The 144,179-nt window shown below is 33.0% G+C and overlaps 1 protein-coding gene across 1 annotated transcript; it reads right to left on the bottom strand.

The window, feature by feature from the left end:
- Nucleotides 1-68,385: 68,385 nt before the first annotated feature.
- LOC126890221 (uncharacterized) lies at nt 68,386-129,265 on the bottom strand. The gene is made up of 11 exons (XM_050659075.1): nt 129,166-129,265; nt 77,082-77,465; nt 74,064-74,113; nt 73,802-73,999; nt 73,449-73,658; nt 71,260-71,331; nt 69,516-71,127; nt 69,276-69,447; nt 68,915-69,208; nt 68,808-68,855; nt 68,386-68,554 (listed from the first exon to the last, which is right to left on the bottom strand). The coding sequence occupies exons 1-7, from the start codon at nt 129,263-129,265 to the stop codon at nt 71,071-71,073; spliced, it is 1,071 nt and encodes a 356-aa protein (XP_050515032.1). The 3' UTR covers nt 68,386-68,554; nt 68,808-68,855; nt 68,915-69,208; nt 69,276-69,447; nt 69,516-71,070.
- Nucleotides 129,266-144,179: the final 14,914 nt, after the last annotated feature.

The raw sequence follows: 144,179 nt of genomic DNA, 5'->3' as shown, positions 1-144,179 counted from the left end.
CAAATATCACAAACAGTTATGCTTCAGCCGCTTCACAGTCTTTTCCGAGTAAGACTCAAGCAATTGTATTTAGTTGTATCGATAATGCTAAACTGCAGGATTATTTAATTCCTTTGATCACAATCATCAGCCCAAAAAATATTATTTTTTCATCTAGATTATCTCATAATGGAATCTGCATGTATTTAGCAAACAAAACCGTAGTAGATAATTTCATGACACAACATGGCTCTATAAAAGTACTCGGCGAAGTTGTAACAGCACGGAGACTTGTCTCTCCAGCAGAAAGACTAGTCTTGTCTGGTGTATGCCCGTCAATTCCTCATCAAGTATTATTTGAAGAATTACAGAATATCGGTTTAAAGTTTATTTCCCCAATAACATTTCTGAAAATTAGCTCCACTCTTCCCGAATATAGTCACATACTGAGCTTTCGGAGGCAAGTTTATGTAAGCTCTATAACATCAGCAATTCCAGATTCTATTCTAATAAATTTCGACCAAACACCTTAGCGCATATTTTTGTCACAAGGTGTCACATTTCATCCCAATGCAATAACAGTTCAGTAACGGAATCAACTCATATTAAGTCAAACAATGAAGTACCAAATCCAACAGATCAAGATCCAGGCAAGTTTATGTAAGCTCTATAACATCAGCAATTCCAGATTTTATTCTAATAAATTTCGACCAAACACCTCAGCGCATATTTTTGTCACAAGGTGTCACATTTCATCCCAATGCAATAACAGTTCAGTAACGGAATCAACTCATATTAAGTCAAACAATGAAGTACCAAATCCAACAGATCCAACAAGTATATTACACAAGGTACCAAACATTCAGCAGTCATCAAGTTATCCATTATCAAATCCGAGCATATCACCTACACCTACAAATCTCCATGACCAAGAAATTACTAATACTCCTACTCATAGCAACACTTTCAATCAACCTCATTCAGCGGCAATACCGTTTTCACAAACTTCGGAGGCAATATCCTCCAATCTATCAGCACCTTTTCTATTAGATACAACTGCAGAAAACTCTAATAAAACTGATACATCACCACAATTTTCTGAAACAACCATTTCAACCAATCTTACAAATAAAACCTCAAGCTCGACTTTTGCCACTACCAATGAGTTTGCTCCAGTACCTCTAAATGTAATAAAGCCACAGCATCTAAGTGAAAACTCTAATAGCACTTGCGAAAACGCAAGTTCTTCCATAAAACGCAGTATTGGTGAGATCGATACGCATTCAGACTTAGCAATTTCATCACAAAATCTGTTTGCAAAACCCAAATCATCTAAACCAAAAAAACCGCGCTCATCTAAAGTCCCATCTACACGGGAAACTCTTGAAAATTTTATTGATAATCATACCCCACCATTCGTTTTAAATTACCACCAATTGTCTTTACTTATTGATAATTTCCAAGGCTCCCCCGACATTATTAGCGTCGTTAAAGAATTTACAACTGATATGGCTGGTTTACTCTATCTATTACAAAGCGGCTATCAATATGCAAATGATAGATCTACAAAAACCAAGTTTACAAAACTTCAAAAGAAACTACACAACTATTTAGGGAATGAGATTTCTGACTTAGACAGTGACTCTTCTGTAGACAATTGTTCAGTATCATCTTTTTTTTTTTTTTTTTTTTATTACTCCAATTTATTTAACAATCTGTTCCGTTAGGAACAATCAGTTAAAGTTATGACTTTCTTAGGCTATGACATGTAGGTAAGAATTCCAATGAAAACTTTCCTTTCTAAATTATCAACAAATGTATAGATAGTACTACTAGTAAAATAAAGTAAAACTTAAAATAGTTCTAATTTATCTAAAATCTATTTGGTAAGTCAGTTGGTTTATAACGCTTAAGTCTGCGAACTTCACCCTCCGTGTTTAATAATTCACTCGCGAAATCATTTGGATGCGCACTAAGTCTTTCTTCATACTTTTCACTGTATTTGCTGATTTCTTCTTTGATGCTGGGAACTTTCAGGTCTCTCTCTATTATTGCGTTGGGGACGTACCATGGAGCGTTTACTATGGTTCTTAATGCCTTATTTTGAAAACGTTGTATAATTTCCAGGTTAGAGTTACTGGCTGAGCCCCATAGCTGTATGCCATAGGTCCATATGGGTTTAAGTATGGCTTTGTATACCACTAATTTATTTTCAATTGACAGTCTTGAATGTCTACCCAGATTCCAGTACATTTGTTGAAGTTTGAGTCCAAGTTGCTTTCTTTTGGTGAATATGTGTTTTCTCCATGTTAGTTTTTTATCTAGATGTATGCCCAGGTATTTGGTTGTATCTACTTGTAATAATTGTTTGTTGTTTATGTATACTGGTGGACAGCTCTCTCTTCGCATGGTAAATGTCATGTGGGTCGATTTTGTTTCATTAGCTCTTAGTTTCCATTTTTTTAACCATTTTTCTATTTTATTTAAGTGGGCTTGTAAGTTATGCGAAGCTCTTTGGGGGTCTGTGTGAGATGCGATAATACCTGTGTCATCCGCGAATGTTGCGACTGTTGTCAATCTAGTTGTAGGTAGGTCAGCAGTAAATAACAGGTATAGTAAGGGACCAAGTACACTACCTTGTGGGACGCCGGATTTTATTTTAAATAGTTCTGAGCGAGCATCTTGTTGTTTTACTAATGAAAAGCGATCTGTCAGATACGATTTTATAATTAAATAATATTGATACGGAAGATTTTTCTTCAGCTTATGGAGGAGTCCTGTATGCCACACTTTGTCGAATGCTTGGCTGATATCTAGAAAAGCTGCACTACAGTACCTCTTGTTTTCTAGATCATTGCTGATTTGTTTGACTATACGATGTGTTTGCTCTATTGTTCCATGTTTGCTACGAAAACCAAATTGGTGTTTTGGAATTAATCTTGTTTCTTCTATTATTGGTTCTAATCGACGTAGAAACATTTTTTCAAATAGCTTAGATAATATTGGTAAGAGACTAATGGGTCTATATGAGTTCAGTTCTTTGGGGTCTTTTCCTGGTTTTTGTAACATTATGATCTCTGCTACTTTCCACTGATTGGGAAAATGTGCATACGTAAGTATTGCATTAAATATATGTGTTATTGCCATGATTGTTTTCTTAGTTACGTTTTGCAGGATTTTTCCAGTGACGAGGTCATATCCAGGAGCCTTTTTTGGATTAATTTCATCCATAATTACCATTCGGATTTCTTTAGGTTTAAATTTTTTTATTGGGAGATCCATTTGAAAAGGTATATCAAGAAAATTTAAGATTTCATTATTATCTTCGTCGTTTTGGTCCATGTTGTAAGGTTTAAAGACGTTGCTTAGGTGTTCAGCAAAGGCCTTTGCTTTTTCATTATTACTTCTGGCCCATGTTCCCGCAGAGTCTCTAAGCGGAGGTATTTGTTGTATTGGTCTTTTCATTTTTCGTGTAGCACGCCATAGAGAATAATCTGTTGCTTCCGTAGGTGTTAGTTTTTCGAGGTACTCTTGTACGTTCTGATTCCTTATTGTGTGTAGTAGTCTTTTTAATTCAGATGCTGCTCTGTTATAATTCCTTTTATTGATTTCAGTTCTATTGTTTTGCCACTTTTTACGAAGTCTTCGTTTTTCTATGATTTTTTCTTTTACAATAATTGGATTATCACCTTTGGATTTATTATCGGCAACATTGGCAGTTGCGTGCCAGGCTGCTGTTTGAATTCCTTTTGTTAGATTTGCGACGGCTTCATCAATGTTCTGTGGTGTCTTGAGTGGAACGTTTAGTTCAATGTTCTCATCAAGTTTTTGTCGGAATAGCTCCCAGTTGGTCTTTAGGTTGCATAATTGAGGTTCTTGGTATTTTCTTATTACTTTTGCATGTAACGTCAATATTATAGGAGAATGATCTGATGAAAGATCATAGCTGCTTTCAATTTTTAGGTAGTTTGGGTTAATACCTTTTACGATGAAGAAGTCGATAGCGTCTGGTATTTTCGCAGGATCGGACGGCCAGTAGGTGGGCTCTCCTGTTGCTTTGATGCTTAAATTGTTACCTGTGATTGTGGTCAATAATTCTCTGCCCTTAGTGTTTGTAAGTCGAGATCCCCAATGTGTATTCTTGGCATTGTAATCACCTCCACTTATAAATTTGTTTCCGAGTGTTCCTATGTAGTTAGTATATTGTTCTTTTTTGTTGTTGTGTTTAGGTGGGCAATATGCTGCTGATAGAACCAGAGTACCAGTGCTACTTTCTATTGCTACACTGGTTGCTTGTAGGTATTCTTTTTGATAACTTTCTAATTCATAATGTTGTATACTGCTACGAATTATAACTGCTGTTCCTCCATGAGCTGTATTATCTGGATGGTTTGTGTGGTAGATGTTATATTTAGGTATTTTGAAATAGTTTTTATTGGTAAAATGTGTTTCTGAGACTAGAAATACATCAATGTTATTGCCGATGATGTAAGCTTTAATTTCATGAGCATGTAGACTCAGACCATTGGCGTTCCACTGTACTATCTTTAACAATTGAGTATCCATTAAGAAAGTTTTGAAACAAGCGTTGTGATTAGATTCATGATCGTTCCCATTTGGGTTATTAGATCTCTCATCATATTTTTTAGTTCCGTGAGATCATTTGATTGTGATTGTTGGATATTGGTTGCTCCGTTAGGATTATTTGTTACGTTTTGCATTGTAACAACTTGTGCATATGTATTATCAGCGGTTACTGTGCGTGCACTATTAGTTGTGGTCGCTGTGTTTTTCTGTCGCAGTCTGGGGTATAACTTTTGTTGTAATTCTTTGTGTATTATGCATCCTCTATAGTTTGCTGGATGGTTCTCCAGGCAGTTTACGCATTTGACTGTGTTGTCTTTTATATTTCTAGGACATTCAGATGTTTGGTGAAATTCTGTACATTTGACGCATCTGTATTCTCTTTGACAGAAGTTTTTTGTATGTCCGTACCTTTGACATCGCATACATTGTGGTATTGTTCTTCTAGAGATTGGCGGTTCGAATATTACGCTTGTATTCATGAACAGTTTGGTGTTGTATATATCTTTGTTATTTTCTTTGACCTTTAAGTCGACGAAGAACATTGGTAGTGGTTTTCTTGTCTTGTTTTGTTTCACATTCCATATCTGGACAACTTCATGGCCGAGGTCTTCTACGTTGTTTTTAATATGCTCAATGTTTGTTGAATGGTGGAGGTTCTTTAATACCACTCTAAAACTTTTGTCCTGTTTTGGTTTGTATGTATGAAATTCTGTTTTCTTCTCTTGTAGTGCTTTTGTGATTTTACTATACACTTCTCCTGTATTAGGTTGTAGTTTTATTTGTTTTTCTCCCAAGGCTTTTAATGTATACTGATTGGGACATAATTTTGTTAATAGATCGGTTAATGGATTGATATCTTCTACCTTATCTATGAATATTGGAGGAGGCTTGGGCTCATTTGTTTTTTCTAAATTACCTTCTGTGGGAGGGGCATCATCTTCGTTTTCGAGATTATTAAATATATTTCCATCTTTTCTATTCGAGCTCAGCCAGTAGTCTTTAATAGAGGTTTGTCTTTTAACTCTTGGGTTTTCTTCAGGGCTGCATAACCTTTTTCTGCTGACTGTTTGCCATTCGTAGTTTATATGAGACTGTTGTTGGGATCCACTTGCGGATGATGATATTGAAGGATACGGATTGATTTGGGATGTAGTTTGATCCATTGGTAGCACGATATTTGTTTGTTGTTGATCAGGCATTATCATTGTGTTTGGTGAAATATTTGTGGGCATAAGCTGTTGCTGTTGCGGCATCATGGCTTGGTTTGTTATCATTTGTCCATTTTGATCATAGTAAACCATTTGGTTTGGTTGTATTCCATTATCATTATTACTCATTTTGTTCCTGAGGTCACCCTGTATATGGTTCTACTCGTATTTCCATTTTTAATATTAGGATTAAATTAAATTATACCTATTGTTTAAATTACTATTGTTATCACTTACCGACCTAAATGAGTAGCTAACAAAAAGAAGTTTGTGTTCAGATGTTTGATATCACTTAATGAGTTTTTAATGTACCGCACTTAAACTACAGTATTTTTGAAATTCCGCTTAAGAAGTCTCCCCACTTCAACCGTGCGGAGGGAGACTTCTTAACAACCCTATTAATTTGTTTGTTTTATAATATTATTAATCAGTTTAATTTGAAATCTAATATAATATAATTAACTGTTTCCCATCACTTAATCAGATTGATTTTTAACACTCTAAATCCATTAAGGTGTAATTAGGTTTTAATCGAAAATTGATAGCAGCAATTATTTAGCACAGATAAATGTTTTACAGACAACCGTTCTCGGTCAAGTTTTGACGACGAGTATCATCTAACTCCGAATCTGTTAACAACATTCAACGTCATACGTCAATGGAACATTGATGGATTTTTCCATCGTCTCCCTATGTTACAGCTTCTTTTATCTCAATATTCTCCCGATATTATTTGTCTACAGGAGACAAACTTAAAGACCAATCAGTTGTACAATTCAGAATATTTCACTTGTTTACCCCCAGCATCAGCATGTAGCACATATTCAGCTGAACTCTACGCCATATACCGCGCTGTGAAACTTCTTAACGAGCTTACACTCACAAAAGCCCTGATCATAACAGATTCCCTTAGCTCTCTAAACTCACTAATACATATTTTTCCGAAACATCCTTTTGAAAAGTTGCTAAAATACCAGCTTTCCCAAGCTCATGAACATGGAAGAAGCGTCCAATTTTTATAAGTTCCCTCACACGTCGGAATAACAGGAAATGAAGAAGGTGACAGGACCGCACGAGAGGCAATTTTAAGTGATTTTTCAGAGCCGATAGACAAGTGTGTTTCCAGTGACTTAAAAGCTTATTTAAAAAATAAAGTGTTGGTTTTGTGGCGAAATGAGTGGTCTCAAACTAATTCCAAGCTAAATAAAGTTAAAAATAATGTGTCTCAGTGGCTCCCATCGTCGCGCAATAGACGACAACAAATTGCGGTTACGCGTTTACGTCTAGGTCATACCAGATTAACGCACTCTTACCTATTCACAAAGAAAAATCTACCTATATGTGATCAGTGTAACGTTCGATTAACAGTCGAACACTTTTTAACAATATGTAGTAAATATGACCAAGAAAAACAGCGCTACAAGATCCCAAATGCTCTACCACAGGCTCTATGTCAAAACTGTTCCTGTGACAATAATATAGTTAATTATCTCAGATTTTGTACAATCTGTAATTGTTTAATTTTGTTATTTATATTTTGTTCCGTCGCTAATAACCTTTTGGTGGATGCGACATCTTTTTCTAATAAAAAAATATATATATATCAGAACTCTAAAAACATACATCAATATCACTGTATTACAGACTCTTCGAGCTATAAATATGTTCATAAACTGAAATATTATTTGTATATATCGTTTATTGGGACTGTTAAACGCAGCGTAGTAAATATCTTAGGCTCGGTTTTAATGATGTACCTATTCGCTATTAGAGCCTTTGCTTTTATAAAGCCACGATTCGACAATAACTATCAAAGTTGATTAAATAATAAATATCAGAATATTCATCGCAGAAACCGTTTCGAATATCTTTAACAAATCTTGTAAATATTACTCTTGAGTGTCCATAGACGATGCCTAGGAATTTTAATTGTATCTCCTGGACAGGAGATATAAAAATTGTAAATTGGCAGCATTATTGCATTATCTCAATATTTTAATGGCACACAAACTATAAAAGATTTTTTTTATTATTTTATTGACATACCGATTTGTATCATAAGTTTTATTGCATGACCCAAGTGCTAGCATGTTAGAGAAAGTGATTATATTAGTGGAGTCAATGCAGGTTTTACTTACGGAAAAAATCTAACAAGATATAATTTTTTACATATTTATAATTTCATTAAGAAATGTATGTAAACAACATATCAAAAAGTTCTACTAGAAAAGTGAGTGCAAAATTTTTTCTAAACCAATTACATAACTGCAAAATTAGCTGCTTTAGAAGATATTTACACTGATATATTATTTTAAAAAACTGACCTGACCATTGAAAAATTCAGAAGAGTTAACACAAGAAACCATATACAGGGTGAGTCATGAGGAACTGTACATACTCCTACCTCGGATAGAGGCCCCTATGGGGAATAACAAATAACCATTAAAAAGTATCTGCTCCCCTTGTTTAATAATATACAGGGCGAGTTTCGCATTTTGACCGAAATTTATATTCGTCATAATTTTTGAACGGTCAGATCGATGTGTCTCTTATTTTGGTCAATCGTTACACTATTACCACCTAATCAACTGATTTATTCAAACTAGAAAAAAATCAGGTCCGGCTTTAAAAAATTAGTACGTTTGGCTCTTAGAAAAAATTTCACCCTGTATACGCTTTTTGAAAACTCTAATATGAATTTTAACTATTTATAATGGGAAATAAGCCACAATATTATTAAAAAATGATTTTTATTAACGTTTCGACGCCCAAATCGGGTGCCGTTGTCAAAATACAAAATACTACTAACATAAACAAAAATGTTGTTGCTTAGTAAAAAAATTCTTCTAATAATTTATTTAATTTGACTCATTTTTTTTATGGCCTTGGCATAGCCAATTAGCCAGTCTAGTTTGGTATTAACGCAATTTCACAAGTTAAATTACAATATATTACACATTTTCATATATCATAATATAATATACAGACACATACACATATATACATTTTTATTTATTTATTATATAATATATATTTTGTTTATTATTATTTTTCTTTATATTTTTTTTTCGTTTATTATTTTTTTTATATTTTTTTTATTTTTTTTATATCTATAAATATGTTTATACTAAAACTAAAGCAGGAAAATTTTAGGGAAAGATGGAAAAAAACTGGGTAACATAACTTCTCGTCCAGGGGCCCGTCAGGACATTTTTATAGTAGACGTATCAGAATTAGGCCACGGTTAGGGGGGTAAGAAAAGTGTTTAAGTGTTTTTTTTTAATGTTATAGCACGATTTTTTAGCATTAATGTTGTTCTGAAGCTATTTCCTTGTATTATTTTTATAATTAAGTATTTTCTATGGGAAATAAGCCACAATTTTACTAAAAAAATGAATTTATTAACGTTTCGAAGCCCAAATCGGGTTTCGTTGTCAAAATACAAAATACTACTAAAATAAACAAAAATTTTGTTGCTAAGTAAAAAAATTCTTCTAATAATTTATTTAATCTGACTCATTTATATTGGAAATTCAGACGTATATCATACATTTTAAAGTAGAAGACTTTAAAATGATATCGCCAATATTTATGAGTTGCGTTTCTGGGACGACTTTACTAAAAGATAGTTCATTCGATTACATGAAATCAACCCCAACTCAAGAATATCCGTCACAAAAAAATCATAGCATGTGATCTGTCTTTAAAAAGACAACCACATGCAACGGTGACATTAAAATTCTCGCGTTAGAGATCTCATAGTAAATCACGAGGAAAACCAGGAAAAACCTCGTGATACTATCCCGACATCGTAAGTATTTGGTCTTACATTTAATTTACTCTCAAAATTAATACCAAATTCTGACTTTACTATAATTTTGTTTAAAATATAAATAATATCAATAATACATGGATATATAAGTAATACTAAAATATAAAATATGTACTAACTCGACTATTGATTTACTAATTATGGTATTTTCTTTCTATTGACTTCCTCTTTCAGTATGGGTATCCACATCCTACTGCATTCTACCGAGGAATTTGCGACACAATTGGTTTCTTTTAGCATAATTAGAGCCGCTTCTTTGATTTTTCTCTTTTTACTATCTGCTTCTTTCAGGACTATACTTGAATCTCTCCACTGAACTCTATGTTCATTATCCCATGCGTGTTGACATATTTGAGATCTATCAAATTCTCTATTTTTAATATAAGATTGATGTTCACTTATTCTAACGTTTAATGGTCTTGATGTTTCACCTATATAAAACTGTTGGTATTCACAAGGTATTTTATAAATACAATTCTTTGTCCTTTCTTGTTCATTGTTAGGTTTAGTTTTAGATAGAATAGATCTCAATGTGTTGGTTGTTTTGAATGTTGTTGAAATGTTGAATTTATTTCCTATTGTTTTAAGTTTCTCGGATAGTCCTTTTATGTATGGTATTGATATTTTCCTCGTATTATTTCTTGTGGATGTTGTAGGATCCCGTTCTATGTTGTTCTGTTCCATTCGATCCAATCTTGACAATTCCTTATTTATAAACGATAAAGGATAATCATTTTTAATAAAACAGATGTTAAGAATTGTTTTTCTTCTAAAAATGAATTTTCGTTAGAACAAGTAATTTTAGCTCTATCATACAAGGATTTTATGATTCCCTTTTTAACGTTGATGTTGTGATTTGATTTGTAATTGAGATATCTGTTGGTATGTGTTGGTGTTCTATACACTTGAGTCTCATATCCAGTATCCTTCTTTGAGACTAAAACATCGAGGAAAGGCAGGGTGTTATTATATTCCTTTTCCATGGTAAATTTTATTGTCTCTTCTTGATCGTTTATAATATTCAGGAATGTATCCAACAATTCTGATCTATGAGGCCATATTGAAAACACATCATCTACATATCTCCACCATACAGTGGGTTTTAAATTTTGTTTAGAAATGATATTAGTTTCGAAATCCTCCATAAATATATTAGCCAATAATGGAGATAAAGAGGAGCCCATTGCTAGACCAAAATTTTGTTTATAAAATTCATTATTTAGTTGAAAATAGGTATTATTAGTACATAATGTCAATAACTCCATTATAGCTGATACATTTAGTTTTGTCCTAGTTGTCAATGTATCATCATTCTCTAATTTCGTTTTGATTATGTTTAAAGTTTTATCTAATGGCACATTTGTAAATAAACTGTTTATGTCAAAACTTACTAAAATATTATTTGGATTAAACTCAATAGATGATAATTTGTTTAAAAAATGTTTTGTGTTTTTTATAAATGTGTCATCATTATTATCAAATGGTTTTATAATGTTTAATAAAAATTTTGATAGTTCACTACAAGGAGAATTAAATTAAATATTAAAATTTAATAATTAAATTTAATAATATTGTGGCTTATTTCCCATTATAAATAGTTAAAATTGTAAAGATGCAACAAGAAAATAGCTTCAGAACAACATCTAATATGAATTTTACAAATTAGATAAATAGGCAATTAAAATGGCATATCTATTTTTTTCCCACACGATTACTTAATTTTTTATAAAAAAATCAAATTTGACTATGAATTAAAAGTTTGGTAAAGTAAACCATAGATTTAAAAAATTAACTTTTATTACAAAAATTAATTTTTTTAGCAAATATTTGATTTATGTTACCACCCAATCAACTGATTTATTCAAACTAGAAAAAAATCAGGTCCGGCTTTAAAAAATTAGTTCGTTTGGGCCTTAGAAAAAATTTCACCCTGTATAAGCTTTTTGAAAACTCTAATATGAATTTTACAAATTAGACAAATAGGCAATTAAAATGGCATATTTATTTTTTCCCCACATGATTACTTAATTTTTTATAAAAAAATCAAATTTGACTATGAATAATAATTAAAAGTTTGGTAAAGTGAACCATAGATTTAAAAAAAATTAACAATTTTTTTTGAACAAATATTTAATTTATGTTACCACTCAATCAACTGATTTATTCAAACTAGAAAAAAATCAGGCCCGGATTTAAAAAATTATTTCGTTTTGGTATTAGAAAAAATTTTACCCTGTATACACTTTTTAAAAACTCTAATATGAATTTTACAAATTAGACAAATAGGCAATTAAAATGGCATATTTATTTTTTTTCCACACGATTACTTAATTCTTTATTAAAAAATTAAATTGTCAAAATCAGAATTTTAACCTAAAAATGAAAAAAAAAAGATGAAATAACGGTTTAACTCGCTACAACGTTCCATTTTAAATTTTTTTTCTGAAATTTTTACAGCACATATCTCTTACCATTGTGAAGACTATGACAATTGTTGTATACTTTCAGTCTTCTTCTCGTAAAAGTTATGAATTTTTAAAAATAAAAGGTGCAGATTCGTGAATTGCAAAGTTAAATCGCAAAAATTAAGTGAAAAAATTTAAAATTTATCTATTTGATCATGTCTATGTTAAACTATAGAGTCCAAAGAGAAGTGTTATGGGGAGTTTTAGATCTAGACGTGTTATAGAAGAAAAAGGTGAAACTTTTAATTTTGAGAAAAACGTTGTTTAATTTTTTTATGGTAAAATTGCGATTTTGACAAATTTGATTTTTTAATAAAAAATTCATCGTGTGGGGAAAAAAATAAATATGCCATTTTAATTGCCTATTTGTCTAATTTGTAAAATTCATATTAGAGTTTCCAAAAAGCGTATACAGAGTGAAATTTTTTCTAAGACCCAAACGAACTAATTTTTTAAAGCCGGACCCGATTTTTTTATAGTTTGAATAAATCAGTTGATTGGGTGGTAACATAAATCAAATATTTGTTTAAAAATTAATGTTTGTAATAAAATTTAATTTTTTTTAAATCTATGATTCATTTTACCAAATTTTTAATTCATTGTCAAATTTGATTTTTAAAAAAAAATTAAGTAATCGTGTGGGGAAAAAAATAAATATGCCATTTTAATTGCCTATTTGTCTAATTTGTAAAATTAATATTAGAGTTTTCAAAAAGCGTACCTATGCAGGGTGAAAATTTTTTTAAGACCCAAACGAACTAATTTTTTAAAGCCGGACCTGATTTTTTTCTAGTTTGAATAAATCAGTTGATTAGGTTGCAATAGTGTAACGATTGACCAAAATAAGAGACACATCGATCTGACCGTTCAAAAATTATGACGAATATAAATTTCTGTCAAAATGCGAAACTCGCCCTGTAAATTATTAAACAATGGGAGCAGACACTTTTGAATGGTCATTTGTTATTCCCCATAGGGGCCTCTATACGAGGTAGGAGTATGTACAGTTCCTCATGACCCACCCTGTATAAAGAATTGTCTAAAATTAAATATATTAATTTAATTTATTTCACTTATTCCCCGTTAGAGGGCGTTCTAACCTTACTCCGGTATAAATAGTTTTATTGTATACCGAGAACTACGGAAGTTTTGATTTAAATTTGTCTTCTTGCATAGCCTCCTTGACAAAAGGTAGACCTAGAAATAGCGCTATCGGGGGATGGCAGGAGACGGATTTAAATCAAAACTAAACCGTCTATTTTTGTATTTTTACTAATGCCATACTCTGTATAAGAGTACAAAGACTCGTTTCATATAGTTTCTCTGAACCGCATTTTTGGAATATTTCCCAGCGGTGCCTGTTGATATTTTGATATCTAGGTCAACAGAAAACTAGAATCGAGTCGCCATTTATTTCACTTATTCCCCGTTAGAGGGCGTTCTAACCTTACTCCGGTATAAATAGTTTTATTGTATACCGAGAACTACGGAAGTTTTGATTTAAATTTGTCTTCTTGCATAGCCTCCTTGACAAAAGGTAGACCTAGAAATAGCGCTATTGGGGGATGGCAGGAGACGGACTTAAATCAAAACTAAACCGTCTATTTTTGTATTTTTACTAATGCCATACTCTGTATAAGAGTACAAAGACTCGTTTCATATAGTTTCTCTGAACCGCATTTTTGGAATATTTCCCAGCGGTGCCTGTTGATATTTTGATATCTAGGTCAACAGAAAACTAGAATCGAGTCGCCATTTATTTCACTTATTCCCCGTTAGAGGGCGTTCTAACCTTACTCCGGTATAAATAGTTTTATTGTATACCGAGAACTACGGAAGTTTTGATTTAAATTTGTCTTCTTGCATAGCCTCCTTGACAAAAGGTAGACCTAGAAATAGCGCTATCGGGGGATGGCAGGAGACGGATTTAAATCAAAACTAAACCGTCTATTTTTGTATTTTTACTAATGCCATACTCTGTATAAGAGTACAAAGACTCGTTTCATATAGTTTCTCTGAACCGCATTTTTGTAATATTTCCCAGCGGTGCCTGTTGATATTTTGATATCTAGGTCAACAGAAAACTAGAATCGAGTCGCCATTTATTTCACTTATTCCCCGTTAGAGAGCGTTCTAACCTTACTCCGGTATAAATAGTTTTATTGTATACCGAGAACTACGGAAGTTTTGATTTAAATTTGTCTTCTTGCATAGCCTCCTTGACAAAAGGTAGACCTAGAAATAGCGCTATCGGGGTATGGCAGGAGACGGATTTAAATCAAAACTAAACCGTCTATTTTTGTATTTTTACTAATTCCATACTCTGTATAAGAGTACAAAGACTCGTTTCATATAGTTTCTCTGAACCGCATTTTTGGAATATTTCCCAGCGGTGCCTGTTGATATTTTGATATCTAGGTCAACAGAAAACTAGAATCGAGTCGCCATTTATTTCACATATTCCCCGTTAGAGGGCGTTCTAACCTTACTCCGGTATAAATAGTTTTATTGTATACCGAGAACTACGGAAGTTTTGATTTAAATTTGTCTTCTTGCATAGCCTCCTTGACAAAAGGTAGACCTAGAAATAGCGCTATCGGGGGATGGCAGGAGACGGATTTAAATCAAAACTAAACCGTCTATTTTTGTATTTTTACTAATGCCATACTCTGTATAAGAGTACAAAGACTCGTTTCATATAGTTTCTCTGAACCGCATTTTTGGAATATTTCCCAGCGGTGCCTGTTGATATTTTGATATCTAGGTCAACAGAAAACTAGAATAGAGTCGCCATTTATTTCACTTATTCCCCGTTAGAGGGCGTTCTAACCTTACTCCGGTATAAATAGTTTTATTGTATACCGAGAACTACGGAAGTTTTGATTTAAATTTGTCTTCTTGCATAGCCTCCTTGACAAAAGGTAGACCTAGAAATAGCGCTATCGGGGGATGGCAGGAGACGGATTTGAATCAAAACTAAACCGTCTATTTTTGTATTTTTACTAATGCCATACTCTGTATAAGAGTACAAAGACTCGTTTCATATAGTTTCTCTGAACCGCATTTTTGTAATATTTCCCAGCGGTGCCTGTTGATATTTTGATATCTAGGTCAACAGAAAACTAGAATTGAGTCGCCATTTATTTCACTTATTCCCCGTTAGAGGGCGTTCTAACCTTACTCCGGTATAAATAGTTTTATGTATACCGAGAACTACGGAAGTTTTGATTTAAATTTGTCTTCTTGCATAGCCTCCTTGACAAAAGGTAAACCTAGAAATAGCGCTATCGGGGGATGGCAGGAGACGGATTTAAATCAAAACTAAACCGTCTATTTTTGTATTTTTACTAATGCCATACTCTGTATAAGAGTACAAAGACTCGTTTCATATAGTTTCTCTGAACCGCATTTTTGGAATATTTCCCAGCGGTGCCTGTTGATATTTTGATATCTAGGTCAACAGAAAACTAGAATCGAGTCGCCATTTATTTCACTTATTCCCCGTTAGAGGGCGTTCTAACCTTACTCCGGTATAAATAGTTTTATTGTATACCGAGAACTACGGAAGTTTTGATTTAAATTTGTCTTCTTGCATAGCCTCCTTGACAAAAGGTAGACCTAGAAATAGCGCTATCTGGGGATGGCAGGAGACGGATTTAAATCAAAACTAAACCGTCTATTTTTGTATTTTTTCTAATGCCATACTCTGTATAAGAGTACAAAGACTCGTTTCATATAGTTTCTCTGAACCGCATTTTTGGAATATTTCCCAGCGGTGCCTGTTGATATTTTGATATCTAGGTCAACAGAAAACTAGAATCGAGTCGCCATTTATTTCACTTATTCCCCGTTAGAGGGCGTTCTAACCTTACTCCGGTATAAATAGTTTTATTGTATACCGAGAACTACGGAAGTTTTGATTTAAATTTGTCTTCTTCCATAGCCTCCTTGACAAAAGGTAGACCTAGAAATAGCGCTATCGGGGGATGGCAGGAGACGGATTTAAATCAAAACTAAACCGTCTATTTTTGTATTTTTACTAATGCCATACTCTGTATAAGAGTACAAAGACTCGTTTCATATAGTTTCTCTGAACCGCATTTTTGTAATATTTCCCAGCGGTGCCTGTTGATATTTTGATATCTAGGTCAACAGAAAACTAGAATCGAGTCGCCATTTATTTCACTTATTCCCCGTTAGAGGGCGTTCTAACCTTACTCCGGTATAAATAGTTTTATTGTATACCGAGAACTACGGAAGTTTTGATTTAAATTTGTCTTCTTGCATAGCCTCCTTGACAAAAGGTAGACCTAGAAATAGCGCTATCGGGGGATGGCAGGAGACGGATTTAAATCAAAACTAAACCGTCTATTTTTGTATTTTTACTAATGCCATACTCTGTATAAGAGTACAAAGACTCGTTTCATATAGTTTCTCTGAACCGCATTTTTGTAATATTTCCCAGCGGTGCCTGTTGATATTTTGATATCTAGGTCAACAGAAAACTAGAATCGAGTCGCCATTTATTTCACTTATTCCCCGTTAGAGGGCGTTCTAACCTTACTCCGGTATAAATAGTTTTATTGTATACCGAGAACTACGGAAGTTTTGATTTAAATTTGTCTTCTTGCATAGCCTCCTTGACAAAAGGTAGACCTAGAAATAGCGCTATCGGGGGATGGCAGGAGACGGATTTAAATCAAAACTAAACCGTCTATTTTTGTATTTTTACTAATGCCATACTCTGTATAAGAGTACAAAGACTCGTTTCATATAGTTTCTCTGAACCGCATTTTTGGAATATTTCCCAGCGGTGCCTGTTGATATTTTGATATCTAGGTCAACAGAAAACTAGAATCGAGTCGCCATTTATTTCACTTATTCCCCGTTAGAGGGCGTTCTAACCTTACTCCGGTATAAATAGTTTTATTGTATACCGAGAACTACGGAAGTTTTGATTTAAATTTGTCTTCTTGCATAGCCTCCTTGACAAAAGGTAGACCTAGAAATAGCGCTATCGGGGGATGGCAGGAGACGGATTTAAATCAAAACTAAACCGTCTATTTTTGTATTTTTACTAATGCCATACTCTGTATAAGAGTACAAAGACTCGTTTCATATAGTTTCTCTGAACCGCATTTTTGGAATATTTCCCAGCGTTGCCTGTTGATATTTTGATATCTAGGTCAACAGAAAACTAGAATCGAGTCGCCATTTATTTCACTTATTCCCCGTTAGAGGGCGTTCTAACCTTACTCCGGTATAAATAGTTTTATTGTATACCGAGAACTACGGAAGTTTTGATTTAAATTTGTCTTCTTGCATAGCCTCCTTGACAAAAGGTAGACCTAGAAATAGCGCTATCGGGGGATGGCAGGAGACGGATTTAAATCAAAACTAAACCGTCTATTTTTGTATTTTTACTAATGCCATACTCTGTATAAGAGTACAAAGACTCGTTTCATATAGTTTCTCTGAACCGCATTTTTGGAATATTTCCCAGCGGTGCCTGTTGATATTTTGATATCTAGGTCAACAGAAAACTAGAATCGAGTCGCCATTTATTTCACTTATTCCCCGTTAGAGGGCGTTCTAACCTTACTCCGGTATAAATAGTTTTATTGTATACCGAGAACTACGGAAGTTTTGATTTAAATTTGTCTTCTTGCATAGCCTCCTTGACAAAAGGTAAACCTAGAAATAGCGCTATCGGGGGATGGCAGGAGACGGATTTAAATCAAAACTAAACCGTCTATTTTTGTATTTTTACTAATGCCATACTCTGTATAAGAGTACAAAGGCTCGTTTCATATAGTTTCTCTGAACCGCATTTTTGGAATATTTCCCAGCGGTGCCTGTTGATATTTTGATATCTAGGTCAACAGAAAACTAGAATCGAGTCGCCATTTATTTCACTTATTCCCCGTTAGAGGGCGTTCTAACCTTACTCCGGTATAAATAGTTTTATTGTATACCGAGAACTACGGAAGTTTTGATTTAAATTTGTCTTCTTGCATAGCCTCCTTGACAAAAGGTAGACCTAGAAATAGCGCTATCGGGGGATGGCAGGAGACGGATTTAAATCAAAACTAAACCGTCTATTTTTGTATTTTTACTAATGCCATACTCTGTATAAGAGTACAAAGACTCGTTTCATATAGTTTCTCTGAACCGCATTTTTGGAATATTTCCCAGCGGTGCCTGTTGATATTTTGATATCTAGGTCAACAGAAAACTAGAATCGAGTCGCCATTTATTTCACTTATTCCCCGTTAGAGGGCGTTCTAACCTTACTCCGGTATAAATAGTTTTATTGTATACCGAGAACTACGGAAGTTTTGATTTAAATTTGTCTTCTTGCATAGCCTCCTTGACAAAAGGTAGACCTAGAAATAGCGCTATCGGGGGATGGCAGGAGACGGATTTAAATCAAAACTAAACCGTCTATTTTTGTATTTTTACTAATGCCATACTCTGTATAAGAGTACAAAGACTCGTTTCATATAGTTTCTCTGAACCGCATTTTTGGAATATTTCCCAGCGGTGCCTGTTGATATTTTGATATCTAGGTCAACAGAAAACTAGAATAGAGTCGCCATTTATTTCACTTATTCCCCGTTAGAGGGCGTTCTAACCTTACTCCGGTATAAATAGTTTTATTGTATACCGAGAACTACGGAAGTTTTGATTTAAATTTGTCTTCTTGCATAGCCTCCTTGACAAAAGGTAGACCTAGAAATAGCGCTATCGGGGGATGGCAGGAGACGGATTTAAATCAAAACTAAACCGTCTATTTTTGTATTTTTACTAATGCCATACTCTGTATAAGAGTACAAAGACTCGTTTCATATAGTTTCTCTGAACCGCATTTTTGGAATATTTCCCAGCGGTGCCTGTTGATATTTTGATATCTAGGTCAACAGAAAACTAGAATTGAGTCGCCATTTATTTCACTTATTCCCCGTTAGAGGGCGTTCTAACCTTACTCCGGTATAAATAGTTTTATTGTATACCGAGAACTACGGAAGTTTTGATTTAAATTTGTCTTCTTGCATAGCCTCCTTGACAAAAGGTAAACCTAGAAATAGCGCTATCGGGGGATGGCAGGAGACGGATTTAAATCAAAACTAAACCGTCTATTTTTGTATTTTTACTAATGCCATACTCTGTATAAGAGTACAAAGACTCGTTTCATATAGTTTCTCTGAACCGCATTTTTGGAATATTTCCCAGCGGTGCCTGTTGATATTTTGATATCTAGGTCAACAGAAAACTAGAATCGAGTCGCCATTTATTTCACTTATTCCCCGTTAGAGGGCGTTCTAACCTTACTCCGGTATAAATAGTTTTATTGTATACCGAGAACTACGGAAGTTTTGATTTAAATTTGTCTTCTTGCATAGCCTCCTTGACAAAAGGTAGACCTAGAAATAGCGCTATCTGGGGATGGCAGGAGACGGATTTAAATCAAAACTAAACCGTCTATTTTTGTATTTTTACTAATGCCATACTCTGTATAAGAGTACAAAGACTCGTTTCATATAGTTTCTCTGAACCGCATTTTTGGAATATTTCCCAGCGGTGCCTGTTGATATTTTGATATCTAGGTCAACAGAAAACTAGAATCAAGTCGCCATTTATTTCACTTATTCCCCGTTAGAGGGCGTTCTAACCTTACTCCGGTATAAATAGTTTTATTGTATACCGAGAACTACGGAAGTTTTGATTTAAATTTGTCTTCTTGCATAGCCTCCTTGACAAAAGGTAGACCTAGAAATAGCGCTATCGGGGGATGGCAGGAGACGGATTTAAATCAAAACTAAACCGTCTATTTTTGTATTTTTACTAATGCCATACTCTGTATAAGAGTACAAAGACTCGTTTCATATAGTTTCTCTGAACCGCATTTTTGTAATATTTCCCAGCGGTGCCTGTTGATATTTTGATATCTAGGTCAACAGAAAACTAGAATCGAGTCGCCATTTATTTCACTTATTCCCCGTTAGAGAGCGTTCTAACCTTACTCCGGTATAAATAGTTTTATTGTATACCGAGAACTACGGAAGTTTTGATTTAAATTTGTCTTCTTGCATAGCCTCCTTGACAAAAGGTAAACCTAGAAATAGCGCTATCGGGGGATGGCAGGAGACGGATTTAAATCAAAACTAAACCGTCTATTTTTGTATTTTTACTAATGCCATACTCTGTATAAGAGTACAAAGACTCGTTTCATATAGTTTCTCTGAACCGCATTTTTGGAATATTTCCCAGCGGTGCCTGTTGATATTTTGATATCTAGGTCAACAGAAAACTAGAATCGAGTCGCCATTTATTTCACTTATTCCCCGTTAGAGGGCGTTCTAACCTTACTCCGGTATAAATAGTTTTATTGTATACCGAGAACTACGGAAGTTTTGATTTAAATTTGTCTTCTTGCATAGCCTCCTTGACAAAAGGTAGACCTAGAAATAGCGCTATCTGGGGATGGCAGGAGACGGATTTAAATCAAAACTAAACCGTCTATTTTGTATTTTTACTAATGCCATACTCTGTATAAGAGTACAAAGACTCGTTTCATATAGTTTCTCTGAACCGCATTTTTGGAATATTTCCCAGCGGTGCCTGTTGATATTTTGATATCTAGGTCAACAGAAAACTAGAATCGAGTCGCCATTTATTTCACTTATTCCCCGTTAGAGGGCGTTCTAACCTTACTCCGGTATAAATAGTTTTATTGTATACCGAGAACTACGGAAGTTTTGATTTAAATTTGTCTTCTTGCATAGCCTCCTTGACAAAAGGTAGACCTAGAAATAGCGCTATCGGGGGATGGCAGGAGACGGATTTAAATCAAAACTAAACCGTCTATTTTTGTATTTTTACTAATGCCATACTCTGTATAAGAGTACAAAGACTCGTTTCATATAGTTTCTCTGAACCGCATTTTTGGAATATTTCCCAGCGTTGCCTGTTGATATTTTGATATCTAGGTCAACAGAAAACTAGAATCGAGTCGCCATTTATTTCACTTATTCCCCGTTAGAGGGCGTTCTAACCTTACTCCGGTATAAATAGTTTTATTGTATACCGAGAACTACGGAAGTTTTGATTTAAATTTGTCTTCTTGCATAGCCTCCTTGACAAAAGGTAGACCTAGAAATAGCGCTATCGGGGGATGGCAGGAGACGGATTTAAATCAAAACTAAACCGTCTATTTTTGTATTTTTACTAATGCCATACTCTGTATAAGAGTACAAAGACTCGTTTCATATAGTTTCTCTGAACCGCATTTTTGGAATATTTCCCAGCGGTGCCTGTTGATATTTTGATATCTAGGTCAACAGAAAACTAGAATCGAGTCGCCATTTATTTCACTTATTCCCCGTTAGAGGGCGTTCTAACCTTACTCCGGTATAAATAGTTTTATTGTATACCGAGAACTACGGAAGTTTTGATTTAAATTTGTCTTCTTGCATAGCCTCCTTGACAAAAGGTAAACCTAGAAATAGCGCTATCGGGGGATGGCAGGAGACGGATTTAAATCAAAACTAAACCGTCTATTTTTGTATTTTTACTAATGCCATACTCTGTATAAGAGTACAAAGGCTCGTTTCATATAGTTTCTCTGAACCGCATTTTTGGAATATTTCCCAGCGGTGCCTGTTGATATTTTGATATCTAGGTCAACAGAAAACTAGAATCGAGTCGCCATTTATTTCACTTATTCCCCGTTAGAGGGCGTTCTAACCTTACTCCGGTATAAATAGTTTTATTGTATACCGAGAACTACGGAAGTTTTGATTTAAATTTGTCTTCTTGCATAGCCTCCTTGACAAAAGGTAGACCTAGAAATAGCGCTATCGGGGGATGGCAGGAGACGGATTTAAATCAAAACTAAACCGTCTATTTTTGTATTTTTACTAATGCCATACTCTGTATAAGAGTACAAAGACTCGTTTCATATAGTTTCTCTGAACCGCATTTTTGGAATATTTCCCAGCGGTGCCTGTTGATATTTTGATATCTAGGTCAACAGAAAACTAGAATCGAGTCGCCATTTATTTCACTTATTCCCCGTTAGAGGGCGTTCTAACCTTACTCCGGTATAAATAGTTTTATTGTATACCGAGAACTACGGAAGTTTTGATTTAAATTTGTCTTCTTGCATAGCCTCCTTGACAAAAGGTAGACCTAGAAATAGCGCTATCGGGGGATGGCAGGAGACGGATTTAAATCAAAACTAAACCGTCTATTTTTGTATTTTTACTAATGCCATACTCTGTATAAGAGTACAAAGACTCGTTTCATATAGTTTCTCTGAACCGCATTTTTGGAATATTTCCCAGCGGTGCCTGTTGATATTTTGATATCTAGGTCAACAGAAAACTAGAATAGAGTCGCCATTTATTTCACTTATTCCCCGTTAGAGGGCGTTCTAACCTTACTCCGGTATAAATAGTTTTATTGTATACCGAGAACTACGGAAGTTTTGATTTAAATTTGTCTTCTTGCATAGCCTCCTTGACAAAAGGTAGACCTAGAAATAGCGCTATCGGGGGATGGCAGGAGACGGATTTAAATCAAAACTAAACCGTCTATTTTTGTATTTTTACTAATGCCATACTCTGTATAAGAGTACAAAGACTCGTTTCATATAGTTTCTCTGAACCGCATTTTTGGAATATTTCCCAGCGGTGCCTGTTGATATTTTGATATCTAGGTCAACAGAAAACTAGAATTGAGTCGCCATTTATTTCACTTATTCCCCGTTAGAGGGCGTTCTAACCTTACTCCGGTATAAATAGTTTTATTGTATACCGAGAACTACGGAAGTTTTGATTTAAATTTGTCTTCTTGCATAGCCTCCTTGACAAAAGGTAAACCTAGAAATAGCGCTATCGGGGGATGGCAGGAGACGGATTTAAATCAAAACTAAACCGTCTATTTTTGTATTTTTACTAATGCCATACTCTGTATAAGAGTACAAAGACTCGTTTCATATAGTTTCTCTGAACCGCATTTTTGGAATATTTCCCAGCGGTGCCTGTTGATATTTTGATATCTAGGTCAACAGAAAACTAGAATCGAGTCGCCATTTATTTCACTTATTCCCCGTTAGAGGGCGTTCTAACCTTACTCCGGTATAAATAGTTTTATTGTATACCGAGAACTACGGAAGTTTTGATTTAAATTTGTCTTCTTGCATAGCCTCCTTGACAAAAGGTAGACCTAGAAATAGCGCTATCTGGGGATGGCAGGAGACGGATTTAAATCAAAACTAAACCGTCTATTTTTGTATTTTTACTAATGCCATACTCTGTATAAGAGTACAAAGACTCGTTTCATATAGTTTCTCTGAACCGCATTTTTGGAATATTTCCCAGCGGTGCCTGTTGATATTTTGATATCTAGGTCAACAGAAAACTAGAATCGAGTCGCCATTTATTTCACTTATTCCCCGTTAGAGGGCGTTCTAACCTTACTCCGGTATAAATAGTTTTATTGTATACCGAGAACTACGGAAGTTTTGATTTAAATTTGTCTTCTTGCATAGCCTCCTTGACAAAAGGTAGACCTAGAAATAGCGCTATCGGGGGATGGCAGGAGACGGATTTAAATCAAAACTAAACCGTCTATTTTTGTATTTTTACTAATGCCATACTCTGTATAAGAGTACAAAGACTCGTTTCATATAGTTTCTCTGAACCGCATTTTTGTAATATTTCCCAGCGGTGCCTGTTGATATTTTGATATCTAGGTCAACAGAAAACTAGAATCGAGTCGCCATTTATTTCACTTATTCCCCGTTAGAGAGCGTTCTAACCTTACTCCGGTATAAATAGTTTTATTGTATACCGAGAACTACGGAAGTTTTGATTTAAATTTGTCTTCTTGCATAGCCTCCTTGACAAAAGGTAAACCTAGAAATAGCGCTATCGGGGGATGGCAGGAGACGGATTTAAATCAAAACTAAACCGTCTATTTTTGTATTTTTACTAATGCCATACTCTGTATAAGAGTACAAAGACTCGTTTCATATAGTTTCTCTGAACCGCATTTTTGGAATATTTCCCAGCGGTGCCTGTTGATATTTTGATATCTAGGTCAACAGAAAACTAGAATCGAGTCGCCATTTATTTCACTTATTCCCCGTTAGAGAGCGTTCTAACCTTACTCCGGTATAAATAGTTTTATTGTATACCGAGAACTACGGAAGTTTTGATTTAAATTTGTCTTCTTGCATAGCCTCCTTGACAAAAGTAGACCTAGAAATAGCGCTATCTGGGGATGGCAGGAGACGGATTTAAATCAAAACTAAACCGTCTATTTTTGTATTTTTACTAATGCCATACTCTGTATAAGAGTACAAAGACTCGTTTCATATAGTTTCTCTGAACCGCATTTTTGGAATATTTCCCAGCGGTGCCTGTTGATATTTTGATATCTAGGTCAACAGAAAACTAGAATCGAGTCGCCATTTATTTCACTTATTCCCCGTTAGAGGGCGTTCTAACCTTACTCCGGTATAAATAGTTTTATTGTATACCGAGAACTACGGAAGTTTTGATTTAAATTTGTCTTCTTGCATAGCCTCCTTGACAAAAGGTAGACCTAGAAATAGCGCTATCGGGGGATGGCAGGAGACGGATTTAAATCAAAACTAAACCGTCTATTTTTGTATTTTTACTAATGCCATACTCTGTATAAGAGTACAAAGACTCGTTTCATATAGTTTCTCTGAACCGCATTTTTGTAATATTTCCCAGCGGTGCCTGTTGATATTTTGATATCTAGGTCAACAGAAAACTAGAATCGAGTCGCCATTTATTTCACTTATTCCCCGTTAGAGAGCGTTCTAACCTTACTCCGGTATAAATAGTTTTATTGTATACCGAGAACTACGGAAGTTTTGATTTAAATTTGTCTTCTTGCATAGCCTCCTTGACAAAAGGTAGACCTAGAAATAGCGCTATCGGGGTATGGCAGGAGACGGATTTAAATCAAAACTAAACCGTCTATTTTTGTATTTTTACTAATTCCATACTCTGTATAAGAGTACAAAGACTCGTTTCATATAGTTTCTCTGAACCGCATTTTTGGAATATTTCCCAGCGGTGCCTGTTGATATTTTGATATCTAGGTCAACAGAAAACTAGAATCGAGTCGCCATTTATTTCACATATTCCCCGTTAGAGGGCGTTCTAACCTTACTCCGGTATAAATAGTTTTATTGTATACCGAGAACTACGGAAGTTTTGATTTAAATTTGTCTTCTTGCATAGCCTCCTTGACAAAAGGTAGACCTAGAAATAGCGCTATCGGGGGATGGCAGGAGACGGATTTAAATCAAAACTAAACCGTCTATTTTTGTATTTTTACTAATGCCATACTCTGTATAAGAGTACAAAGACTCGTTTCATATAGTTTCTCTGAACCGCATTTTTGGAATATTTCCCAGCGGTGCCTGTTGATATTTTGATATCTAGGTCAACAGAAAACTAGAATCGAGTCGCCATTTATTTCACTTATTCCCCGTTAGAGGGCGTTCTAACCTTACTCCGGTATAAATAGTTTTATTGTATACCGAGAACTACGGAAGTTTTGATTTAAATTTGTCTTCTTGCATAGCCTCCTTGACAAAAGGTAGACCCAGGGTTACCAGACCTAGGGAATTTTCCCTAAACCTAGGGAATTTTGAGCCAGCTTAGGGAAAAAGGGAATTTTATTCAATTCTATGAAAAATCTAGGGAATTTTTAATATTTGTAAGACGATTTTAAAAAATCTTTTTGATTTTATAAGATTTATAAAATTGCACATATAATATACTTATGTGCAATTTTATTGCTCATATAATATATGTGCAATTTTATACAGATATGTAGATAGCATTATTATCTACATGAAAATCGTTTTATTCGCGAATTCGGCGAATCCCAGCGATGCGTCAAAGTTTAGAAGTGAAGAGAATATGACAGATATCGATTTTTACGATTATCGATTATTCCCCGTTTGTTATCAAGGGCAAACAAACTACAATAAGGTTATGTTATAAATCTATAATTAATCAGGGTTTCTGATTTCTGGGTTGTAGTATTAAATTATTATCCACAATATATAAAATCCACAAAGAGGTTTCTCTGGGATTGGGTTCTACCATTAACCATAAAAATATTAGGTACTAGATTATTAGATAACCATAAATGTTCGATTTTTGATTTGGTGTGTCGCTTGTCAACAATATAATCGATTCGAATCGATCAGTGTTTCGATCATTTTTAATTTTAACCATTTCGGACATTTTACAGTTTGGAAGTACAATGCTAGAAGTGTACAATATTTTCCGTACAATGCTAGGATTGTCCAATAGGGCTTTTCATTCACAGTCATTTGTTTGGAGCTTCTGTCATGTGTCACATAATATTAATATATCCACGTCATACGTTATTATATATACCAATGATACAAACGAAAGACGTATGACCTAGATATATTAATATTATGTGACAAATGACATAAGTTCGAAACAAATGACAATTGATGAAAAGCCCTATTTCGGGCTTTGCTCGTAACATATTGGCTCCGTGCGTCTCCCCTCTACTTACAGTCACGTGACACGCTATCAGATTTTGTCAGGACGTTTTAACATTGAGTCTTATGGGATTATTTTGTCAAACTTGAATATTTTATTTTGTAGTAATAATAACCGAATACAATTGTTAGAATTCATTAGTTATTAATTTATACTGTAATTTATAGTGCAACAAAAATATTTTCTTTTTCGTTAATAAAGATTTATTAACATAAACTGCGATAGTGAGGTTATGTATACAAAATCAAACTGATAATCAATATTGGAAATAGAAGAATTTATATCAGATTAAGTGCGTTTCTATTTTCTGTTTATATTAATACATAATATCACTAGTGTGACACGGCATTTTTTTTAAATGTCTCATTTAAACATACACAAAGCGTCCTGATAAAATTTCAAAAAACCGCTACCATGAGCAGGTCGGTCGATTTTGCTTTGACACTTTGTTAACGCTCAGAGCGAATACAAAAAAATACTGGGCCTACTCGCGGAGGACATCCTGAAATTACTCAGAGGCAGTACGCCTGCGCATTAGCTGTTCAGATGGAAAAAGTCGACCTTATCCAATGCCCAGTTCTGTAATGCGCATGTGTATTTTGAAAATATATAGGGAATTCTAGGGTAAAAATGGTTGTCAAGTTGTTAGGGAAATCTAGGGAAATTTTGACAAAAATTCTAGGGAATTAAAAAAAATCATCTGGCAACCCTGGGTAGACCTAGAAATAGCGCTATCGGGGGATGGCAGGAGACGGATTTAAATCAAAACTAAACCGTCTATTTTTGTATTTTTAAATATATTATAGCTTCTATACGTTTTTATTTATAATGCGCGATTCACCCGCAGACCCGCACATTGATGCACTCTATGGCAGCATTCGGCAGATCTCGCGGTTGAATAAATTTATGTAAACTTTTTAATGAATAGATCAAATTTTTAAAGAATTGGAGATGATAGAAGAACACTAAAGCTATTTTATAGTTATATTACAAGGAAAAAAGATAACTGTACAGGGACAGTGTGACTAGAAAGTGGGGCATACATGAATTTTGTTTAAAAATTATTTAAAAATGTGTTATTAATACAATTTTACCTATAAAAATCTCAAACTTCACATCGTACTGAACGATGTTTTATTCAAAAAAAAACTCAAGAAGTTTATTTAAATTATACGGATATGACGTACTACCACTTTTACGAATTACAAGGTACCACATTTAAGATGACATTACTCAAGTTTAAAGGGCTATATTATAATAATATACGTTAGTGTTTTTTAAAGCTTAAGATATAATCTTTAAAATGCACCACATTTTTTAACTTTGAAAATGAAATAAACACCTTCTTTTTAAAAAAGTTAAGAAAAATAAAAAAATGTAATGCGAATTCCGAGAAATATCAATTAACAAAAATGTTTGTACAAAGTCATATTTTTTCAAACTATATGGGAAACTTTTTTTATTTTTAATTTTACGAAAAAAAGCTGCTCCTTATAAATAACTCTGCATTGTCTATAATCTAAGATACAACCATCACATACCAAATTTTGTCAATTTTATACGAGGTATGCCAAAAAATATGAATTTCGCTCAAGAGTAAAGTACCTACTGTTATATTTCACAATATAGAAAATTGTTATTATAAAATTCAATTCAATTCAAATTCAATTCAAAATATCTTTTATTAAAAAAATTGTAAACAACACACTTATATCAAATTGCCACAATTGGATAATAAGTGTCTAATATACAAAATTACAATTATGTACAAAATTACAATTACATCTACTATAAGTTAAAAGTTAAAATGTGTGATTTAAAAACTCATACACAGAATATGGTTCTAAATCCAATAAAATGCTTTTTATTTCAGTTCTAAATATATTAAAATTCTGTTGCAATTTAATTCTAACAGCCACTGCCACCGTTAATAATCCTAACTCCTTAAATTTTCCCCTACAAGTCCTTTGAGCTTTTATCTTGAGCATTGTTCTTATTGCTCTCTTCTGAGCAATGAATACTCTATAAACATCAGTTCCTCCGCCCCAGATAATAATACCATATCTGAGCACTGAGTAGATGTTTGCAAAATAAACTGGTGTTGTAAATTCAAGTACTTAGACATTACTCGTAATAAAAAACATGCCGTATTGGTTCTTTTGCGAACAACACACAGATGCTCTGACCAATTCAGATGTTGATCATACAACATTTGATAATACATCATTTACATATCATTTGTTGATAATACAACAGTTTGATCATCCAACTCAATCTCCTCTGGAATTATCTCATTATTTTGCTTTGTGTGAAAACAAACACAGTTAGTCTTCTCGGTATTTAAAACCAATTTATTTTTTAAGAACCAATTCTGAGCTGTTTCTAAGTGATCTGAAGAAATACTCAGAAGATCCTCAAACTTTGATGCTAGTGTTAATAAGTTTGCATCATCTGCAAAATTTACAAGGTGAGACTCACTGCTCAGTATTTCGCTACCAAGATTGTTAATGTAGAAAACAAAAAGAAGTGGTCCCATGACACTGCCCTGAGCAATACCAAGTTGTAAATTCTGTACCTAATTCTGTTGTAAATTCTCATAAATTGTAAAACTGTTGTCCTTCTCCAGTTATAATAATTTTTGTCGTCTGTCGGTGAGGTAATATCTTATCCAGTCCCGAGCAGGGCCACGAATTCCATATCTTTCTAGTTTGTCGATCACAATATGATGATCTGACAAACGCTTTTGATAAGTCCAGGAACATTCCCAAGGAAATCTCCCCGTTCTCCCATCCATTCAAAATCTTATCCACGAATTCGTATGTAGCTGTTTCAACAGACCTTCCCTTGAGATACCCATGTTGTGACTCAGCAATTAGGTGGTCATTATTGAAAAACGTTATAAGTCTTGTGTACATTGCTATTTCGAAAATTTTTGAAAATGTCGGTAGTAAACTGATGGGTCTATAATTTTCCAATTTGGTTTTATCTCCCTTTGTATGTAAAGGTTTCACTAGGGCTAACTTTAGTTGGTTATGGAAAATTCTATACTTAAAAGAGTTATTAATAATGTGGCACAATGGTTCTGCAATCTCTTCTGCACAATGTTTCAACAGATTCGCTGAGATCCCATCATAACCTGCACTTTTTTTATTTTTTAGCTTTGATATGATATTAAGAATTTCAGAAATAATTACTGGTATAAGAAAAAAAGATTTGTTGTTATATGGAATACTGCATGGAAAAGTGGCTTGAGGTTGAGTTTTTATTAAATTAGGACCTGCATGAAGTACAAATTTGTTAAAGTTATTACAAATATTCTCAGGCTTACCACTAATATTCGAAGTTTGATCGACATATTCTGTAACTGTACCATTAATTTCCCTAACAATCTGCCAAACACATTTTGATTTGCTTCCACTGTTATTCATACGTTCTTCATAATGAGCACTTGTTGCATCGCTCAGGAGACGAGTGTATTCCTGCTTCTTTGTTTTGTAAGCCTCACTATAGACCCTGTCAGACCTACTAAGCACTAGAAGAATGTCTAGCTCATTCTTACATGCAGAAACCTGCTGATTAGGTTTAATTTTTTTTGTCGTACATTTTTGCTGAACTGAGACTATAGGAAATACCACAGGCTGTGGGTGAAAAAACGTGATATAATTCAGGAATTTTTGAAACCTATCAGGTGTTGTAAAGGACGATGCCAGGAATAACTTCTACTAAAATGTAACCAAAAATATTGTGCGCTTTTTTTTCTATTGCGATTTTCATTTCTTAAATTTGCAATTTTTAATGATTTTTAATTTTGCAGCTTAGGATATTGATTTTAGAGAAAAACTTTTTAAAAGAAAGTTGTAGTAAAGTAAAAAACCTACAATTTGAGCTATGGTAAGTTTAATTTCGTTAATTGGTTATTGCAAAACAGCCTGGGAAAGGTCCAAAATGGCCGTTTTTTATAATTGCATTATTTATTGTACAAATATTTTTTTTACTTTTTCAAGCTTTAAAATGAAGATCTTTCAATTCCAAACATAAAAAAATGTAAAGCCAGATTAACGAATTTGTTGCTTAGATATTATAAATTCTTTATCCCAAGAGGTCAAATGTCGAAGGCTATAACTTTTTGAAAAAAAAATCGTAGAGAGTTGGTCAAACATCCAATCTCCTTCTAAAGAGTTATGTTTTCATATTCTGATGTAAATACATGCGTAAAACATTTTTAAACCTCTAATTTTTTATTTTGAAAATAAGGGGGCAAATTTCGTTAAAAACATTTAGAGCTGAAGCGGCCCTGTACATCCTATGAGTTTTTAACTTACAGATTATTGTTGCTGAAGATGAAACGAAGATTTATAAAAAAATAAAAAATTTCTACGACCAACTGAAGCCGAGATAATTTTTGGGTTTGAAAATAAGGGGGCAAATTTCGTTAAAAACATTTAGAGCTGAAGCGGCCCTGTACATCCTATGAGTTTCTAACATACAGATTATTGTTGCTGAAGACGAAACGAAGATTTATAAAAAAATAAAAATTTTCTACAAGTAACGGAAGCCGAGATAATGTTTTTTTTTTTTTCTTAAATCGTAGTGCCTTTATTTATAACAATTAAGAAATTATTTTACAGTCATTGACTAAAGAAAGACTTATATTATTTTAAAATAAAAATTATTATAAAATATAATTACATTTAATTATTAAAAATTATTTTTTAAATCGGTGCTTTTGCAAGCGGCCGAATTTTGCAAATCGCCCGGCTCGCTTCAAATCCGCGCGCTCGGAAAATTTTTAAGTAGCTTGTATTAAATTTTGACAGAAAACAATTTAATAATATTACCATTATAATATACAGTCTATTTACCACTGTATTTGTTTTTCTTGATAAACTTTTATATGTGAAATCCAAAAAGAATAGTCACTACAAGAAGAAAAAGTTTTATATTGTATATTATAGTAAGAAGTAACATTATTATTATTATTATACACATAGTAGAATGCAGTAGGATGTGGTTACCCATACTAAAAGAAGAGGTTAATAGAAGGAAAATACCAGGATTAGTAAGTCAATAACATATCGAGTTACTACATTTTCTATATTTTAGTATTGTTTATATAGCTATGTATTATTAATATATTTATAATTTAAAATAACATATTGTACATATTAATGTCAGAATTTGGTATTAGTTTTGAGAGTAAACTAAAGTCAGACTTAATAGTTACGATGTCGGGATAGTATCACGAGGTCTTTTTTCCTGATTTTCCCTCGTGATTTACTATGGAATCTCTAACGCGAGAATTTTACTGTCACCATTGCATGTGGTTGTCTTTTTAAAGACAGATCACATGTTATGATTTTTTTGTGACGGATATTATTGAGTTGAGGTTGATTTCATGTAATCGAATGAACTATCTTTCAGTAAAGTCGTCCCAGGAACGCAACTCATAAATATTGGCCATATCATTTTAAAGTCTTCTACTTTAAAATGTATAATATATGTATGAATTGCCGATATAAATGAGTCAGATTAAATAAATTATTAGAAGAATTTTTTTACTAAGCATCACCACTTTTGTTTAATTCATTAATATTTTTTGTATTTTGACAACGACACCCGATTTGGCCGTCGAAACGTTAATAAAATCATTTTTTTGGTAAAATTGTGGCTTATTTCCCATCAAAACTAGTTAATAGGTAAGTGAGATCAATCAACCTATTTTTGACCCCAGAATCTGTAGTATAATTTATGACCAATCTTTTCGGAACACCCTGTATAAACGAAACGCAAATGCTTCCAACAGGTAATGGCTCTGACCCAAGCAACAATATGCAAAACGCATTCTATATGCAGGCAGTTCAAACAGAAAATCTTATGCAACCTCAGTAAAGGTACCAAATTATAAATCCAATGACACCAAATAATCAAGAACAGCCATATCTCTAAAGTCAATATCCTTTAATACTTTAATCCAAAACAAAAATACTATTTTTCAAAAATTGCAACCAATATGACCATCAAACTTAAATATGAATAATACTTATCATTCCAGTTATCCAAATCCTCCTCAAAGAAAATAAATAATCAAATATCCCAAAATGCCAAACCTATAGTCTATAGGGGAAGTGCATTTAGATTTTCACTCCGGAAAAAATCAAACAAGATAAAACTTTTTGTAATTTCATTAAGAAATGTTTAATAAACAACATATCAAAAAGTTCTACTCGAGAAGTGGGTGCTTCATTTTTTATTAAACAAATGAACAGCGAAGTTAGATGTTTTTTTAAATAACTCCGAGAATATAATTTTTAGAAAAATACTGACTTGACCATTAAAAAACTCAGAAAATTTTACAAAAAAAACCTTATATAAAGATTTTTCTAAAATTAAATCTCTAGCTTCTGTAATTTTTTATTTATAACGCTAAAGTCACCCTTCTCACACACATTGGCGCACTGTAAACTAGCGTTGGAAGAAGTGCACGGTTGAGTTTTTTAAATGTAATTCTTTAACTAATGGATCAAAAGAAATTTTACAAATTGGACATGAAAGAAGATGAAATAAGCTATCTTATGGTTGTAATAAAAAGAAATAAAATGTATGGACATAAGTACGGTGTGGGCGGAAAGTGAGCCTTACATGAATTATGTTTAAAAATGATTTAAAAATGTGTAACTAATACAATTTTACTTATAAAACTCTCAAATTTGCACAACTTACCTCTCAATCATCTTACTAAACGATGTTTCATTTAAAAAAAATCTCAAAAATTTAATTAAAATAATACGCTGTCTCAAAAAATGAAATTTTTGAAAACTTCGTAGTTTTACAGAATTCTCACCATTTTAAGACGGTATTACTAAAGTTTGAATAAATCTAATAAAATTTGTTTGATATTTTTTAAAGCTTAGGATGTAATCTTTAAAAAACACTGAATTATTTTAGTTCAGAAATGAAATAAACAATTCCTTTTTGAGAAAAATAAGAAAGATAACAAAAATGTAATACAAAAACCGAAAAGTACCAGCTGAAAAAATGTATATACAGAGTGATCAAAACTTGTTTCTGTAAAACTTACCTAAAATATATTCAATAATAAGCTTCAACAATAATAAATGTTCAACAAAAAAATTTTTTTAGCTCTTACACAGTCTGCGTGATTTGGAACCTATTGATAACTTTTTTAATATCAGTTTTACGAAAAAAAGTTATTCTTTATAAAATACTCTGCATCGTATATAACATAAGATGCAACCATCAAATATCAAATTTTGTTAATTTTGTACGAGGTATGTCAAAAAATATGAATTTCACTCAAGAGTAAAGTACAGAAAATATGAATTTCACAATATCGAAAATTTTTATAAAGAAAAGTTGTTTGGTTCCAATATGTGATTATATCCTTCTAATCAAAAATTTGTATCACATCATTAAATCACATCATTAAATTTTTCACTTATTATTTATGATAACTGATTTATTATTAATTTTATGAAGAAAGTTATTCGTCATAAATAGCTGTGCATGGTTTAACACTTAATATGCAAATATAAAATATTATAATTTTATCAATATTATACGAGGTAATACGTCGTATACAATACTATGTAAAAAAATATATTTCGCGCAATGAATATGTACCTTTATAGTTCACAATATTTCGATTAGAAGAGTGTAATTGCATATTGACACATCGTTTTTAATTCTGAACAACTTTCCATAATAACAATTTTCAGTATTATGAAAAATATAGGTATTTTACTCCTAACTGAAATTTTTATTTATTGACATATCTTGTACAAAATTGATAAAAATTGATATTTTATGATTGCATTGAAAGTTTTAGAATATGCAGAGCTTTTTACTAAGAATAACTTTTTTATTTATGATCCCATTGCAACAATTTTTTGAATATTGAAGAGATAGATTTTGAATAATTTGTTCTTTCTTTCTAATACATTTTAATTTTTAATATTATTGTGAAAATTATTCGTTTATCTTTTTTTTAAGAATGAAATTCTATATTTGTTTGATTGAATTCTACTTGTTTTTCATTTAAATATCCGCCATTTTGGATCCGCCATTTTGAAATTAAATTTTTTATTCTTTAATTCAGATTCAACAACCTGTTAAAAATAAAGACAATAAATGTTTTAGAAAAATGTTCTTTTTTATGTTCTTTTTAGAAAATCCGCATTTTGGATCCGCCATTTTATAGTTTATAATGTTAACATTTAAGTTAGGTTTATCAAAGCTCTCAAAAATAAATATATGTAGAAATAAATACATTTTGTAAAGAAATTATGATTTTACAACTATTTTTTAAGTTATCCGCCATTTTGGATCTGCCATTTTATAATTTAAATTATCAAAATTTGATTCACGTTCAGCAACCTCTCAAAAATATCCACATATATGTAAACAAACACGTTTTATAAAAAAAAAATTCGGATTTTACAACTGCTTTTTAAGGATTTTTAGGAAAAAATCCGCCATTGTGAATCTGCCATTTTGAATTTGAAAATTGTAATGTCAGATTCGGGTTCAGCATAATCAAAACTAAAATAAAAACATTTTTTATCAAAATAAAATGTTGAATTCACCCATATTCTTAACATTATTTATACAAAAAAATTGTTATTGTTTAAACAATTAATCAACATTTAGCGGCGAAATTTGTGAGTAGAACTTTTTACTTTAACATATTTATAAACTAACAAAAAAAGTTTTAGAAAAATATAACCTTGTTTGATTTTTTCCGAAACATTGTATCTTTTCGTTCTAATTGCACTCACCTACTAGTGACGATAAAAAATGCATGTTACATAATAGAAATTATTCGGTTTACTGTAAAAAGGCCGAAACCATTAGACCAAAAAGCACGTTACCGAAATCTCACTAAACCGAACAGTAGGAGACCGAAAAGTATTAGGTACAAAACACAGGTTGCTCAAACAGGATTGTAATGTGAGCAAGAGTTAACATCAACCTCCCTTCGTCCTTTATCCAGGCTTAGGACTGGCAGCCCAAAGTACTCACGCGTTTTTAGAGGTTGATTTTTTTTGCTTTGTTTTTTGTTTATTTTTTTTTTGTTATTATTTGTTAGTGTTTATTTTTGATTTATTATGTACAATACTAAAAATTAAATACCAAAAACAGTTTAGAGGTTGTTCTTTTTTGCTTTGTTTTTTGTTTATTTTTTTTGTTTTTGTTTATTTTTTTTTATTTTTGGTCTATTTTTTTTATAAATTAGAAGCAAATAAAATTTTCCCTTCATTTCTTTTTACTTGTCGCAGTAAAAGAGATAGGACAAATGTAATTACAACTAAATGTTACTTGGATGGTTATTAGTAATTAGAAATCGTTAAAATGGTGTTAACGTCACTCTACCCTTAATTTAATTTTACCTTCAATAATTTTTATAACGGATGAAGATTAGTTCATATCAGAGTGTACAGAGTAACAATTATATATAATTTAATAATATAATTATATAATTATATATATATATTACAAAATAATACAAAAAAAATACAATAAACAAAAAGAGATATAAAAAATCTTAGCAAAATTTTCTGCAATCTTTTTTAATTCATGTACCATTTCGGTCTAATGCTGTTCGGTCTAGTGAGGTTTCGGTAAAGTGCTTTTCGGTCCGATGAGTTCGGCCTACTGCTTTCGGTCTAATGATTTTGGTCTAATTGTCGTGTACCAATTATTCGACAGAAGCAGAGAAATCGCACCCGTGGCAAGAGGACTCACATAAAAGAAAACGCCTCAAAACACAAAAATATAAGGAAAATGACCAACATACTGAAATATCAAACAGATTTGGAATATTACCTAACAACAATGAACAATTAAATGAAGCCCACAATAACAATACCTATAGGTATATATATATATATATATATATATATATATATATATATATATATATATATATATATATATATATATATGTTCGGAAAGGTTTATATATATATCGGAATATATATATATATATATATATATATATATATATATATATATATATATATATATATATATATATATTGTTATGATCTGCTTTTTATTAATTTTATATTAATTATTATTTATCTGATTAATTATTTAATTGTCGCAAATCATACATAAAAATGAATAAAAAATCTCAGGGTGCCTTTTTATACTATTAAAAAAAATCTAAATTATCTCACGTTATACTTATCTTCTCTCGTGGGTTCAGTATCTCTTAGTTGATCCTAATCGGGATAAAATAGGGAAAAGAAATAAAGCAAAATATTAAAATAAACATACAGAATTGTCTTTTATTTGTCAAAATCAATACTCTAAAATCTATCAAATCTAAAACCTGTGGACACAGATGTCCGAATGAAATCTTTACCACTTAAATTTATTATAGTTAAAAAAAACAATTTATCGGTTTGTTCCCGATGACTTTGGTAAAACAAACTAAAACAAACAAATTTATGTATTCGCAAGGTTAGCTATACTTCCTATTTACTTTTAGAAATATTGGAATTTTAATTCATATGCCTTTTACTCAAAACTTTAGTTTCCGAACATAAAAATATCTTTCACATAAGTTGACTGACCTTTTGCTTCACTCACTCTGATGTCTTCTCGTGACCCAAAACAGCTCTCCCTCGTTGACTATGTTAAAGGCTACTCATCAAAGCCCTCTCCGTTCTCCAGCTTCAAAACTATCAGCATACCAGCACCAATTCTCCAACAAGCCGGGCCTCTTTTGACACGTACTCGATTCAAACAAAACTCCAAAAATTCTCTGCTCTCCTTCTCACAATAATACAGAATCAAAGAGGTATTTCGTCTCAATTTGATCTGTCTCTCGTTCCACTTTTCAACACTATTCTCCACTATCAAACAAACCACTGGTACTTGCTAACTACTTATCCACCAAAACGTCGACCGCTCCTCAGCGCTGCCAAATAACATACTGCCTTCTTTTTCAAACTCTCTCAATCATCCAATCCACTTTTCCTCTTCCAACTTGCCAAGAATCAGAAACAATCTTTTCCATTCGACAAACAAAACGTCATTTTCAAAATTATTCCGACCATCCTTAATTACTTTCGGGGAAACTCTACAATATTTACTCGGGTTGACACAAAGAATAAAATTCCAAACTTTCTTTTAAAACCACTCTTCTAGAAATTGATAATTACCTCTACCTGTGGGTTCTATAGTTCTCGTAATAAACAATCTATTTCCATTTTAAATCTAAATACATCGTCCTTTTCACTTTAATTATTCACAAAAGTTTTTAATGGTTCATCGGAAAGCTCATTAAAAGAGAAATCCACTTACATCCAAACTAAATTCTAATAAATATTTACAGCTCAATATACAGGGCGTATCAATTTATGTGCCCGCGTTAATTTAAAAAAATATTTAAAAAAAATTTAATTTAATTTTCATTTTGCTTTTGATTGATAATGTTGTTCTGAAGCTATTTTCTTGTGGCATTTTTATAATCAAGTATATTCAAATGGGAAATAAGCCACAATTTTACCTAAAAATGATTTTATTAACGTTTCGACGCCCAAGTCATCAATATTGGCAATATCATTTTAAAGTCGTCTATTTTAAAATGTATAATATGTGTCTGAATTGGCGATATAAATGAGTCAGATTAAATAAATTATTAGAAGAATTTTTTACTAAGCAACAACATTTTTGTTTATTTAGTATTATTTTGTATTTTGACAACGACACCCGACTTGGGCGTCGAAACGTTAATAAAATCATTTTTAGGTAAAATTGTGGCTTATTTCCCATTTGAATATAATACTTGATTTGATTGATAAATTTGAAAACACAATAATATATATATGTAGGCTTTTATCTTCTGTTTGTCTAGTGTCTAGGGTTGATTCTGTGGTCACAGGTCGATTTTAGGATACAGCAAATACTTTACTCGTAAATTACAAGGATAATGTAACAACTAATGTGAACGGTAATTAACACTGAACATCTAAAACGGCTTTATATCAAAAATATGCTATCTTATTTCGTCGTTCGTCTTTATTCTGATGAAAAAGGCCGTCTGCCCCCTATCATCAGCGTCTTAATGTCAACTCGACTTTTCTCTCACTTTTTGACTACTGTCACTTGGCCATAATATGTTGAACCTATAGATCTATCGCGTTTTTTTTATTATTAGGGAAATGCCACTTAACTGGCTTTCGGCTCGCGTTTATGATAAAATAAAATAACTTAAACGAATGTAATCCTACACTCGGCCATCCTATTCAGAATCCGACTCGGAATCGTCGCTTTCATTGTCGACCCATGGTTTAAGATATTCAGCACACGTTGATGTTCGCACTGGTCCCTCATGCACACCAATCTTTATAACATCATAACGATCGTTATCTTTAACCTTGACAATCTCGTAAGGACCTAAGAACTTTATCTTAAGTTTAAGTCCTGGGCCGAACTGGGTTCTTTTTATTGCAACTAAATCTTTCTCCTTATAGATTCTTGCTCGTTTTCTTCTTGAATTATACCCCTTTTTGTTTTCAGCTTGTACATTATATATTTGTTCTTTACATCTTTCTCGAAGTTCTTTTCTATCTTCATCATATATTTTTATCGCCTCTTCCTCTATGAGTTCTCTGATTCGAATGTCTTCTTTATTTTTCATTTTTACACCAACCAATACTTCGAAAGGTGTAGTACCTATACTTCGTTGATAAGTAGAGTTCAATGCACTTTGTACCCTGTCAACATTCTTATACCATTTCGTAGGTTCTTCTAAACTCAATTTCGTAAGAACAGGGATAATTGTTCTATTCACTCGTTCAACCTGACCGTTTCCTCGTGGCACTCCAGTTGTGAATAGAACATGTTGAATCTTTTCTTCTTGGCAATATCTTTCAAATTCCTCTGATCGAAATGCTGTACCTCGGTCGGTTATCATTCGAGAAGGGTTTCCAAATATTCTTCGTTGCTTTTCAAGACAACTTATAACTTCTTTCGTCGTTGTCGACTTCGTCGGGTAAAACCAAACATATTTGGTAAAATCGTCTATAATTACAAGTCTATGCTGATAATTCTTACTTGTAGACTGCAATGGACCCAAATGATCCGCATGGTATGTGTGCAGTGGACCATCTAGTTTTGGTATGGGATTAAGTGTTCCTTCTTTTTTTCCCTCCTTTTTGCTTCCTAATATACATGCTATACAGTTAGAAATAACATTTTTAACTTTCTCTTTTATCTTTGGTATATAAAAGTCTTTAACTATTACTTCCTCAGTTTTTCTCTCAGAAAAATGTCCTATCTCGTGACTTCTTATTATCTCAGTCTGCATATTTCTCGGTACAACTAACAGTTTTAATCCATTGACATAATTGTATAATATTTCGTGATCTAAGTAAAAATCTTCATATGCTTCTGTCAGAAGTATTTGTTTTATCGCCTTGATGTGCTCGTCTTTATCCTGAGCCACTTTAATTCTTTGTATTATACCATATTCTTCTGTAACCGTTAAAACTTTTGGATATCGGCTACGAGTATCCACGTGAGACATCTGAGTACCTTTTCTATGCTCAATTTCATACTGGTACTCCTCTAGCATCAGTGCCCATCGTGCAACTCTTGTGGTAAGGTCCTTCTTGTCCATAGTTCGCTTATAGGCTTCACAATCTGTAACAATTTTGAATTTGTTTCCAAGTAAATATATCCTAAACTTCTTCACCGCTCTTAAAATAGCGAGTACTTCTAGCTCGTAACTGGTGTACTTAGTACTACTAGATTCTAAGAGAACATGAAAAAATCCGTTCTTTAAATCAATTGTGCTAAAAAATTTTGCACCTTGTAAACAGTCAAGCACGTCTTCAACGAGGGGAAATGGGAATCTGTCTCTTATTATGTTTTTGTTTACTTTTCCATAATCGCAGCAAATTCCTGTCCGACCGTCCTTCTTCTTTACCAATACTATTGCGCTGGCAAAATCCGAACAACTAGGTTTATTTATGCCTTCGTCTAACCATTCATTTATCTGCCTATCTACCTCTTCTTTTTCAGGAACAGATAATCGTCTTGATCTTTCATAAATTGGTTCCTCGTTTTTTAAGACAAGTTTCATTTCAATTTCTGTCGTCTTCGTTTTCTTTGGTTCATAACTTTCCATTAACTGCCCAACAGTTTCTCTATGTTTTTCGTCTTCAATATGTGCTACTTTTACTTCATCTTCTTTGTCTTTTTCGTCAAGCATAATGTGCATAATAAAGTTTTCGTCCGTCCTCTTGCACATTACTATCCCATCATCTCTTATACTAACAGATGCTTGTTGTAAAATATTATTTCCAATTATTGCTTGAAAAGATGTCGCAGCTTCTGGGATAATATGAAATTTTAGGTCAAACTTCTCATCGTTAACGTCAGCTTGTGTCGAGAATGATCCTAATATATTAACTTTCGCATTTTCTCCTAAGCCTTTCAACATTATGGTGTCGGGTGTTAAACAAATATCATTAAAGAATTTGTCATACACATCTTCTCTTATCGCACATATATCACTTCCGGTGTCAAATAAAGCTGTTAGTGTGATCTGATTAATTGTAAGTTTAAGCGCTGTTTTTGGCTGAACCTCAATTACATTCAAAGCTGTGTTTTCTATAGTAGCCTTCGTCGATTTTTTATTGGGACATTTACTTGAAACGTGGCCATATTTGTTGCAGCTAAAACACTTCGTTCCCTTGGACTTATCTGGACAGTTCTTAGATATGTGACCTCTATTTCCACAATTAAAACAAGTAATGTTGTTCTCTCTTTTCCTGTCATTCTTCTCTCTTTTTTCGTTTTTAACGATGTCCTTGTTTTTCTTAGATCCTTCTTTATTTGCTCTAAAGCCTTGAGCTTGTCCAGTAGTTTCCCTACCGTGTATCCTGTCATACAGTTTAATTTTCTCCTTAAAGTCTGCAAAATCTTTTGCTCCATATAACACTAGTTTATTGGATGATTCGTCTTGTATTCCATCAATTATGTATTCTATAACAACTTCTTGTTCTAAGTAAGCTCTATTAGCTATTTCTCTCATTTTAATCACGTATTCTTGTACAGTCTCGTCAGATTTTTTTCGTCTGGTCATCAACACCTTATGTATCTGTGCACTATTTACATGTATTCCGAATTCTTCGATTAAACATCTCTTCAAATCAGGCCAACTTCTGATGCCTTTTTCTGACTGCACAAACAGTTTGGCAAGTCCTTTTAAACATTTTTTTGCATAGATTAATTTTTGTAAGTCGTTCCATCCTGTTATCTCAGCTACTTCTTCAAACTCGATAATCCACGTGCGAACAGGATATTCATCTTTTCCATTAAATGATCTTATGCTGCCTTCCACATCTCTAAAACTTAATGCAAATGATTCCTGTCGTCTTGTACCAGTCGCTCCATTATTCGCGAATCTAATTTCAGGGTTATTGCTTGCGCTATAGCTACTTTCTCCAATTTCTTCATGTACGTGAATATCTTCGTCATATCGTTTGTCTTCGTATCTTCGTCTTTCTTCGTCATTACTTCGTTCATATCTACGTCTTTCATCACATATTTGTCGTCCTTCGTCATAATTTCGCCCTTCGCGTCTTCGTCTAAGCTCGTCGTTTCTTCTTTCACGTCTTCGTCTTTCTTCTTCTTCAAGTCTTTCATCGTCTTTTGCGCGTCTTTCATCGTCTTTTCGTCTTTCTTCTTCCAATCGTCGTTTCTCTTTTTCTCGTCTTTCATCATTTTCATGTCTTTCGTCTTCCAATCGTCGTTTTTCTTTTTCTCGTCTTTCATCATTTTCCCGTCTTTCGTCTTCCAATCGTCGTTTTTCTTCTTGCGTTCGTCTTTTTTCGTCTTCCAGTTGTCTTTTTTCTTCCTTTCGTCTTTCGTCGTCTTCGTCTATATCTGATACGTCATCCTCCTCTTCGTCATCTTCAGTTTCTTCGTCGTTAATGAAGGTATTCAAAAAGGAACAAATGCGAACAACCACGTCATGCTTCTCATTTTTATAATTCAAATCAAGAGTTTGGCATATCGCAATTAAATCAGGAAGATCAAATTTTTCACTTACATCGTTACATTTACTCAAAAATTGTTCAGAAGTGTCGTCGAGCCGAAAACCAGGAAAAGCACGCAAAGCTTTTCTAGTTTTTCGAGGTTCACCTTCAGTGGAAAAACAAATGTAATGCAAAATTTTAACAACTCTCAACTTGTTGAGATCTCAATTAATTGTTAATGTCGCTTTTTTACACATTTATAACATCGTTGACTAAAATCTCAAACTGGTGAGTTATTTTTTAATACCCATTTTCACTATTATACCTTTAATATTATTTCAGCGTCCCTGATGATGTTAACGACTGTTAACGAAATATTGGAATCGTAGAAAAGAGTACACTGAGTCTTCCATTTCAGCTGTTAACCCAATAATTTGTAAATTGATATATATATATATATATATATATATATATATATATATATATATATATATATATATATATATATATATATATATATAAAAGATGAGAAGTTATTGGTTTAACGACCACTCGTACGATATCAATCAAATGAAATAGAGAATGTGGAGAAATCCCCTTACGAATAATTCACACATCCACCATTTTGGGTTGGGAAAATTTTTTGAATAGAATTAAAAATCCAAACACTAGTTCTTAGAAATGTGTTTCGCCCTCTTCAACCTCTCTGGGCTCATCGGTAAGGATGAGAGGTTGAAGTGTTGGTCTTGGTCTCGAATGTTGTTTTTGAGTGGAATGTGTCTAAGGATATTCAACCTCTCATCCTTACCGATGAGCCCAGAGAGGTTGAAGAGGGCGAAACACATTTCTAAGAACTAGTGTTTGGATTTTTAATTCTATTCAAAAAATTTTCCCAACCCAAAATGGTGGATGTGTGAACTATTCGTAAGGGGATTTCTCCACATTCTCTATATATATATATATATATATATATATATATATATATATATATATATATATATATATATATATATATATATATATATATATATATATATATTAATTAAACGAAAAGATTTCTCTGGTATACAGAAGAAATCTTTTCCGTAGCGGACGCGAAAATGTAAATTTCAAAGTCTTCATAAAAGACGATGAACGACAAAAGACACCTCTTTGTGTCACAGATTTGTCTACAAAGACACGTTATTCGCTACACATTCGTCAATAACGGAGAAGAACCGTGATATGAAAGGAAACGGCAATTGCATTTTATTTCACTTCGACCACCACCGATATTCTACACGACGTGTTTCGAGCTCATGTCAAGCTCTCGTCAGGAACATCTAGGTGGATGGTCGAGGTGTAAGAAAATGCTTTTGGCCTTTCTGGTAATAATAAAATAACCAGACTTCAGTACACTTGGTACGACATCTATATTAATTAAACGAAAAGATTTCTCTGGTATACAGAAGAAATCTTTTCCGTAGCGGACGCGAAAATGTAAATTTCAAAGTCTTCATAAAAGACGATGAACGACAAAAGACACCTCTTTGTGTCACAGATTTGTCTACAAAGACACGTTATTCGCTACACATTCGTCAATAACGGAGAAGAACCGTGATATGAAAGGAAACGGCAATTGCATTTTATTTCACTTCGACCACCACCGATATTCTACACGACGTGTTTCGAGCTCATGTCAAGCTCTCGTCAGGAACATCTAGGTGGATGGTCGAGGTGTAAGAAAATGCTTTTGGCCTTTCTGGTAATAATAAAATAACCAGACTTCAGTACACTTGGTACGACATCTATATTAATTAAACGAAAAGATTTCTCTGGTATACAGAAGAAATCTTTTCCGTAGCGGACGCGAAAATGTAAATTTCAAAGTCTTCATAAAAGACGATGAACGACAAAAGACACCTCTTTGTGTCACAGATTTGTCTACAAAGACACGTTATTCGCTACACATTCGTCAATAACGGAGAAGAACCGTGATATGAAAGGAAACGGCAATTGCATTTTATTTCACTTCGACCACCACCGATATTCTACACGACGTGTTTCGAGCTCATGTCAAGCTCTCGTCAGGAACATCTAGGTGGATGGTCGAGGTGTAAGAAAATGCTTTTGGCCTTTCTGGTAATAATAAAATAACCAGACTTCAGTACACTTGGTATGACATCTATATTAATTAAACGAAAAGATTTCTCTGGTATACAGAAGAAATCTTTTCCGTAGCGGACGCGAAAATGTAAATTTCAAAGTCTTCATAAAAGACGATGAACGACAAAAGACACCTCTTTGTGTCACAGATTTGTCTACAAAGACACGTTATTCGCTACACATTCGTCAATAACGGAGAAGAACCGTGATATGAAAGGAAACGGCAATTGCATTTTATTTCACTTCGACCACCACCGATATTCTACACGACGTGTTTCGAGCTCATGTCAAGCTCTCGTCAGGAACATCTAGGTGGATGGTCGAGGTGTAAGAAAATGCTTTTGGCCTTTCTGGTAATAATAAAATAACCAGACTTCAGTACACTTGGTACGACATCTATATTAATTAAACGAAAAGATTTCTCTGGTATACAGAAGAAATCTTTTCCGTAGCGGACGCGAAAATGTAAATTTCAAAGTCTTCATAAAAGACGATGAACGACAAAAGAAGTGAAATAAAATGCAATTGCCGTTTCCTTTCATATATATATATATATATATATATATATATATATATATATATATATATATATATATATATATATATATATATATATATATATATATATATATATATATATATATGGAGTCATAGATTACAAAATTATGTTAGATAGCTTTGTTACAGTAACACCAGAAGAAACGTAGGTATGCGAAAACACGTCTTAATAACGTTATAAGGATTAGTACGCAGGCTCCAGACACGTATAGAAATCTTATCACTTACATGAGAGATGAAAAATAGTACATCACACCTATGAAATAAGACAGGAAAGGGCATATAGAATTGTCATAAGGGGCCTATATTATTCTGTTCCATTGACGATATAAAAGATGAACTATCTAAAAATAGTCACACAGTACCAGCTATTATAAATGTCAGGCATGGACACCCAAAGGAACCGTTGCCTTTGTTCTTAGTTGATCTTGAGGCAAACCACAACAGCAAAGAATAGCACTATTAATAATATTTAAAAATATTAAAATATTACTAAAAGAGTTTTAAATTGAAAACTTATTGGTCCATTTTCTTGGTAACACCTCCAAGGCTTCTAAAATTTGCAAGCCTGATGGATGCTGAAGCGAAGAAGACAAGAGGGAATTCAAAAAACTTACAATTCACGAAAATGGACCTAGTTACTCAAAGAAGTAACGACCGATATAAAAATAAAATAAAAATTCCATTTTTATTTTCTCTCCGATGTTCTCTCCGATGAGAATCCAACAAGAGTCGAAAATCCTCGATTCAGAGTGCTGGCACTGCGCTCCGTATTCTAAGTGAAAAATAAGATTGTTTTGCCTTCGCATTGCAACTGAATAAAAATAGAATTTTTATTTTATTTTTATATTGGTCGTTACTTCTTTGAGTAACTAGGTCCATTTTCTGTTGGAATTTACCAGCTGAACAGACGGGGTCGTGAATTGTAAGTTTTTTGAATTCCCTCTTGTCTTCTTCGCTTCAGCATCCATCTGGCTTACAAATTTTAGAAGCCTTGGACGTGTTACCAAGAAAATGGACCAATAAGTTTTCAATTTAAAAATCTTTTAGTAATATTTTAATATTTTTAAATATTATAAATATTGCTATTAGGATTGAAAACTACTTCATCTTTCAAATGCCAGATGACGCTAGTCACCTAGTACATTCACGTCAGTTGCGGTGTGGGGGATAAACTCTCAGTGTTGGTCACTTAGAGTATAGAGTAGCAGGCCTACGTTCTCTCCGATGAGACTCCAACAAGAGTCGAAAATCGTCGATTCAGAGTGCTGGTACTGCGCCCCGTATTCTAAGTGAAAAATAATATTGTCTTGCCTTCGCATTGCAACTGAATAAAAATGGAATTTTTATTTTATTTTTATATTGGTCGTTATTTCTTTGAGTAACTAGGTCCATTTTCTGTTGGAATTTACCAGCTAAACAGATGGGGTCGTGAATTGTAAGTTTTTTGAATTCCCTCTTGTCTTCGTCGCTTCAGCATCCATCTGGCTTGCAAATTTTAGAAGCCTTGGAGGTGTTACCAAGAAAATGGAACAATAAGCTTTCAATTTAAAAATCTTTTAGTAATATTTTAATATTTTTAAATATTATTAATATTGCTATTAGGATTGAAAACTACTTCATCTTTCAATTTGCAGATGACGCTAGTCACCTAGTCAATTCACGTCAGTTGCGGTGTGGGGGATAAACTCTTAGTGTTGGTTACTTAGAGCAGGGGTCGGCAACCTTTTTCGGACGGTGGGCCATTTTCAAAATAAATTTTTTTATACGAGCCGCATATACAAATGTAAATTAAATCGTGCTTTTGTAACATATATGCGTATAAATATTATTAGAAATAAATATGGAAAAAATAATTTTTTATTGTCATGCCATAATATCAATACTTTCAGAGAAAAGAAATAGTACAAATCTTAAAACGGAAAAGAACAGCATAGAATTCCAATTACATAATATGTTAAATATATGTAAATATAAAATATATCAAAATTAAGAAAAAAGTTGATGTTTCATTTTATTCATTCATTAAAATTCAAAGCGCTTTTTGCTTTTTTTTCTTGACTATTGTTGGTAAGTCCATTTCTGCTTGGGACACTAAGATCATCAAAAAATTCTGTAAATTTTCATCTGTCCAATGTCGTTCTATATTTTGATTTGTTTTTGAAAATGTTTGTTCGCATAATAGGCCTGGATCCCACGTACCAAAACAAAGTTGATTAATAGCAAGCTGAAAATTTGTTAATAGCTTAACGGTGTCTAGTCGGACAAACTTTGATGTACGAGAACACTGGAACAGGGGAAATTTTAATTGTGGAACTGTTTAAAAATTTGGAACATCAGATTACGAAAACGTCCCATGTATTTTGTCGGACAGAACATCCAATTGATTTGTTACCCTTTCATTAAATTCTCATGCAAAAATCAGACTGCTATTACTAACCAACACGATTCCTGTCATTTTACATGTTCTTTATGTTCCACTCACTAAAATGACCAGTTGGTGATAAACATCAGACTGATTTTTGCATGAGAATTTAAGGAAAAGGTAACAAATAAATTATTGGAAGTTCTGTCCGACAAAATACATGGAACGTTTTCGTAGTCTGACGTTCCAAATTTTTATTCGTAGTCTGATGTTCCAAATTTTTAACCTGTTCCACAATTAAAACTTCCCCTGTTCCAGTTTTCCCATACTTCAAAGGTTGTCCGGCTAGACAACGTTAACCTATTAACAAATTTTCAACTTGCTATTAATCAACTTTTTTTTTGGTACGCGTGATCCTGGTCTATAAAAATGTGCTGGAAAAATACAAATAATTGATTTTGTAAAATTTCTTAAATTGGAAAATTTGGTTTCTGATAGATTTTAATAAAGGGCAATTATTTTCTTTAAAATTATTATTATGTACATTGTTAGATTGCAACGCAATTAAAAGGTCTTGAGCTCACACTTTCACACTTAAAAAAATTTATTGCCTCCCTAATGAGATTGATTTTATCCAGTTATTCATGTCCAGTCGGACAACTTTTCTAAGGAAAATTTTCGAGAAGAGCGCGTTTCATAAATATAGAGGCTTCTAAACTTTGGTACGTCCGACAACAGAAATATCCTTAACATTTGTCGGACAATATTACCAGTTAATTGTAAATATTTTTATCAAACAATCCTGCAAAAATAAGCTGTGAGAGTATAACTTGCATGACTCTTTATGATGCGTGCTCCACCCCCCCCCCCATATGGGGGCGCACTATGGAGTGATAAATGATGAATTTTTTGCAGGATTGTTTGATAAAAGTACTTACAATTATTTACTGCTAACAACTCCAACTACTACTACTACTCCAACAAATTTTTAAGGGTGCTCCAGTTGTCAGACGCACCAAAGTTTAGAAACCTCTATATTTACGAAACGCCACCCTCCCAAAAATTTTCCGAAATAGAAAAGTTGTCCGACTCGACATTAATAACTAAAAAAAGTCTTATGAGACAGGCAATACATTTTTTAAGTGTGGGCTTAAAGTCAATAACTCTAGTTGTAAATTATCTAGTGCTTTTAAAATATTTAATTTTAAATGATTTTCAAATACTGTCCATTTATTTCGCATAAAAATTTTGAAAATGACAAATCAACAAACTTAGAGGCACAAACTCCAAGTTTGTTGATTTTTCCTAAAATTATATTGGTGCTTTGGGGGCCGCGCAAACTTGCAAAGGGCCGCAGGTTGCCGACCCCTGACTTAGAGTATGGAGCAGCAGGCTTACGTTCTCTCCGATGAGACTCCAACAAGAGTCGAAAATCGTCGATTCAGAGGGCTTGCACTGCGCTCCGTATTCTAAGTGAAAAATAAGATTGCTTTGCCTTCGCATTGCAACTGAATAAAAATGGAATTTTTATTTTATTCAAACTAAAATTCATCTTATATACCAATATACAAGTTGAACCACCAAGGCAAAAAACACTATTATCCAATGTACCAGATGCCAAGCCTACGGGAATTCCAAAATTTATTGTACAAAACTATTTAAATGCATAAAATGTGCAGGTCAACATGACACCAAAAGTTATAAAAAAAAACTAATGATACGCCAGCTACTTGTGTGCATTACAATGGAGATCATCCAGCAAGCTACAAGGGTTGCACCTTTTATAGAAATTTAATTAACGCAAGAAATAAATCAAGACCTAATAACTCAATTACGAATAACGTGTATCCTACTTCCAACACAGGTATTACTTGAAATGCACAGCAACAAAATTAAAGCACACTTATGCACAAGCAGTTAAAGGACAAAGGACATACCACGACCAGTGATAACGATATTAAAAATGTTTTAACCTCCTTTTTAAATGAGTTTAAGAATCTGTTTAACCAACTTCTAAATCAAAACAGCAGGGTACCTACTAACCATGTTCAGTACAGTTATCAATAAAATCTCTTCGTAAAGGCTTCCACACTTCGAATTGCAGCCTGAAATGCTAACGGGCTAACAAACCATGTAGAGGAAATAAAATTATTCAAATCATATTGATATCAAAAAGTCATTCGGCAGAAAGAATATTTATGAAAGTTCCATATTATAAAATATATTTTTGTCACCACCCTGATGGAACAGTTCATGCAGGCTTTGCCATTCTAATAAAATCCTCAATTAAACACCATGCACTACAACCATATAGTAAGCTGAAAGTCAAGGAACCCAAATAAAAGAAAATAATCTTTAACACGAAATAACAAGTCCAGCCATATACCCACCACGATGACATAATATTGCAGTAGATCAATACAATGAATTTTTTCAAGTCTTTGTGCCCATTTCGAAGCAGTAGGAGACTGAAATGCTGAACATACTTTATGCTAAAATTGAATCAAACTTTGACCTAAGTTCGGATCACAGTGCCATAATCGTCACCCTAAGTACATTCATTATTTGGAGGGAACTCTAAAGTTCAAATGTTCAAAGAAAACAGACTGCGACCAATATCAGAGTCATTATAAAAAAAATACCTCTCTAGATCATCAAATCAAAGTCCCCAGCGATATTGAAATCTGCAAATTCAAAACTCCTGCAAATTCACAAATTATGCATAGAGGTTTCCATGTGCCATTGTATATGACTATTGAATGGAACTAATAATGGGATAAAGAAGAGCACGTACTAAATGGCAAATAACAAGAAATCCATTGGATAAAACGGTGCTAAACAGATTAACATATCAACTACACACAACGTTGACGATGACTTTGAATACTACATTACAAATCTATCTCCTGATCACTCTTAGTGGCGAGCGACTAAAAAATTTAAAAGACCTACTACATCCATACCATTAGAAAATCCGACGGAAATTTTGCTCAATATCACAACGAAAAAGCAAATGAGTTTGCATAACACCTTGCAAATAGTTTTACACCTCACCTCTTCGAAGAAAATGCAAATGACGAAGCAATCAAAAACTTTTTAAGTCTTCCCTACCAACTATCGCCTCCTGTCAAAACATCCTGACCTATAGAAATTAGCAAAGAAATTAGAAATTTGAAACCATTAAAAGTTCCAGGTTACGTTCTTATAGTAGAAGAACTTCTAAAACACTTGCCTAGAAAAGTTGTCGTCCTACTAACAATAATTTAAAACTCAATGCTACGATTATGTTATTACCTACCTTATACAATGGAAATTTGCCCAAATTATTATGGTTGCCAAACCAGGTAAACCACCTACTGAACCCAACTCATACCGTCCCATCAGCTTACTACCTATTATGTCTAAGGTATTTGAAAGATTAATTCTGAATAGAATTCAAGATCTTGTTTAAGTCGATGAAATTATACCACAACATCAATTTGGTTTCCGGCAGCATCACTCCACCATTCAGCAATGCCATCGAATCGCAAACAAAATAAAAAGCTGCTTGGAAGAGAAGAAAATATGTGCTTCTGCTTTTCTTGACGTAAAGCAAGCATTCGACAAGGTTTGGCACGACGGTCTCTTATATAAATTGAAAACATACGTGCATCACCAAATATATCTCATTCTCAAATGCTACATCAACTAACGATATGTTCAACTCAAAGGTAACGCCTCAACATCAAACCTCAATTTTATCCATTCTGGAGTCCCCCAAGGTAGTGTCCTTGCCCCTTTCCTATACCTCCTCTATACAGCAGACATACCTACCAATAATGATATCCTAAGCGCCGGACTCCACTTGCGATTTGTAGTCGCGCGATTGTTTTGTCGCGAAGATTAAACACATCGATTCAAATACAAGTCAATCCATGATTATTTAGTCGCAAATGGATTGACTTCAACACTATCACAGATTCTGATAGTGCTGTCAACAAACTACAAGATTACTTACAAGTGCTACAAACCAGGCTTGAACTATGGAAAATTAAAGTTAACGCCGAAAAATCGACAGCAGTTACTTTCACAACAAGAAGTCAAACATGCCCCCAACTACACATCAATAATATTTTAATCCCACAAATATATGAAGTGAAATATTTAGGATTGCATCTAGACACAAGCTTTCTTGGTGAACCCATATTAAAGCCAAACGGACACAACTAAACAAAAAAGTTAGACAAATGTACTGGCTACTTGGAAATAAGTAGAAACTCTCACTCGAGAATAAATTACTGATTTACAAGATCATCCTCAAACCTATTTGGTCTTACTCAACTCTGGGGTTGCAGGTTGCAGTAAACATTCCAACACCAAGATTCTACAAACTTTTCAGTCGAAGACCCTTCGAACAAAAGCCAATGTTCCATGGTACGTTTCCAACCATAAAATACACAACGATATTGGTATACCATTCAAAAGAAAAATCATTGACCTTCAGGCAAACAGAGCCAAAGATAGATATTCCACAAATGATTGCCAAATTATAAGATAATTATACCAACCACCACTACCTACTAGACGTCTAAAGTGGTCTAAACAAAACCTGGCCTGAAGAACTTGGGGAATAGGTGAAGACTTTAGAAGAACCGTTAATCGACGGTACCCACTAGAAGCCACATATCACTCATAATAATATTTACTGAATACTCTTGTACTACTGAGTAGATTGTGATTGTAAATTAGCTGTAATAAATAAATAAAAAAAATATTTACTTAGATTATTACTAAAACTTGCTTACTACTATAACTTGTAATTCTTAATTATTATATTGATTAGTGTTAACTGTTGTGCAATAAATTATAGAATATTTATATTAAAATAAGGTTTTAATGCAAGTTATTAGAAACTTAATTAAATAGTAATCAAATGTAATAAACTTTATTGGTTTGTTCAGTGTTTCGAAAATTCAATCAAAGATCAATATTCTTCATGTAATTATTTAATACAGTTAAGGTCATCTATGAGTGTTTTTCTAGTTTTATCTATAAATCAGTAATAGCTTTACCTAAGTAGGTGTCAATTATTATAACATACCGTTTGTGATTTATAAAATGTAATCATAAAAATTTTGGTAGGTCATTTATTTTTCTAATAATATACATAAAAAGCACATAGAACTATTTGGAGTATATTTTCCTTTGTTTACTTTATCCGACTTTTTTTATTTTGAAGTTAAAATTGCGTTTTTACAATGTTTCTCCACTTGAAATTCAAAATTAACCTCATTTTTGTCTTCAGCGCCATCAAAAGCATAAAGTAAGACCAAAATTACCCATTCACCACTTGCGGTCAGTATCTCGAGAAATAAGCGTTTTTGGGAGTGTGCCGCTGGTCTACTAGTTTTATTCAATTTTGTCAATAAGAGATAGTTTTCACCTCTAAAAAATAAAGATGGGACATCAGTTTAGGGTAGACTTTGGATTAGGAGGTAATAGTCCAAGTAAGGAAGCTTAAAATAGGACAAAACCTCGCAATGTTTACAGAATGGATCGATTTGATTGACAATTTGAGAATAATTAGTGAATAGTCCAAGGATCAAAATCTATATCATGCTGAAAGGCGCAAGTGTTATTTTTATATCGAAAAAATCAAGGTTTTTAATAAGTGTTCTGCTAATAACTCCAAAAGTTTTCGTTTTACCAAAACAACTTTACTTAACAAAAATGTACCTTTTGAAAAAATAATCAAAACCGTTTTTTTTTTAATTTTCTTTAAGACCAACAGTAATCGAGCTATATTTTATTATATGTTGGCTACTCTTCGTCAAATGCTAAATACTGTAGTTTCAAAGTCAAAAGACGGGAAAACTATGCATTTTTCGAGGACAGCTTGTTCAAACTAATTTAAAGTACTTAAAAATATCTATCACCAGAAATAAAAAAGTCTCTAGCTCAAAAATTAAGTGACTTCTAATGAAAAGAATGTCAGTCTCCATTTTTTCAGTGAAAAGGTGATCGCAAGCAACCCCCTAATCACCACCCTAATTAAAATTAGTCATTAACCTTATTTGGTCTTTTTTGTTTAGGTATTATTAATAGGTTCTTGAAGTTTGACCGGCTTAGAATGATTAGTTTTGTAGTTTGGAAAAAATGGCTTTTTCTTCAGAATAGCAAGATTAGCATCAGAGATACGAAAAAAATGTTTAAATATGAAATTGTATCTTATTTAATTTTCAAGAATCTCATTTGGAAAAAAAAATTTACGGCAAAAATTGAGTGAGCTATTGACAATTAAAACTTGTAATAACATGCAAAAACCACCTTTACCAACCCTTTCAAAGTTACCTCTTTTTGCGACTGAGGATTTTAAAAAGATTTAATATTAATAGGCTTATATATCTTGTAAAAACCTACAAAATTACTTTTTACCAAACTTTTTAAGATGAAAAATTAAAAAGTTACGGTTAAAAAATCAATATATTAGAAAAGGAGAAATCCAATTGGAAGCATAATAATGTAAGTTGGCTGTGTTTTTAGTCATTGGCCTTATTCATTCTTATTTATGTATTATTAATATATTCTAGAAGTTTGAGTAGCTTAGAATCTTAAAATGATTTGTTTTAAAAAACTGGAGTTAAAATCGAATAACGAATTTTTGTAGTTTGGTAAAAAATGCCATCTTCTTCAGAATAGAAAGGTTAGCATCAGAGATAGGAAAAAATGTTTTAATATAAAATTGTAGGTTATTTAATTCCCAAGAGCTTGGTTTGAAAAAAATTTTTCTACGGCAAAAATTGAGTGAATCGTAAATGAGTATATCAAAAAACATTGATTTTTTTCGATACAAAACTAACACTTTCGATAGCAAATAAATCGAAAACTATTAATTTTTTTAAAAAATGTATGGAACATTTTTTGCTTAGGATGAATGTTTTTATCAACTTTTGCGGTCAAAATATAATAAATAATTTCCACCCCCGAGATGGGGTGGCAACCACCCCCATGGTAAAAGCTCCTTTCGGAATCATATAGATTTTGATCCTTGGACTATCCACTACTTATTCTCAAATTTTCAAGCAAATCGATCCATTCTGTAAAAATTGCGAGGTGAAAAGCTTCGGTTCCTGGCCTATAAGTAAAGGCTATTCACAAAATTCTATTAAAATCCATGCAGTAGGATAGAATTCGCAGGTAATAACGCATTTTTGATCTCATTGGTTCGCTTACTAGGTCTTCTTCTTCTTCTTCTTCTTCTTCTTTTAATAGGACTATGTCCTGTTTCTTGTGTTAGAATCTCTGCTGCGATCTGGAGCTCCAGCTCTCGTACCATCGTTTTTAGGTCTTCCTACGGGTCGCTTGGTATTGGATTTCTGTCTTCGCCCATTTCGCCATACGTTCAGGATCCATCCGATCTACTTGGTCCCTTCACATGCGTCGTCGTGCTCTTGTCCATCTCACTACATCTTGAACGCCTAGTTCTCTCAATCTGTCTTCGTTTCGTATTCTATCTCTGAGTGTGATACCTCTTATGGATCTTAGGATTTTCATCTCTATTGTTCTCATTATTTGTTTGGTCTTTGTTGTCTCGGCCCTTGTCTCAGTTGCGTATGTCAGTACAGGTCGAACACATGTCTTATAAATGCGGACTTTGCTTTCGGTGCTCATATATTTATTCCACCAGATTATATCCCGCAGGAAACCAGATATTCTCGCTGCTTTCGTTGCCTGCCGTTTTGTTTCTTGCCGCAGATGCCTATCGCTAGATATTTCCACACCCAAGTATCTACAATCCATTACCTGTTCGATTATATGGTCCTCCACTACTAATTTACATCTAATTGGGTTCTTGGATGTGTTACCATCGATTGGGTTTTCTCTGTGGATAGTGTCAAGTTATACTTTTCGGTGCATATTTTAAATTTTTGTAGTAGGCGTTGTAAGTTATCTTCGTTTTCGGCTATTAAGATTGCATCATCTGCGTAGCAAAGTATTCTCATGGTTCGGTTACCCATTTTGTATCCCTGATTCATTTGGTAACACTACCTATAACTTCATCCATTATTAAATTAAATAGGCATGGACTGAGGCCGTCCGCTTGTCTAATGCCGACATTGATTTTGATTTCTTCTGTGAGCCCGTGTGTGGTTTTTGATTATGTTTGATTATGTTTCCATATTTCTGACTTATGTTTTTCTTTCCAAGGATCGTGAGCACGTCCTTCAATCGTACCCTGTCGAATGCCACTTTCAGATCTACAAAGCATATTAACATAATCTTGTTGAATTCTATTGATTTTTATGATGAAAATAGCGTCTAATATTGATCTAATACCAATCCTATTAGTCTATTGTAGATCTGTTTGGGCGGAAATCCTGTTGTTCTTCCGATACACCGACTTTCGTGTATATTTTTTGGGAATGAATTTTTGCCAATAGTTTTGATGTAGAATTGAGTAGTGTAATTCCTCGGTAGTTCGTAGGAACGCCTTTTTTGTAGATGGGTATTGTTATCCTCTCTCTCCATTCTTCTAGTAGGTACTGTCATGTTGTTTACAATTTTTTGTAATAATGTTGTTATCTCTTCTATTATTTTTGTACCCCCTTATTTATTTAATTCATTTGGTATATTGTCCGGACCTGGTGATTGTCTATTTTTTGATCTTTTGATTGCTTCGTGTACTTCTTCTTGGGTGATGTTGTCATTTTTGTTTCTTCTTGGTGAATGTTTTATAGGTCATTTCTTTGTATTTCATTACTATCGTTATCGTCTTTGTATAGATTTTCGAAATGCTTGTGGTTTTATTGCGTTAATTTGTAATTCATCGTTAACCAGCTTCTTCCTGTTCTTCAACATGTTCCATACCTTACTTTGACCTCCTCGTAAATCATGTTCCATGTCATTTGAGAAGTTTTCCCAATACAGTCAAACCCGCTTATTAGAATACCTCTTAAAGGAATATCCCGGTTTAAGGAATAGAAATTTGATGTCCTGAAACCTTTCTACTACCGACTAATGATCGGTTATTAGAATGTCCCGGTTACTTCTGATTGGCACGAAGGCTATTCCAATAAGCGGGTTCGACTGTATATTTGTTTTAGATGCGTATTCGGTATTTTGATATATTTCATCCAATATTTACAAATTAGGGATCAGTCTAGATTATTATGTATTATCACTGTTCATACGTTAATACCGTGAGCACGTTGATACAGTGAGCACGTAAAGGTTGGAATAAATTATTTTTTCATGAATGGAGGATTTTGGAAAAAAATCCCGAAACAGGTCGATTTTTATTTTTAAATTACGACTTTTTGGAATATATATCATACTAGTGGCGTCACCCATTTGGGCGTGATGGCGTCATCGATGATTTTTTTAAATAAGAATAGGGGCCGTGTGATAGCTCATTTGAAAGGTAATTCAATTTTATATGCAGTAATATAAACATTAACATAATAATTATTTATACAGGGTGTCCAAAATATTTTTTTAACTAAATTTATTGACATAAGAGAATTGTATGTAATTTATTTAATTTAAAATACATTTTACTGCTCTCAGAAAACAGAAAAAAAGTTTATTTGAAAAATATTCATTGCTTTTCGCTTAAATTAAATGTTCAAACTGTCAAGAGGCAGGTGGCTGGCCGCTTTAATATTGAATTTAAGCAAAAAACAATATTTATTTGTCAAATAAACATTTTTTTCGTGTTTTCTGATAGCAGTGAAATGTATTTTGGATTAAATAAATTACACACATTCTTTTTTTTTATGTCAATAAATTTAATTAAAATTTTTTTGGACACCCTGTATAAATACTTATGGTAATATTTATATTACTGAATAGAGAATTGAATTATCTTTCAAATGAGCTATCACACGGCCCCTATTCTCATTTAAAAAATCATCGATGACGTCATCACGTCCAGATAGGTGACGTCACTAATATGATGTATATGCCAAAAAGTCGTAATTTAAAAATAAAATTGACCTGTTTCGGGATTTATTTCCAAAATTGCCCATTCATAAAAAAATTAATTTATTCCAACCTTTACGTGCTCACTGCATATTAGAGTATAATACGTTGACGGACAGAACGTCTATAGACGTCTAATTTCTATTGATGTACTGTGACACAACGTCTATAGACGACATTTTTAAAATAACGAGTTGTGCATCTATAAAATACATCTATAGATGCATATGAAATGTGACACGACATACATGGTCGTCGTCCACATGTTTACAAAAAATGTTAAAAACCCATTGTTTCCATATAATAAATATACTGTGTGTGTGTGTTGATGTTTTATTGGCACTGTTTTAAGCAACCAACTGGCCAGTCAATGTGTTTTGAATTCTCTCTTTTACAAAATATATGCTTAGTATCTAAATTTAAAATTATTACTACTACTAAGTTCTTTTACTCTTGTTTTTTTATTAAAAAAAACTACTATTTTTTTTTATTTTTTTAATATATTTTTTAACAATTTTTTTATTATATTTTTTATTACTTTTTTTGTTTATTTTTCTTTTGTTTTTTATGTATTTTTCTGTAAATTTTTTTACTACGCTAAGACCTAAACCCGATTCAACACCCCGGAGGTTTAGATCTTCTTAGTAACTTTTTATTTTATTTTATTATTTTTTTTATAATTTTTTTTTATTCTTTTTTTTTTCAGAGCTTTAATTTTAAATAATTAACATGGTTGTATAAAATTTTATAAACATCTAGATTTATTGTAAAATAGGTATATAAGATTAAAAGGAAATTGTATATTAACTTGAACTAGATTGGTATAGAAATTTGATATTTCAATAAAATGTAAAGGACATTCTAACAGCATATGTTGTAGATCAGCTAGCTATCCACATAAACATTCATCATTATCTACAAGTCCTATTTGTCTTTTATAGACTGGAGTCAGACAGTGATTACTTCTTATTCGACAAATAGTTTTGATAAAGCCTCTGTTGGAAACTTGATTAAACCATGTCTTGATGGGAAGTGTAGGCTGGATTATTTTGTAATAATTTCCTTTGTCTGAATTGTTGTATTGTTCCTGCCATTTCGTCCGTTTGATAGATCTAATAATAGAAATTATGTTATGTCTCCGCCTGGAATGACTGTTGGGTGGATCGAGTAGCTTGACGGTCATTCTTGCCGGTCCCAAGCCCGGAAAAAGGAGGAGGGTTAGGTCGTAGGGCCAGCAACCCTACACCCGTAAAAAAATAAACAAAAGCTAAAACACCCAGACATTGGCCTCGGAAACGGGACAGAAACTAAGTCAAGAACAAAGAACAACCGAAGAAGAATATAATCACATAAAAGCATGCATAAAACAAGCAGCACAAGAAGCACTAGGAAACTTAGAAAACGGAAAGAAACCAGAATGGTGGGATAAAGATATCGAAGAGAGAATAGAGAAGAAAAAACAACTTCACCTACAACGTCTACAAAATCAGGAAAACGTTGAGATTCAACAACAATACAGGGACCTAAATAGAGAAGTAAAAAGAGAAGTGATTAAAAGAAAAAACGCAACCTGGATCAAAAAATGTGAATACATAGATCAACAATTAGGAGGAACTAGGAGTTCAGAAGCATGGAAGATGATAAAGAATGTCAGAACATCACATAAAGGTGGACACACAATTAAGAGTATATCTGATGCCGAATGGGAACAACATTTTAAGGAATTATTGGTAGAAAAACGACCACAATACATAACAAGAATACAAGAAAAAGAGAATGATATACAGAGTGAACACGAAATACAACTAGATAAAACCAAAGTGGAAGAAGCTATTAAAAATATGAAATCCCGGAAAGCACCCGGAGCTGGAGGAATTAATCCTGAATTAATAAAATATGGACCACCCAAACTATGGGATATGCATAAAAATCTTTTCGAAAGATGCCTGAATGGAGAAAAAGTACCAGATGAATGGCTAACATCACATATTACTCCCATACATAAGAAGGGACCTAAAAATAACCCCAAAAACTATAGGGGAATTGCAGTCATCAGCACCATTGGAAGATTATACTCCAGGCTATTAAGAAATGAAATAGAACAAGAAATTCAAGGAAAGCAAGCTGAAGAACAAGCTGGTTTTCCTGCGGGACGTTCAACGGTAGACAATCTCTTCACTTTAAAAATAGCACTAGAAAAAAGAATACAAAGAAATCAGGAAACCCACATCGCTCTTATCGACCTAGAAAAAGCCTATGATAGTGTCCCCATTATAGAACTATGGAATTCAATGAAAGACATCGGTATCGATGGAAAACTCATACAAGCAACTAGAATGTTGTATGGGACCACTAACACCAGAATCAAAAACGGCAAAAATTTCACTGAGGCATTTAATACTTCAAAAGGCCTCCGACAAGGATGTTGTCTATCTCCCACTCTCTTTAAAATATACCTTGACCAATCCTTACAGAGGTGGACAAAAGCAGTAAAACCGATGGGACTGGAAGTGGGAGATGACTCCCTATTTACATTATACTTTGCGGACGACCAAGTTGTAATAGCCCAAGATCAAGATGACTTAAGCTATATGATACGGAAGCTAAATGAGCATTACCAACGGGCAGGATTAGTAATAAATATGGATAAGTCAGAATACTTCATAGTGGGAAACGAAGACATTGAAAGCCTACCATTGGAACAAGGACATATTGTTGGTGTGAAACAATGCAAATATTTGGGAGCTATATTTAACAAACGAGGAAATAGTGAAGATGAAATACAACACAGGATCAATAAAGGTAGAAGCATCACTAGATCCCTCAATTCAATTTTATGGGACAAAGATATCAGGAAGGAAACAAAGAAAAGAATATATGAAAGTATAATGAAGAGCGCTACAATCTACGGTGCAGAAGTTTGGGACATAAGTGCAAGAAATAAAAAGAAGCTACTTAGTACAGAAATGGACTTCTTGAGGAGAAGTTGTCAGGTTTCCAGATTAGAACATGTAAGAAATGAAACAATTAGAGAACGTATGAAGGTGGAAAAAACTATAATGGACGATATTGAAAAGAGACAGCTGACATGGTTCGGGCACGTTAAAAGAATGAATGAGACTCGCTGGCCGAGAAAAATATTAGAGTGGGTCCCACCGGAGAGAAGAAGAAGGGGACGACCACGGAGAAGCTGGAGGGACAATATTCAGGACGCAATGGATTCGAGGCAATTAGATGAAGATACGTGTTACGATAGAAAAAATTGGAAGCTGGGTATGGAGAGGCGGCGACAGCCGTAGAAATCCATTATATATATATATATATATATATATATATATATATATATATATATATATATATATATATATATATATATATATATATATTGATGCACGTTAAGTTGTGACTTCCGGTATACAGAAGAGGCTGTCCGACTTCCGCCTTTTCTACTAGGAATTATTTTTTAAAAATTGTGTATTTGGTAAAAGGGGGGCTTATAAAATGGGTCTACCTATTGAGGGGAAAGGATTTACCAAAATAAATTTTGTATATATATACGTATATACCGAAGCGTACAGCATACGTTATGGCTTCCATATATAGGGTAGTTCAAGGCGCGTTGTCACTTCCAGCGGTGTTGTCATATTTTGGAAGTCACAACGACTCGTCTGCTAGATTTACCTCCTATTTTGAGCGTAATGTGTGATCTTTTGAAACTTTTACTGTGAATACAGTTGTCTGTCTTTTAAAGTTGTCTATTTAAATTAAAATATTGATATTCTTTTGATTATACAGGTTTACAAAAAAATACATTTCGGACTATTTGACGAAACCATATGACTAGGGGGTTTTTGGGGTCGCTGGTTACGAATCCGGGGTTCGCTAACCTCTATCACGTCAGGTAAAGGTTATTTCAAGGACAAACCAAGATAAATCGACAGTCGCTCTGAAAAAGTATATTAGGAGGGTTTTGGGGTCGCTTATAACGAATCCAGGATCCACTGACCTCTATCACGTCTAGCTGAAGGTCATTTCGAGGTCAAATCAAGATAAATCAACACAATCGCTGTGAAAAAGTATATTAGGGTGTTTTTGGGGTCCCTGATCACAAAACTGGGGCCCGTTGAGCTCAACCACGTCAGGTCAAGGCCATTTAAGGTCAAATCAATTTTGTTAACTCCTCCTGATTTGAACTTGAAATGACCTTTACATGACGTAGTAGAGCTCAACGGACCGCAGTTTTCATGATCAGCGACCGCAAAACTCCCTATACTTTCAGAGCAATTGTGTCAATTTATGTTGATTTGACCTTAAAATGACGTTGAACTAGACGAGATAGAGGTCAGCGGACTCCGGATTCATCTTCAGCGACCCCAAGAACCCCCTAATATACTTTTTCAGAGCGACTGTCGATTTATCTTGATTTGACCTTGAAATGACCTTTACCTGACGCGATAGAGGTGAGCAGACCCCGGATTTGTGATCAGCCACTCCAAAAACCTCCTTGTCATATGGTTTCGTCAAATTGTCCGAAATTTAGTTTTTTTTGTAAACCTGTGTTATTTATGATAATATGATTGATATTTATTTTACAAAAATACTAATATATTATTATTGCTGTAAAATGGATTTATTGGAATTAATTAAAAAGGTGTTAATAGTAAGTCATTTATTTACGAAAATTATATCAAAAATGTTAATAAATAAATTTGAACTTATAGAAAATTTTAATATTTTAGATTTTATTACAGGCACCGTCCTTTTAATTTTTGATGTACCAATAATAATATGTAATAAAAAATTAAATGGCTAAACCCTCCAGGTGGGGATTACCCGCTAAAAAGCTATCTAGATCCATCTTTTTCGAGCAGATTTTTCCCAATCTGCTACTCGATACTATTGACTATGCTTCTCCATTTCTTTCTATCCTCTTTTGTTTTTCTGCTAGTCTCTAATTCCTGCCCTATATAAATCTTCCTTTAATTCCTGTAACCATTTATTCTAGTTCCTCCGCGTCTCCTTCTAACTCCTGGTCTCCATTGTAAAATTGAGTTTATAGTTGTTGCGCTACCTGCTCTCCATATATGCCCCAACAATCCAACTCTGTGCCCAAATCAGAAAATCTGGAATAATATCTACCCGGGTCGAAACATTTTTTTTTTAATATATGAAAATAGTTATTTATGAAACGGAGTGAGTGCTATACATCGCGTAAGTTCGCAAAAAGTACTTCACGCACAATTTCATACAATATTTTATCTACGATAAACAAATAAAAATACTGTAACTCTTCGTCACTGGAATTCATTTCTATTCTACAATTCTTAGAACTGTGACATATAAAAATTCTAATTTCTTTCAAACCACAAAACTGTCAAATTTTTTTTTGTAATTTATTGCTCATTATGTCATCACCTCTCTTGTGCTCTGCACAAGAGATCTAAGGTTAGAGCTAAGAATAAGGTTGGCTAGGTGCTACGTTTTCTCGACTCTGTTTTACGGAATGGAAGCTTGGACCTTGAATGCGGCATCAATGAAAAAACTGGAATCATTCGAGATGTGGGTATATAGAAGAATTCTAAAAATATCATGGACAGAACACGTCACAAACAAAGAGGTTCTGAGAAAGGTGAATAAAGAAATGGAAGTCTTAAATACAATTAAAACCAGAAAATTGGAATATCTCGGACATATTACACGTGGAGAGAGATACAACTTGCTCCAACTCATTATGCAGGGAAAGATTCAAGGAAAAAGAAGCATAGGGAGACGCAGAATATCGTGGTTGCGCAACCTGAGAGAATGGTACGGATGTACATCAAACGAACTTTTCAGAGCAGCCGTCTCCAAGGTCCGAATAGCTATGATGATTGCCGACCTCCTTCGCGGAGATGGCACTTGAAGAAAAAGAAGATGTCATCACCATGAAACGCGAAAGTTAAGAAAGAATATTTAATTATATGAAAGTGTGTCAAAAACAGTGAGAAAAAGTAAATCCCATTTAAAATACATTGTTACTTCATGCTTACTTTAAAGCACTGCTATCTATAATGACAGTTTTCACAAACTAAAAATTTATCAATTATAATATGACATAGAGTAGATAAAAGTCATTTATTAATTATTAATTGATTATAGTCAGAAGAAAATTAGATCATGCACCCCTTGTTTTTTATAATTGTTAACATACTAAATTACATATCCAATAATTATTGTTATCCATTAAATAGATCGATGCAGATCGGCCTTATATCGGATCCTCTTCTATTAGTCCGTTCGCTGACGGTAAAATATTGCAAAACCCATAAATTTTAAAAAACCACTTAAGATTGACATGAAATTTGGCATACACATAGGTAACATATCAAAGAAGAAAATTGATATTGTGCCGATGTTTTCTTTTGCCAAGCAGACATTCCGTTAACATTTTTAGTCACAACATAATATCAATGTTAAAGTATTATTAGAGCAACGCGTTATGGTGTCACATTTCTTTTAATGACCGAGACACAAAATATTTTAATGACGGATCCCACACTAGAACCAGATTTGTATTACCTACTGCTGATAAGGTAAAGAGTTATTAAATATCACTCGTTGTCATCTCTGTGTTAATTTGAAATAATAAAATATAAATATTGTAGTTTTGTATTCTAAAATATTTGGAAAAAATATCTATGTATTTTTTTTTTCATTTAGGTACACATCATTTTAAGGGATTGTCCGGAAGAGTACAGGCTCAATATATCGGCAAATTAATTTTGTTTTAAATACCGTCCGTATAGAGGAGGTGCTCGTTGGGGATAGGCGCAAAATCTTAGTCCAGTGCTAATTAAATGCATTAATTTTTTTCGAATTCTGAGAAAACTAATAAGTATTTTTGAAAAATTTAAACGCAGAATGGAAGCTTACATTATTACCGAGGGCAGAAAGTCCCTGAAAACTTATATAATGTTTATTTTAATAACTTATATACCTAATATATGTTTATTTTAATAAAGATAATGGGATGAAAAAACAAGAGAAAAGTTAGTGTGATTTTTAATTTCGAATATTTCATTCAAAAGAAACTTTTTTTATTCTAAGGGACTTTCGGTCCCCCGTAATAATGTTATCTTTCATTCTGGGTGTATGTTTTAAAAAATATTTATTAGTTTTCTCAGGATTCGAAAAAAATAAATGTATTAAAATAGCATTGGACAGAGATTTTGCGCCTACCCCCTTAAGAGAGAGTTTACTGCATTTTATATTATTACTAGAATTTATTACTTTAAACTTTTTATCGCTCTTGATTCATTTTATCGTGTATTTAATTCCATTCAATTGTAATTGTACATTCAATTTTTTTGTAATTTTTACACGTTTTATTACTTTCGAAATAACAATAACTATAAAATCGATTTTTCAGCCTACTTGGGTCAAAAAAATACACAATTTTCGGAAATTCCGTTAAATGAGAACATTTACCTACATTTCTTGTATTTAAGCTTTTAATAAGATTTTTAAAAATAATTTAGATTATTTAATAGATACATTCACCGGCACGAAAAACGGGCACCCCAAAAAATGGGTCATTTTTGATGGCTCGTATCTCCTAAACCTATTCTCCGATTTAAGTATTTCTTTAATATGTTATAGCCTTATTCTTTAACTATATCGCTGTAATAATATTGTTTCTAGACAGGTAAATTATCATTGTATACTGGGCGAACCAATCAAACTGGTTTTTTTTTTCAATTTTCACAACACTCTGTGGAATATTCTAGCCTTTATACAATATTGAAATTAAAACCCAACTATAGCCCCAGGTTTTCTTAATGTTCTGTTTGTTATTCATTCGCTTATGTTGGATAATAAAAAAGTTAGGGACTTTAACAATTAAACATGTTCTTTATCAATACATGGTGTTTCTAAATAAGTGCGACAAACTTTAAGGGGTAACTCTGCATGAAAAAATAATGATCGTTTACTTGATAAAGCTATGTCCGCAAATGCTTGCAAATATAAAATTATTTTGCCACACGATCATTATTTTTTCATGCAGAAATTACCCCTTAAAATTTGTCGCACTTATATTTAGAAACACCTGTATCGATAAAGAACATGGCTAGTTGTTAAAGTCCTTAACTTTTTTATTATCCAACGTAAGCGAATGAATAAAAAAACAGAATGTTAATAAAACCTGGAGCTATAGTTAGGCTTTAATTTAAATATTTTATAAAGGCTAGAATATTCCACAGGGTGTTGTGAAAATTGAGAAAAAAACCCAGTTTGATTGGTACACCCGGTATACAATGAAAATTTACCTGTCTATCAACAATGTTATCATAGCTATATTGTTAAATAATAAGGCTATAACATATTAAAAACATTACTTAAATCGGACCAAAGGTTTGGGAGATACGAGACATCAAAAATTACCCATTTTTTTAGGGTGCCCGTTTTTCGTGCCGGTGAGTGTAGATTAAATTAGAAGTTCATTGTAAAAAAGGAAGTAAACAAAAACACGAGAAAAATGAATTTATATAAGTAAATAGGTAAGTAAATATATGATTGAAATAAGTACAGAAAATATATAATTATAGAGATATATAATCACTTATTGTACTTAGTAAAGCAGATCTGCTGTACTAAGTACTTTAAAAGTAAAACTTTAAAAGTAAAGCAGATCTGCTATTATTCATGTTTAAAAACAAAAGGCACACAAAACACTAAGTACGATTAGGACCGCGAATCTACAACAGATAAATGTCTGGAAACCGTTACACAGGGTTGCCAAAAAACGGAAGTCACACCGAGCGGTGTGGTATACGGAAGACGCTACGCGTTGTGTACATAACCTGTATAGTAGCACGGGAGGGACACTAGCGCTGGTGATATACCGTCGAACTAAAATCTGATCTTATGAGTATGTTAGATACGATATGACTTCCAGCGAAATTTTTAATATAAGCCTTCTGATACCATCTAGTAGCCAAATTCGTAAAAATATAGGCAAAACGTTGTGACTTCCGAAATCGGAAGTCATAACGGTATATATGAAGTAACAACGTATTACGAGAATCTACTTTGGAAGTCACATGGATACATGTATCAATATATATATATATATATATATATATATATATATATATATATATATATATATATATATATATATATATATAAGTAGTTTGGTAATATTGACTGATACTATATATAATAGTTTTGTTTTGGGGTTGCAGTCACTTATTTTTTAGGGGCAGGATAAGTAAAACTCTTTGTTATTATCGAGCTTTCGCAAAATTTATTTGCTTTTTCAAGATAAGAACTTGAGGTTATTCCATAAAGTAAACATTTTTACAAAACATAATGTATATAAATTTCTATTTTATATAATCCAAATAACAATGTTTCAATTTGTAGTTTTCAATTTTCAATTTCAAATATTAGTCAAATTTAAAACTAAATTAAATCAGATCTTTCCTTATATTTTTTTTTACAAATTGAAACATTGTTATTTGGATTATATAAAATAGAAATTTATATACATTATGTTTTGTAAAAATGTTTACTTTATGGAATAACCTCAAGTTCTTATCTTGAAAAAGCAAATAAATTTTGCGAAAGCTCGATAATAACAAAGAGTTTTACTTATCCTGCCCCTAAAAAATAAGTGACTGCAACCCCAAAACAAAACTATTATATATATATATATATATATATATATATATATATATATATATATATATATATATATATATATATATATATATATAGACGTACACACCGGCCATGTGAGTCCCATTTTGCCATATGCTGCGCACCGTCTGAGACCCGTTTTGACCATGCGAGACCCTTCAGCGGGACTCGCATGGTTTTATCGTGTATATCGGTTGCAGAAGGTCCAACTTATCAAAAAAAACTGATCAACAAAAATTTTTTTTTGGACTCGGAAGTCTGTTTGCTATCGCAAAATATATGAAATTTAGTTCATAGAAACGCACCACAGGCGGCGCACAGGTAGACTGTATGTAAGCTGTATGTCCATCCGAGACCCAGATTGATCAAACATTATATGCGAGACCCAAAACCCGGCAACATTGCTTTGTTATAATTTACGAAAGAAATTTCATTTGAACGTTATTTTAGCCAGGGACGCGATTCCAAAAGAACGACTGTCCTCCGCCATATTTAAAGACGGCGTAAATCGTGTAGCCGAGAAACAGAATCGCGGGACTGATTATATTTTGTCAGCAGGCTACTTTTCACCAGATTATTGATTAAGTATTGGTTGTATTCGGTGGGATTTTGTATTTACCGCTAAGTTGGAAAAATAACGTTTGTGCGATGAAAAAATTTAAAGTTGTATGTATTTTTTAATCCACATTATAAAAAGATAATAAAATACAAGACCAAAAAAATGTTTTAGGGGTGGACAACCCTTATCATCTAGGGGGATAAAAATCGGTCGAACCGTTTCAGAGGAGTTTGGGAACGTACTTTATGACACAAGAATTTTATATAATATAAGATACTATTTTATTAATCATAGCTTTGTTAAAAATCTGATTTGCTAGATTAAATGAATTTTTACCGAAAAATATATATCAAACGAAATCGAATTAAAACACAAATGTTTAGAAACACGTTATTTAATAAAAACTTCACAAAAACTACATTCTGTAAGAATTGTAAACAAACGTTTTAATTTTTACCCCATCAATTGATTTAAAGTTTTCTCCAGCTTTATTTTTTTTTAAATTCCTGTACGTCTGCTTTTTTCGGAACTCTTTTTCTTTTATGAATCTTGTAAAGTATTTAAGCATCGTTTGTTTGTCCTTTTCGGTCCATCGGTGCCTGCAATCGCTAAAAAGAGTTAATACATAAAAAAATAATACATAAAAATTAATACAAAAAATGTGCCCTTAATTAGTTATATAATTTGGAAAGCATTTTTAATTTTAACAAAAGCAGGTAATTGTCCTTTTACGAATAAAATTATTATATTAGAGTTTTTTACGAATAAATATTTTTTAAATCGTATTAGGTAACAAATATATTATTAAATTAAAACAATTGTATTACGAGTAGCAGAGTAATAGTTATCTAAAGAAATTACCATTTGAACTGCTTTCGGTTTTTTCAGTAGTTGGCTTTCTTTTTGTAACTAAAAAAATAAAATCTTTCATGCATTTTTTCGATATACTCTTATTAAAACTTCTTTACCTTTATTATTTTGCATTGGATGCGTCATTTCATCGGTAGATAACTTTCTTTTACCCTTCGACGAAACTTTTTCTGCAGATTAATAATAATTATTTATTTGTTACTTTTAAGTAGAAAACTGCTTTAAGAGTTAGGAGCTACTCATCTTTTTTTTTCATTTATAATATTTATTGTAATGATTTTTTAAGACTTCGTTTATAATAATCTTTTACCTACCATTTTTATTAGCTTGTTCAATTTTTTCGTCAGTTACATCGCTACAATTACTTTTAGGACTCCAAGAATGAGTAGGCTCTGTTAATTTTAAAAAATGGATTATTAAACTTTTAGGCAATTACCAATGCGAGTACACTAATCCTACCTTTTCATTTATTTCATTTACTTCTGTTTCTATGTTTTCAATTTCCAAGTAGTCATTTTCTTCTATATTGATATCGTCTAAGCTCTTTCCTTTGTAAATATTAACATCACCTTTATTTAAAGCGATCATTGGTTTGGCTATTTTTGCAGTCTGGTATAGATCTTGAGGAAGTCTAAAAAAATATTACAACTATTAATTATGCTAATATAATAATAAACCGTTTTAACAAGATTGGCTTACCTATACCATTCTTCATGGTTTTTTTTGTATGACCCATAAAAGTGGCTAATTGTTCCATGTCAGTATTATGAATATCCATAATCTGTAAAATTGTTGCAGTCTGTTTTCGAAATTCGGTAGAAGTTAGAGAGTTGGGATCCTTTGCCCCACAGCTTTTTGCAAATTGTTTAATTACACTTGTTCCATGAAACCAACCTTTCGACGAATTGGGATTTGCAAAAATGTATTTATTATCTTTTGGAATTAATTTTATTTTTTCTCTTATTTTAATCATCAGCTCAATTTTCTCGTTTAAAAAAGGAGAAATTAAAATAAAATAATTCTTCTAAAAGTTTCTACACAATAGTTTTTCTGAAACAGTTAAACTTTCAGCAATTTCTTGTTGAACACTGGGGTCCGCAAATGATCTTTTGTAAGTAGAAATTTCAAGGTATTGAATCTCACCGATGCGTTTTCTATTTAGTATTAAAAGAAGGGCCATTACTCCTTTTGCTAAGGTTTTATATAAAGGAAGTAAATTATTTTTGTCATTTTGTTTCCCCTTCTTTTCTAAAAGTTTGTTTAATTTTTTGGCACTGTCTTCAACCTGATTTTTGACAAAACTATTAAACTTAATTACTTCACTTGTCACCGGCAGTATTTGGGGTTTTCCCATTGCCGTTCTTTTATTGTTTTAAGGCCTAATGAAGAAATTTCATTGGCCCAACTGATCTCTAATGTTTTAAAATCTGGAATGCTTTTTTTCCTCATTAGGGTTTTTAAAGGTAAAGAATGGAAATTTTTTTAAAATCATTCGATTAGTTATATCGCATACTTGTTTTAAAGTGGTACCCATATGAAGTGCTAATGAAGAAGATTTAAAGCTTTTATCGGCATTGCTAAATCCCGAAATTACTTTTGTGGCCGTAACTAAATCGTCAAATAATTCTGGTTTCATAGCATCAATTAGGTTCTGAACAGGTGTGAACTCTCTAAGAGCAATCAAAAGTCTTGCTAATTCTCTCATTTTGTTGCTACTGTTACAATTTGCTTTCTTTTATGTTTTTTGAGATGGGTTTCCCCGAATAAACATATTAAAAATATCATTTTTTGAGGTGGCGCTTATTTTATCTGCTTTCATAATGCAAAATACCTCTTTCTTTAATCTTGACTGTGATAAAAAACTGTTTTGGCAGCGAGAATCCGCTGAAAATGTTTGGGATTGAGTTAAGGCATTTAGTCGCCCACACTTTGTACCAGTGTTTTTCTTGGCATTTTTAGCATGCTTATAGAAAAAAATTTTTTGTACACCCCAGAACAGTTTTCGCAAACAACAAAATCGTCAAAGTCTAATGCTTGGGCTTCCGTGGGCCTTCGAACAGCCACCACTTTTTTTTCTTCTCTAAACAAATGAAAATTTCCTTCCTTGCGTAAATAATCCCATAAGGTTTTCCTTTCATTAGATCCTTTTGGAAAAGATAAAATATTTTTTACTCGACTTTCGTCATCATGTTTTCTTTCCAAATGTCTTGCAAAATGACTCACTTCTACGAAACAAATTGGACAGAAATTCTTTTTATCCCAAACTCTTTTTTCTATGTGAAAGGGCAACAATGGAATTATTAGTTTCGATCTAAAAAATTAAAAGTAAGACTGTAAAAAAGTACATTTTAAAACTAAATTTAAACAATTTAAATTAATTAAAAGATTACAAAAGGGATTCCCAATGACTGCTAATTATTAACCTAATAATTCTTTAACTTACGTTAGAAATATGGGGCTTTTCCGAGGGTTCGTCCTTTGTTAAAGTTGATTCAGGGCAAGTTACGTTTATGGTCTAAAATTAATAACAAAAAATCAGTAATAGTCGAGGAAATGAAGCATTTTGGCTCGCAATTTTTTCGTCCAGCATGGATTTACTTGAAATTTTTAAAGAAGGTAAAGAATAGTCCAAGGATCATTTTCTATACCATGCCGCTGTACGCTAAAACCTTGGGGGTGGTTGCCACCCCATCTCGGGGGCGGGAATTTTTTATTACATTTTAACCATGCAAACCGATGTAAAAAGTAATTCTAAGAAAAACATGTTTTTTACATTTTTTTTATAAAACTAATATTTTTCGAGTTATTCGCGCTTGAAGGTAACAGTTTTTCGATGAAAAAATCGACTTTTTTAGAGGGTTTTTGAGAATACCTCGAAAAATACGCATTTAATCAAAAAAAATGTAGATATCAAAATTGTATCTTTTAGTAACACAAACCAAATTCTTTTTCTGTAAAATCTTTAAGACCAATACAAACCGAGATACGGCATGTTGAAAGTTAGCTTTTTTCATCAAATGCATAAGTTGAAATATTCAAATTAAAATAACGGAAAAATTTTGCATTTTTCGAGGAAAACTTAAATAATATTTTTTCAAGCATACAGTTAGGCCTTTCAAAAAAAAACAATAAAAAGTTTCTAACCTAAAAATTAAGCGACTTATGATCAAAAAAAGGTCGGTACCTGCTTTTCTCTATGAAAAAAATCAGTGAAAACAAGCCTCTACCTACCCTCCTAATTAAAAACTGGTCTTCATCTTTCCGTAATTCCTTTTATATTTGGATTATCAATAGACCCAAGAAGTTTGACCTATTTAAAACGCCTAATTTTAGAAAAATTGGAGTTTAAAGAAAAATTAATTTTTTGGAATTTCCCATTTTTTACCTTTTACTTTAAAATATCTCCGAAAATACTGGAGATACGAAAAAAATGATAAACTACTAAATTGTAGCTTTTTTAATAACTAAAATTACCTTGTGCACAGATTTTCATTACAGTACAGTTAGCGAGATATAGCTGTTTAAAACCTCTATTTACGAGCAAGCACCCCCTTATTCGAGCCCTTTAAAGCCACCCTAATTAAAAGCTAAGGGATCTTATGGAATTTAGTTTACACAGTCTCATAACCCTTCAAAAATTCTACAAAGTCGTTTTTGAAAAAACTTTTTATCGCCAAAACTGGAGGAGCTGTGTTTATAAAACGAATTTATTTTTCGAAAAATTCGGATAGTCCGCTTATGGATAATTTTCAATGTATGTATAATACCACACAATCGGTTCGTATACTGGAAGATAACTAAAAAACTATTTGTATTTGTATTTGTACATATTTTTAAATTCGTATTTTTGTGTATTAAATAAATGTTGTTGTAATTCTTTAATTCTACTTTTTTTTGTATAGATCTATTAAAATATATACTTATAAAAACTGTAATGTTATTAAGGGTGGTTTTTAAGGGTTGAAATATTATGATATTATATCCTGAAGTATAAAACAATCATTATTTAACCAATCAAAACCACATTTTACCCATATTAAAGTTTACAATGTTTTTATATAATTTTTGACAATAAGGGGTAGTTTACACCCCTAAAAATAATCAACGCCCTTAAGCATGATATAGAAAATTAACTACAGGTTGAAATGATCCTAATCGCAAATTTTTATGTAAATCGATGCAAGCCGAAATTATTCTTTTAGGATAAGTAAATTTTTTATATGTAGCTCCAACAAGGGTGGTTTTAAGGGTTGAAATATTATATTATATCTTAAAGCATAAAACAATCATTATGTAAGTAATAAGAACCAAATGTTGACAATATAAAGTTTAATATGTTATTTTATTTTTTTTACAATTAGGGGTAGTTTTCACCCTTAAAAAACCAAATGCGTACAACGGCTCAATATAGAAAATGAACTAGAGGGTGTAATGAGCCTAATCCCAAATTTTTGTACAAATCGATGCTGGACGAAAAAATTGCGAGGTTTTGCCATTTTTTGAGCAGCCAAGAATTACATTGAGCATTATCTTTTAAAATAAGTATCTACTTGTCATTTTGTATTTTACTTAAAATAAGGATTTATCCAATACTTTTTTGAAGTGATAAAATATGTCGTATTAAAAAATTACCTTAAAAATTGGGTAAATAGTTTCCTCTTCCCCTCCCTCAGACTCTATTTCCGTTTCGGGTACATATGAGGATGTGTCACGTGACTCGCTAAAGTATTCATTGTCTTCATAGTCTCTATGGTTAGTATTTGGATTCGTGTCAATTTTGGTCAAAATTGGATAGCAATCAAAATTTACAGCTTTTAATGGAATGTAAGTTTTTTCTTCCAGCTAAAGCAATATTTAAATAATAGATAAATAATTAACACCAAAATAAGACTTTTTTAAGATATTATGTTTTATAAAATAGAGCAAATAAGTAGTATGAAAATAAACAAGTTTTTGTTAAATATTTTGTTTAAAACAATTTTTACCTTATCGTATTCAGGCGATTTTGATGCTTTTTCCTCTAAATCATTTTCTTGAAATTTATATAAATCCAAGGTTTTGTTTAAAGGTTGTGAGTCGTTATCAATATTATCATTAAGTTTAACATCTGGTTCCAGTAAAATATTTGCTTTGGGATTTAAATGGTCCTGTTTTTTTTCTTTATCATATTTATTAAATGGAGTCTAAAAATTAAAATAATTTTCTTGGTGTATACTTTAATTTACACTAAATGAGATCAAGACTTACCTCTACGTTATTTTTACTTTCAGATAATGTTGATTCATCTATTTTATTTTCTTGACATTAAAAAAAAAGTGAGTTGTTATAGTTTGCAAGTAGTTACCAATTTTTTCTTTAAGGTTAACGTTCGATAAGATCTTTACATTAAGCTCTAAAAGCTCAGTTTTTTTTTCGCATTGTGTTTCGTTTTGCTAGGCGGCCCAAAATAAGATTTCCCCATCTTATTTGCATTTGAATAATCTTCTTCTAAAAATTTAAGAAATAAATAAGAATAGAACAAAAAATAATTTATTCCACCAACGATTGCCAATAAAAAACATAATTTATAAAAGCGCTCCGAAGTTTATAATAAAATGGCATTTTTAATTTATTAATTCATTTATAATAAATATTTTGTAAAAATTTTAAATAATTAGACGTGTGTAAGTAATATTAACTACTTTGCCACATAACTGATTTTTGCATAAATTAAAAAACACTTGAGGTACTTACTTTTATTATTTTCGTCCAACGCGTTTCAAAAATTTTTTCGATCTATTTTCCATAGGTACCTAATATTTATCCTTGCGCCTAAAATCACTATTTTACGTCCGCCCTTACTATTCACAAGAATTAAAATAGCAACCGCTGAAACAAAACTGTTAAATTCGAGGTGAAATATAAAAACCGGGGAGTACCTAAAAGATTCGGCAAACAATACGAGACCCAGCGTTGTGGCAACATCGCTGGGTCTCATATTGTTTGCTGAGTGTGCCATGTATAACTGGCGGGACTCGCATGTCCTCTTGACTTGTAAGTGGGACTCGCACGGTATGCTCCGTATAGATTTATTAAACTAAAAGATTTTTCTTACCCCTCTCTGGGGCCCATAAAAGTTCATATTATATTGTTTATTTTTCTATAATAAAAATCTAATTATACACTTTGGTTATGGTGGGTCTCGGGTGGTCTGCTGGATATATCGGGACTCGCATGGTGCGTTGCTCGCGTATATATATATATATATATATATATATATATATATATATATATATATATATATATATATATATATAAATTTGGTTATTGGGTTATGCAGCAAATGAAAAAGTGTACTCTTTTAAATTTCTTTAATCCGAGCTTTCGGTTAAGATTTTAACCATCATCAGGGTGCTACAAAGATATTTTTAGTGTAAGATAATATGAAAACATGTATAAAATTTTGTACTTACAAACTTATTGAGGATATTTCAAATATGCTGTAACTAAAATGAGAATCAAACTTAACATGGTCATGTAAATGCTTCAATGGAAAAAACGTAAAATAAAGTAGTAATTTAGTAAAATAAAAGTTAATTAATTTAGCACAACTTCAAAATCAATAAAAGATAAAATGACATTTAGACATGACATGACATTATTTGAAATATCTTACAAAAATTTTTTTTAATATAGATGAACAATTTATTGAAGGACCAATAGGGTCAATGATAAGAATTGAATATTTTTAATTTTTATAAAATATTGTTAGCACTTAGAGGGATCGCAGTGATTGTGACTATAGGCCGACTATACTCAAAGGTAACACGAAACCTAATAGAAAATGATATTAAAGACAAAAAACCCGAAGAACAAGCGGGATATAGGGCCGGACGCTCCAATATGGATATTTTTTTTACAGAGAAAAACTAGTGCAGAGAAATAGAGAAACCATATAGCTTCAATAGATTTGGAAAAAGCATATGACAGTGTACCGACCTCCTAACTATGGATAGAATGGGTAAATTGAAAATAAATCCAATTCTTATTAACGCCACTCAAAATTATTACGAACAAAAGTTTGCAAGAATTAAAATGGGACAAGAAATGACCTCTCCTTTTCAAACAACAAAGGGACTTGAAACAAGGCTGCTGTATGTCACCTACCTTTTTAAAAAATTTATTTGGACAGATTCTTAGTGAAATGGGTAAAAAAATTGTAGAAACATGGGAATAAAGATGGAAGAAAACACGTTATATACGACGATCTCAGTTATATGGTAAGAAAACTGCAAGAAGAATATGAGGTGGCAGGTCTAAACATGAATATGACAAAATATGAATATCTCTATATGTAACAGATGAAATATGTGACCTAGTCTTGGAAGACGACAAAATCAAAGGCGTGCATCCTGCAAATATTTGGGGGTCATTTTCAACAAGAAGGGAAATAGCGCAGATGAAATCAGGGAAAGAATTAACAGGGCAGAGCAGTAACTCGTGCCTTAAGCTATCTTCTCTGTGGCAAAAAATTTTTGACAAGAAACCAATACATTTACGGAAGTATAGTCCAAAGTATTACATTTTACTGTTCGGGAGTATGGGACGTCGTCAAAGGTAATAGAAACAAACTTATGACGACAGAAATGGATTATCTGATATGAAGCTGCGGTAGATCAAAACTGGAGTTAGTTAAAAACGAACAAATAAAAACGAAATGAAAGTGGAGCGAAATATCAATGATGACATAGAACGAAAACATTATCTGGTTCGGACATGTTAAAATAATGCCAGAGTACAGATGGTCTAGAAGAGTATTGGAATGGATACCTTCTGAAAGAAGAAAGAGAGGACGGCCACGGAAAAGTTGGCAAAACGAAATTGATGGAGCAATGGTGGCAAGAGACTTAGAAGAGGCAACTGCATATGACAGAAGAAGATGGAAATTGAGGGTGGAGAAGCGGCGATAGCTGTAATCAATCCGTTATATATGTATATAAATAATTGTTGTAATTATAACTTACGGTTAAATTTAACAGGAGTAAAATTATTAATTAAAGTTAATTAAATTTTTTAAATGATTAATACAAAAATTAATATATTATGTTGTTGACAGGTTAGAGTATCTAGAAAAGGAGTTAGGAGATAACTCACGATTATCTAAAAAGAGTAAATAAGGAAACATTTCATTTAAGTGGCCTATATCAGTACGATGATTCATTGAATTTGGATTTTTATTTATGTGAACCATTTCCAAAAAGAGCCTCTTTGTAGTATGTGACTCACGATCCAATATCTGCACGTCATTGTAATCAATTTGATGACCATTATTGAAAACATGTTCACCCAATGCACTTCTACCTGGGTACAATCTACAGTCTGACTTGTGTGAAGTTATTCTGTCTTTTAGTCTTCTTGACGTTTGACCAATATATATTTGATTACAATCTAAACAAGAAAGCCTGTAGACTGTATCAGTTTTAGAAAGCATTGGAGTCTTGTCTTTAATGTTAGAAAAAATCTTATTGACTGTGAGAGCAGTTCTAAATGAAAGTTTGATGTTTTCAAAAGGTTTGAAAAGTCGAGTAAATTTCGGTGCAATATCACTAATATATGGTAATGTCATATAAGTTACATTAGGAACGGGAATCGTGATGGTTTGTGAGTTGTCTGTATTAACATTGTTATTAATAATTGTTGGTTGAATGTTGATTGTATTAAACAATAATTTCTTCAACAAAGAAGCTGGATAACCATTTTCCAAAAAAAGATGATATAATATTTTTAAATTTTTTGAGTGAAAAGAAACATCGCTAATTTTTAAAATGCGGTTTTTCATAGATTTAATTAGATTGATTTTTATAACGTGTTTATGGTATGAATTATAGTTAAGATATCTGCCTGAGCTAAGTGGTTTACGATACCAATCCACTAACAAAATGTTATTCTTACGTATAACTCTAGTGTCTAAAAAAGGTACAGAACATAACGTGTCCTCTTTTTCAAGAGTAAATTGTATGTGATGGTTAAAGTTGTTAAAATAGAATAACAAATTATTAAGTTCATTAGTAGGTAAGCAAAGAAGAATATCATCTACATATCTTTTGATGAAAAATAATTTAAAAGGTAACACCCTTAACACAATATCCAAAATATAACTCATAACATAATCAGCTAAGATAGGGGAAATTGAACTACCCATAGGTGTACCGAAAGTCTGCTTGTAGAATCCACTGTTAAATACAAAATAATTATTTTTAAAAAGAAAAGTTAAAAGTTCAAAAAACGTTGACTTAGACAACTCACAATGATTCGAAATGTTAGACCAATTATAGTCAATGGCAGTAATACAGATATTAAGATATACATTACTAAACAACGAAACTACATCGAGGCTGGCAATCACGTAACCATCAGGTATTTTTAAATTATTAAACAATGAATTGACCTCAAAAGAGTCTTTTATGTAATATTCGTTGTTAAAATCATAAGATTTAGTAAGAATTTCAGACAAAAATTTTGATAGATTATCTGTAGGAGTGCCTATAGAAGCTAAAATTGGTCTAACAGCCAATGGGTTTTTGTGGATCTTAGGTAAAGTGTAAAATTTTCCGGGGACACCACTATAGCTAGCTAACCGTTTCTTTGTTGGTTCTGAAATGTTACCATCATCACATAATTTTCTAATAAGTTTATTGAAATTGTTTTCAATAGTATTTGTTGGATCTCTGGTCAACATCTGATAAGAACTATCATTGTCGATAATATTACTACTTAAATCAATATATTGTTGTTTGTTCATAATAACTGTAACACCACCTTTATCAGATTTAGTTACAATTAAGTCAGGATTGTTCTTTAAAAATTGTTTTGATTTAAAATATAGTTTTCTAAAGATGGAGTTATTAATTCTAGAATGTTGAACAGAATTTGTAATGATGTTAACGGACCTAGCTAAAGTAATGTTCCTGGTGTCTTTATCAGGGATTGTAGACAAAATGGAGTCAATGTCAGCCAAGAGGTTCCTTATGGGAATGTCTGACCCAAAACAGGGCTCAATACTGAATTTAGGACCTAATGATAAAAATTTAAGAACGTCATCAGGTATGTCTGTAGATGAGATGTTTTTTATCCACTTGTCTTGCGTAATAAGATGGTTGTTAATGTGATCTTTTTCAAGTCTTTCGATTTTTTTTAAATTATTACGTTTTACTTCATGAAATGTTCTATTATATATTATTTTTTGAAAGCTTTTAAAATTATTAAATATGTCAAAATTTGTTCTTTCAATTATGTTAATTTTAAGTGAGTTATTTAGAGACTCTAACTTGTTAATTAATTTTTGATTACTACTAATTTCAATATTTAAAATTTTGTTTCCTAATCTATGATTTTTTCCCAGGTGAAATCTTGACGGTGTAATAGGTCTTCTATTGGTTTAATAGTGTTACGAATGTGTGCTGGATACAGGCCTAATTTGCGGCATTTCAACAGGAAACATCTACGATTGTATTCTTTGGATAATTTTATGTAATTCCGTGACCATGATTTCATATTATCGACTAATTGGTGTCCATAAGTAGCTCTCATACGTTGGTAGAAACCCATCTTGTAAATTAAGAAGACAATGAGTCTTTGCTGACAGTAATTATATAAATTTGGTTATTGGGTTATGCAGCAAATGAAAAAGTGTACTCTTTTAAATTTCTTTAATCCGAGCTTTCGGTTAAGATTTTAACCATCATCAGGGTGCTACAAAGATATTTTTGGTGTAAGATAATATGAAAACATGTATAAAATTTTGTACTTACAAACTTATTGAGGATATTTCAAATATGCTGTAACTAAAATGAGAATCAAACTTAACATGGTCATGTAAATGCTTCAATGGAAAAAACGTAAAATAAAGTAGTAATTTAGTAAAATAAAAGTTAATTAATTTAGCACAACTTCAAAATCAATAAAAGATAAAATGACATTTAGACATGACATGACATTATTTGAAATATCTTACAAAAATTTTTTTTAATATAGATGAACAATTTATTGAAGGACCAATAGGGTCAATGATAAGAATTGAATATTTTTAATTTTTATAAAATATTGTTAGCACTTAGAGGGATCGCAGTGATTGTGACTATAGGCCGACTATACTCAAAGGTAACACGAAACCTAATAGAAAATGATATTAAAGACAAAAAACCCGAAGAACAAGCGGGATATAGGGCCGGACGCTCCAATATGGATATTTTTTTTACAGAGAAAAACTAGTGCAGAGAAATAGAGAAACCATATAGCTTCAATAGATTTGGAAAAAGCATATGACAGTGTACCGACCTCCTAACTATGGATAGAATGGGTAAATTGAAAATAAATCCAATTCTTATTAACGCCACTCAAAATTATTACGAACAAAAGTTTGCAAGAATTAAAATGGGACAAGAAATGACCTCTCCTTTTCAAACAACAAAGGGACTTGAAACAAGGCTGCTGTATGTCACCTACCTTTTTAAAAAATTTATTTGGACAGATTCTTAGTGAAATGGGTAAAAAAATTGTAGAAACATGGGAATAAAGATGGAAGAAAACACGTTATATACGACGATCTCAGTTATATGGTAAGAAAACTGCAAGAAGAATATGAGGTGGCAGGTCTAAACATGAATATGACAAAATATGAATATCTCTATATGTAACAGATGAAATATGTGACCTAGTCTTGGAAGACGACAAAATCAAAGGCGTGCATCCTGCAAATATTTGGGGGTCATTTTCAACAAGAAGGGAAATAGCGCAGATGAAATCAGGGAAAGAATTAACAGGGCAGAGCAGTAACTCGTGCCTTAAGCTATCTTCTCTGTGGCAAAAAATTTTTGACAAGAAACCAATACATTTACGGAAGTATAGTCCAAAGTATTACATTTTACTATTCGGGAGTATGGGACGTCGTCAAAGGTAATAGAAACAAACTTATGACGACAGAAATGGATTATCTGATATGAAGCTGCGGTAGATCAAAACTGGAGTTAGTTAAAAACGAACAAATAAAAACGAAATGAAAGTGGAGCGAAATATCAATGATGACATAGAATGAAAACATTATCTGGTTCGGACATGTTAAAATAATGCCAGAGTACAGATGGTCTAGAAGAGTATTGGAATGGATACCTTCTGAAAGAAGAAAGAGAGGACGGCCACGGAAAAGTTGGCAAAACGAAATTGATGGAGCAATGGTGGCAAGAGACTTAGAAGAGGCAACTGCATATGACAGAAGAAGATGGAAATTGAGGGTGGAGAAGCGGCGATAGCTGTAATCAATCCGTTATATATGTATATAAATAATTGTTGTAATTATAACTTACGGTTAAATTTAACAGGAGTAAAATTATTAATTAAAGTTAATTAAATTTTTTTAAATGATTAATACAAAAATTAATATATTATGTTGTTGACAGGTTAGAGTATCTAGAAAAGGAGTTAGGAGATAACTCACGATTATCTAAAAAGAGTAAATAAGAAAACATTTCATTTAAGTGGCCTATATCAGTACGATGATTCATTGAATTTGGATTTTTATTTATGTGAACCATTTCCAAAAAGAGCCTCTTTGTAGTATGTGACTCACGATCCAATATCTGCACGTCATTGTAATCAATTTGATGACCATTATTGAAAACATGTTCACCCAATGCACTTCTACCTGGGTACAATCTACAGTCTGACTTGTGTGAAGTTATTCTGTCTTTTAGTCTTCTTGACGTTTGACCAATATATATTTGATTACAATCTAAACAAGAAAGCCTGTAGACTGTATCAGTTTTAGAAAGCATTGGAGTCTTGTCTTTAATGTTAGAAAAAATCTTATTGACTGTGAGAGCAGTTCTAAATGAAAGTTTGATGTTTTCAAAAGGTTTGAAAAGTCGAGTAAATTTCGGTGCAATATCACTAATATATGGTAATGTCATATAAGTTACATTAGGAACGGGAATCGTGATGGTTTGTGAGTTGTCTGTATTAACATTGTTATTAATAATTGTTGGTTGAATGTTGATTGTATTAAACAATAATTTCTTCAACAAAGAAGCTGGATAACCATTTTCCAAAAAAAGATGATATAATATTTTTAAATTTTTTGAGTGAAAAGAAACATCGCTAATTTTTAAAATGCGGTTTTTCATAGATTTAATTAGATTGATTTTTATAACGTGTTTATGGTATGAATTATAGTTAAGATATCTGCCTGAGCTAAGTGGTTTACGATACCAATCCACTAACAAAATGTTATTCTTACGTATAACTCTAGTGTCTAAAAAAGGTACAGAACATAACGTGTCCTCTTTTTCAAGAGTAAATTGTATGTGATGGTTAAAGTTGTTAAAATAGAATAACAAATTATTAAGTTCATTAGTAGGTAAGCAAAGAAGAATATCATCTACATATCTTTTGATGAAAAATAATTTAAAAGGTAACACCCTTAACACAATATCCAAAATATAACTCATAACATAATCAGCTAAGATAGGGGAAATTGAACTACCCATAGGTGTACCGAAAGTCTGCTTGTAGAATCCACTGTTAAATACAAAATAATTATTTTTAAAAAGAAAAGTTAAAAGTTCAAAAAACGTTGACTTAGACAACTCACAATGATTCGAAATGTTAGACCAATTATAGTCAATGGCAGTAATACAGATATTAAGATATACATTACTAAACAACGAAACTACATCGAGGCTGGCAATCACGTAACCATCAGGTATTTTTAAATTATTAAACAATGAATTGACCTCAAAAGAGTCTTTTATGTAATATTCGTTGTTAAAATCATAAGATTTAGTAAGAATTTCAGACAAAAATTTTGATAGATTATCTGTAGGAGTGCCTATAGAAGCTAAAATTGGTCTAACAGCCAATGGGTTTTTTGTGGATCTTAGGTAAAGTGTAAAATTTTCCGGGGACACCACTATAGCTAGCTAACCGTTTCTTTGTTGGTTCTGAAATGTTATTAAAAAATACACAACATATATTTGTCAGATTGTCATTAAAAATTATTAGATTGATTGTCATAATATAAAATCACATTTTTTAACAATTTGTAATTAATTTTTTAGCTGAATACAAGAAGTTTTTAATATAATATATTACAGTCCATTCTATCAGAAGTTTGTCCATAACATTTGTTATGGACAAATTAGTTTCGCTACACATTCGTCACGAATGTGTAGCGAATAACGTGGCTTTGTAGACAAATCTGTGACACAAAGAGGTGTCTTTTGTCGTTCATCGTCTTTTATGAAGACTTTGAAATTTACATTTTCGCGTCCGCTACGGAAAAGATTTCTTCTGTATACCAGAGAAATCTTTTCGTTTAATTCATATAGATGTCGTACCAAGTGTACTGAAGTCTGGTTATTTTATTATTACCAGAAAGGCCAAAAGCATTTTCTTACACCTCGACCATCCACCTAGATGTTCCTGACGAGAGCTTGACATGAGCTCGAAACACGTCGTGTAGAATATCGGTGGTGGTCGAGGTGAAATAAAATGCAATCGCCGTTTCCTTTCATATATATATATATATATATATATATATATATATATATATATATATATATATATATATATATATATATATATATATATATATATATATGTATATATATATTGAAGAGGGCGAAACACATTTCTAAGAAATAGTGTTTGGATTTTTAATTCTATTCAAAAAATTTTCCCAACCCAAAATGGTGGATGTGTGAATTATTCGTAAGGGGATTTCTCCACATTCTCTATTTCATTTGATATATATATATATATATATATATATATATATATATATATATATATATATATATATATATATATATATATATATATGTTATGTCTCCCATAGGAAGTTGATAGGTTTGCAGAGCGGATTCCTACTATTTCGTTGTTTTTTATACCAATGTGTGCTTTTATCCAGCACAATATTATACTAAAAGCGCTAAAAGAAATTCAGCAATTTCCCTATTCTACTTTGCAAAATTCATGTAGTATCACCACACTTGCTTATACATTTGACGCACTGTCTAGTCCTGTCGCCAGGGGGGGTACAGCGGCCTCTTTTATTCAGATGGACTTACCCAAGATTTTTTTAATTATTTCGACCCGTAGAACACGAATTTTTTGGGTAACAGTTGATCCGGATGTCGATAAGATTGTTATAAACAAAAAACTTGAGGAATTACATAAAAGCGATTTTTCGCAAAACAAAACATTTTTTGTACTTTTTGGGTGATTTTCAGCAAAAAATGTTCTTACAATTTTTTTCGTAGGATGCATAGTTTTCGAGATAAACGCGGTTAAATTTCAAGAAATCGAAAAAGTGCAATTGTTGAACCGGAATAACCTTTGGTTAAAAATAAAATAGCAACTCTGCATTCGAAAGTTCAAGTCAAATTCTATCGGTTTTGATTATTCGCATTGCTAAAAATTAAGTTTTTAGTTGTTAAACAAATCCATAAACAAATAGTGTTTCCCGTGCCCAATGCATTTTTAAGGTACGTAATCTACGTATAAATTGTCTGTATGCGCACCTATTGTTGGATTTCAAATGAGAAATGCATTGAAAACATCATTCAATCACTATGTGTTTATAGCTTTGTTTAATAATAAAAAAATTAATTTTTAGCAATGAAAGTAATTAAAACCGATAGAATTTGACTTGAACTTTCAAATGCTATTCGAGTTCAAAAATTGCAATTTTTCGATTTTTTGAAAGTTCAACCGCGTTTATGTCGAAAACTATGCATTCTACGAAAAAACTTGAAAAAACATTTTTTGCTTAAAATGACTGTTATGTGATTCCTCAAGTTCTTTGTTTACAACAATCTTATCGACATCCGGATCAACTGTTACCCAAAAAATTCGTGTTCTACGGGTCAAAATACATAAAAAAAACTTGGGTAAGTCCATCTGAATTAAGGAGGCCGTTGTACCCCCACTGCCGACAGGACTAGTCCGTCAACGTGATAATATAAACCATGGTATTATTTTTTCATGGAGATAAATTAACTTGCATATTATTTTGTTTATGCACTCACTTCTGTGAGTTCACTAAACTGTTGTTTACTTTAATGGTCGTAATTAATATGTAAGGAAATTGTGTGTTTTTAAATGTAAACACATTTTCATCCAAGTTTTTTTCTGATCTCCCTGATGTCAATGTTTTATTCATAATAAAAAAACATTTGTCTGTAAAGGCACCGCATCACTTGTCACGCTTATCCGATAATAGAAAATGCGAATGAGTCTAAGAGGACACTTTTGAATAAACGTATATTTCCTTATTAGCAAAACACCTGTATAGCTCTTTTAAACCGACTTAAGAAAAAAAACTTAATGTAAACACTTTTGGATCTCTTTTAAACTGCACGGCCAATTATTCTATTACTATATACAGACTGAATGTTTTATTTATGAAAAAGAATGTTTTCAACGTTCGAAACATCTACTTTAGTTGGTCAGTTTTCAGCATTATTAACTTGCTAAAGGTTAACCAATATTAGAACAAACCTAAGCCTGGTTAACTAAAAAATAAACTAAATCGCAATTTATTCCCATAATTCGGGTTATATTTACCCTCCACTTCAAATTTGGACTTGTGCCGTTGGTTGCTTTTACTTAGGAAGTGACGGTCACCCCACCTCTTCTCGAAGATGAAAAACCTGTCTACGTTTAAAATCAGTCCGGAAATGGATAAATTGACTAATTCTAAGCAACTTCTGTTGTGTAGAGTTTTTATCTAAGTCAATACTTTTCGAGTTATTTGCGAAGTAAAATGTTTATTTTTTAACAAAAAAAACTCGTTTTCAGACGGTTATTCGCAAATAACTCAAAAAGTAAATATTTTATCACAAAAAAAATATTCTTACCAAAAATATATATCTTATAAAAAAATAAAGAAAACTTGGTGTACTCATGAAGTCTATCGACACAGTAAAAGCAAAGTTGTAGCTCATGAAAAACTGTTCTTATCCGTCAAATTGCAAATTGACATTTTAACGTGCAATAACCAAAAAATTAAGAACTTTTCGGGGAAAACTGATTAAAACTTTTTTTAAATGTTTAAAAAAGCTTTTAATTTTATTTTTTTTAAGTTTTAAGCATCAAAACTAATAGTCGGAGAGGCAGAAGCGAATTTTGCTCATGATAAGTAATATGGACAAACTATACAGGGATATGTTGAATTATTTGTGTACATGACTTTTTCTTACCGGCGGATACTAAAGCCGGGGACGAGGGTAGTTTAAAGAGGTCAAAGTCGCTGTTTTGATTATTTTTTGTGACGGTCATGGTCGAGATAGTGCACCAAAATTTGGGAATGAATAGGTCATGACGTAACTAAGTAAAATCTCCAGGAGCTATCTCCGTGGGGGACAAAGCGGGGGCGAGAAAGGGTGAATATAAAAATTATAAGGGGTTTTTTTGTGATGTTCGTGATCGATATATTGCACCAAAATGTAGAAATAAGTAGATCATGACGTAATTAATCAAAATCTCTAGGGGCGGGATGCTGCGTGGGGAACAAAGGGGTAATGGGCAGGGGTGAATATAAAAATTATGAGGGTTTTTTTGTGACGCTCATGGTCGAGATAGTGCACTAAAATTTAAGAATAAGTAGATAATGACGTAGCTAAGCAAAATCTCCAGAAACAGAAAGCTGCGTGGGGGACAAAGGAGTGACGAGCAGGCGTGAATATAAAAATTAAAAGGTTTTTTTTGTGAATTCCCAAATTTTCGATCACGAGCATCGCAAAAAAAACCCTATACTTTTTACATCCCCCCGCCTGCCACCCCTTTGTCCCCCACGCAGCTGTACGCTACTGGAGATTTTGCTTAGTTAGTTACGTCATGATCTACTTATTCCCAAATTTTGGTGCACGATCTCGATCACGAACGTCAAAAACCCCCTTATAATATTTATACTCACCCCTGTGAGTTACCCCTTTTCCCCTTTACCATTTGTTTTATATGTATATGTATGTATTGTTTATATTATCTGTAAGTTTGACCAGTTCAAAATGCTTATTTTTGAAAAATTTTTGAAAAAAATAACTTAAAAAGTATTAGTGTTACCAAAAATTTCAAGGAGTAAAAAAATGTAGTGGTAGGGGAGCAAAGTATGCTAAATGTGCAGTCACTCGAACGATATGGGGACCTATTGGGTTGTGATTATTAGGTCCTAAAACCAAAAAAAGTTAAGTACAATTTTCCAATTTAGTGGGAACTTTCCATTTTTTAATTTAATTTTCTATTTCCAACAATCGTTTTTTCAGATTATAGCGCCATCTATTAATAATTCGAAAAAATGTTTTGAATAAAAGTTGCCTATTTTTACGTAAAGAATCCAAATCTGCAATAAAAAATTGGGGCTCCAATTTTAAATTTTAAAGTAACCCCCCTCACCACCTCCATGGGGGGTCGTGTTTGGTACCATTCGATAGATTTTTGAAAAATATTGAATAAGTGTATTTTGCAGTTTTTCGATCTGATGTTTATTTTGCGAATTATCGTGGGATTTGTATTTAAAATTTTAAATTTACCCCCACCCCTCTCCGTGGGGGTCAGGTTTGGCGTCATTTGATAGATTTTTGAAAAATTTTGAGCAAGTATTTTTTAGTTTTTTGATCTGACGTTAATTTCGCGGTAATATTCGCGTTTTTTGAAAAACTTTTTGACTTACCCATTTCTTTGCGCCCCGCTCAAATGTCAGATTTTTGAAATATACACTCTTTTGCATGTACTTAACTTACCTTATCTTAATCTGACAATTTCGAGTATTTTTAAGGATAGATTTTTTTTCGGGCCCCCCTTAACAAACTCCTCCTGTGTTAAGAGAAAATAAATGGTAGAGGTACATCTGCCTGCAGGGTACCAGTACCAGGTTTCTCCCCATATGATAATCTGACGAGCTCAAGTAACTGCAAAAATCCCCGCTTGGTTTCCCCTATCATTGGTTTTGCTTATATAAATATTTTGGTTTGATTTTGTTATTCTCTGAAAAATACAAAAGTGTCAAACGGTAATGATTAATTTCATTTGTGTGCTAAATAGGCGAGATTTTTACGATTTTTGTTCCAAAAATAGGGGAAAACTATATTTTGATTGTAACTTGATTAGTTTTGATGCTAGAAACTTTTTTATAAAAAATGAAAATGAAGCTCTTGTTTTACACACTTTCAAAAATTTTTAATGAGTTTTTCTCGAATAGTTCGTCATTTTTTGGTTATTTTTCGTTGAACTATTCGATTTTGAATATCACGAATAGGAACTAATTTCATGTGCTAGAACTTTGCTTTTGCTGATTGTATAGACTTCATGAATAAACCATTTTAAAATTTTTTATAAACTACGCTTTTGCTTAAAATTTTTTTTCGTTAAAATACTTACTTTTTGAAACCGTCTGAAACCGTGAAATGACTCGAAAAATACTGACAGATAAAAAAGCTGTTAAAGTTCTTAAAAATTTCGACATAATTTAAAAGTTTAAGTCATTAAATTGTCTGCGTAAAAAATGGAAGCGAACCAATAAACTTCGTTTTTTGTGCTCTTTTCAAATGTGCAAACGGCTTTTGAAAATTTCAATTTCCAGGCTGTCGTGTCAAGGTTACAATAACTTTATATATTTTTTAAAACAAAATCAATGGGAAAATCCCAGTAGCTGGCTGTATACCATAATTAAAAAATCATACAGAAGATAAAAACTTCGTTTGTATAATGGTATAAAAAAGTTTTATTAAAAAACATTAAAAGTCATCCAAACGGATTTGCAAAACGTTTTCAATCTGGATCATACTCAGTGTGTTCTGCTTAGTACATGAAACTAGCAACTTTTTGAAATAGATCACATCGATAATTATGGTTTACATAATAGTTGTATGATATTTATAGCGACTACAAGTCGATGTTAAAAGATTAAATGTGTTAGGAGTGCTCAAAGGGCAACATGGTTCCCTGCTCGATATGAACTTGTGGTTCTTGCCAGTTCAATGAAACTGGTTGGTATGTGTCCATTGAACTGGCAAGAACCACAAGTTCCTATCGAGCAGGGAACCACCCTAACAACAAAAAACATTCCAGGAATGTACTATCAAAGTTCTATTAATGTTTGAATGTACTGGACATTCAAGGAACATTCGGTGAATATCTGATTAAGTTATTCGTGGAATGTCACCACAAGACATTCTATGAACGTACTACCAATGTCCTATATTTTAAGAGAGGCCATTTACTATTCAATTTGCATTCATTTTCATATTTGCTGCGCGTGTATATGTATTTAGGCAATCCAAACCACGTGACTTCTGGTTCTGGTTGGCATAGCATACAGGTTACAGAGGTTATGTTTGTAATATCATTTCATTTCATCATTTCACTGTTTATCGTCATATTTTGGATTCATTTGGATTTCGTTTGCTGTATTTTGTGAACTTTATAAACTTTACCACACTGCAAAGTGATTATTTAAGGAAATTATTATTGGAGACACCAGATGTTTGGAGAAAGGTAGGGCAAACAATTTTTATCAATGTTCATTTTTCTCTGATATTTATCAATATTGATGAATTTTGCAAGCAATAACATTATTTCTTTTATTGTTTTAGATATTTATTGAAGCTGAAAATAATTGGGGATTTAGATCCATATACAATTCAGTCAGAATTGGATTTTACCATAAAGTGCATTCCACCAAATTACTATTATAGATATTATAGATGAAAGCATACAAAAGCCTTCAGGCACATAAATATTTTACAGCTGGATTTGTTTTTAAAGTTGGAAGTCACAAGCAACAACTTCGTAAGTACCTACAAGAATATTGAGGAAATCCAGCTCCTGGATACTACTGGGCAAACTAGAAAATTGAAAAGGACAAAGCCTTTTGAACTAGTTTGAGTGATAGTGAAAAGCAGAGCATAATGCTTGTGTGCATGTGTATGTTAGAATAGTGCGGTTAGAAAAGCAGAGCATAGTGCTTGTGTGCCTGTTAGATTAGATAAGAGACGCTATGGGTAAGCTCTTCATTTTAAGGAACAGTAGTAATTTAAGTTAAATTAAAATTGCTCATTGGTCAGAGTTATGACCAGATTGTAATTCTAATGAACAATTCAATACAATGAATCGTCATCGTAGTGATGATTATGGAAAAAAATATATGACAAGATTTTGTGTAATAAAAATGTTTATATTTATCAAGGATGTATTATTTGGTATGGCTACATATACAGTCGGAAAAATGAAAGAATACCCATGAATGAACATATAAAACACGCTGTATTTTCCTGTCACCGTGTCACAAAGAAAATTGTCCAGTGCAAGTAACAATAATTATTACATGTACTTGTGCTGACCAGTTTTTTGTGTGACACGGTGACAGGAAAATACAGCGTGTTTTATATGTTCGTTCATGGGTATTCTTTCATTTTTCCTACTGTACTTCTGGTATATCGTCGGTGATGTGACAATACCTCCTATCTGCTTTTTCATGAATTTTGTAGGAGATGAAAAACTTGTTTGGGCCACCTCGTGTTTTCATATATTTTTTGATTTGTTTTGTAGTAAATTCAACTATCTATTTACTGCAAAACAAGTCAAAACTTACGTATGAAAACAGGAGGTGACCGTAAAAAATGTTTTTCGTCTCCTGCAAAACTCATGAAAAAACATATAGGAGATATTGTCACATCACTGACGATATATTTCAGAGAATGTCTAAAAAATATACTTTGAATGTCCTAAAAACATTCATGGAATGTTTCAACAAGACATTCAGTCTAAACAATATACTGTGAATGTTCGAAGAACATTCGTAGACATTCATGGAATGTTCCAACAAGACATTCAAGGAATGTTTAAAATGCTGACACAGCACTTTCCTGGGACTTTCCAGGGACATTCGTGTGCTTTTGGGGACATTCCAGGAATGTTTTCAATGTCCTGTGTGTACCTTCTAGGAACATTCCTGGAATGTTTTGTGTTATTAGGGCATGTTGCCCTTTGAGCACTCCTAACACATTTAATCTTTTAACATCGACTTGGAGTCGCTATAAATATCATACAATTATTATGTAAACCATAATTATCGATGTAATCTATTTCAAAAAGTTGCTAGTTTCATGTACTAAGCAGAACACACTGAGGATGATCCAGATTGAAAACGTTTTGCAAATCCTTTTGGATGACTTTTATTGTTTTTTAATAAAACTTTTTTATACCATTATACAAACGAAGTTTTTACTTCTGTATGATTTTTTATATTTTTTTGTTAATCCGGTCCTGGATTTTTCTTGAGATAACAAGTGGGTCGTTCCAATGTAGCAAATAACTATTGATTATTTTTAAAATGAATATTTACTCATTAACTTTAATAATTTTTCATTAAAATTAACAATACCTGCTTTTTAGCTTAGAGTTCTTAAAAATTTTCAATATATTTAATTTCAAAATTAAAGTCAATCAGTTATCTGCGCAAAAAATTGAAGTGAGCCATTAAACTCAGTTTTTTGTGCTCTTTTCAAATATGCAAACGGATTTTGAAAATTTCAATATAAAGGGGGTTATATGTTATATAAAATAAATACAACGGCACCCGATTTGGGCGTCGAAACGTTAATAAAATTATTTTTTTCATTTTAATTGTGGCTTATTTCCTATATAAATAATTAATCATAAAAATGCCACAAGGAAATAGCTTCAGAACATAAAGGGGGTTCTTTCGATGTCACAATGAATTTATATTTTTTGTTAATCGGACCTGGATTTTTCTTGTGGAATTTATATTTTTCGGTGGTTTGGGTTCTAAATAAAACATATGTGTACCAAATATCAAAAAAATATACAAGGTGATCCTAAAGTTACGGATCCATAAAGAAATAAGCAAAATCGATAAAACACTCTGTAACTCGGTTATAAAAATCGGTAGGACAATAAATGTAATATATCTAATAGAACCGCCTTAGTGATCCCTACTCACCATTCAAGTATTTCCGTTTCCCAATGAAACACCCTGTATAATAATAATAAAGCCATGCAGAAAGCTGTTCTACTCGCAACTGCCAGATGTGTACGAAAATTTTTGGGAGATACACCTGCATACCAAGTCACCTAGGGCTCGATAACACGGAAAGAGTCCCACTAGAGCTCAATCCTTTTGATACCGTAGGTATCTGGGATAAGTCAATTTTCGCCTTAGAGGGAGTGTGAGCCGTATGGCTAAATCTGGAACAATAATAATAATAAGAGCTCATTCCGTTTGATACCGTGGGTATCTGGGATGAGTCAATTCTCCCCTTAGAAGGAGTGTAAGCCGTATAGGTAAATCTGGATAAATAATAAATGTCTACGAAATAAAAGTAATAGATGTGTAAAAGTAATAGATGTGTACGAAAATTTTTGGGAGATACACCTGCATACCATCACCTAGGGCTCGATAACACGGAAAGAATCCCACCAGAGCTCAATCCTTTTGATACCATAGGTATCTGTGATGAGTCAATTTTCCCCTTAGAGGGAGTGTAAGCCGTATAGGTAAATCTGGATAAATAATAAATGTCTACGAAATAAAAGTAATAGATGTGTAAAAGTAATAGATGTGTACGAAAATTTTTGGGAGATACACCTGCATACCATCACCTAGGGCTCGATAACACGGAAAGAGTCCCACCAGAGCTCAATCCTTTTGATACCATAGGTATCTGGGATGAGTCAATTTTCCCCTTAGAGGGAGTGTGAGCCGTATAGCAAAATAAAAATAATAATAAACGACTTTTTTATACAAGGCACTGGAATAAGTGTTACCCCTCCGTATTAACTTCGAATTTTCATTTTTTTTTTAATACTGAGAAAACTAATAAGTATTTTTGAAAAATTAAACGCAGAATGAAAGATTACATTATTGCCGAGGGTTGAAAGTCCCTTAGAATAAACAAAATGTTTCTTTTGAACGATATATTTGAAATTAAAAATAACACTCAATTTTCTCTTTTTTTGAAGTGAGAACTTCTTTAGGGACGTTGTGCGATTTTTGGATAGGGGAAAAAGCATTGAATTCGTGACCGTCATCGCGACCGTCATCTCTAGGGACGTTGTACGATTTTTGGATAGGGGAAAAATCATTGCTTCGACGAAATAAATTTTTGAGATGAAAACTTTTCAAGGGACGTTGTGCACTTTTTAGATGGGGAAAAAGTATTGAATTAGCGACCGTCTTTGCGACCGTCATTGCTTCGACGAAATAATGTTTTGAAGTGAAAACTTATTTAGGGACGTTTTTTCCCTTTTTAGAAGGGGAAAAATTATTGAATTGACGACCGTCATCGCGAGCGTCATTGCTTCGACGAAATACATTTTTGAAGTGAACACTTCTTTAAGGACGTTGTGCACTTTTTAGATGAGGAAAAAGTATTGAATTAGTGACCGTCATCACTTTGGCGAAATAAATTTTTAAAATGAAAAGTTCTTTAGGGACGTTGGGCACTTTTTCAGTGTAAAAACTTCTTTAGGGACGTTGTGCCCTTTATAGATGGAGAAAAAGTATTGAATTATCGACCGTCATCGCGACCGTCATTGCTTCGACGAAATAAATTTTTGAAGCGAAATCTTTTTTAGGGACGTTATACACTTTTTAGATGGGGAAAAAGTGTTGAATTAGCCGCCGTCATCGCTTCGGCGAAATAAATTTTTGAAATAAAAACTTTCTTAGAAACGTTATGCACTTTTTGGATGGGGAAGAAGTATTGAATTAGCGACCATTATTGCTTCGACGCAATAAATTTTTGAAGTGAAAACTTCTTTAGAGACTTTGTTCACTTTTTAGATGGGGAAGAAGTATTAAATTAGTTACCGTCATCGTTTGACGAAATAATTTTTTAAAGTGAAAACTTCTTTAGGGACGTTGTGCACTTTTTAGATAGGAAAAAGTATTGAGTTTGCGACCATCATCACTTTGCCGAACTAAAGTTAATAATAGAACGTATAAAATAAAAAATAGAACGTACGCAACGCGTATATAATATAGGTATAGCACTTCTTCTTGGATGAGGAAAAGCATTGAGCTCGTAATTTATATACTATAAGAAGTTTTCACCCCTGTCGGCACTCCCATGAGTGCTTTAATTTTTTTTCATCTCTGTGACTTATTAAAATAAACATAATAGAAGTTTTCAAGGAAACTTAATCTTCGATAATAATGTAATCTTTCATTCTGCGTTTAAATTTTTCAAAAATACTTACAAAAATACGGTCACGAATTCAATGGTGTTTCGCCTATCCAAAAATCGCACAACGTCCCTAAAGAAGTTTTCACTTCAAAAAAAGAGAAAATTGAGTGTTGTTTTTATTTTCAAATATATTGTTTAAAAGAAACATTTTGTTTATTCTAAGGGACTTTCAGCCCTCGACAGTAATGTAATCTTTCATTCTGCGTTTAATTTTTCAAAAATACTTATTAGTTTTCTCAGGATTCGAAAAAAAATGCATTTAAAAATATTTCGACCGAAATTTTGCGGCTACGCTCTCAAAAATGAATAAAGTATTATACATTTTTGTAATCAGTATTTCAAAAGCTTTTTAATGAGGTGTCACATGATATGCTTTCCTATTTAAAAAATTCAAAGTTATGCCTGTCACCTGAAGATGGAACGCGTAAAGTTCGAAACATTGATGCTATAATATACTATGAATAATTTAAAAATCGACCTGTTCGAGCGTCTTGCTTATGTGTCAAAATAAATAAGTTATAGTCTAAGAGCTGGGAGCGGATTTTGTGCGTGATAAGTAATATGGAAATACTATACGGGGATATGTTGAATTAGTTGTGCACATGACTTTCCCCAACGGACGGAAACCATAGTGGGGGACGAGGGTAGTTATAAGGGGTCAAAGTCGCGGTTTTTATTAATTTTTTTGTGACGCTCATGGTCGAGATAGTGCACCAAAATTTGGGAATAAGTAGGTCATGACGTACCTAAGTAAAATATCTAGGGGCGGAACGCTGCGTGGCCGACAAAGGGGTGGGGGTAGGGGTGAATATAAAAAATATAAAGGGTTTTTGCGACGTTTGCAATTGAGATAGTGCACCAAAATTTGGGAATAAGTAGACCATGACATAACTAAGTAAAATCCCTAGAGCCGGAAACCAGAGTGGGTGACGAGGGTAGTTGTAAGCGGTCAAAGTCGCGGTTTTTATTATTTTTTTTGTGACGCTCATGATGGAGCTAGAGCTCAAAAATTTTGGAGTAAGTAGGTCATGACGTAACTAAGTAAAATCTCTAGGGGTGGCACGCTGCGTGGCCGACAAAGCGGTTGGGCAGGGGTGAATATAAAAAATATAAGGGGTTTTTTGCGACATTCGTGATTAAGATAGTGCACCAAAATTTGGGAATAAGTAGACCATGACATAACTACGTAAAATCTCCAGAGGCGGAAACCAGAGTGTGTGACGAGGGTAGTTATAAGGGGTAAAAGTCGCGGTTTATATTATTTTTTTTGTGACGCTCATGATGGAGCTAGTGCACAAAAATTTTGGAGTAAGTAGGTCATGACGTAACTAAGTAAAATCTCCAGGGGCGGAACGCTGCTTGGGGTACAAAGATATGGTAGGCAGGGGTGAGTATAAAAATATAAAGGGGTTTTTTTGCCGTTCGTGATCGAGATAGTGCACCAACATTTGGACATAAGTAGATCATGACATTACTAAGTAAAATCTTCAGGGGCGGAAAGCTGCGTGGGGGACAAATGTTGTGATGCGTCACAAAAAAATAATCCGAACTGCGACTTTGACCCTTTAAAACAACCCTCATTCCCAACTCTGGTTTCCACCCCTGGAGATTTTGCTTAGTTACGTCATGATCTACTTACTCCCAAATTTTGGTTTACTATGTCGATTACGAGCGTTACAAAAAAATCCCTTATAATTTTTATATTCACCCCTGCCCCCACACCTTTGTCGGCTACGCAGTGTTTCGCCCCTGGAGATTTTACTAAGGTATGTCATAACCTACTTATTCCCAAATTTTGGTGCATTTTGTGATCATGAGCATCACAAAAAAATAATAAAACCGCTATTTTGTACCCTTATAACTACCCTCGGCCCCCACTCTGGTTTCCGGCTTTGGGGATTTAACTTAGTTATGTCATGGTCTACTTATTCCCAAATTTTGGTGCACTATCTCAAACACGAACGTCGCAAAAAACCCTTACATTTTTTATATTTAGTCCTGCCCCACCCCTTTGTCGGCCACGCAACATGCACTCCTGTAGATTTGACTCAGTTACGTCACGACCTACTTATTCCCAAATTTTGATGCACTATCTCGGTCATGAGCGTCACAAAATAAAACTAATAAAAACCGCGAATTTGACCCCTTATAACTACCCTCGTTCCCTACTCTGGTTTCCGGCTATAGGGATACTTAGTTATGTCATGGTCTACTTATTCCCAAATTTTTGGTGCACTATCTCAATCACGAACGTCGCAAAAAAAACCCTTTATATTTTTTATATTTACCCCTACCCACCCCTTTGTCGACCACGCAGCATTCCGCCCCTAGAGATTTTACTTAGTGACGTCATGACCTACTTATTCCCAAATTTTGGTGCACTATCTCGATCATGAGCGTCACAAAAAAAATACTAAAACCTCGTCCCTCACTCTGGTTTCCGGGCGTGGGGGAAAGTCATGTACACAACTAACTCAACATACCCCCGTATAGTTTTTCCATATTACTTATCACGCACACAATCCGCTTCTATCTCTCCGACTATTAATAGGGAGGGGTAACACTTATTCCAGCGCACTGTATAAGTAGATATCTAATTTTTTAACTTCATTATGTAAGTGGGTATCTAATACATGGTATTCTATTTTTTGTATTTAATTTTATTTGAAATATTTACTGCGCGTCAGAGAAAACGGACACTCCAAAAAATGGGTAATTTTTAATGTCTCGTATCTCCTAAACCTGTTGTCCGATTTAAGTGATTTTAGAATTACTCGGTATTATTAGTCTGATACTCGTTGCTCCGATACTTGAATAATCAAATAATAAATATTTATTTCAGCCCTTATTTATCCTAATATTATTTTAAATTTAAAATATATTTCCTTAATTTTAAAATTATGCTTAGGGAAAATCCATAAACTACGTCGGCGTTCGTAAAAATTTTGTAGTTTTTTATAAACTCCCTCCCTTCCGTCCTAAGTGTTTTTTTTTAATTTCATGTTATTTCTGGATTTTTTAATTTTAAAGTTAACTCTCAAACTTTAATTACGAAGGTATTCAAATCAGTATTATTATGTAACTCATTAATATCCCCGTAATTTTTTTTAATTCACTGCACAACTATTTAACTATATTTGGACAAAAGACAACACTTTTCTTATCGGAATTCCTATGCTTTATTAACTGCATCATATAAATATTGATACTTAGGTATGTTGTTTTGACTTCAACGCCATTTCTTTCATAAGAATAGATACAATGTACTAACTAAATAGAATATTTTATTTCTATTCATTCTTTTAAGAATTGTTTCACACAGAATATTCAGTAAATAAATGGACAGCAGTTTAATATTTATTGATGCCAGGCGTTTTTCTTTATAGAGGCGTTTGTTTAAACTCAGGAACAATGTTTTATTGTTTGGTATTCAGTACAAAAGGGCTATATGGTAATATTATGACTGTGACTGATAAAAAGGAAATATGAAACGCAATGAGAAGTATGCGATAAAAGTAATACAAATTCTTTTTTATTCTAAAATAGGGTATAATTATATTCGTGAACCATTTTAAATTAAATTAAATTTAAATATACCAAACAATACCACAAATAATAAAAATACACGACGTACACCGTCGTAATAGCCCCCCTCCCCCTTTTTCCAGTTTATGGATGTTTCCTTAGTACTATAGGTCTGGATCCCGCGTATGAAAAAAAGTTGATTAATAGCAAGCTGAAAATTTGTTAATAGCTTAAGGTTGTCTAGTCGGATAAACTTTAATGTATGGGAACACTGGAAAAGGGGAAGTTTAAATTGTGAAACAGGTTAAAAATTTGGAACGGTCAGACCACGAAAGCGGCACATTTATTTTGTCCGACAGAATAGACTTAAACTCTCCGAACAGAGATTAAACTCCCATGCAAAAATCAGACTGCTATTTATCACCTGTCATAATTCCTGTCATTTGACATATTCTACATGTTCCACTCATTAAAACTCATTTGGTAATAAATAGCAGTCTGATTTTTGCATGAGAGTTTAATCTCTGTTCGGAGAGTTTAAGTCTGTTCCGTCGGACAAAATACATGTGCCGTTTTCGTGGTCTGACCGTTCCAAATTTTTAACCTGTTCCACAATTAAAACTTCCCCTGTTCCAGTGTTCCCATATATCAAAATTTGTCCGACTAGACACCCTCAAGCTATTAACAAATTTTCAGCTTGCTATTAATCAACTTTTTTTCATACGCGGGATCCAGACCTACTAGATACATAATATATTTATCTATTAATACTTCAAAATTGATTAATTGAAAATGCGCCAATTTTATTGTACTTATACAGTGCGCTGGAATAAGTATTATTTATATAATTTATAATATGAACTTATTTATTTTTAGCACATAAGCAAAACGCTCGGACAGGTCGATGTTTAAAATGATCATAGTATATTATAGCATCAATGTTTCGAACTTTACTCTATTCTTCTTCAGGTGACAGTCATAACTTTGATTTTTTTAAATAATAAAGTACATCATGTGACACCTCATTTAATAGCTTTTTAAATACTGATTACAAAAATGTATAATTATATATTTGAAATTAAAAATCATACTAAATTTTCTCTTCGATAAACGTGCGAAACTGCCGATGCCGAGGCCGCCGAGGTGACCGAGTCAGTGCGCGGGTACAGTCCGCCGATCGTAGCGTTCCGAGCCGACCGGTCCGAGCCGATCGCTCTATGCCCTATGCCGATTCGGTGCGTGTGAACCTTAATTGTTAAAGTACTTAACTTTTGTATTATCCAACATAAGTGAATGAATCAAATGGCAAAATGTTAAGAAAACCTGAGCGTATGGTTGGTTTTTAATTTCAGTATTTATATAATTGCTAGAATATTCCACAGGGTGTTGCGAACTGTGAGAAAAAAACACAATTTTATTCGTACACTCGGTATACAATGAAAACCTGTTTAGCAACAACATTATTACAGTGATATTGCTAAAGAATAGGGCTATAACACATTAAAATTACAGAATTCCTTAAATCGGACAACAGGTTTAGGATATACGAGACATCAAAAATGACCCATTTTTTGGGGTACCCATTTTCTCTGACGCGCAGTGTATATTCAAACAATTTTTGCTATAAGTTTGGTAATGTTTATACAATAATTGTCGATATCAGAAAATATTTAAATGCCGTTGACAATAAAATAGTATTCCCAGTGCCCATTGACACACATATGCGTTGGTTACCTTGTATGTGTAAAAAACTGCGGTGAAGGAGGAGGTAACTCTAAGAGGTAACACAGACGGGGCGGCGTACGTCGACTGAACCCCCGCCTAGATGTCAATAGCGACGCATCCCTTACTATACTTTGATGCAGTAACACACACCAGACGCTCTTAAAATTTTCGATGCAGCGGCTTTCTGGCGACATATCCTGGAACCCATCCACCGCCAATCGGTTTTATGACTTCGACGGCATATCATAAATGCGTGTATCGTGGTGCAACACAGACGTTTCAGCTGTTTTTTAGCGAATTCTGTAGTGAGTGTTGTCAGATCGTGTTTTTGTGATGGGAAATACACATGTAGAAAAATTAATTAATGAAATTCAGATGAGACCAGCTATTTGGGATATGCGCATTGATGCACAGGTTTAGGATATACGAGACATCAAAAATGACCCAGTTTTTGGGGTACCCATTTTCTCTGACGCGCAGTGTATATTCAAACAATTTTTGCTATAAGTTTGGTAATGTTTATACAATAATTGTCGATATCAGAAAATATTTAAATGCCGTTGACAATAAAATAGTATTCCCAGTGCCCATTGACACACATATGCGTTGGTTACCTTGTATGTGTAAAAAACTGCGGTGAAGGAGGAGGTAACTCTAAGAGGTAACACAGACGGGGCGGCGTACGTCGACTGAACCCCCGCCTAGATGTCGATAGCGACGCATCCCTTACTATACTTTGATGCAGTAACACACACCAGACGCTCTTAAAATTTTCGATGCAGCGGCTTTCTGGCGACATATCCTGGAACCCATCCACCGCCAATCGGTTTTATGACTTCGACGGCATATCATAAATGCGTGTATCGTGGTGCAACACAGACGTTTCAGCTGTTTTCTAGCGAATTCTGTAGTGAGTGTTGTCAGATCGTGTTTTTGTGATGGGAAATACACATGTAGAAAAATTAATTAATGAAATTCAGATGAGACCAGCTATTTGGGATATGCGCATTGATGCATATTCAAACAAAATAATAAAAAAACCTTATTTATTATTATTTATTATTTTATTTATTTATTTATTATTTTATTTATTATGCTCTACAGGCCTTGTATTTACAATTTTAGATAATACAGTTTATGCTAATAATTTATATATAATTTTATTTGATGTCTATGTAAAAATTGCTGAACTATGGTTCTCCACTATATCCTATTTTTCAGCTCCTCTTTCCATTGTGTAATTTCCATCGATACTATACCTTCCTGAAACTTTCTTGCCGTCTTTTTCTTGGTCTACCTCGTCTCCTAGTCCCAGCTGGTCTTCTGTGCAGTACCATCTTTGGCATTCTTCCCTTATCCATCCCCTCGACATGACCTGCCCACCTGATTCTTTATGACTTTGTGTATTTTGTTACACTTGGTTCCTTTTAAAGCATCCTTAATTCTTGATTGGTGCTTCTATGCCAGCCCTCTTCTCTATCTGTATTCTTTCCCCTGAAAATAGCTCTTAGCACGTTCCGTTCTCAACTCTATATCTTTTTTTCTTCTGTTTTATTTAGCACTCATGTCTCACATCCGTAGGTGGCTGTTGCTCTTATTACGGTTTTGTATATTCTGGTTTTCGTCTTTCTCGATACGTACTTTGGCTTTAATTTGAATAATTTTTTTAATCAATTTAACACCTGTATTTGCTCAGTGGCGTACCATAGAATGGAATGCCTCTTAGCGTTATAAATAGTTTTTCTTAGGTGATATGCTTTCCCTCATAACGGTGTTATTTCTTGAACACGGCTCTTTAATACTCACTAATAACTCCTGAAAAGATTATTTAGACATTCTTGTAAAATTAAAAAACATCTCTGGGCATTTTATTATATTAATTTCGTTAATATAATGTGTAAAACATCCCTTACAATTTCGTTCCTTTATGATTGGATGTATCCAATATCTGCGTTTTTTTTTCTTTAATCTAAGATAAAATAAACTAAGATAAAATTGTATTTATTACAAAAGACAAATCGTCATAACTTTCAGACATCTTATCGTACAGCAGCTAACACGCGACTAAATTTGGCAACAACGAAATACAAATACTTTAAATCGTAGCATAGCTGCCGCTGTTATACCGCGCCATGTGTTTTACGCTGCCTCGACGTCGATTCGACGCGCGCCGCCTGGTGTGTCTTTGCTAAACTGTGAGATGGTCGATACACAGTAAATTAACAATAGGCTGTTAATTATGTACTTTAAAAAGGAACTACAACGTTAACGGAGTTTTATTGTTTTATATGGTCAATGGACGTCTCAATATGAAAAAATCGCTGAGGGGGTGCTACCATTTAAAGGGGGTGCGTTTTTGAGAAAGGGGGTAATTCCCTAGGTACAGGGTGCATTTAAGTGAGTTCTATGCTTTGTTGGTACAAACACATCTATAGAAAAATTGTTCCAGATTAAAGTTTCCGAAATTAAATTTTTCAAAGTTCGCCGCTAACAGCGTCTTTGGGCCATTTTTCTTGTTATTCCGCAAACATTGTTGTGTAACTTTTTTCTACGCTGCCTTAGGTATATGCATTAGTACATTTAATAGGAAGAACAGTCAATTACCTTTAAAATGGAGTATTGTAGAAGGCTGTATGACTATTTTTAAGCAAGATATGGTTTTTCAAAGTTTTGTACTTTTAATGATTTTTGATATATTGATTATACTACACTCACGATCAAAAATATTAAAATATTGCATATTTTGAAATTACCGTATAAAATAAAAAATTTTGTGCTGCCTCCAATGTCATAGGAATAGGATTTTGTTTTCCGAATGTGATGTTTTGAAGTATCATATAAATGGTATAATCGGATTTAAATTTGATATGGGCTATATGGTGGCCAATATAATTTTTAGATTGAATCTCATCAAGGTAAGTGTTCACAATTCTACCGAGATGAAGACCTGCGTCATGGTGCATTAACATGAATTTGTTATCCAATATGGCTGGCAAATGGCAAAACATGTTTTTAATGTACATATCAGCTGTCATTCACCCAATCACCTTCACAAGTTCGGTATCTCCTTTCCAAGAAATACCACTCCATAGCAATATACCGCCACCACCAAAGTTAACACTTTATATGAGGTTACATCTGGCATAGCGTTCATCATATTATGGAAGCAATATTTACCAAACTTCGTCTACAGAAGATTTGGTGAACAGTATGTCAGTTGTAACTTCATACAGAGCGTTAGTTTTGGTGGTGGCGGCATAGTGCAATGGAGCGGTATTGCTTTGAAATGACATACCGAACACGTGGAGGTGATTAGCCGAATGCCAACTAATATGTACATTGAAAACATTTAACAAGTCATGTTTTGCCATTTGAAAGTCATATTGGATATGACATATTGGTGTTAATGCACGTCGTCATGTGACTAGCTTAGTGAAGACTTAGGTACCATGATGAGGTTCAATTTAAAAATTATTCTTGCCAGCATAAAGTCCTGATCAGATTTAAACCCAATTATAGGATTTATATGATACTTTTAAACATCACATTCGGAAAAGGAACCCTATTGCTATGATACAGGGGGCTAAGGATAACAACACAAAAAATTTCATTCCACAATCATATGCAATATTTTTTTCCGTGAGTATATACATATTCATCATTTGGGATCTCGTTTATTAAAGTGTGAAGGTGTTTATAGAAGATTTCTCTTGTGGTGGCATCTCTGTTGTTCTCGGGTGCATAGAACGCTATCACATTCTGAGGTATCCAGTTTGACATTTACACTATCTATACAGTGTGTCAATTTTAAAACTTACAATGGCTATATCTCACGAACAAAAGCTGAAAACGAAAAATGCTTGAAACCGTTTCTAGGATAGTAAGGGGGAACTAAAATGGCATGAAAGAGAACTCACCCCCATCAACCCCCTAGGCCCCACACACCACAACCCAAAAAGTTTAAATTGCAAACCCCTACTTGTGATACATAATTGAAGAGGCTATAAAAAATGCTATCCAATGGTATAAACAATAATTATACAGGGTGAAGCAATAATTGTGAAACTTTGGCTTAAATGAAAAATTTAATGAGGTTTTGTTGAATTGCAAATTTGATAAAAATGTCAACTAAATAAATTTGCAAAGTGGGTTTCGTTGTTTTGTAAACAATAATACAGTCTATTTTCAAATTCTGCACGAAATTTGGCAAATATTTTTCTAGTAATAGGGCGACATGCTTGAGTAATTATTTCTCGCAATTTCCCAAGTGATACAAGTTAAGTTTTATAAACAACTGATTTAAGGTAAAAATAGCAAATTAAGTTTTAATTCAACAAAAAAAGTTCGAGCGGACATTTACCATTTAAAATAATAGTCCGGGAGATAGCATTACAAATACAAAAGTCATAGTAAGCCAGCTGATATTAACACCCTGTATAATTAATTTTTATACCATTGGATGTTACTTTTTGTAGTAGAATAGTATATAATTTTTTTCTATGGGGTTACGTTAAATCAGTTGTTTATAAAACTCAACTTGCTTCACTTGGGGAATTGCGAGAAAGAATTACTCAAGCATGTCGCCCTATTACTAGAACATTTGCCAAATTTCGTGCAGAATTTGATAATAGGCTGTATTATTGTTTACCAAACAACGGAATTCACATTAAATATTTACTTAATTGACATTTTTATCAAATTTGCAATTCAACAAAACCTCATTAAATTTTTCATTTAAGCCAAAGTTTCACAATTATTGCTTCACCCTGTATAATTATTGTTTATACCATTGGATAGCATTTTTTATAGCCTCTTCAATGATGTATCACAAGTAGGGGTTTGCAATTTAAACTTTTTGGGTTGTGGTGGGTGGGGCCTAGGGGGTTGATGGGGGTGAGTTCTCTTTCATGCCATTTTAGTTCCCCCTTACTATCCTAGAAACGGTTTCAAGCATTTTTTGATATCAGCTTTTGTTCGTGAGATATAGCCATTGTAAGTTTTTAAATTGACACACTGTATAATAATATGTTTGCTAGTGTTCATTAAGTTATTACCGATATCAGAAAGTACTTAAATGCCTTTGACAATGTATGTCAATATTCAGAGTGGGCCAAAGAAAACAGTCCACCTCGATATTTGGCAGTATTTATTAGATTTTAAGGAAATGGCGAAACAGGTCAATTTTTGATCCAAGTGGGACATTTTTTATGGTACATGCATCTGTCATTTGTAACCCCAGTGGAAGAACTTCCCCCACTCCTTATTTTTAAATAGGAAATAGGGGTCTTGTGCTAGCTCATTTGAAAGGTTATTCAATTATCTATTCAGTAATGTTAACATTGACATAATTATTTATACAGGGTGTCCAAGAAAAATTATTTTGAATTAAATTAATTGACACAAAAAGAAGAATGTATGTAATTTATTTATGTCAAAATACATTTTACTGCTGACAGGAAACAGAAAAAAATCTTTATTTGATAAACAAACATTGTTTGTTGCTTAAATTCAATATTCAACCTACCAAGAGGCAGATGGGTGGCAGTTTGAACATTGAAATTAAGCGAAAAGCAATGTTTATTTATCAAAAATCATTGTTTTCTGTTTTGTGACAGCAGTAGAATGTATTTTGAATTAAATAAATTACATATATACATTCTTCTTTTTGTGTCAATTAATTTAATTAATTTTTTTTCTTGGACACCCTGTATAAATAATTATATTAAAGTTTATATTACTGAATAGAGAATTAAATAACCTTCCAAATGAGCTAGCGCACGACCCCTATTCCCTATTTTAAAATAAGGGGTAGGGGAAGTGGAAGGGAGGGGGTTGACAAATGATAGATGTATGTACCGTAAAAATGTGTCCCCCTTAGATCAAAAATCGACCTGTTTCTTCATTTCCTTAAAATCTAATAAATACTGCCAAATATCGGGGTGGATTGTTTTCTTTGGCCCACTCTGTATGAATATACTCAGTGTCGCACCTCCGCGTTGGTCACCTTGTATGTGTAAAAAAACTGCGGTATAAGAGGCGGTTGAAACTGTGAGATGGTCGATTCGGGGATATCACGAGTCAAAGTCACGCTGTCGACCCGGCCTCCTTGCCCACTGCACGAAATGCTGAACCATTGTCGCCGGATTGTCTCTTGTATTGTTTCAAACGACTTTATAAAAAAAGAAGAGGGCAAAACACCAAGCAGCTAACTTACATGCACATGCATACATAAATTTGACAGCTGTATGAGAAATTTACTATAAAAGTCAAATTAGTTTATTGACAGCGCAGCTATGGTATGTCGAATTTTTTTCGGTAGCAGACATTGTAGAAAGTTTACAAGGAAATCATGAATAATGTGTACGAGTATATTGAAATGCAGTCAATAGTTAATTGAATAACAATATTTATGTATATAGGGCGTAAGATGATATATTAGTGTTCGATAACACGAAATGACGGGCGATAATTACGAAATGACGGGGGTAGGCGCAAAATCTTGGCCCAATACTATTTAAATGCATTAATTTTTTTCGAATCCTCAGGAAACCAATATTAGTATGATATAACTAGACCCAAACCCAGACATCCAGTGAAAGTTATCCTTCTACACCAAATTGTTCTATATGGTTCACATACTGATCAGTAAAAAGTTACACTATTTTGAGCGTCGGATTTGGGGGGGGAGGTGGGGGAGAAATATGCAAATTAGTAGTTTCTTAAGTATTTCGTCAATATTTTTAAAACTATGCGGTTTAGCGTGAACAATGTTGTATATAAAAATGTTCTACATTACCTATATTTTAAACAAAAAAGGTCCGATGCATAATCCTTCAAAAACGAATGGTTTCAAATTTATGGAGGTTGTATACTACAACTGGTACAAAAAAGGCCTAACCCCGTCATCCAAAATAAAAGTTTTCCTAGAGCACCAAATTGTTCTATTTCGTCCACATATTGTTCAGTAAAAAGTCAAACCATTTTGAGCTTCGGGTTTGGCGGGAGGGGGAGGGGAGAAGGCGGTAAATTAGTAGTTTTTTTAAGTTTTTCGTCAATATTTCTAAACCTAAGCGGTTTAGCGTGAACAATATTCTATACAAAAATGTTCTATATTAAATTCTAAACGAAACTTTTACTGTTGGAAAGATATCCATGCTACATTGTCCATAGAAAGTTCAGAGTGGGTTTCTCCGTACCAGAGATTTATATGGCCTAGGCCTGTAGAAGCCTCTTGAAGGTGGTGAGGTTGACATTCCTTCAATGGCTTATCAGTAACATACCACCGTCCATTGAACTAGCAAATTATATTTTAGAAAACACAATACTGTTAAAAAAATTAGTTTCCTCAGTAATAATATTATAATTTTCCCAAAAAATATAAAAAATATGGAAAACCTCCACTTTACACCCTCCGTAACTCCGGAACCGTTGATTTTAGAGCAAATACGTATAGGACCTTTTTCGTTTCGAATTTAATGTAGAACATTTTTGTATAGAATAGGTACTGTTCACTAAACTACTTGGGTTTAGAAATATTGACGAAAAACTTTAAAAAATTACTAATTTACCGACTTCTCCCCTCCCCTTCTCCTCCATTCCCCTTCCGCCACCCCCTCCCCCTCCCCCTTCCCTCCCCCAAACCTGACTCTCAAAATGGTTTAACTTTTTACTGAACAATATGTGGACCATATGGTGGCTCCTGGCTTCTGGGCCACCTTAGATAATTAGGGGTTGGTTACCCCCGACCATAAGGGTTGATGTAGTAAATAACTCTCACAGTTAATACATTTATTTATACGTGGAGTATTTAACGGTAAGTAGCTGGTGGTATATTATTTGCTTAATGTGATGTTACCCGCTGGAATCTCAACTACTAATTGATTTATCTGTTCCCCGTGAAAGTATAATTAAAGGTCGATTGTTTTGTTTTATGTTTTGGTAAGCAAAAGTGAGAGTGATTCAAAACTGCTGACTGCTAACAAACATACATTGATTATTATTGCAACTTGACCTTGTATCAAATACTAGCATGTATCGATGTGGTAATCTAGGTTAATCCTATTTATTAAAAACAAACATATTTGTTTTTACCACGGGCATTTAATTATTAAAGAGTTTGTCTTAATAGACCAGTGCAGATAGCTCTAAAATGGACCAAAAAAATAAAAAATTAATAGCAGGATGAGACCAATTCCAAATGAAAGTACACATATTAGATAACATGTGAAACATTTTTCACCAAATCTGGATGAGGGGGAAGCATGGGTTGGGGAAGCATTTTTAGGGGTGAAAACGGTTAATTACGTTTTGCGGCAAAGCGGCACATCCTATCGAAAAAAGTTAAATCGCAAAGTTGTAGGCAATAAAAAGATCTACAACTTTTGTAAATAAACATTTTTCACATAACCTCAAAATATCCGAGAAAATCGGAAAATTCAATGCTTTTGATTTTATTTTTTTTCTCACTGAAAAAAAAAATTATTTTTTACCAAATATGGTGGAAACTTACCTCTTTCTGTCCCAAACAGGCTGTAATTTTTCTGTATAAAAATATTTTTTAAAACTCTTGTTTTTTATGTCTAAGGGAAAATGTCATTTTCAATTGAAAAATCTCCCGAAATTTTTTTAGCTTTTTTAAAGAAGTTGGCATTTTTTTTTATTTATTGAAACCTCTATTTTCTGATGGTGTAAAAAAATATATACGTTATTGTGGAAAATTTTGTCACGAAAGGCAAAAATCGGAAATTTATTTTCAACCTCTCACCATTTTCAGATTCTCAGACGTAATATAAGTTGCATAGCGAGCAGGAACCAACGAACCTCTGTTAAAAATTTACTACACTAATGCCGTTGTCTGTGATTTTTAATTTTGTGAATAAATTATGGTTAAAAAAAAATAAAAAACAGGCTTTTAAAGCACTAAAAATTTAAAAATAAAATATTACTAGCTTTAATTTTAAAAGATATTTTTACATTTTTAGTGCTTTAAAAGCATGTTTTTTATTTTTTTTAAACTATATTTTTTTTAAAGGTCGGCCTACTTACCTAGAAACTACATTTTTTTTAAAACTTTTTTCTCATGAACCAAATTCATGAACTCATGAAAACTACATTTTCTTCATTTGGCGTTGGTTTCTCATCCCTAATGGCATCATATTCATTAATATAAAAATATATGGTTTTTCAACATTGGAGCATTTATCAGAAGTACAATTTGAACATAAATTGGTACATTTCAAACCATGCTTTCGGCACCCACATTTTTGACTATTGCATCCAGTCTCACAGCTGCAGCAAATACTTTTTAGTAATATTTCTGGAATTAATTCTGCATTTGTGAATATGGGCACAATGCCACGTTCATGTTGCTTCCAGCCCCAATTTGTTGCCGTCAGTTTGTTACCCATCCAAGATTGAATCTGATGGTATGCTCTGTAACAGTGTTGTTCTGCTGCGCCTTCAGTTAGTGGGAGATTAGCTAGTTTAAAAGAAGTTTTTACTCTTGCTAATTGGTATTTGTTAAATCTTAATTGATTCAAACTTATATTTTCATTTCTACATTTATAAATTGATAGAATTAATTGTAAACCATTTTTGGCGATATTTTCTTTACTTGCATCTTTTTTGTAAAAAATATTGGCTAAATGTGACAAGTTTTTATTGTCTAATAATGCTTTCACTATGTTTTTTGCCATAAATCAAGGTATTTAGTTATTAGATCATCATCATTATAATTTTTCTGACAATTTTTATGAATGCATATTTGCAACTTTTTTGTGTCTACTGTCAAATCTTTTTTTACCAGACTCCACTAAACGTTTCAAAGCATTTTATTTTATTTTATACAACTTCTTATTATCTGCCTCATTGCAGATTATACAAACAGATTCTTCCATATCCATAGTGATAATCTACAAATACAAAACCATGATTTTACAATTTTCTCTTTGAATAAAACTAAATTTGCTTGTGCAAAAGAAAGAAATTATTGTTTGTTAATATTGTACTGAGGTACCTATTTCTAATTTATTTTGAATATATTGTATTAAATTATTATTAAAAATTTGTTAATTTAAACAAATAAAAAAATTTCAGGTTATTTTAGTCATACTATTTATGAAAGAAAATGATAATATTTAATTGATTAATTGAGAATAAGACACAGGTAGTATTTACCTTTTTATGTAGATTCCACAATTTCCTTTAACCTTTAACTACCCGCGCATCAAGTTATAACATAACTACACGCGTGGCGTACTTTGTACGCCACAAGAAAATACACTTAAAAACAGCGGATTTGTTTAATTTTTTTTTTGAAAAAATACACTTAGTTGCTTGTTATAAACCTTATTCGGCATCAGTGAATACTTGGAGTTCCTTTTCAGTAAGCCAATTGGGATTTATAACTGGAATCATGGAATAACTGGATTCCATGATAAATAAAATTACTAATAAAACATTTTTTTAAATGTGATTTTTTACAGGTGAAAAAGTATTGTTTACAAAGAAAAATATATTTTTTGCCATAATGGGGTAATGCCATAATGCCGTAATATAATCCTGGGGTATATTGTCCACCATCGGAAACAACAAATAATAAAATGTAAATTACGATCTTTCCAGAACGCCGATTATAACAAAACTAAAACCAAATTATAAAGCACATTCCAGTGATAGGTTAGAAAAATAAGCATGGTCAAAAATTAAATTTTTAAATATATTTCCAGTAGAATTCTTATATCTGGCGTACAAAGTACGCCAGCGCGTGTAGTTAAAGGTTAAAATAAATAAATTTGTCACTAAATGGGCTGCACCTACTCGCTATACAACTTACATTACGTCTGAGAATCTGAAAATGGTGAGGGGTTGAAAATAAATTTCCGATTTTTGCCTTTTGTGACCAAATTTTCCACAGTAACGTATATATTTTTTTGCACCATCAGAAAATAGAGGTTTCAATAAACAAAAAAAATGCCAACTTCTTTAAAAAAGCTAAAAAAATTTCGTGAGATTTTTCAATTGAAAAAATGCTTACATTTTCCCTTAAACATAAAAAACAAGATTTTTAAAAAATATTTAAAAAAAAAAATTACAGCGTATTTGGGACATAAAAGGGTAAGTTTCTACCATATTTGGTAAAAAATTTTTTTTTTCAGTGAGAAAAAAATTAAATCAAAAACATCGAATTTTCCAATTTTCTCGGATATTTTGAGGTTATGTGAAAAATGCTTATTTACAAAAGTTGTAGATCTTCTTATAACCTACAACTTTGCAATTTAACTTTTTTCGATAGGATGTGCCGTTTTGCCGCAAATCGTAATTAACCGTTTTCACCCCTAAAAGCGCTCCCCCAACCCATGTTCCCCTCATCCAGATTTGGTGAAAAATGTTCCACATGTTATCTAATATGTGTACTTTCATTTGGAATTGGTCTCATCCTGCTATTAATTTTTTATTGTTTTTTTGCTATTTACACTGGTCTATAAGATGTTTACTGAGATGCTGTGTATCCCAACACATCTTCCTTTCCTTCCGAAAATTTTCTGACTACGGAAAAGGAAGAAAATTTTTCTATTAGTACCACCACCTGCTTACTGCGTTTTAATAAATACGATTAACCTAGATTACCAAATCGATACATGCTAGTATTTGATACAAGGTCAAGTTGCAATAATAATCAATGTATGTTTGTTAGCAGTCAGCAGTTTTGAATCACTCTCACTTTTGCTTACCAAAACATAAAACAAAACAATCGACTTTTAATTATACTTTCACGGGGAACAGATAAATCAATTAGTAGTTGAGATTCCAGCGGGTAACATCACATTAAGCAAATAATATACCACCAGCTACTTACCGTTAAATACTCCACGTATAAATAAATGTATTAACTGTGAGAGTTATTTACTACATCACCCCTTATGGTCGGGGGTAACCAACCCCTAATTATCTAAAGTGGCCCAGAAGCCAGGAGCAACCATATGGCGATCCAAGACCAGGGACGAGCACGGGAACTAGCAGTCTAGAACGAGAAATGGGAAAACACGTCAATGTTCTTGCACCTCGACCACCCTAGATAGCAGCAGGGTGCCCACATAAAAAGGATGGAGATATAAGGACCGAGACGGAGATGATTATGGTATGGAGATGGAACTTCGTGTGGACAATGGACAATAGACAATGCTATGGGACGTGCAGCGAGGACTCTTGGTGATACGAACACAAACGTGTAAAAGTGTTAAGTCCATATTAGCTATTTTTATGGTATTTCCTGATTCGTATAATATAAAGTATAAAGTATAAAGTAATATTAACGTAATTGTAATTTAAGATGCACATAACCTTTTAAGTTTTACCTATTTTTATTTAACTATTCTATTTTTAATTACCTTATTGGTATTATAAGGAATTTTTTTTTAACCCTGATATTAGTTATTATAGGAAGCAATGATACAATTTTTATATGATTTTTATATATTTACCAACATATATTTTATCTTTATTGACTTTTATCCATTTATTATTTTACCTACTGATTTTTATTACATTTTTATTGGTCTACTGCTTTTTAATGGTGATTTATATTGATTGATATAATGATTTTTATGGCAATTTACTATATCTTTACTATTTTTGACATATTATTCTACATACATATATATTTACTATACCTCGTAAGACTGTCAAATTTATGCGTTCGTTAAGGGTACAGGAATAAGGAAAATTATGAATAAATGAGTAGCAACAAAGTTACTTGGGAAGACTTCATCAAAATAGTTGAGGAGATTACGCAAGAAGTAACAAGACAAAGTAGAAGGGTCTTGAAGAAGAAAGTACCTAAATCTAAGGATATACAAGAAGAAGTAACGACACAGCTAATTAAATTGTATAACAAATTCACACATTTAACGAAGAAAAATTGGGAAGCGCTATCGGACAAACAAAGAGAAGCGTGCAACAAATATTTCGGAAAAATAAGAGACAAAGTTATACGCTCATTTCAAGCTGTATACTTAAGGACAGTAGTTCCAAGTTCAATACACCAACCAATCGACAAGGAAATAGAGGAAGAACAAAGCGACGAAGAAGTAGAAGAGGAAAAAAGTGACGAGGAGATAGAGGAAAAAATTGACGAGGAAATAAGAGAGGGAAAAAGCGACATAAAACAAGAGATAAAAATATTAAACATGGCTCTGACAATCAACGAATTTTTGAATATTGCAAGCAAGGTATTGCCCAACGAGTTTGATGGAAGCGCAGGGAAATTACAACCATTTTTAGACGCATTAGAGTTACTTGGAAAAATAGCAGAAGGACATGAAGAAACAGCGATAACATTAATAAAAACAAGATTGACTAATAAGGCTAGAAACCTGATAACCACAGAGGATACGATCCCACTTATAGCAGCGGCACTGAAGAAGGAATTAAGAGGCGACAACCCGAAAACGATAATAGACAAGTTAGCAAAGAAAAGGCAAGGAAACAAAGATGCAGCAGTGTACGCATCCGAAGTAGAGGAATTAGCGGAACAGTTGAAGGTAGCATACATAGCGGAAGGAATGCCATTGGAGCTAGCGAAAAAATACACAACGGAAACAGTCGTAGCAACAATGAAACGAAATGTTAATACGGATAGAGCTAAGTTAATACTGGAGGCAGGTAATTTCACAACACCGCAGGAAGTAGTATCTAAATTTTTATCGATTGATACGACAGAGGAGAACACACAGGGAAGAGTGTTCAATTATAGGACGAATTATGAAAATAGGAGAGGACAACAGCAATACCGAAGAGGATACCATAACAAATACGACAGAGGAAGCAGAAATAACTTCGGACAACGGAACGAAGGAGAAGAAACAGGAAACCAACGGAATTATTCCAACGCAGGATATAGACAATTCAACAACCAAACGTACAGAGGGAACCAGAGAGGAGGACGTAACAGAAACGTAAGGCTACTTGAGTTAGAAGACAGCCAAGAGGAACCAGAAAACCAGCAGTTGGGGTTTTGAATGAACGAAACAAGGAAAGTACACAGTCAGAAGTGGAATATAATATTTACAACTTCCATTTAAACCTAACGAATTTTGTACGAATGAAAACAGGAATCCTAGAAAACACAAATACCTTTACCATAGACACAGGAGCTGACATTTCAATACTGAAATGTTCACAAGATTTTATGAAGGAACATGTGAAACCAAACACAAAAGCGAAAATAAAAGGAGTAACTAAAGGAGAATTACAAACAATGGGAGAAGTTGAAACAACGCTAGACGTAAAAGGATCTCGATTTGAGCATATCTTTCAGTTAGTGGAACCTAGCTTTCCTATTCCAACCGACGGAATCATTGGGAGAGACTTTATTTTAAACTTTCAATGCATACTAGACTACGCTAACCTTAAAGTGCACATTAAAGAGGACAACGATTGCTACATTAGTACAAACATTTTGGATAATATAGATAATGACACGATAGTAATACCGCCTAGATGTGAAATTTACAGAGTCGTAAAAATTTTTCAAACGCTGAAGAATGACAGGATAGTGGAACAACAGGAAATACAACCAGGAATATTCATAGCGAGAGCAATTATTTCAAGTAATAATCCGTACATCAAAATTTTGAACACAACCTACGAAACAGTAAAAGTAGAGACAAACGCAATCAAAACATTAGACATTAAATTATTCAACATATATAGACTGATCAACGACAGCAAGGATAGGAAAAAGGAATTACGGGAATCATTGAAGTTAGACATTCCAGAATACATACGCGATAAGTTAGTATCTTTATGTGAAGATTATTCAGATATATTCGCCCTAAGGCATGACATGCTAGCATGTAACAACTTCTACGAGCAGAAACTGAGAGTTAAAGACCAAACTCCGGTATATATTAAAAACTATAGGACACCTCATGCACAAACAGAGGAATTAAACCGGCAAGTACAAAAACTGAGAGACCAAGGAATAATAGAACCGTCTACATCCGAATACAACAGCCCAGTAGTGCTGGTACCGAAAAAGGCGATAGATGGAAATAAAGCATGGAGATTATGCATACATTTTAGACAACTGAACAAGAAAATAGTCACAGACAAATTTCCTTTACCAAGGATAGACTCGATACTAGATCAACTAGGAAGAGCAAAATGGCTTTCAGTTATAGACTTAATGTCAGGTTTTCATCAGATACCATTAGAAAAATCATCGAGAAAATACACATCGTTTAGCACAGAAAATGGAGCATTTCAATTTACCAGATTACCTTTTGGATTAAATGTAAGCCCAAATAGCTTTTCAAGGATTATGTCAATAGCATTTTCGGGATTACCACCAGACAAAGCATTTCTTTACATGGACGATATAGTAGTGATAGGAATATCCGAAAAACATCACCTAGACAACCTGAAAAAGACATTCGAAACATGTCGAAAATTCAATTTGAAGCTTAACCCAGGAAAATGTCAATTTTTTAGAAGAGAAGTAACATATTTAGGACATGATCTTTCTCAGGAAGGAGTATCACCAGACAAAGCGAAATATGCAACGATTGAACAATACCCGACACCTAAGACAGCGGAAGAAACAAAAAGATTCGTAGCATTTTGTAACTATTATAGACGTTTTATTCAAAATTTTGCTGAAATATGCAGACCACTCAACAGATTATCAAGAAAAGTAGTAGAATTTTTTTGGTCAGAAGAATGTGAAAAAGCATTCAATAAGCTTAAATCATCTCTGATGAAGCCACCGATCCTAAAATATCCGGATTTCAATAAACAATTCATCCTAACAACAGATGCATCCAACGAGAGTTGTTCAGCAATTTTAAGTCAGGATTATAACGGAATAGACCTACCAATAGCATACGCATCAAGAAGTTTCAATAAAGGAGAATGTAATAAACCTATAATCGTTAAGGAATTACTAGCGATTCATTGGGGAATTAATCATTTCAAATGTTATTTATATGGAGCACCAACATTTTTAGTCAAAACGGATCATAAACCACTAACACATTTATTCGCAATGAAAGAACCAACTTCGAAACTTACAAGAATCAGATTAGATTTAGAAGAATACGATTTCGAAATAGAGTATATAACAGGGAAAAATAACTATGCAGATAGTCTTTCAAGAATAACATTACATCAACTAAAGAACCTATACATAGACAATACCCATATATTAGCTATAACACGAGCTCAAGCAAGAGAAAAGAAGAAGGAAGCAAGGCAAACGAAGGCAGAAAGTGAACTCGCACTACAGCCAGAAGCTCACAAACAGATAGTAAGAAAGGTACTAAATAATTTAGAGGCGCATAGACTACCAATTTTGTCTTTTGGAGCAGAACTAATCTCACCAAGACTGAGCATTAGGGTCAAAAACAAAATAAAGTGCAGCAAGAGCATAGCCACAGGATTCAATCATTTTGATTTAAACCAAATGTTGGCACAGCTTGATAAGCTAGCGGTAGAGAATGCAGTACGTAAAGTAAAAATATACGTAAACGATATTATTTTTAAAGTGTGCACAATTGAGGAATTTATTATTAAACAAGGAAACGAAATATTGAAGAATGTAGAAATATACATATGTGAAGTACCAGAAACAATAGAAGATGACAAAGAAAAACACAGGTTAATAGAAGAATATCATAATCATCCGATGTTTGGAGGACACGTAGGAAATAACAGACTCATAAAGAAGCTAAAAGCAAGATTTAGATGGAAAAATTTGGAAAAAGACGTAAGAAAATATGTTAAACAATGTCATAAATGTCAAATTAACGAACCAAAAAGAACACATGTCGAGGAATTCGTGATATCGGACACTTCTTCCAAACCATGGGACATAGTATACATAGATACGATAGGTCCATTCACTAAAAGTAACGAAGGTAATAGATACTGTATAACAATGTTATGTGAGCTTACGAAATACGCGGTCAGTATACCCGTGTGCAATAAAGCACTTGTGTTGAAGAACAATTTAGTGTTGAAGGAACACTTTAAATTGTGGATGACGGGTTAGGCCTTTTTGGACCAAATATACTCTACGACCTCCTTAACTTTGGAACCGTTCGTTTTAGGATTATGCATAGAACCTATTTGGTTTAAAATTTAATGTAGAACATTTTTTTTATAAAATATTGTTCACGATAAACTGCACAGTTTTAGAAACACGTTTATTGACAAAAAACGTAAAAACCTACTAATTTGCCGACTTCTTTCTCACCTCCCTCCAACCCCGACGCTCAAAATGGTGTAACTTTTTACTGAAAAATATGTGGACCATATAAAACAAATTTGGTGTTAGAGGAAAACTTTCACTTTGGATGTCTGGGTCATGCCTTTTTTTGGATCAATTGTATCATACTATATCTAGGTATTTTTGAAAAATTTAAACGCAGAATGAAAGATTACATTATTACCGAGAGTTGAAAGTTCCTGAAAACTTCTATAATATTTATTTTAATAAGTTACAGGGAAGAAAAAAAGGAATTCTTCTAAGGAACTTTCGGCCCTCGGTAATAATCTAATCTTTCATTAAGCGTTAAATAGCGTTTTCAAAAATAATTTTATTAAACAAAATTTACATAATAATTTTGATTTACATTTATTCTGTGTGGAGTATGAAGGGAACCAGTCTCGTTGGAATTTACCGCGCTGAGCAGATGTGACGTGAATTGTAAATTGTAGAATTCCCTCATCTTCCTTAGTCTCAGCATCCGTATGGCTTGCAAATTGTAGAAGCCTCGGAGGTGTAACCAGAGAAGGTTCCCATTGTTTTCATTCTGGTGGGATATGTTATATGCCATTAGAGTGAAAACTTAGTCTTTTTATAATTTTATTAGTTTCCTCAGGATTCGAAAGAAATTAATGCATTTAAATAGCATTGGACCAAGATGTAGTGATAATGTCTCTTTTTTCTAATAATATATACATTTTTTCTAATAGGTTTTATTACAGTAGAACTATTTTCTAATCATTACATTTATTATACATTTATAGTAAAGTGAACATTGGACTAGGCAAAGATAAAAGACGTATAATGAGAATGGTATCTAGGCGAAAGAAAAGAGAATACAACGAAAAAATAATACAAGAAATAGAGGAAAATTTTCAGGAAAAATAAATACAGTCGTTTTATCAAGAAGTTAAAAAAACTGAAAGGGGATATCAGAATTACTACTCATACATGAAAAAAGAAGATGGAACACTCACGAGTGAAACAGAATCAGTGATGGGTGTATGGGAGAGACATTTTAGTGAACTACTGAATGGGCAAAATATAGATGAGAATGAAAATTTCCTTATAGAGGATGCTGGCATAATAATAGAACTGCCTAGTGAAGGAGAGATTAAAAGTTTATTTAATGGGCTCAAAAATAACAAAAGACTAGGACAAAACGAAATAGCTGCGGAAGTTATAAAGAATGGAGGGAAGAGCTACAAAAAGGACACGTATTATAGCCTTATCCAGAAGATATGAGAAGAGGAAAATATGCCCAAAGATTAGACCAACGCTCTATTATGCCGCATATACAAAAAGAAAGATAGATTGGCATGTGACAATTACAGAGGTGTTGCTCTCTTTGATACTTGTTACAAGGTATTAGCCAGTATACTAAGAAAAAGACTCAACATATTTGCTAGGTAAATATCAGGCCGGTTTTAGAGTTAATCGATAAGTGACATATCAGATTATTAAAACTTATATGGTATCCCTTCATGCGTTGTTCCTAGATTTTAAACAAGCCTATCGTAGGGGAGGAAAGTATGCTAAATTTGCAGTTCCTCGAGCCCTTTGGGAACCTATTGGGTTGTGAAAAGTAGGTCTTAAAACCAAAAAAAGTTAAGTTAAGTTTTTCACAAAGTGGGGGACTTTTCATTTTTAATTTAATTTTCCATTTCCAACAATCGTTTTTTTCCGATTATAGCACCATCTATCCATAATTCGAAAAAATGTTTCAAATAAAAGTTGCTTATTTTTACGTAAAGAATCAAAATTGACAATAAAAATTGGGGCTCCTATTTAAGATTTTAAAGTAACCCCTATCCCACGTCCGGTGGGGGGTCATGTTTGGTGTCATTCGATAGATTTTTGAAAAATATTGAACACACATTTTTTAGTTTTCCAATCTAACGTCGATTTCGCGAAATGTTCGCTTTTTTTCTGTGAAACTTTGTGACTCGTCAGTTTCCTTACGTTCCGCTCAAATCGTCAGATTTTTGAAATATACTCTATTTTGCAGATGGCAGATAACATTGCAGATGAACAACAAGGCTTCCGGAAGAACCGCAGCACAATAGATGCAATTTTTATTATCAGGCAAATAGTAGAAAAGTCCATTGAATATGGAAAACCAGCATACATGTGCTTTGTAGATTTAAAAAGTGCTTTTGACAGTGTGAGGCGAAATGACATCTTAAATTTATTACAAGCTGAACAAATAGACCGCCAGATAATAAGGCTAATTAATGAAATTAACAAGAACAACAAGACCAGAGTTATAATGTCAACAGGAGAAACAGAACGCATAAAACTAAAAGGAGGAATCCGCCAAGGAGACTCGCTCAGTCCATTGTTATTCAATATGGTGATGAATCAAATAATTCACGAAGTAAGAAAACGACATGGATACCACACGGGAGCGCATAAAATCATGATACTATGCTATGCCGATGATGCAGTACTAATTGCTGATAACGAGGATGACCTACAAAGGCAGCTCCACACTTTCAATATCACAGCAAATAAACTTAATATGAGAATATTAGTAGAAAAAAACTAAATGTATAGTGATAAGTAAAGAGCCGCGTAGATGCAAGTTAGAAATAGACGGCAAAATTGTAGAACAAGTAATGAAATTCAATTACCTAGGAGTAGGGATCACTAGTGACAGAATATAAGAACAGAGACCACAACAAAAGCAACAAAAGTGGCAAGAGTAAGTGGTTGTCTCCGAGAAACCATATGGAGAAACAAACATCTGACCACGGAAAGCAAAATAAAAGTATACAAGACAACATTAAGACCTATCCAGTGGCGTAGCTGACAGGCCCGCAGGGCCTGCAAGGCCTTCAAGCCTTCAAGCTTAATACTTCTACTTTCTTTAAATTGGGGACCAAAACATATTTTCCTAATAAGCATCAAAATAGGGAATTTGGAAGAAAGTAATGAAGTGGGAAATTGACGTAACTCTTACCTAATCTTTTCGGGTGAAATTTAGCGTTTTGTGGACATGTTGGTAGCTTAGATAAAAGTGAATCCCAACATTCCGAACAAGGTAATTTTTGGTCGTTGGTCCTTTTACTAGCTAATTCTGTTTTAGCTAAATTAATCGATAAAAACAATAACTTGAGCGCCCAAATATAAAACGTAGTTATAAATTTGCTGGCTCAAAAAACTGAAAACAAATTTATTAATTTAATTAAAAAAAGTTGTTTTTATTCAATAATCCTTAATACCACTCAAGATATATCAAAACACGATCAGAATAGTTTTATTTTCCGGTATGTAAAAATAACATGCGATTAAAATAATTTACCTTCCAAAGCAGAATTTGTTGAAAGTTTTTTGGGATTTATTCGCATATTAGACCAAAGTGCAAAAGGTCCTGTAAATAAAATTTTAAAATTTATACAATCAAAGCACCTCCAACTGTGGAGGAAAGAGGTATGATGGGGCAAGCGTTATGAGTGGTGTATATTCAGGCGTACAAAGGCGCATAACTGACATCCAAAAAACAGTTTCCTATGTTCATGTGCATCCCATAATCTTAACCTAGGGTTGAATGATGCCGTTGCTGGTGTATAGGAGTTGTTTTTTTGCGACTAAATTAAGAGATTATATGTTTTTTTAGTGCAAGTATTAAAGGATGGGATGTACTATGTACTATTATTATTATATTATCACTTTGGATTCATCGCGTTTGCCAACACTTAAAAAGGTTATGTGAAACCCGGTGGTCATCCAGACATGATGCTGTTATGACTTTACGTCGAGCTTTCCGACAAAAGTAATGAAATCTTCGAAAGTAACGAAAATTTCATTGCTATCAAAAAACTATGAAAAATTAGAAGCTAATGCATTATTAGAGCATATGAATAATTTTGAATTTGCCGTTAACATTACTATTCAATCTAAAATACTTAACTTTATTCAACTAAAATCAAAACTTCTACAATCTGAAACGGCAGAGTTTACGATTTTTCAACTTTTTGGAAAAACTTGTGATAATCTTCGAGAAATGAGAAATTCGTTATCCGAAATTATAGCAGAAGCAGCAGGAATAGCAGAATAGTGGGATTTATACCGGAATTTAAAAATAAACGGAAAAAACGCATAAAAAAAATTACGATGAGCTCAGCTGCGACGAAAAAATAACTTGTTCCCAAAAAAGTCTTGAAGTTAATATTTTCAATGTAAATTTAGATATAATATTGCAACAACTTACTAATAGGTCTAGTTTATCGGATTAAGAGACATGAAGGTACAATATGTTTTCATGTTTATTCCCAAAAAATCTATTAAGTAACACGAACCGATGAAGACATTAAATAAAGGCCAAATATTGTCATTTACACATGTTTTATAATACGGGGGCCCACAAAAATTGTCAGCGGGGGGCCCCCAATCTTCAGCTACGCCACTGCACCTATCCTAACATATACAATGGAGACAAGGACCGATACAAGAAAGACGAAACAACAAAATACAGACAAAGCAACAGAAGTATACGAGAACGATACAAAATTCAAAATATTAACAGGTGGATAAAAACAAGAAATAAAAACTGGAACGAACATGTACCGAATGGAACCAGATAGTTTAGCGAACATCTGTAAAAACAACAAGCCGTATAGCAGAAGACCCGTTGGAGGGCCGCCGAAAAGGTGGAAAGACAATGTACAGTCAACTAGTGATGTAACGAATTTCATTTTTTTAACATTCGCGAATACGAATGCGAATGCGAATATCTGCTACTGACATTCGCGAATGCGGATGCGAATGCGAATGTCCAGTTTTTTTAATTTGTTTCTATTTTTGTAATGTTTCCTAAGTTTTTAATGAAAAGTTAATTGATATTTAGTGTAAATCAATCTGAATCTTAAGCTTTATTACATAATACCAAATAATAAAAAAAAAGTGAAGGCTGATAATGTGATTATACACGGTTAAGTTCTATCTATCTATTGCCCTTCATTTGTCCAAAGTTGAACGTAGGACTCCCCCTTACTTTTCCACTCTTCTCGGTTCAGTGCTAATGCTGTCGATCTGGTCGCTGCGTATCTCTTTAGGTCATTCGACCATCTCGTCTGTGGTCTGCCCCTTCCTCTTTTGTAGTCCCAAGGTCTCCAGTGAGTTATCGCTTCATTCCATCTTCCGTCTCTTTGTCTGCTGTTGTGTCCTGCATATTTCCATTTGAGAGTAGCTGCATGTTTGAGGTTAAGTTACCTTTTCTTAATAAAAAAAGATGAGAAGTGAATAGATTTTGATTTTATTAACCTAAATTATCTTAAAATTATTTGGTTTTCACATTCGCAAAACATTCGCACAAATTTCGCGAATGCGGATGCGAATGCGAATATGCAAAAACATGCGAATATTCGCGAATGCGAATACGAATATTCGTTACATCACTACAGTCAACAACAACTGAAACAGAATAAGAGGCAGACAAACAGGAGTAATCCTAGTCGCACGAAGAAGAAGAAGAGAAGACTCTATTTTGTATGTATTTAACTTACCTTATCTTAATCTGACAATTTCAAGGTTGTCAAAGGATAGATTTTTTTGTCCCCCCTTAACGAACTCTCCTGTAGTAAGAGCCAATATATGGTAGAGGTTCATTTACAGTGTACAAGGTGTCTCTCCATATGATAATCTGACGCGCTCGAGTAACTGCAAAAATCCTTGCTTGGGCTGCCCTACTACTATGATAGAATACGAAGGAATAAAATGTATGAAGCACTGAGCTCGTTAGGCATACCCGCCAAACTGATTAGGTTAGTAAGAATGACTTTGAATAGCACACGAAATCATGTAGTATGGACAGGGAGAGGATTCTCATCGGATAAATATGAAGTGAGCAGAGGTCTTAGGTCTTAGGTCTTAGGTCAAGAAGATCCGTTATCCACGGTACTTTTTAGCTTAGTATTGGAAACAATAATCTGGTTAAAACGATCGGATCCATCTTCAACAATGACCACGAATGGCTGGCCTTCGCTGATGATCTTACTGTTCTAACGAAAACAAGAAAAAAATTAAGAACTGTTATGAAAAGATTAGAAAATGAAGAAAAATATTTTTCCACCTACCTCTGCCGAAAGTATACTTTTCCGGACCTGATTGTAGGGAGCAAAGTTGTACTTTTCCTCCCTAGGGAGGAAAAGTAAAAGTGACGTAATGATATTTCATTCATGAAATATAACTTATTGACGCCCAGTACAATATCTATTTTCTATTACGTAAGTATCTATACATTTTAACGTTTATTTAAAAACACTCTGTATTTTGCAGAATGGTAAAAAACAGTAAATTGTTATTCTAATTTAACAATGTTTACATTAATAATTTGACTTATATTTGACAGTTGACAGTTATATTGTATCTAACAATAAAACACTGAAAACGTTTGTTTTCTATACTTCCACAAAATTTATTATAACTAAGTGACTACAGCTGTTTCGGCGGAGTGCCTTTCTCAAGTGATATAGTTTACAATGTGTTTGCCTTTTTAAGTCTTCAACTGAAGAGGTTGAGGAGTGGGGAGCTGTTTGTCTCGAGTTGGTCATTCAGAATTATATCTGTATTTTTCAGTTTATTAATTTCCATAGATTCTAAAAAAGGAATCTATGGAAATTAATAAACTGAAAAATACAGATATAATTCTGAATGACCAACTCGAGACAAACAGCTCCCCACTCCTCAACCTCTTCAGTTGAAGACTTAAAAAGGCAAACACATTGTAAACTATATCACTTGAGAAAGGCACTCCGCCGAAACAGCTGTAGTCACTTAGTTATAATAAATTTTGTGGAAGTATAGAAAACAAACGTTTTCAGTGTTTTATTGTTAGATAAAATGAACTTCCATCAAGTAACGGTCGAATCCATCAATTAGTTATATTGTACCTACTTGTTAGTTTTAGTTCTAATACATTTTGTTGGTTAGTTACATAAATAAATTAAGTAAAAATGAAAAAATTACTTGTTATTTGAGGAAGGTGGAAAAGCCATATGTATAACATGGGAGTAAAGTGCCTTTTCCTCCCTTGAACGATTACTGCCCGACGCGTAGCGGAGGAAAAGTAGCACTTTCCTCCCTTGTTATACAAATAGCTATTGAGCTATAAATACCTATACCAGGAAAGTCAAAGTACATGATACTCGGAACTGCTTATTGCTCGAAGCAAGGGAATATAATTTCGAGAGAGTGGTCCATTTTACATAACTAGGAGTTATTATGGATGAGACAGGTCAGGAAGAATGGGAACTGAATGCCATATTGGCAAAGGGAAATAAAAATATCCACAAGGAAAAATTTCCTGTAACTGACTGTATACCGTTAATTACAAGTAAATTTAACGCAAAACATTTCTTGGTAAAAGGTATATTTATTTAAGAACCCTTAAAAGGACCACAAATATAACAACAAAACGTTTTTGCTCTCTAAAAAGAGCATCATCAGTGTTACCTAAAATAAGTATAAACGTATTAGTTAAGACAAAAGTTTAAAGTTAAAATGTTGACCAAGGTAAAAAAAACAAAGTTTGGTTATACTTACAAGCCTAACATGCTGAGTCACCCAAAAATATAAAGGTTAAAATCCTTTAAAAGACGACTAAATGTTTTACATAATTAAATAAATTATGGTATCCAAAGGATGGATATAATCCCTATGGATAAGGCCCTAGGGCAACATATGACTCCCACGTGGTACGTGAGTTGCTAGGTAATAATTAGGTTATCAGATTGAGAGAGGTGAAAGGCAACTAAGGTGAAAGGTGAAAGTTTGAAAGCATATCTGTCTGATGTCAGAACCAAAATTGTCAATGCAACTTAAACTTTTATGAAATGATATAAAGTTACACCAGCCACTAAATTTTAAAGTTGTTTAATTAAAAAAAACAATAATAACAACAGACATCAGTGTGTTGGATTATAAACATGCAAAAATTAGTAAGAATAAATTAGTAAGTAATTAGTAAGTACACATGAATTGATGGAGTATAGATAGGCAAACAATACATGCCCGAAATTGAGAAATGAAGGATATTATATTGTTATAGTTATAGAAAAATAATACTAATATATGTACATCTATGTTAAAATGCATCAGGGACAAGAAAAATAAATGTGAATTTTTCTAAACTATTAAGTTTTAATAGAAGCAAAGTATAGGTTGTATACTCCGTCCCAAACCGATTTTTTTTCGTGCGTCATTAATTTTGACGTCATATATAATTTTAAGAATGTCGCAGATCATTACATGACATTTTAGTTAAATCTGACACTGACAGTTGTCAGAATATTTATATTTATATAAACATCAATATTTATACAAATATTTGCCAAAATAAAATTAAATAAATATAATATTAAATTTCACTATGCCATGCCCGAATATACCAATGACATAAAATATTTATATTTACGTAGTTGACAAATTTCTAACCTAGAAATTACAATTGTCATTTTACCATAATATGATCGATTATTTTTGTGTCAAATTATCTTAATCGCTTCATTGATTGGTTATCTATTTTTAGAGTATTGTAATCGGCAACCAATTATACATCTATAAGTATAAATCCGTTTTAATATGCAAGTACCCGTCAATGAATACATAATTTTCTAAGTTCAATGTAGAATAATCACAGAGGTACGTTTTTTTTGTCGCTTCCAACTGTAATGCGTTAGAGAGAATTCGATAATCTGTGACGCACTGAAAAAAGAGTTTGGGACGGAGTATAGTTGAAAATTTCTCTTGTAAGATAATTTATTATTTGTGACGAAACACAAATGATGACTGATAAGACTGGTTAAAATAAAGAAAGTGTGTAATCATAATTGCTATAAAAATCCACAAGGAAAAAGTTTTGCTGTAGTTGGCTGTATACCATGTATACAAAAAACAGTAAATCCTTTATAAAAGGTATATATTATTTAAAATCCCTAAAAAGGGCTACATCACAATCACATAACTAGTGATAATTGTTATGACTAGTAATAACACGGAGAGACAAAGCTCTAGAGGTCTGATATCAAGAACTATGAAAAAGCAAATCTTGATGTAGAGGATAAATTAATGTGAAATGTTGTAAGAGCAAAAATTTATAAGTTTATGGGATATTGATGGATTCCTCAACATTAATTTAAAAGAATGAAAAAGTTATTTTTTAAAATAGTTTAGAAATATTAGTTTGTCCATTTATGTTAAAAAGCATCTAGAACAAGGAAAAATAAATAAAAAATAAATTAGAGTTTCTAAGCTATTACCTAAAGTGAAACAAGATGGAGATAGGTATTGAGTGTAATTGCTATAATTTTTTAATTGGAAAGAAGAAACAAAATTAATGAAAGGTGAAGAAGCTTGGACTCTAAAAGCTCAGTATGTAACAAAATTGGAGGCATTCGAAATGTGACTGTACAGGCGTATTCTGAAAATTCCTTGGACTGCAAAAGTCTCAAACGAAGAAGTGTTAAGAAGAATTAGACATGGCAGAAAGCTTATGAACACAATTAAAATAAGAAACACATCATATCTGGGCCACATACTTCGTAACGATAAATACTCTCTGCTACACGTCATCATGCAAGGAAGGGTAGAGGGAAAAAAGGCTTGGGAAGAAAGAAGAAATCTTGGCTGAGGAATATCAGAGATTGGACTAACCTCAGTGTTGAACAGATATTTCACGTTGCAAAAGACAGGGAAGCTTTTAAAAAACTGATCGCCAACCTTCGTTAGAAGGCGGCACAAGAAGAAGAAGAAGAATAAATAAATGAAATTGTGGGATAGATTAATATTTGATATCAGAAAATTGAGACTAATGATGAAGATTGAGAGACTGAGAACTCCAGAGTCCTGACAGCCAAAGATATTAGATAATGAAAGTATTAGCTGGCAGAATAAAATAAATTGGTGTAGTGAATAAATTGAACTAGTGGAAAGCAATGCTAGATGAAGGAAATGAAATTAGTGAAATGGGTTTGTGAAGTATGACTGGACGCTAAACGAATAATGGTAGGGGAGCAAAGTATGCTAAATGTGCAGTCACTCGAGCGCCTTGGTGACTTATTGGGTTGTGAAGAGTAGGTCCTAAAACCAAAAAAAGTTAAGTAACGTTTTCCATTTTAGTGGGTGCTTGCCATTTTTCAATTTAATTTTCCATTTCCAACAATGGTTTTTTCCGATTATAACGCTATCTATGCATAATTCGAAAAAATGTTTCGAATAAAAGTTACTTATTTTTTCGTAAGGAATCCAAATCTGTAATAAAAAATGGGGCTCCTATTTAAGATTTTAAAATAATCCCCCACCCCACCTCCGTGGGGGGTCGTGTTTGGTGCCATTCGATAGATTTTTCAAAACTATTAAATAAGTATATTTTACGGTTTTTCGATCTGATGTTCATTTCGCGAGATATTGCGGGATTCGTATTTAAAATATTAAATTTACCCCCCACCCCTCTCCGTGGGAAGTCGTCTTTGGTATCATTCGATAGATTTTTAAAAAATATTGAGCACGTATTTTTTAGTTTTTCGATCTGTCATTCATGTCGCGAAATATTCGCTTTTTTCTCGTGAAATTTTGAGACTTACCCATTTCCTTACGCTCGGCTCAAATCGTCAGATTTTTGAAATATACACTCTTTTGCATGTACTTAACTTACCTTATCTTAATCTGACAATTTCGAGTTTTTTTAAGGATAGATTTTTTTTTCGGGCCCCCCTTAACGAACTCCCCTGTGTTAAGAGCCAATATATGGTAGAGGTGCATCTGCAAGGTACAAGGTTTCTCCCCATATGATAATCTGACGCGCTCGAGTAACTGCAAAAATCCCCGCTTGGGCTCCCCTACCATAATGAGAGATATAGATTAAGATATGATTGTGTATAATGTTCAAAAAAATATGTATCGACAAAACTACAGCAAAGAATATATAAAACGATAATAAGGCCCGCATTGACGTGTAGTTAGCGAATGATGGACAATGAAAAAAGCAAATACGGAGAAATTGGTAAAATGGGAAAGGAAAATGCTCAGAGCTACATATTGAGAGAAAAACACGTTAAATCGTTGGGTGCGACGAATACACAGCGAGCTAGAGGAATTGTATAACGAACCAAGCATCAGTCGATTCATAAATGTACAGATAGTGAGATGGATGGGACATGTTGTGAAAATGGAAAGGAAGAGGATGCCAAAGATGATCCTAAAATGGTACCCAGTCACGAAAAGAAGGAAAGGTAGACAAATATGGTTTAACAGAGTACAGGAAGATCTCAGGAATGAGGGAATGATTTGTTGGAAAGAAAGAGCAACAAATGAGGATGAATAAACGAGAATAATAAGCCAATTTAGTAGGCAAGGAGCAAGATTGGACAAGAAGCCCAAGACACTTGATACAAGTTTTGTAATATATATAAGTGTAGGATTCGTTAAAGACAATCGTAATAAAAGTTTGTCTGATTTTTAACAGTTTTAAATAATAAAATAGATAACTAAATTATTAATACTATTAAATTGATGAAATGTAAAAGTGTTTGTGTAATTGCGACTAAAATTTTACGAGTTCTTGTTCTTACAAAAAGAAATGTATTTAGAGATAAGTAATTGCGTCTAAACAATATTATAACCAGCTTGTCATAATATAAGTACGTCTTAAAGCCTCTTTTTACGTCTTATCCCCAATAACACGACTGTCACGGTTCCCATCTTAAAATTGACTGCCTGTTTCGATTCCCACACTAACCAAAACCGTCTCCTGTCTTCCCTTCTTCATGCTTAAATCCGCAAATATTAAAATTCTACTGCAATAAATTTCGATCCCTATTAGTAATAAAATTTGGTTCACAGTGGCGAATGTTATTCTTACTTATAAAGTTAAAAGTGGTCCGCTACCGTAGTAATCCAATCCGTTCCGCCAACGTAGGTCCATATGTGTGAGACTCTGATTTCGTTTTCGTAATAATAATTAAGAAAAATTATATACAAGGGAATTTAAAAATATAAGGTAAAATATTTACAATTCTACATTCGGCCATCCTGCTCGAATTCGACCCGAATTCCGTGTAGTTCTGTATCCATGTCTTCATATATACTCAGTACCCGTTTATTACCACCACTATCGGGTATAAACTTAACTTCTCTACGTGCAATCCTTGTTCTCTTTCTGTGTTTCAGCTCGTATCGATAATCTTCCAGTATTAATGACCATCTGACAACTCTGCTAGTTAACTCCTGTCTACACCTCGTCTCCGTAAATGCGAAGCAATCTGTATATTTTTTAAATTTGATTCCGAGTAGAAAAAACGAAATTTTTTCTCCGCTTGAATTATAGCTAACACTTCTAGCTCATAACTCATATATTTTTCCTCGGCTGGAGTTGTTTTCTTGCTAATGTAATAAACTGGGTGAAGTTTATTATGGTTTTCCGATCTTTGTAAAAGACACGCTCCATATCCATAACTGCTGGCGTCTGTATGCAATTCTGTTTCTATCTCTTCTTGATAAATCTCTAACATAGGTTGATTAATCGGCAGTTCTCTATATATAATGCTCCTAATAAACCCTTGAAACACCGTAGGCCTATAACTCAATCCAAACTTACATCGACTCTCGTTTCTCAGCAACTCTCTATCTTCATCAAATTGTTTAATTATCTCCTGTTCTATGATCTCCTTCATCCTCAGATCTTCTTTGTTCTTCATCTGCGTTCCGAACAGTACTTCAAACGGCGTCGAATTTATGCTTCTTTGATAAGTTGCATTAAAGAACTGTTGTGACTTATGAATGTGTTAATACCACTTCGTCGGTTCCTCTATACTGAGTTTAGTTAATACTGGGATTAACGTTCTATTGATGCGTTCTACTTGTCCATTGCCTCTTGGTACGCCTGTTGTAATTTTTACACGTTATATATCTTCACTTTCGCAATAGTCTTCAAATTCTTCTATATCCGTCTTTATCTTTGTATCTTCTGTATGGTTCAGCTGAAAATCATTATTGACTGTTGTCTCGCTAATTACTGTAATCCTCCTTATAAAAGTACTTTCTCTTTCTTTAAATAAAATTATTCCGTCTTCGGTTATTGTAACTTCTGCTTCTGCTTGTCTCAGTATATTGTTTCCGAGAATAATTTCAACGTCTAGTGCTCCTTTTGGAATAACATGAAACAAAATATTAAAATCCTCTCCTTGAATTTCCACCATTTTGTTAAATGAACCTAAAGTTTTAACTCTCATACCTCCTAATCCAATTAAATCTAATACGTTTTGTGAAAGAATCACGTCATCAAAATATTTTTCAAAAATATCCTCTCTTACTGAACTGATGTCACTTCCTGTGTCAAATAATGCACGTAGTGATATTTTTCCACACTTCAATGTCAAATCAAAGAGTTTTGATGTACAACGTCGATAATATTTACATGTCCAGAAGTTGATGCTTTCTCTTCTCTGCCAGTGCATCTAGAAGAGATGTGTCCAAACTGGTGGCATCGAAAACATTTCACTCCCTTGGCTTTGTCAGGACAATCTTTCGATCTGTGTCCCTGACTTCCACAATTGAAACATTTTTCTTCCTTTTTATTCCTACTTTGAGGCGCTCTTCTTTCATCTCGTCTTACTTCCTCGTTCGTCCACGTCTTTTTATGCGTCCCGGTTTTAACTAATCTTTACGTCGTCTGTTTTTAATTAATTCGTACAGTTTAATCTTCCCTTTAAAGTAACCAAAATTTTTGGCACCATAAAGTATTACTTTATTAGTAGGGTCGTCCATAATTCCCTCAATTATATACAGCATTATGACTTCATTTTCGATGTTTCCTCTGCTACCGATTTCTCTCATTTTTAGTACACACTCCTGTACGCTTTCACCTTGTTTCTTCTTTCTATTCATTAGCATTCTGTGTATTTCGGCACTACTTATTTTGTTCTCAAACTCTGTTGTCAGTCTTTTCTTCAGGAGCTTCCAGCTATTAACTCCTTTCTCTGACTGTATATACAGTTTAGCTATTCCTTTTAGAGATCGTTTAGCAAAAATTAGCATTTGCAAATCATTTCATCCCATCAGATTGGAAATTTCTTCAAAATCAGCGATCCATTTTCCTATGGGATAATCGTCTTTTCCGTCGAAAGTTCTTATACTGTCTTCTACGTCTCTAAAAGTTAAGGCAAATGAATCATTCAGTCTACCTCTCGTCATTTTGTTTAATTTTGATCTATTCCTCGTATATAAATCCGTCGTCCTTTCATCTTCCATATCGTCATCATTATTATCGACGTCGGTAACGTCTTTACTTTCTTCCTCGTGATAAGCGTCTTTATCACTATTTGCGTCGTTATCCTCATTATAGCCATCGTCTTCGGTAACGTCTTTACCGTTTTCCTTGTGATAAACGTCTTTATCACCGTCATCGTCGCTAGCGTCTTCGTCTTCATCGTCATTCTCGTCTTCAAAATTGAAATCGTTCAAAAATGAACAAATAAGTTGTCCTCTGAACCAGTGTAGTTCAGATCCAAAACATTGCAAACTGCTACCTACTAGGTTCGGCATACTTAGTTTGTTCTTCACGTCGTCCATTTTTGTGGAATATTCCTCGGATTCTTCATCCCACGCAAAATTTGTAAAATTCCGCAAGTTCTTCCTTGTTTGTCGCGGCAACCCTTTATCACCGTAAGCAACAACATGCAAGGCCTTAACAGCATTTAATGCCGAATTTTTAAGATTTAAACTAATTTTTGGAAAATCGTTAAGAGTTTGTTTAGACTGCATTTTAAAAAAGTATACCGGGCGTCCACTTATATTTTCCCCCATTTTAACTGCCTATAACTTCTAAACGGCTTAAGATAGAAATATGCGGTTTTCGATGAAATGTTTTATTTTAGTAAAAGTTTTGTCTGAATGGATTGAATTTTTTATATCCCTTTCAAATACGAAAAGAAAAATGGCGGATTTTTGAAAAAAACGTTGTTGACTTTTTTTTAATGGAACACCCAGTATATTTTTTTTGTAAATTGAAAGAAAGGTCATTCCCCTATCTAGCGATATAAAGTTTTTCAAAATCGGTTGTCAAATCACTGAGTAATTAATTTTTAAAATGAGCGCTGCAACGTGAATATCACATACCTAAATAACATAACTAAGCAAAATGATATTATGTTATGTGATTTCCACATTGCATCTTTCATTTTAAAAATTATTTGCTCAGTCATTTGACAACCGATTTTAAAAAATTTAATATCGCTGGATAGGTAAATGACCGTTGTTTTGAAGCTACAAAATAATATACTGGGTGTTTCAATAAAAAAAGTCAACAACGTTTTTTCTTCAAAAATCCGCCATTTTTTATTTAAAAGCGATATATTATAAATGCTCATTTACCTAAAAACTTGAAAAATCGGTCATTTCCCTATCCAACGATATAATTTTTTTGTAAATCGGTGATCAAATAACTGAGCAATTAATTTTTAAAATGAGAGATGCAAAGTGGAAATCACATATTATGTTATTTAGGTATGTGATATCCACGTTGCACCTCTCATTTTAAAAATTAATTACTCAGTGATTTGACAACCGATTTTGAAAAACTTTATATCGCTGGATAGGTGAATGACCTTTTCTTTCAATTTACAAAAAAATATACTAAGTGTTCCATTAAAAAAAAGTCAACAACGTTTTTTTCAAAAATCCCCCATTTTTCTTTTCGTATTTGAAAGCGATATAAAAAATTCAGGCCATTCAGACAAAACTTTTACTAAAATAAAACATTTCAGCGAAAACCGCATATTTCTATCTTGAGCCGTTTAGAAGTTATAGGCAGTTAAAATGGGGGAAAATATAAGTGGACACCCGGTATAATAAAAAATAAAAAAAAAATAAAAAGTTAGATTATCTTTTAACTAAAAAGTTAGATTATTTTTCCCGTATGCAAATTATTTTAATGTGAACTGTAGAATTGTAGTCGCTTTTACTTCAAAATTATCAATATTTATTACAAATAGTAACAAAGTTATGATTTATTAAAATAAATGAACAAAAAAACAATGAAAAAACAAAAAAAAGTTAATCGTTAAATAATTTATGATAGTTCTTTCTCAACATTCACTGTTTATCGTCAAAGTTCCAGTTCACAGTTCCTCGAAAAAAATAATCTTTGGGCAGGTTTCTACTTTGAAGACATCAGAATAAAGTGTCTTGGCTACTTTTAAAATATTGGAACAAACACCTGATTTCTCCTTGGTAATACTGCTCGCTATGATTGCGTCTCGTCGTTGTCGTTGTCACTGCCCAAACAGCCGTCGTATTTGCTTAAAAGCGTCGTCTACACTGTACTAGCCTGCTACTCCACCAACACAACAATTCACCAACAGTTTACAAAGTCTGAAAGTCACCAATATAGGTCTGGATCCCGCGTATGAAAAAAAAGTTGATTAATAGCAAGCTGAAAATTTCTTAATAGCTTTAGGGTGTCTAGTCGGACAAACTTTGATATATGTGAACACTGGAACAGGGGAAGTTTTAATTGTGGAAAAGGTTAAAAATTTGGAACGGTCAGACCACGAAAACGGCACATGTATTTTGTGCGACAGAACAGACTTAAACTCTCCGAACAGAGATTAAACTCTCATGCAAAAACCAGACTGCTATTTATCACCAAATGGGCGTTTTAATGAGTGGAACATGTAGAATATGTCAAATGACAGGAGATAAATAGCAGTCTGATTTTTGCATGAGAGTTTAATCTCTGTTCGGAGAGTTTAAGTCTATTCTGTCGGACAAAATAAATGTGCCGTTTTCGTGGTCTGACCGTTCCAAATTTTTAACCTGTTCCACAATTAAAACTGTCCCTGTTCCAGTGTTCCCATATATCAAAGTTTATCCGACTAGACACCCTTAAGCTATTAACAAATTTTCAGCTTGCTATTAATCAATTTTTTTTTCATACGCGGAATCCAGACATAATAGTTTAAAAAAGTCCGAAAGTCACCAACAGTTTTTACGAACAGTCATAAACAGTTTCCAAAAATTACGTCACGTCACTTGAGCCGATTTTTTAAATTACACGTCCCTTTTCGGTATTTCGCGAACTTTACGACGAAATTGTCTTTCTTAGATCCGCGATTGAGCCCCCAAAGTGTAGGATTCGTTAAAGACAATCGTAATAAAAGTCCGTGCGATGTTTAACAGTTGTAATTAATAAAATAGGTAACTATATTATTGATACTACTAAATTGACGAAATGTAAAAGTGTAATTGCGACTAAAATTTTACGAGTTTTTGTTCTTACAAAAAGAAATGTATTTAGAGATAAGTAATGCGTCTAAACAATATTATAACCGGCTTGTCATAATATAAGTACGTCTTAAAGCGTCTTTTTACGTCTTATCCCCAATACCACGACTGTCGCGGTTCTCATCTTAAAATCGACTGCCTGTCTCGATTCCCACACTAACCAAAACCGCCTCCTGTCTTCCTCTCTTCATGCTTAAATCCGCAACTATTAAAATTCTACTGCAATAAATTTCGATCCCTATTAGTAATAAAATTTGGTTCACAGTGGCGAATGTTATTCTTACTTATAAAGTTAAAAGTAGTCCGCTACCGTAGTAATCCAATCCGTTCCACCCATCTGGGCCAACGCAACGTAGGTCCATATGTGTGAGACTCTGATTTCGTTTTCGTAATAATAATTACGAAAAATTATACACAGGTGAATTTAAAAATATGAGGTAAAATATTTACAATTCTACATAAGTATTACCTATCTTATTCTTTTATATTAATTGTATTTTTAACCCTTCAAGGCCTGTTGAGATAATAAAATAATCTTGTTTTAATCATAGGGGTATTTTACTTTACTGTAAATGTACCCAAGCCTTCCAATAATTTACAGAGGACACTGGATTCGAATTGTTACAGTAGTAGATAGAAACCTAATATTTACTATTGCATTTTGGGCACCTTCTACAAAACTTCTTCCTTTTATTTGGTTTCATTTTTTTTTTCACTGAGGTACTCTTTTTTTCAATCATATTTTTTAACAGCTTCACAATATTTTCAGAATTTAAATGTTTAAACTTTAATAAACTGAGATAAATAGATTACTGAGATAAAAAGACTAAAATTTTTTTATAAAATTCTCCTGTCACAATGACAGTGGTCAAACTCCTCCGATACGTCTAAATTTGGGAAAATATCAATATAATGTAAATTTATAGATTTCTATTGCTCACCTCTACTACTTTCATCTCTTTTTATTTCACAACGTATTATGTTTTTTGTCTTTTGCGTTATTTTGCATGTTATTAGCGCACTGTACTAGGGCAGTCCGATAAGTACTTAGCCTCTCCGCCCGATGGCACCACTATCGCAAATGAAGTGTACTGTCATTTAAGGCGTTCTCGTAGACGGCTTATGTCAAAATTTCAGCCAAATCGAAATTATAGTATTGTTGTGATTGCGTGTGAAAGTCGGCGTGTCCGCGGATTTTAATAAAATGGAGAAAGAGCAATATCGGTCGGTGATTCGATTCTTGTTTTTGGAAAATCACGCAGCGAAACCAAAGAGCACTTGGATGCTGTATACGGTGACTGTTCTCCTTCGATGGCAACTGTCAAAAATTGGTTTAATGAGCTTCAACGTGGCCAAACGTCGGTTTTTGATGAGCCACGCGTAGGTGCCCCGAAAATGGCTACCACGGAGAATAACGTGACAAAAATCCACGATCTTGTATTGGCAGACCGCTCACTGAAGGTGCGCGAGATAGCTGACATAGTAGGCACCTCAAAATACTGCGTTGGTAATATCCTGCATGAAATTTTGGGCATGAACAAGCTGTCGGCGCGATGGCTACCGCGTTTGCTCACTTCAGACAATAAGCGCAACCGTGAGACCACTTCAGAGCAGTGTTTGATGCTATTTAAGTGTGATCCAAAGGAGTTTTTACGTCATTTCATAACCGTCGACGTAACATGGATTCACTGGTATACAACAAAAACCAAGGAAGAGTCGAAAGAATGGACAGCACCCGGCGAACTTGCTCCGAAGAAGGCGAAGACTGTCCAATCGCCGGAAAGGTGATGGCCAGCATTTTCTTGGATTCACAAGGTGTGATCTACATCGACTATTTGGAGAAGGGCAAAACGATCACAGGGCCCTATTATGCCGAATTATTGGGCCGATTTGACGCCGAATTGAAGAAAAAGTGGCCCTATTTGGCACAGAAAAAAGTGCTCTTCCACCATGACAACGCACCGGCTCACACCTCCGCCGTCGCCATGGCCAAATTGGTCGAATTGGGCTACGAACTGTTGCCACATCCACTGTATTCTCCAGATTTGGCACAGTGCGACTACTATTTGTTTCCAAACATAAAAAAGGCACTCGCTTGGCAGAAATTTAAGTTGAATGAGGAGGTCATCGCCGCCACGGAAGCCTATTTTGCAGACCTCGAGAAAAGGTATTTTTCAGACGGGTTAAAGAAGTTGGAGCATCGCTGGGTCAAGTGTATCGAGCAAAAAGGAGACTATGTAGAGAAATAAATTGCCACTTTTCCAAAATTTTCCTTTTTCTTTTGTAAGCTAAGTACTTATCGGACTACCCACGTATATGCATTGGTATTTATATTTTATATTGGTTACTGTTGCAAATTAGGAGTCTAGGTTTTTTATTATTATTTATATATTTTATATTATTATTTCTTCTTAAAACTGAGAAACTCGATGAATTTCTAGTTCCGTTAGGAGAAGGTAAAGGAGATGATTCTCGATTCTTGTGTATAAAATGTACCATACTGCCTTTAGGGTACCTTACCAACTACTACCTGTGGGTGTTTAAAAAAATGTAATAAAAGATACAATAATTAACAGCGTGGGTAAAACGACGATAATAATCGCAAACGCTAACGGCAACCTATTAATATACATAGTCAACCATGAAAATACTTTATTTATGCAGCAATTAAACTAGTTCTGCTGTGTTGTGTTCCAGTTATAAACATATTTTAAATTAACTTTATAGGGAACCAAATTATGATTTCGTGCTGTTCTATTATTGTGTAATCTTTTAAAAATTATAAAGCAAAAAATTCAAGCAAATCATAAGCGGAAGGAAATAAAACCAGAAAACCATAAGAATCGAACGAACCTAATGAAACAGTCCAACAAAGAATGATACTGAATATGAGACTCAAGTTCAAGTATATAAAAAACCAAGACACACCAACAAATATCTGAATTACAAATCAAATCTCATTAATGTTAATTAAATCCTTATACGATAGAGCCAAAATTACTAACGAAAATTTATTCTTGGAAAAAACACAATTATTGTTTAGATCTGTTTTATTAAAAAATGAACATCCTTTGTCATTTATAAATAAGGAATGATCAAGAATGCCTATTGTCTATTTACCAATCCCGTCCGCCGAGTTAGTAAAGAAATCTATATTATATTCCTTAAAAAAACTATCATCTCCCTTTACAACTTAAACCTGCAACATCTTTCCCCAAGTTCCGTAAAATGGCAAAAGCCCATCTATCTAAAAGGCCATATTATTCAGTAGAAGAGTTTCTTTCTAGAAAGATTTAGAAGATTTCTCTTTGTTATAGAAGCCACCTGGCTCTCGTTTAAACATTTTTTTGAAAGATATCCAGAAAAAAGATAAGAAAAACGACAGTAACAAATGCATAGATGTAGGTAAATAAAATGAACAAAAGTTTAAACTAAAAGAAAAGAAAAAATGGTTCAGATTTGATTACAGTACAGACCCTCTACTATGTGCTTATAGGTATTTCGGAATAACCGTTTCCTCATCGGAGCACCTGGGTAGAGGCACTGAACTGCAATCAAATCCTTTCATCTTTTCGGAGTAATTATCAAAAGTGAATAAAGATAAACTAAAAGAAAAGAGATGGTTGAGATTTGATTACAGTACAGAGCCTCTAATATGTGCTTATACGTATTTCGGAATAACCGTTTCCTCATCGGAGCACCTGGGTAGAGGCACTGAACTGCAATGAAATCCGTTCATCCTTTCGGGGTAATTATCAAAATAATTACCCCGAATATCAAAGTAGCTTCTTTGGTAATTATTTTGATAATCACCCCGAAACGATGAACGATTTGATTGAAGTTCAGTGCCTCTACCGAGGTGCTCCGATGAGGAAACGGTTATTCCGAAACACGTATAAGCACATATAGTCTGGGCTGATTATCGGAGAATAGGCCATTTTTGGGAAAAGTTATTTACCAGCAATTTTATTGCTGGAATCGAATCTTATTTTTGTATGTATTAATAATATAGATATGCAAAGTCCGCAGATAGTGTGCTACTTTTTTTATAAACAAAATGGCGCCCGAAAATCTTGTTTTTTTCAATTTTTGCTCTATAACTCCAAAGATTTTAACTTTAGACCAAAAACATCCAAATAAAAATTCACCGCAATTAAATTCTGCATAGAGACTTGTTTTTTCCGATTTACTTCGACGAAAACTTTCCCCGGAAAAAGCGGTTTTTTCCAACAAAATCTTTAATTTTCAACTAAACTTTTAGATAAGTAGTTGTTAATCAATAATTAAATAACTTGGTAACGTAAAAGCCCTTTCCGAATATATTATAATTCCAGAAGCCGATGGAAATTTAATGAACAGTTTAGCAACAATTGAAATGTTAATTAAAAATTTACGGTCGCTATAATAACGACAATAATTACTATGCATAAAAATAACTATGATTTTTTCATAAAAAGACACCATACCTATCTAATGTACTTTACAGAATTGAAATTGGACTATTTAAGCGGCCTCAGAAGTATTTTAAAATTATAAACAATTTTTTGGCTTATAAACAAATAGAATATCTCGGGTAATATTAAACTAAATTAAATTGTGAAAACGTTATTCGAAAGACAGCGGTAGGACGCTTCTTTTAAAAGAAAAAAGTTTAATTATGACAACTGGTTCCTGAGACACAGTCGGTCAAAGTTGACCGAAATTTACGGCAAAGATATAAACAATAGGATCATAATTTTCAAACCATCACCTTTTTATTTTAGACCTCTTTCTCCACACCAATTTTCATATCTTTAAAATCCTCATAACATATATTATTATAATAAAAACTATCGATAATACGTGTGAAAATTGCCAAAAATAGCAAAATTCCAATCAAAAATTAGGTGGGAGAAAATGTAACCCTCAAAGTTCATAATCGGTATACGTTAAAAAAATGCATTTTCTCGGCTTCCCATGGAGCAATTTCCTTCATTCTTTTTTTGTTCCCAAGCAACTCGAGTAGAGCCATGGAACTAACGCATTATTAAATGTCAAACTTGCTTTTTTTTGTTATAATAAATTAATTTATTTATTATAACACAATATTTTAATTTGTTTAAATAAAAATTGTTTCAATAATTCTACAGCTTTCAAATGAGAATATTTATGTTTTTAACTTTAAAAGGTACACTTGTAGTAAGTTTATCTAAAAAAAAGCCTACAACTGGAAAAATATGTAATTTTCTGTTCTTATAAATAAATTAATCTATTATAACAAAACAAAAGCAAGTTTGACATTTAGTAATGCGTTAGTTCGATAGCTCTACTCGAGTTATTAGGGAACAGAAAAAGAATGAAGGAAATTGCTCCATAGGAAGCCGAGAAAATGCATTTTGTTAACGTATTAGTCCAAGTAATGAAGCTTAAAATAGGACAAAACCTCGCAATTTTTACAGAATGGATCGATTTGCTTGAAAATTTGAGAATAAGTAGTGGATAGTCCAAGGATCAAAATCTATATGATGCCAAAAGACGCTTTTACCATGGGGGTGGTTGCCACCCCATGTCGGGGGTGAAAATTTTTTATTATGTTTTAACCGCAAAAGTTGGTAAAAACAGTCATTCTAAGCAAAAAATGTTCTGTATATTTTTTTGATAAAATTAATAGTTTTCTATTTATTCGCTATCGAAAGTGTTAGTTTTATATTAAAAAAATTAATGTTTTTAATCAGTTTTCTGCAAATAACTCAAAAAGTTTTTGCTTTATCAAAACAACTTTTCTTAACAAAATTGTACCTTTTGAAAAAATCAACAAAACCGTTTTTTTAAATTTTCTTTAAGACCAATAGTAATCGAGCTATACTTTATTATATGTTAGGTCTTCTTCGGCAAATGGTAAATATTGTAGTTTCAAAGTCAAAAGACGGGAAAACTATGCATTTTTCGAGGATCTCTTGTTTAAACTAATTTGAAGTATTTAAAAATATCTATCTTCTGAAATAAAAAAAGTCTTTAGCTCAAAAATTAGGTGGCTTATAATGAAAAGAATGTCAGACCCTATATTTTTTAGCGAAAAAGTGATCGAAAGCAAACCCCTAATCACCACCCTGATTAAAATTAGTCATTGGCCTTATTTCGTCTTCTTTACTTATTTATTATTAATAGGTTCTAGAAGTTTAGCTAGTTTAGAATGATTAGTTTTAAAAAAAATGGAGTCAAAAGCAAATATCGAATTTTTGAAGTTTGGTAAAAAATTCCCTTTTCTTCAGAATAGAAAGATTATCATCAAAGATACAAAAAAATATTTAAATATTAAATTTTAGCTTATTTAATTCCCAAGAACATGGTTTGCAAAAATTTTCTCTACGTTAAAAATTGAGTGAGCTATTGACAATTAAAACTTGTAATAACATGCAAAAATCACCTTTACCAACCCATTCAAAGTCACCACTTTTTGCGACTGAGTACTTTAAAAGGATTTGGTATTAACAGTCTTATAGATCTTGTAAAAACCTACAAAATTATTTTTTAAGAAACTTTCTAAGATAAAAATTAAAAAGGCTACGGTTAAAAATCAATATATTTTTTTCGAAAAAAAAAAAAGAAATCCAATTGGAAGCATAATAATGTAAGGTAGTTTTGCTTTTAGTCATTGGCCTTATTAAATCTTCTTTATTTATGTATTATTAATATATTTTAAAAGTTTGACTGGCCCAGAATGATTAGTTTTTAAAAAACTAGAGTTAAAAGCGAATAACGACTTTTTTTAGTTTGGTAAAAAATGCCATTTTCTTCAAAATAGAAAGATTAGCATCAGATATACGAAAAAATGTTTTTATATGAAATTGTTGGTTATTTAATTCTCAAGAACTTGGTTTGAAAAAATTTTTTCTACGGTAAAAATTGAGTGAATGGTAAATGAGTATATATCGAAAAATATTGATTTTTTCTATATAAAACTAACATTTTCGATAGCGAATAAATCGAAAAGTATTAATTTTATCAAAAAAATGTATAGAATATTTTTTGCTTAGAATGAATGTTTTTATCAACTTTCGCAGCCAAAATAATAAAAAATATCCACCCCTAAGATGGGGTGGCAACCGACCCCATGGTAAAAGCGCCTTTCGGCATCATATAGATTTTGATCCTTGAACTATCCACTACTTATTCTTAAATTTTCAAGCAAATCGATCCATTCTGTAAAAATTGCGAGGTGAAATGCTTCGGTTCCTGGACTATATACTGATTTTGAACTTTGAGGGTTACATTTTCTCCAACCTAATTTTTGATTGGAATTTTGCTATTTTTGGCAATTTTCACACGTATTATCGATAGTTTTTATTATAATAATATATGTTATGAGAACTTTAAAGATATGAAAATTGGTGTGGAGGAAGAGGACAAAAATAAAAAGGTGATGGTTTGAAAATTATGATCCTATTGTTTATATCTTTGCCGTAAATTCCGGTCAACTTTCACCGGTTGTATCTCAGGAACCACTCGTCATAATTAAACGTTTTTTCATTTAAAAGAAGCGTCCTGTCGCTGTATTTCGAACACCGTTTACACAATTTAATTTAGTTTAATATTTCCCGAGATATTGTATTTGTTTATAAACCAAAAAATTGTTTATAATTTTAAAATATTCCAGAGGCCGCTTAAATAGACCAATTTCAATTCTGTAAAGTATATTAGATAGGTATAGTGTCTTTTTATGAAAAAATCATAGTTATTCTTATGCATCATAATTATTGTCGTTATTATAGCGACCGTAAATTTTTAATTAACATTTTAATTGTTGCTACACTGTTCATTCAATTTCCATCGACTTCTGGAATAATAATATATACGGAAAGGGATTTTACGTTACCAAGTTATTTAATTATTGATTAACAACTACTTATCTAAAAGTTTAGTTGAAAATTAAAGATTTTGTTGGAAAACCCCGCTTTTTCCGGGGAAAGTTTTCGTCGAAGTAAATCGGAAAAACACGTCTCTATGCAGAATTTAATTGCGGTGAATTTTGATTTGGGTATTTTTGGTCTAAAGTTAAAATCTTTGGAGTTATAGAGCAAAAATTGAAAAAAATACGATTTTCGGGCGCCATTTTGTTTATAAAAAAAGTAGCACACTATCTGCGGACTTTGCATATCTATATTATTAATAGATACAAAAATAAGATTCTATTCCAGCAATAAAATTGCTGGTAAATAACTTTTCCTTGTATTTTGCTAATTAGCCCAGAGTAATAGTAGAGGTCCAGGACCTCGATTTTGGACCCTTCGCTTCGTTATCGATCATTCCCTATCTGTATACTAAACAGATACGAAGCGAATACGTTCGATAACGGAGCGAAGGGTCAAACATCGTGGTCCAGGGCCTTGATTTTTGACCCTTCGCTTCGTTATCGAACGTATGCGCTACGTATACTAAACAGATACGAAGCGAATACGTTCGATAACGAAGCGAAGGCTTAACCGTTTCCTCATCGGAGCACCTGGGCAGACGCACTGAACTGCAATCAAATCTTTCATCCTTTCGGGGTAATTATCAAAATAATTACCAAAGATGCTACTTTGATATTCGGGGTAATTATTTTGATTATTTCATTCATATAAGATTCTGACCAATAGAAAGCTACAGAAATCTAAATTAAATCGATTATTTTTTGATGATTTTAACTTCCAATCGTATAGTAAGATATTTGATCACGTGTTTAATTCTGTCCAATCAGATTAAAATTATACTGAGAATTATCTACTGTAGAAAATTACCGATAGAATTATTTTAAGTAGATTGTGTCTGTTTAATGGCAACCAGTTTCCTAGTTTTGACAGTTGTCACATTTAAGAAAATATTCATATTATACGTATTAAAAAATAATCTTACGAATATCACTCGACAGTAAGAACAAATAAGAAAATAATGCTTCAATTTTACTCAAATTTGTTGTCATTGGGCAATAGCCACACGAGCTCTGCGGGCTCTCGTGTCTATTGCCAGACAAAAATTTTTCGAAAAACTGTCGCATTATTTTCAATTTATTCTCACTCTCTTGTGATATTATACCCGATAATTTTTGATAATTTCCCGTCGTCAAGTATATTACGTCAAATGCCCTTCGTTGCTACGAAAAAATACATTCAGTGACATTAATGACAATTAATGTTTTAAAAATTATAAAAGTGATGACTTTCAACCGTCAAATTAATATTTATAACAACTGTTTGTTTAATTGTACTAATTTGTACTTACATAAATAAATTACAATAAAATTTTGGTTTTGAACAGTTTTATTCATGAAATAATCGCAACAAATTGCACTCGATCTCTAAAATTAATATAGAATTTTAGAACTCTTGTGCAATTACTACTGATAATTACCCCGAAAGGATGAAAGGATTCGATTGCAGTTCAGTGCCTCTACCCAGGTGCTCCGATGAGACGTTGGGCGCCAATGAAACGAAAAAGAGGCGATAGACTACCCCAGCTAATTGAAATACCATTCGAAAATAATATTTCAATCAACCAAGATAGTTATCGTTCACCCTAGCTTAGCTCAGTCTCTCAGGGTGTGTGTTCGTCTTGTCCTGATCTTAGATACGAACTCTGAAAATTTAGAATGGAAGCAAACAAAACAGTATTTTTAACTAATCATGTTTATTGTTCAATAAAGATATAATAAAAATATGACCTATTAAATGCATTAACAAATATATTCAAATTCTGGCCAAAAGCTAACAATTCTGGATTATACTTATGTATGGCTTGTGGCACTGGTTCGGTGGTAACTTCTTGATGTCGAATGGTACTGCTGTTAGTTCTGCAATGGGCTCTGGGGTTGTAGGTGTTCAGGGTCACCAGGCCTACAGGTGTTGGTTGGTTGCAGTCTAGATGAAGTTCATTGTTGAAGTCTAGATGAGTTTGTACTCGTTGTTCTATCGCCGGCGATTGAGGGTTCTTGATACTCCCGGAGGGAGAACGGTGATCTTTTATCCCAAAAACTAGAAAATAAGACACATATCAAACATCAAGGGGTGAAAACCAATATGTGCCAAGTCTGCCATTCTTTTAAGAAATAATCGTCAGAAAGAGTAGCAGATTACAAGAATAAATTAAATGGAATTAATATGAGGGGAATAGTTAAATCATTTGATTACTCACATGCATATTATTATGTAAGTTAAAAAGATATATTTAAAACTAAAATATCAGAACACATACTTTGACATTGGAGGTTAGGTATAAAAAATATTAGAAAGACAGAACACATGCTTTGACATTGGAGTTTAGGCATAAAAAATATTAGAAAGACTGTTAGATTTAGAAATGTAATTAAAATAT

The sequence above is a fragment of the Diabrotica virgifera genome, chromosome 8, assembly GCF_917563875.1.
Source record: "Diabrotica virgifera virgifera chromosome 8, PGI_DIABVI_V3a".
In the NCBI taxonomy this organism is placed as follows: Eukaryota; Metazoa; Arthropoda; class Insecta; order Coleoptera; family Chrysomelidae; genus Diabrotica; species Diabrotica virgifera.
This window is presented reverse-complemented; position numbering and strand designations above follow the sequence as displayed.

What these genes read in the sequence shown, in the direction of transcription:
- LOC126890221 (XM_050659075.1), bottom strand. Translation starts at nt 129,265, where the DNA reads ATGAAGAACAAAGAAGATCTGAGGATGAAGGAGATCATAGAACAGGAG. An exon ending in TGACGTGCAGATATTGGATC is followed by an intron (nt 74,114 to 77,081) that starts GTGAGTCACATA and finishes TTTAATGTCAAG; the next exon opens with AAAATAAAATAGATGAATCA. An exon ending in AAAGTAAAAATAACGTAGAG is followed by an intron (nt 74,000 to 74,063) that starts GTAAGTCTTGAT and finishes TTTAATTTTTAG; the next exon opens with ACTCCATTTAATAAATATGA.